This window comes from Balaenoptera ricei, chromosome 10 (assembly GCF_028023285.1).
Source record: "Balaenoptera ricei isolate mBalRic1 chromosome 10, mBalRic1.hap2, whole genome shotgun sequence".
In the NCBI taxonomy this organism is placed as follows: domain Eukaryota; kingdom Metazoa; phylum Chordata; class Mammalia; order Artiodactyla; family Balaenopteridae; genus Balaenoptera; species Balaenoptera ricei.
In genome coordinates this window covers 81,443,977-81,557,179 of record NC_082648.1, presented here as the reverse complement: position 1 = coordinate 81,557,179, position 113,203 = coordinate 81,443,977, and the positions used below count along the sequence as shown (strand labels likewise).

Below are 113,203 nucleotides of genomic sequence, written 5' to 3'. Positions count from 1 at the left end.
AAATCTTAAAAAATAAAAATATAATAGATTGCATTAGAATAGACAATATCAAAGTGCAATTGACCATGGACTCTGGAGCCAGGCCTGTTGAATGTGAACCTGCACTGTGTGGCCACTTACTAGCTCTGTGGCCTTGAGCAAGTTACTTAACTTCCCCAAGCCTCAGTGTCCTCACCTGAAGAGTAATACCTACATACTTCATAGAGTTAGCGTAAGGATTAAATGAATTCATATACATAAAGTACTTGCTCGCTCACCTGTGGGTCAGTTGAGGATTGGCTAATTCAGGTTGGGCTCAGCTGGGCAGCTTAGCTTCAAGCTGCAGGTCCTGCCAAGTTTGACCCCTCACTGCTAGACCCAGGTCTGTTCCACCTGTTGTTCAGTTTGGGGTCCAGGCTAAAAGGGCAGCAGCTGCCTGGGAGTAGTCCTTCTCATCATAATGTTGAAGGCACAAAAGAGCAAGCCTCATCCCATAAACACATCTGAATCCTCTGCTTGCCTCATGTCCCCTAACATTCCACTGAAAGGCAAGGTGCAGTGGAATGCACAATCCTATCGACCAAAGCCAGTCACACGACAGAGCCCAACATCAGTTAGGCAGGGAACAATAATCTATTGAACTAAACTGTTGAACAAAAACCCAATAGTCATAGTGGAAAAAGTTTGAGAAGCCCTGCTCTAAAGCAGGCCACATCTGACCCACCACCTGTTTTTTAAATAAAGTTTTATTGGAACACAGTCATGCCCATTTATTTGCATGTGGCAGCTTTTGTGATACAACGGCAGAGCTGAGCAGTTGTGAGAGGCCATATGACTTGCAAAGGCTAAATTATTTACTCTCTGGCCCTTTACCCCAAAAGTTGGCAGATCCCTCTTCTTAAAAATGAAAAGTTTAGGGGCTTCCCTGGTGGCGCAGTGGTTGAGAATCTGCCTGCCAACGCAGGGCACACGGGTTCGAGCCCTGGTCTGGGAAGATCCCGCATGCCGCAGAGCAACTGGGCCCGTGAGCCACAACTACTGAGCCTGCGCGTCTGGAGCCTGTGCTCCGCAGCAACAAGAGAGCCCGCGCTAGTGAGAGGCCCGCGCACCGCGATGAAGAGTGGCCCCCGCTCGCCGCAACTAGAGAAAGCCCTCGCACAGAAACGAAGACCCAACACAGCAAAAATAAATAAATAAATAAATTTATTTTTTTAAAAAATGAAAAGTTTAGGAATTGAGGAGAATTCAGCATCAAATCAAATTACATAGTCAATACACTCTTTCTACGCGCCAGACACTGGCAAGTGCTGCCCAATGGCTATGCTGTTTGACTTGATGCTGGATTCGTAACCACTGCAAGAAGCGAGTACCTTCCTGGTTTGCAACAACCGTGGTGTGGTAAGAGACAGCCCCGTCCAGCTCTGGCCCTTGGGTCTGGAACAGAGCCTCATAGCTGGAATTTATACACTCACTTTCCTATACCTGTCCTGTCAGGAGTTCAGTATTGTGACTTTGGTTAGAAGACATATTACATTTGGGGTAATGATCCTCAGGATGCTCCAAAAATTTAAGCTTAAAGAAAATGATGCCATCATCCAAATAAAACAAGATATTTTAGAACTTCATTGGACCCCAAACCCTCAGACCCTGAAATCGTAGGCAGAAGCCCCCGACAAGCGCACTGATCTAAGTGGAGCTGCTGAGGCTCAGCGTGGGTGGGAGGAGGCAGGGCTCCGGGCCAGCCCGCTGAGTGGGCTTCTTCCCTCTCTCACACCACAGCCCCCTCAGAAGCCCAGGGGCAAGTAGAAAATGCCAGGGCTCCTTGGAAATTAGTTTTGTCTTTGTGAGTTTTCTAATACCCCAGAGGACAACTTTGTTGTACAAAAAAGATTGCTTTGGGGCTACCTTTTTTTTTTTTTTTTTTTCCTGTAAGCCATATTTGATTTATTGGAGTAACAGATTTGAATCCTACTCCTTCCTTTAAGCTTTTAAGCCACTTTTATAAATCTTATTGTGTTATTTATCAGGAAAATCACAACTTATTTTATGGGAGGCTTTAATTAGGGGTTGGTTCCATTTAGACTTAGTTAATTAAACTTTAAAGGTGTTTAACTGCATTTATAAATTTGATATATTTGATTTGCTTTTCAGTGACAGCTAACACAGCCCTTACTATGCTCAGAAACTGTTCTAAACAATTTACATTGTTAACTCGTTTAATTCTCACAGCAGTTCAAGCAGATATCTCATGGTATTATCATCTTTGTTTCAAACACAGGGAAACTTAGGTACAGAGAGTAATTTTCAAAAGGTCATGTAGCTAATAATACCTGAACTACTTTGTGAAACATACAGTCTGGCTTCAGAATCCAGGTTTTGACTCTTATCCTCTATGTTAATTAGCTAACTCTGAATTAACCAACTTTAAAAAAGAAAAACAAAAAGAATCCTGGCTGCTTCAGTCATTCTTGTAAAACAATAAAATTAAACTTATAAATGTAGTGTAACAGGTTCAAAATTCTTTTAAATGTTCCATAGTTGATTACAAACTTACATAATTGATTATTCTTACAAAAGCCTCTTAATATAGCAAATTGTCCTCCAATATACCAAATTCATTTAAATGTTACACATACTTAAAATATCAAACACACAGATTATTTCCAAACTTAACATAAAAAACTTAATGCTATGGATGTGATTTACTTCATCATCTCTGTATTTAATTCCAAACCTCCCCTGGGTTGAAGACATTACGCCACCAAGGAAACAACTATGCTCTCCCGGGCTGTCGGGAGTGTGTCAAGAGGGAAAGAGCCTTGGGATCGATGCTGCCAAACGCCTCAATAAGGACTGAAAATTAACCATTGGATTTGGTCAAGTGAAGATCACCATGACCTTGACAAGAATACGTTTTGGTGGTTTGATGGGTGAGAGTGTAAATAAAAGGGTTCAGGACAGAGGAGGAGGAGGAGGAGGGGGCAACTCTTTTGCTGTTATGGTAACTGGAAACTGGGGCAACAGCTGAAGGGAGATGTAAGGTCAAGGAAGATTTTTTTAAAAATACCGAATGTGTCGTAAGTAAGTTTGATAGAAATGATCCAGTTGAGGGAGTGAGGGGAGCATGAATCCAGGAGAAAGAAGCAACGATGTCCGTGTGCTGGCAGAGGGGGCGGAATCTAAAGTTGGACCCTAATAACTGGAAGGAAAGAAGGGCAAAAGGATACAGATGCTGGTATATGTGATGGAATCGGTGGAAGTGTCTTCTGATTGTTTGTTTCCTCGGGGAAATAGGAAGTAAGGTCAACAGTCTCGAGTGATGGGGAAGGGGATGTTGGAGATTTGAGAAGAAGGAAGATGTGAAATGATCCTCCAGGGAAGCAGGAGAGTCAAAGGACTGGGGAAATGCACTGGGATTGCCCGTTATCATGAAGGGCTGCTGGCCTGTGGAGAGGATGAATGCCTCGGGACTGGATGAGAGCACCAGGCAATCAGTGTGGACAGGGGAGAGGACGGGGTGGGCAGAGCTTACTGTGGAGAGAGCCGAGACCATCGGATCTGTGAGCGACATTATTGATCCAGGGAACCACCAGGGTCAGAGTCCCCACTCCTCCAAACTGAGTTAATAATTAACCACTTTCTTACTAAGAGGATCAGAGTCCGTGTCTAACCACTTGGATAGAGAAATGCTTTAGGTGCTGCATTTCCCCACCAAAAGGGATGCCTGGTGCCTGCTCCCTTCCAAGACTATTATCTATATTTCCTGAAAGTCAAAGCCACAAGGGGCTTCAAATGCTGTTACCGGCAACACTGCAAAGTCCAACACAGCTGTAGCTACTCTTGCTGGGAGCCTTTCAGAACCAATAAATAAATTTTAATATCTCCATAGAGCTAATTAAAAATAGGCAAATTGCATTTGCTCATAAAAAGCGTTGTTTTTAAAATTCTGGTTTTCATTCTGATGCCAAATCCTTCTCAGCACAGTTGCTTCTGGTGGATCTTTTCCCCAGATCAGTCATCCTCCCCATCAGGATCCTGTCCACACAGATTCTCACTCCATTCACTTCACTTTCCTTTCTCAGTCAGAGGCTCCCATCTAAACCAGGATTTCTCAGCCTCAGCACTACTGACATTTGGGGCTGGATAATTCTTTGTTATCCAAAGAATTGTGGGCGCTGTCCTGTGCGTTGTAGAATGTTTAGCAACATCTCTGGTCCCCTCCCGCTAAAGGCCAGTAGCACATCACCACCACCCCTCCACACACACACACACCCAGGCTGTGACAACCAAAAATGTCTCCAGACATTGCCAAATGTCCCCTGAGGGCCAAAACGGTCCCTGGTTGAACACGATTTGTCTATTAGGACTGGGGAGAGTGGGACCCACTGGTAACTCAAATTAGAGTTTCATATGATAACCCTAACAGCATAAATTAAGTCTCTGGTAGAACAGGACAGGATCTGACAACCTCAGAGGTGAGAAATTAGATGCTCTCCCTTCTGTACAGAATGTACAATTAGCTGGTTAATCCTGATTAAAAAAGAAAAAAAAGAACTTGTCACATTTCCAAACTTCTCACCAACTGATGTGAAGATTCCCAGGAGATGGTAATTAGTTACCAACTACATGAAGGATACAATGCATAGAATTTTTGAATTGAGAAAATGCAGGGAGAGAAAGTAAGAGAGAAGGGAGATGGGGAGGGAGGGAGGGAAGGAAGGAGGGAGGGAAGGAGGGAGGGAGGGAGGGAGGGAGGGAGGAAGGAAGGAAGGAAGGAAGGAAGGAAGGAAGGAAGGAAGGAAGGAAGGAAAAAACGCATAGCCCAAAAGCAAAGTAGTTCAAGTTTGTACCAAATTGAACTTTGTACTTTTGTATTCCTACATTTAACTGTGGGAGTTCAGTTAAATACCAAATCTTAATCTACAACAGCAAAATGATGTCAAATCAGCCAACTCCCCATTGCCAACAAGATAAAATTCAAATACCCTAGGCTGGCAAGCAAGGGCCCTAAATAATCTGAAAGTCTGTAACCTGCTCCTGCTACTGTGAATGCTTTACTCTATTCCTTCTTGTCTACTCACATTTCTACAAAGACACCTTGCTAATTCCTACTGCTGGGCCTTTGCACACGCACTTGCCCCATCCTCTCCAATATTTCACCTGCGAGGCCCCAACAATCCCTATCTCATTCATTTGCCCGCTCACTTTCACACACCTCAGAGCTGGGCTGGGGGCAAGAATGATAGCTATTTAATAGTTCTACTGCAGTCACCACGGACAAGACACTATTCTAAGCCATCTTTGCTCTGGACGCTGAAGAGGATTTCCTACTTTCCAAGGCCACCCAGTGTACTACCCACTGCTACCCCCATGAAACAGACGCAGACCTACTGGGGCCAGCGCGCATCTGCCATTGTGATAGTGGCCTTTGGTTCCCTTTGAGAGCAAAAGTGCAAAGACCAGACCGCCCAGCCAGGACAGAGATGGGTCTAAAGACTGGCCCGATTCAGCTGAGGAGGGACAGTGGGGGCAGGGGTGGGGCGAGGGGAGCCGGACTCAAGTCACAGGGTGTGGGGGAAGTGCTTGTCAGCCCACAGTGACCTTCAGGGCTGGAGAGAGGAGGGAAGAGGAAGCACATTTTTGCTGCTCCTTGCTCAAGGCTTCCTGAAGGCGGGGCTCCCTGTTCTTTGTGGCACGTCGAGCTTTCCTCTGGGCACACGGTTCTCACATACCCACACGTGGGCGAGGTTCAAAGCTTGCAGCACCCAAGACGCCGCTAGTAACTCTGTCCCCAGATTCTTCTGGATGCCGAAAATGAGGCCTTGATTCCTATGTTGAGACTCTGGCTTCATAATAACTTCATTTCCCAGACTTGGAACCAAGCTGTCGGAAGAGCTGGCCCCAAACCCCAGCCTGCGTGAATGCCTCTAGAGTTTCTGGCTTCAATATCAGGATTCACTTGAAATATAAAACGGCTTTGTCGAATACAGAATTGTCTCTCCTCAGCTTCCTTTCCTCTCTCCTCATTTCCTGTTTCCTCTTCTCCTTGTCTCCCTCGCATCTGCTCACTTATCAGAAAACTACAGCACTACTTTCAGGAGTGTCCTCAGGCCCAGCCAGTGGAATGAGCCCCAGGCCTGAGCGTTTTGGGGTGTCCACAGCCAGGTCGCACCTCTCTCCCCAAACCGAGCATGATAACCTTGACCTATTAGGGCAATTCTAATCCTCTTATAAAGGAGCCTTGTCTGTTTGGGTTGTTTGTGACTTTGCCAATCTGGTCCAATTCTCCCGCTCCGAAGAAACGAGAGTAAGAAATATTAACCCTAAGACTGTGGAGGTGTAAGTCACTGGAAACTAGCATCTCTGGTGAAATCAGTATTCTTTTATGGACCCAGTTTCTGACTCTGCTCACTTTCCCTGCCCGCCCTCCCAACCCCTCTCTTCCCCAGATCCAATTAGAGTGGTATTGAGAAGCAGGATAGAGTGGAGATTTTGGATTCAGACAGTCCTGCTCTTAACTCTCAATGTCATCACTTGGGCTACTCAGTTTCCCCATCTGTAAAATGGGGACAATGATAGCTATGCTGGAGGTTTGCTAGGAGGATGAAATGAGACAATGTATATGTAGAGAGAAGAGCATTTTATTCATCAGAATTCCTCTTAGGAAGGTAGAGCTGTGCTTGTTGAGAAAATACTTCGCTAGAAGTAAAAACTGAGATCCTTAGGGCTGGAGGTGGGCGGGACGCTCCCAGCAAGACAAAGGGAGGATTTTGTTTGCAGCTCCAGAGAGGAAGTGGGGGGTGGGGTGGGGGAGGAGGGGCGGAAACCCTGCGCTCCAGAAGCGACCCCTCCCCATGACACCCGCCTCCATCCACCAAAATCTTAAATCAGGTTTACCAATCCATGGAATACTTGAAGTAATGAGGAAAACAGAGAAGGGGCTGAGTCTTGTCTCCAGGGAGCTGTGGGGCAAAACTATGATAGCATTTCAGGATGAGAGAGGTGAAGGCAGAGAACACCTGAGGACAGAAGACTCAGGGACCCTCTTGGGAAGGGACCATCAAGGGCCATGAATCTCAGAACCAGACTTCTCAGGGGTAGGGGGTGCCCACTGACAATCTGGTTGAGCAGGCAAGAAATTGTAGCTTAGTGTTATTATTCGCTGGGTCTTCCCTTGCTGACCTGCAGTCTCAGTTTAGACATCACTTCCTTCAGGAAGCCCGCTCTGATTTCCCAAATGTGGGTTACAGTCTTTAACTCTGAGCCCCTTCTGTGTGTTCTCATCATCGGAGTTTTCACCCTGAGTTATAATTGCTTATTTGGATGTCTGGTCTCCTACAACACTATACACTCCATCTGGTTAAAGCTAAATCTTTTACACCACTGTGTTCCCAGACTTGGCATAGCACCTTACACATTGTACGTTCTCAATGTGTGTGCAGTACATGACGGTATAGTAGAAAAAGCAGAGTCTTTGGTATCCTTCAAAAATTAGGTTCAGATCCTGACTCTAATACTTAAAAGCTGTGCAACTCTGGGCATGTTACCTAACCTCTCTGAGCCTCACTCACCTCCTCTGTAAATAGGATGGAAGGTCAGGGTCAGTGTGAGGATGGAATGGGAAGAAATGTAGAAAGTGGTGCCTGGCCACACTGGGTGCTTAGCAGATGCTGGTTCCTTGATTCAGTCTCTGACATTTGGCCCGTCTCTTCCATCCAAACATACCCACCAAGTCAAAGCACTCAACACCTTACAAACTCCTACTCTGTCCCCCTACTTCATACTGTTTCTCTAGGATTTATTAAGCTCTTTCTCTGTACCAGACAATGTTCCAAACTAGGAGTTAGCAAACTATAGCCTGCAGACCACATCTAGCCCAGCACCTGTTTTTGTACTATCCCTAAGCTAAGAAAAGTTTTTACATTTTTAAATGGGGGGAAATTTTTAAAAAGGGATATTTCATGACACATGAAAATTATTTGAAATTCAAATTTCAGTGTCCATAAATAAGGTTTGATTGGCACCCAGCCACACTCTTTTTCCTATTGTCTGTGGCTGCTTTTGCACAAGAGCGGCAGAGCTGAGTAGTTATGACAGAGACCGTACAGCCCACAAAGCCGAAAACATTTACCATCTGGCCCTTTGTAGAAAAGTTTGCAAACCTGTGTCCTAAGCAGTTTCCACACCGGGTGATTATTAAGCCCTTGTAAGTGTGACATGAAGTCGGTACTATTACTGCTCTCGTTGTGCAGTTGAGGAAGATGAGATGGGGAGAGGTCAAGTGACGCGTCCAAGGTTACACAGCGTGTAATTAGAGTTGGGATCAAACTCCTACTACCTCTGCAGTGGTCAGGTGACCGGGGACAACTGTAGACAGCCTGTATACCACTCTGAGGACTTTGGCCTTGAAGGTTCTTGATCAGGGGAGTGACAGGATACAGTGAAACCTTAGGCGATCACTCTGGCCAATGAACTGAAGGAGAGGGAGGGATGGGAGAAGTAGCACAGGGTAGGGATTAAGAATTTGAACTCTGGAGCTGAGCCTCCTGGGTTTGACTGCAGCCAGCCACTTATCTGCGTGACCTTGGGCAAGTTACTCAAACTCCTTCTGCCTAATTTCCTCAGCTCTACAATAGGGGGAATAATAGAATCTAGACTCTCCCCTAAGGAGTTGTTGTGAAGATTGGAAACTGTCTTGTTAATCTGCCTTTGAGGCACAGAGCCGCCCCTCTGAGTCGGCTGTTGTTATGCCTATAATTCATCCCAGCAAGAAGCTGCTGTTCCTGCTCTGCTCCAGGCACCATTCCAGACAATCAGGATACAAAGAGGAAGAAAGACAAAATAATCAGACCAGTTTCCTGCCCATGAGGAGCACCCAGTCCACTGAGGGGGACGGGAGAGTAAATCAATACCTGGGAGCAGGGTCACGGTGGGCTGTTAACGGGAGCAGAGGCCAGAAGCACCTCATTCTGGCTCTCCCCTCCAGGGCTCAGGCTCTCACTCCTTCCGGAACACACCCGGCATCCTGCTGGGTTTGCCCGGTCTCTTCTCCCCAGGCTCTCGAGCTCGCCTGAACGGGGAATACTATGAGCCCAGGCAGCTATCCAGCGCCCTGGCACGGGGCTGCGCCTAGAAGACGGTAAAGCACAAATCAGCTCAGGGTACAAGGCCACTGGGAGAACCTGGGCAGAAAAATAACTTGGCCACTTCCACCTGCCAAATCACAAAGCAACAAATTCACAGGAAGAGCGATTGATGCTGAAAAGCCTACCAGGTTCCAACCTGGAAACTTTGTCTCACTGATGTGCCCTGAAGGTACAGTAAGAATCCAGGGTAATTAGGAATGTTATCATATTATGTGCCAGCATCTCTTGCTTGCCCTGGTATTTTTTTTAACAACCATTTATTTGTCTTGTTTTTTTTTTAATAGATTTATTTATTTTTATTTATTTATTTTTGGCTGTGTTGGGTCTTCATTGCTGTGCATGGGCTTTCTCTAGCTGCGGCGAGCGGGGGCTACTCTTCATGGTGGTGCTTCTCATTGCGGGGGCTTCTCATTGTGGTGGCTTCTCTTGTTGCGGAGCACAGGCTCTAGGCGTGCGGGCTTCAGTAGTTGTGGCACGCAGGCTCAGTAGTTGCGGCTCGCGGGCTCTAGAGCACAGGCTCAGTAGTTATGGCGCACAAGCTTAGTTGCTCTGCAGCATGTCGGATCTTCCTGGACCAGGGCTTGAACCCGTGTCCCCTGCATTGGCAGGCGGATTCTTCAGCACTGCGCCACCAGAGAAGCCCCATTTATTTGTTTTTGATTTGTCATTTGTAAGTGTGTATTTATGTGTATACATATGTAGCTATGCATAGAAAAAAGATTGGAAAGACACAGTAGTGGCTTTCAGTTGGAATGGAGGTGGAACATTTGGAACGTGGAAGGGAAGAGGGGAGGCTGTTTATTTCAGTATCACCTAATTTTTTCCACCAGATCCTCATGCTTGCCCCTCCCCCTTGGGTAGAATCCTTCAAGCGTATGCGTTTTTTTAAAAGCTCCCCAAATAATTCTGATATATGCCCCTCCCTTCCACCCCACCCTCTGCCTGATTTATAATCATTAATATACACCAAATGTTAAAGTAGTTATATCTGAGTGTTAGGATCATACTTAAACTTTTTTCACCTTTTTGCTTTGCTGGCGTTATTAAAATTCTACCTCGAACATGTAGACTAGCGTAGTAAAGTGTGTTGGTTCTGAAACCAAACTACCTGAATTTAAACCTAATAGAGGCAGGTCACTGTGCCTCAGTGATGTCGTCTGCAAAAGGAGAAAAATAATAGTAGCTACCTAACTGGATTGCTGTGAGAAGTAAATGATTTAATACATATAAAGTTCTTAAGAACTACATATAAAGACAGCACCTGGCACTTGTGATGTTCAGTATGAGTTACCCATTATTATTAAGACATAAGGAAAGAATAGCAATACAGTTTTTAATTGTAGAAAATTTTAAAAATAAAACAGTGTAATACTCGAGAGTAGGAAGCACTGGCAGAAATAGATACTTGTGATACTTAGGATAAGTGTGTGTGCAGAGGTCTGTACTCTGGGAACTTGGCCGAGGAGCAGCTAACAGGTATCCATTTATCCAGTTTAATGTTATAAATATTTTTAGGGTCTAAGATATGAGGTTTAGTACTTTGTTTTTATTTGACTGTGACTTTGATACAAAGTATACCTTTAACTAAATTTCATAAATTTCCCAGGTTCTAGGTCAATGGGGGCATCCACCAAATATGTTTATGTTGACCATCTGAGAATCAGGGCAGAAAAGCCAGCCCCTAGAGAAATCATGTAGGTGTGTAGTTTGCAAACCGTGCCCTAGGAAACTCTAGGGCAGTAATTAGAAAAAAAAAGAAAAAAAATACACACAGACACACACACACACAATAAAGGGGCCCTGAGACTATATATATGGTATATATATACTATACATATATATATGGGGGGGAGAATCCAACATATTTGCAATGTTTTAAATATTACTGAAGCTGTATGGCAAGCCCAAGCCCTGTTCTCCCCATCTGTGAAATGGGAAAACAATAGATTCTACCTGATTCTGTTTTGAGCCTCATTTTGGAAGGGGAATAAAGAGAGGTGTGAAAGGGCTCTGCAAACTTAAAATGAAACTTTAAAGTGAGGAATGGTAGTTATGATTAGGAGGAGGATTAACGCAGCATAAAAGAAAAGCCACACAGGCTGCTGGCCACAAAGGCTATAGCGGCAACAGGAAGGAGGTGGCTGGGCTTCCCCTTCCGTCTTGTTGGTTCCAGCCCAGAGACTCCACCCTGGCTGGAGAGAGAAGATTGAACCTTGTCGAGAAAGGCACGTCAACCATTCTCTCTTTTGTCAGACATTCAACGGTACTCTCTGCTTCCTATATGCATTTCTGTTTTTTCTCTCCCAACTCATTTTGCTTTGGTGTCTCTGCATCATTACTTACTGGCAAGTTACAAGCAACCTAATAGCTATTATTCATGGATGCCAGGCACTGTTCTAAGACTGCCTGTAATACCTAATTTCTCCTGCAAGTAACTCTAGGAGCCAGAGGTAGTTGTTTGTTTGTTTGTTTGTTTTTTGGGTTTTTTTAGACCACGCCATGCAGCCACGCAGCATGCGGTATCTTCGTTCCCCGACCAAGGATCGAACCCGTGCCCCCTACTCTGGGAGCACAGAGTCTTAACCACTGGACCGCCAGGGAAGTCCCAGAGACAGTTTTTTATTATCTCCATTTGACAGAGGAGGAAGCTGAGGCATGGAGAGGTTAAGTGATTTGCAGTCCTTAGCGGTGGATCTAAGATGCAAACTCCAGCAGTCCGACTACAGGCTATTGATGCTTTTGGTCACTAGACTGGAATTCCTCTCAAACTTGATGATGAACAAGACAATTGTGGGGAACAGATTCCAGGAAGCCCACCATACAGCAGTCCTCTAAGATCTCAAGCTAGTACCCTGTGCAGAGGATTTACTGAGACTGGAAAGTGGGGCCCCTATCTGCCAGCTGAGCTCAGCCTTGAGACCCCTTTTGGGTTCACCAGCCCTGGGGGAGGAAGGAGGGAAGCCCAGGTAGCCTGACCTTACAGCCTGTCCTGCTCATCGTGAACCTAAACTGTCTTGAAAGGAGCACAAATTGGTAAAAGATTTTCAGAAACAAATGTTGAAGCAGGATGTTGGTATTCATGGAGACTCCCCATTCAGAATCAGTTTCCACCCATTGCTTCCGGCAATTGGTGACTATGACCGTAAACACATCAGTATCCAGAAGCAAGCTGCCAAAGACCCTCTGTTTCAGGAGGAACGCCTGGCCCTCACCGCTCAGGGAGGAGCTGAGATCATCTGATGCCAGGTGATGTTTGCTGCTCTGACAGTTCCTGGGATCCATTCCTCCAGGATTTTGGACAGCGTATGCTCTGAAGGTGGCCTTTCCTCCTCAGAACATGATGTAACTCTCCGATCCTAAGCCTCAAATGGTTTGCAGATTTTCTGGGGTGACTATTTCCTGTGTTCTGAGATCCCAGGTGGTGAGAGCATTCTGCCTGAGAACTGTGGACAGCATTTGCATGGAAAGCCGCTCGTATCAGTCAGGAGGTGCTTGGTGGCCCAAAATGATGTACACAAGAAAGGGGAGTTTGTTGGCTTGTGTAACTGAACATCTCTGGAAAGATTTCAGGTGAGGATGGATATAGTGACTCAAACAAGTCACAGAAAAAAACCCAGCTTTCTTTTTATCTCTTTTCTCTGCTTTCCATGATGTCAAGTTCATTCTAAGGCTGGTTCCTATCAAAGGAACAAGAGGACTACTGGAAGCCTCAGGGAGCCAAGCTTGCTTCCTTGTTCATTTCCAGCAGGAACAGCTGTCCCAAATTATTAAATGAAAGTCCTGGGCCTCTGATTGGATCATCTAAGGTCATATGCCCAACACTGAACCAATCACTGTGGCCACGGGCAATAAGCAGACCACGATCTTTTTAAAAATTGTTGCGTGTGTGTGTGTGTGTGTGCCCACTTGTGCACCCGTGTGCATTTTAGTTGAAGTTCCCTTGCAGGTCCTGCTTCCAGGAGTGGCTGCAAACATGGGAAAAGGGGAGGGATCATCTCTTCAACTTTCCCTTTATACACAGGACTAAACAGACAAGCACAGCATCACTACTGTGGTTAGAGGTTTGTAGTATGGGAAGGGGGAGGAACAAGTGGGGAGTCGGGGGTGTCGCTGAAAAAATACAGACCCTCCGTGAACTGCAGTGCTGTGGAGGCACTTGATTTGCTTCAACTCAAGAGGAATCAGAAGATCAAAAGTGGTTTAGGAAGGCCAGACCACCAGGGATGGAGGGAGGAGGAAGTTCCATGAGGTGCGGGGCTGTTTGCAGCTGAGTGAAGAGACTGCCCTCCCCCTGCTGGAATCCCCCAAATCCCTCGGGTCAGGAAGGGGGGTAGCCTGAAACCCCAGTGGGTAGGTCTGGGGCTGCCAGATGCTCCAGGCAGGGGGCCAGGGTTCTCACAAAGGCTGTCCTCCAGGGAGAAGCAGCACTGTCCCGCCACCCCCAACCCCGCTGCTTCTCTGCCAGGGCACAGCGGTCCTTGACTTCCTCCTACCAGCGTGCTTGTATTCACGCTCGATACCCTGCAGCTCCTTCTCGATGGGGTCCTTGGAGCTGGCATAGATCATTCTGCTCTTAAGGAGTACAGACTCAGGGGTCCAGAAGATCACTACCAGGTCCTCCTTTCACTCTCCTCGGTCTCCTAGTTTACGTCATAGAGGGTATAGCGGCAGTCCTTCTCCGGTGGTGCCCTGACAAAGCTGGCAAGGGGTCATCGTCAGCCTGGCCCACATCACCTACCAGGATCCCCTGGCCCTCCTCCCAGAGGATCTTTCTGTCCTCACTCAGGCAGAAGAGCACCACCTTCTTGCAGTTCTTCACCTTAGCAGCTTGCACACCTGCATGTCACTGAATCCCTGATGCCACCGTCAGAGACAGCCACGTGGGAGGTCATGTTTCCAGAAGTGAGAAGGACGTGGCAAGGTGAGCCAGAGAAGGTGAGAGCCCCTGCACTGCTGCAGGCATCCAACTCAGACCATGATTGCTTTCAATCAACCTACCCCTGGGCTTCCCTGGTGGCGCAGTGGTTGAGAGTCTGCCTGCCGATGCAGGGGACACGGGTTCGAGCCCTGGTCTGGGAGGATCCCACATGCTGCGGAGCAACGAGGCCCGTGAGCCACAGCTACTGAGCCTGCGTGTCTGGAGCCTGTGCTCCGCAACAAGAGAGGCCGCGATAGTGAGAGGCCCGCGCAACGCGATGAAGAGTGGCCCCCGCTTGCCGTAACTGGAGAAAGCCCTCGCACAGAAACGAAGACCCAACACAGCCAATAAATAAATAAATTCATTAATTAATAAAAAATTAAAAAAAAAAAAAAAAAAAAAAAAAAACCTACCCCTGCATCTGGGAAGCAAGCACCACGTCCCACCCCAGTACGCTGTTCCTTTGATTTCTGACATGACTTTTTCTGAAGTCATTAAAAATACCAAATATGGTTCATGAGAGCGATAAAGTAAATGGCAACTGCATTCTTCTATTTGCTCAAGTCAGAACCTTGGAATCATTCTTGACTCCTTCATTTCCCTCACCCAGGCCCATTTCCAATCAAATATCAAACCCTATTAGCTCTACTACAAAATATATCTGGAATCTGACCCCTTCTCACTTTATCCACGGTGTCACCCCAGGCTAAGTTATCATCATCTTCCATCAAAATATTGCAATGGGCTCCTACTTGGTTTCCTCTTACTTGCCCCTGCCCCCATCACCTCATCCACAGAGAAGCCAGAGTAATCTTTTTAAAATAGTAAGTTGTATCATGTCACTCCTCAGCTCAAAATCCTCCAGTGGTTCCCATATCACTCCAAAGAAAAGTCAAAAGGCATAACAATTGCCTAGGTGACCCTACATCTTCCAGCTTGTTACCTCTTCAATCTCATCTCCTACTATTCTCCCTTCGCTCACTCTGCTTCAGCCAGACTGGCTTCTTGCTGCATCTTCAAAATAACAGGTATGTCCCTGCCTTAAGGCTTTTGTATGTGCTAGTCCCAAAGCCTGCAACATCCCTCTTCCCAGTATCTTCTTAGTTCATTCCCTTTGTTCAAAAGTGATATTATCAGAAAGGTGCTATATGACCACCCTGTGTGAAAACATACCTAGTCTTTCTTTAAGCCACTGACCTTGCTTTATTTTTCATAGCACTTACCATTATCTAAAATATTTAAGCATATGTTTATATGTCATTTTTCTCCCCTCCTAGAATAAAAGTTCTATGATAGCAAGGTTATTCACCACGATAGCCCCAATATCTAGATCAGTGAAGGCATTCAATGAATAGTTATTGAAAATGAGTGAAAGATTTTGAACAAATAAGGCATAAAAGAGGAAACGGCTAACAACAGATGAAAAAATGTTCAACCTTTCCAATAAGCAAAGAAATTGGCCAATTTCTTGTTGGCCAAGATAATATTTTTGCCTATTAAATTGGCAAGAACAATCAAATAATAAATTCACTGCTGTTCATAAAGCAATGGAACTGGTATTTTCATGTATTATTAGCAACCAGCCTCACTGATTTATTTACAAGATATTTATTGGGTACCTACTATATACCAACCATTGTGCAATTTTCCAATATATACTCTAATCCATAATAAGGTTCAAAGTCTATGTATTGGTCAGGATAAACTAGGTTAGCTGTGGTAACAAAGTAACTCTGCAATCCTAGTAGATTACCATAACAAATTTGACATCTTGCTCATTCAACCAACCTACCCCAGATTGGGAGAGAGGTAGTATTTACATGTCACTTCCCTTCGCATTTCATTGGCCAAAACTAGTCACACAGCCCTACTCAACAGCAAGAAGGCTAAGAAATGAAGTTTCCCACATGCCCAAAAGGAGAAGAGAAACAGATATTGGTAAATATTATTAATATCTACCATAACCTTTGATCAAGAAATCTTACCACCTTACTGGAATAATCTAAAACAGTTAAAGAGCCACATTAAGAAAAAATGTTCATTGATGTCTTATTTATTATTTTGATAGATTGAAAGAATCTTAAATGTTGAATACTGAGGAAATAGATAATGGAACTATGGTTCATCCATATAATCAATTATTATGCAGTCATAAAAATGATAGTTAATGAAGAATATATATATATAATTATTATAAAATAGTAAGTAAAAATTAGGAAGTAAGTGAAATGGATAATGTGATTATACCACCATAAAAATATACCGAATAAAAAATATTCTAAACAAATACATTAAAATGTATTCATTTAACAAATACTCGTTCTACAAATACCTCCTAGATGTTAGGCTCTGTATATTCAGAGATTAAACATATGTACTGTTTGACCTGGAGATGCTACAGTCTTATAAGAATATTTAGGGTGGACTAAAAGAAACCCCTGTCTAAAATCAGAACAGTTATTCTAATAATTTTATGGTTACACCCAAGGATGAACTTTTATTCCATTTTGACTTGACATTTTACACACACACACACACACACGCACATACAAAATGAAATATTACTCAGACATAAAAAATCTTGCCATTTGCAATAACATGGATGTAACTAGAGGGTATTACGCTAAGTGAAATAAGGCAGCCAGAAAAAGACAAATAACATATGGTCTCACTTATAAGTGGAATCTAAAAAGCAAAACAAAACAAAAACAGACTCATAGATACAGAGAAAAAATTGGTGGTTGCCAGAGGGAAGGGGTGAGAGCTAAATAGGTAAAGGGGATTAAGAGGTACAAACCTCCAGTTATAAAATAAATAAGCCTTGAGAATGTAATATACAGCATAAGGAATATGATCAATAATATTGTAACAGCTTTGTATGGGGTTACTAGACTTCGTATGGTTACTAGACTTATCATGGAGAGCATTTCACAATGTATGCAAATATCTAATCACCAAGTATTACACCTGAAACTAACATAATATTGTAGGTCAACTATATCTCAATATAAATAAATAAATAAATAAATAAGGTACAAATTAAGAGAAGGTAATCCATAAGAAAATATGTATTTTAACATTCAGGTACAACTACACTGGAAGTCAAAAACATCTCCATGAATTCCAAAAAACATTCACTATGAGATGGTACCACCCCACTGAAAACCACTGACCTTCACCGTCTGGTCTCTGACCTCAACACCAACTATCATGCACTTCACTCACTCTGCTCCAGCCATGCTTGTTCTCCCTACTGTTTCCAGACCGTGCAAGCCATGTTCCCATCTGGGGTCTTTGCCATTGCACTCTTTCTTCGTGGAGTGCTCACTCCCTCACTCCTTCAGGTCTTTGCTCAAGGGTCTCTCTCTCAGTGGAGACCATCCCTGACCACCCTCTTTCAAATACCAACCTCTCTCCCCACACAGCACTCCTGTCCACCCCCTCCCCGCCACTTAGTTTTCTCCATACCACTTATCATCTGACATACTAGGTATTTTACTTATATGATATTGTCTGTGTCTTCTCCATGAAGTCAGAGGTTTTTACTCTACTATATTCCCATTATATAAATGGGTATCTGAAACATCGTGGGTGTTTAATAAATATTTGCTGAATGCATGAAAACAATGAATGAGGGGTATACACTGAGCAATTGAATGGATTGCTACAGACTCTTAGCAATCACGGCACTGCTCCTGAATGAATCATTGCCTCCATGCCCCTGTACCTCACTCCTCCCCCAAACTTCTCTCCCACATGCTTTCCACTAGATACTTTCTCCATCCATCAGTTTAATGCTTGATCTGGCTTCCTTCAACCTTGGCATCACGTCTGGATTACGGATTTGTCTCACTCCTGGGTATGATCATATTGTGACAGCTTCCTGGCAACGCCCATCTTGTCCTCCTTTCACCTTCTGTCCTGTCTCCCTCCCCTCCACCTTCCCAAACACTCCATAGCTCTGTCCACAAATGTACTTCCCCTAATATGCCCATCCTTCCAGAGTAGGTTCAAATGCCTCCTTCTTCCTCAAGGAAGTTCCACCTTCCTTCCAACTTCCACCATTCAGAAGTTAGATTCATGCTCCAGAGATCTCATCATTATTTGTAACCCTTCTGCCCCCATTACAGCCTGTGCTGTGTAAAATCCTGGATTCACCTTATCCTTCCTGCCAGAGTTTAAATTAAGGGCAGGGAGTAAGTCTTACTTGCCTCTTGCTTCTCCCATGGAACATGGAAGACGGTCAATGAATATTCAGTGAGATAATTTATGTCAAGCCCTTATTACAGTTCCTGGCACAGGATGAATGTTCAGTCAATGCTGGCTGCTAATACTAGTTTGTACATGAGGAAGGCTGAGTTTGGTCCCACCCAGAGGAGAGGTACAATATTTGAGGTCCGCTAGGTGGGTTTTGAGAGGCTGTGATATGTCTGGGTCCTTATTTCTCACTCCTTGTGCCTCTTCCCACCTGTAGCAGGTACCCCAGCTTCCCTGGGCCACCCGAGTTTCCCGGCAGCTGTGGACAGCTCCTGGGCCAGCTGACAGCTTCCCATCTCAAGTGCCTACCGATGTCTTCTTCTATGCCTGTCAACAGGAGCTTGCTAGGCTATTTGTAAACACAACCCATAGGTTGGGGAGAGGGTGCTTGATGCTCCTGGGGCCAACCATCAACCAACACAGATGGGGGTTGTTGGGGAGATGCCCCAGCCTCCTTGACTTCCAGAGGGACAGTTCTGAAGCATGTTCCACCTTGTTTCTCAGAAGGTCCCCACTGGGATTAAGTTGCCCCTGACAGTAACCTACTTTTGGGTTTTCTCTCTTCTCTGACCTACCTCCCCTACTTCCTTCAGTGTGCCTTCTGGATCACTCCCCCCAAAGCTACATATGCACTCAAGTCCTGCTATGGGGGAAACCACCACCACTCAACATTTCTGAAGGAATGGCTGCCCAACCCCTTAGTCTGACAAAGCCGGAAACGCCTCGCATCCTGACACTCCTTCCCTGTGGTCTATCAGCACCAGCTCCCTGGCGCCAGACACATCAGTGGGTGGGGGGTGGGGGCAAGGAATCCTTGGGTTATCTGCAGAGATGAAAAGTGGAGGCAGGAGGTACATGTCGAGTTTACGCTAGGTTTGACTCTACCCTTATAGAAATTGCCCCCAGGAAATGGTTGCAGTGACCTACCATTAAAAAAATAAAATTAAAAAAACCCACAAAAAAAACACCTTACTCTCACTCTCAGATGTGATCAAGCACTTAGACCTCTGTAAGGACACATCTGTACCTTATGGAGACCCTCATGCTATGAAGATGCAAAGGACTCCCTGGTTTGTGGCTCAGTTTTCTTGGTGTTGTATGTGTTTGTCAAAGAGGCGGTCATGTGTTCACCAAAGCCCGGTCCTTCTCACTGAGCCCATGGCTAGATTATATCCCTCAGCCACCTCTGTGTTAGATGTGGACGTGACTGAGCTATGTCCAGTGGAATGTGAACAGAAGTGATGAGTGTCACTTCCAGGACTGGCCATTAAAACCCTCCCATCCGGGCTTCCCTGGTGGTGCAGTGGTTAAGAATCTGCCTCCTAATGCAGGGGACATGGGTTCGAGCCCTGGTCTGGGAGGATCCTACATGCCGCGGAGCAACTAGGCCCGTGAGCCACAACTACTGAGCCTGCGCGTCTGGAGCCTGTGCTCCGCAACAAGAGAGGCCGCGATAACGAGAGGCCCGCACACCGCGATGAAGAGTGGCCCCCGCTTGCCGCAACAAGAGAAAGCCCTCACACAGAAATGAAGACCCAACACAGCCAAAAATAAATAAATAAATTAATTAATTAAAAAAAAAAAAAAAAAAAAACCCTCCCATCCTCTGTGTCTTTACTGATCTACTGACTGGAAGCAAAGGACTCCGTGCCCCCAGGGCATGGCAGGACTCCAAGTGGCAGTAGCCTGAGAGCCTGAAGCACCATGTAGAGGGTGCCTACACCGGCTTGACTGTGAGAAGAAATAACTTTCATTGGATTAAGCTACTGAAATTCCAGTGTTTGTTATAGCATCTAGTTACGCCAACCAATGCACAATTGGCAACAAGGAGTGGCATACTGCCATAACAAAAACCTAAAATAATATGGCATTGGCTTAGCAGTTCAGTGGTAATTGGTGAGGAAAGTGACATAAAATGCTGGAAAGAAGGAGACTTGTTTTTATAAAGTGGCAAAACATCTGGTAAAACTGTTGTCTTCAGTGGCAGACAGCATGCCTACTGAGCCTTTAGTTTCAGGGGAGGCGGTTAGGAAGAGTCAGAGTAATAGGGTGTGTCGACCCTTCCCAGGGCGGGGACTAGGGTGAGGTGAGTGAGGCACCTAGGGCCCAAGATTAAGGAGGCAGCTACTTGCACGACTCTGCTCTTAGCAAGGAATTACAGGAAAGAGGTGAGTTCAGGAAATATTGGCTGGTTTTCAAAAGAAGTAAAAGAGGCTTGAGAATCCAGAAACACAGGATCGCAAGGTTTATAAAAGCCTACTACTACTTCTGGATCCCACATGGTAAGATTATTTGAGAGGCAAAGGCCCTTTCTGATTCAGACCTACTAACAAAGATCTGAGTAAGAATGTGATTTTCCCATTTGCCTATTATTTCAGATGCTCTCAAGACAGGCACTCAAGAGAGAGGCATGCATGAGAAAGCAAATAAACAGATGAAACTTGAAAATTAGGTACAGGAAAAAACTTTGGGTATGAACCTCCGCTCATGGAATTGTTGAGAAGCAAAGATTAGAGCTTTCTAAGTTTTTAGGGAATTATATTGCCAAAGAAAAAATGAGCTTAGATTTAAAGGCCTTTGACAGTTAGAACCTGGAACCAAACCTTGAGTCTCCAAACTTGCTCAAGGAGGAAGTGGGCTTCAAAAGCTGTGCAGCCCTCTAAGAGGATGCGCTCCCCAGTGCCCCACAGGCTCCTAGGTGGCCGCGGAGGATACCAGTTAAGGAAGAGCCTTCCAGAGCGCAGAGGCGGACCACAGAGAGCAAAGGACAGGAAACTCTTCCTGGAGGGACAAATCAGGGCGCAATAAGAAGGGTGCAGCCAAGGAACTTACTCCTACTCCTAGGACAGGGTCATCACATAATGTCGTCATATCAGGACTCCACCATCGCCAGGTATGTGTGCTGCGTGTCTCCATTCTTCCCTTTCCAAATGGGCATGTGAATCACTTTATCCCATCCTTGCCCAACACCTTATATTGGGTATGAATGGAGTAGAGATGGCAGCTTGTCCTTTCAATTCAGAGGTCAGTGGACAATGAGGTGAACACCCCAATCTTGATGGAAAAAGCCACATATCGCCCAGAAATCCTGGATTTTTAGCTGAATGTGATAACTGTAAAGGACATTGGGTTGTCTCCTTTGGGGAGGGGATGAGTGTTTCATCTGTGTGGGAAGAAGGGTTAGGTGAGTGAGGTTATTTGGTAGTCAAAGGGCAAACTGTGGCAGATAAACAGTTCACCAAAACTATTTCCTGTTTTACCTGGAAACACAGCCAGACCATATTTCTTAAACACTTGCAGTTAGATGAGGCCATGTGTCTGAATTCTGCCAAATGTCATAGCAGAAGATGTGCACTGCTTTCCAGTCTCACCAACGGAAAATGAAAAATCCTCCTTTTTTTGTTTTCCAGTTGCTGGCTGGAAGAGAAGGACTTTGGGGCTCTTAGGGTATCAGAAAGCTACAAGATGAAAGGAGTTTGGATCCCTGAACCTCCTACCAAACACCTGCAGAGGAGTTTCATGGGATGAGAAATAACCATCTTTTGGATTAAGCAAGTAAAATGTTAGGGTTTCTTTGTTACAGAAACTATCATTGTCCTCATACAACTTATCTTATAGATTTGTTATCAGGATTGAGTGAGTTAATATGAAAAATGGTGCCTGGTGCCAAACATATGAAAAAGCGTGCTATATAAGTCTTGGCTACTCTCATTCACTTGAGAACAGGCAAAAATTTGTCATAGACTATGGCTTGGCAAAGAGCAGCTGCAGCAATGGAAAGCAACATAATTCAGCATAGTATTCCAGCTTTAATTGGAAAGTCTTGGAGTCTATAAGAGCCAGACCCTAATCTGGGGGCACATTCGGGTATTTATAATACCTAGTCTAATCCATCTCCTGAGCCAACCCTAATTTCCACTCCTGTAGTGCCACGTAAGTTTGAAAGCCAAAAAACTATTTACTTTAGAATCCCTCAAACAAACCCAGGACAATGTGTGTTATGCAAATATCCAGGTAAGTTAAAGCACTTAACTTCATAGAACTAAAAGAAAGGTGAACACTTTCGATACTGCCTGCCACTGTAGCAGAAAATGGAAATCCATTTCTACCCGTAGCCGCCGAACTTGCTGAGTTTGGTCCCTTACCAATCTAAGAAAAAAGGTAAGGCATGCCGTAATTTCTTTGAACACATTCTAAAAGGAAAGTCAATTACTGACACATTTTGCTTACATTCTGAAACAAGTTTTTAAGGTAAAACTTGCTATTTCATATCAGAATTTGTAGCTTTGTGATATTTTGAGAAGTTTCATTTCATTCAGTTTGACAGATACTCACTTATTAAGGGCCTAGTATGTGCATGGCTGTTCTTATGCATTTCTGCAAAATGCCGTGATAATTACAGAATATATTGTTTTTAATATACAATATGCTTACAAGTGCTATAAGGAATGTTGTACCATGTGAATAAGCAGAAAGGGAACCATTACAGAAGGAAGAAACTACTGACATAAGAAACAAGAACAATGTTGAAGTCCTGTGGTCTTATCAACCAATGACAGCTATTTGTGGATCTAAAATTATTTGAATAATCAGACCCCAAGGTATTGACTTAAAGACTCCAGTTCTATGAAAGGACAAGATTATTGTCAGCATTCAAGGCCTTCTGTAGGTCTTTGGACAACCTCTCCCAATTCACCCAGCCATCAGCTCTGATCTGGTTTATTTACTGCCCTTTCCAGTTAGGATTTCAATGAGCACCACTTCAAAACATCATGACCCCTCGACTTCCTACCACACTCCCCTTCCCAATTCAAGTAACAGTCAAAGTCATTCATTGTCCTCTTCCCCTGTTTAGGTTTCAGAAATATAAATGACCTAGACCTTTGCAACATAATTGAATGACAAAAGATTACTAGCCTTACTAAAGAATTCCTACTAATCAATAAGAAAATGAAAATATTCCTAAAATATGTAAAAGACACAAACAGCAAATTCACAAAACAACACAATTAGTGAATAAATATTTGAAAAAAATTGACTTTACTGGTAATCATATTAATATAAGCTAAAATAACAGATATGATATTTCTCCTCTCAAAAAGAAAAAATTTAGAAGAGGAAAATATATAGTACTATGAGGGAGTTCAGAAATGGGCACTTTTATAGATTGCGGAAGAAATATAAATTAGCACAAAATTTTTAGAGGTCAATGTGGCTATATAAAGCAAATGAATTTAAATAGCATATGTCTATGACATAACTTTTCTTCACCTAAGAATTTTTTTCTAGGAAACGGTCATGGCTATGAGAAAACTTTAGTTAGAAAGAGGATTATTGCAGAGTTGTTTATCTTTGTTAAAAGTTGGAAATATAGGTACACCTCAGAGACATTGCAGGTTCGGTTCCAGACCACCACAGTAAAGCAAATATCGCAATAAAGTGAGTCACATGAATTTTTTGGTTTCTCAGTGCATATAAAAGTTATGTTTATACTATATTGTAGTCTATTATGTATACAACAGCACTGTCTTAAAAAAATGTACATACCTTGATTGAAAAATACTTTATTGCTAAAAAATTCTAACCATCATCTGAGCCTTTAGCGAGTAAAGCGAGCCTTTACTATTGCAATCTTCTTGCAATAGTAATATCAAAGATCACTGATCACAGATCACCATAACAAATACAATAATGAAAAAGTTTGAAATACTGTGAGAATTACCAAAATGTGACACAGAGACATGAGCAAATGACATTGATAATGACATGGAAAAATGACATTGATAAACTTGTTTGATGCAGGGTTGCCAAAAACTTTTAATTTGTAAAAATAAAAAAAGAAGTATCTGTGAAGCTCAATAAAGCAAAGCACAATAAAACAAGGTATCCCTCTAAATTAAATGTCCAACAAGGTCAAATAAATAAATGAAGCTATGTCATTTTACAGACTACCATGCAACCACTCAGAATAATGTTGTAGTAGAATATGCAGTGACCAGAAAGATGTTCATGGTACATTACTAAGAGAGGGAGAAAGCAGAGTAAAAAGAGATGCACATAAGTATCTGATTTGTATGTGTGATTGTGTGTGTGTTTCTAGCTGTATCTTAATAATTTTCGTACCCATATTTAGAAGGATGTTCCCCAAAAGTTAAGTGGTTATCCTTGGGTGTTAAGATAGGCTCATTGATATTACCTTATTTAATTCTCACTACAACCCTATGAGTCAGGTTCTATGTTCTCCTCTTTTGCTGTTAAGGAAACCAAAGAGAGGTTTAGAAACTTCCCCAAGATCACACAGCGTGTAAGAGGCAGAGCTAAGCTCAGATTGTTTGACCCTAAAACCTGCATTATTGTTGTATGAAGGAAGATGCAGTGAGTTATCTGTGATACTAAACTTATTCAATATAAATAATAAGTACTATACTATTTGAGATCAGCTCCTTCCTGCCTTTTTGAGATTAAAATAACCATTCTTTAATGAAAAGATAGAGATTATAAATAGTAACTTTCATTTTTTAATATCTTTAGTTAGGACAATTAAAAGTTGATAACCTGATGTCAATTCTTTCCCTTCTATTTTTAATTGCACTGGTACTGAAATTCAAAAGTTAGGGAGCCATGGATGAGTACAGGGGGTCAGTATCTGTGAACCTCATGAAACTAAATGTAAAATGATGGTTATATAGCTACATGCATTTTTCTGGGGAGAGTCTCCATAGCTTCCTGGCTGATTCTCAGATGCACCCAGATTGAAGAGATTAAGAGCCTCTATTTGATTTTTTCACCTTTCATAATCTAACACACACTTCCACCAGGCCATGGCATCTCATCCCCTCTCCCTTTTCTGAGACCATCCTTCATGAATTATCTTCTCTCTCTCCTCTCTCTCCCCTTTATACCTTCCATCTCTTTCTTTCTTCTGGTGCCTTCTCATTATCCTACAACTATTCTCTAGTCTCCCTAATTCTTAAAAAAATCTCCCTGAGATCCTACCTCTCCCTTAAACTATCCTCCATCTCTTCATACAATAAGAACATACTGAGTATCTACGCAGTATTCAACCCCTGGAAACATAATTATGAACAAGACAGACAAGGTCTCTGTCCTTATAGAAAATCATCTTTAGACGAAGATATGAAAGAATTACCTTATCAGTTAAGAATATTTTGAGCTACAAGAATAGGAAACCCCACTAGGTATGGCTTAAACTCTTCTCACATGACAGGAAGTCCAAAGATAGGCAGTTGTTGGCATCAGTTGCCACCAAGGACCCAAGCTCTTTCTATTTTTCTGCTCTGGCATCTTTAGCATGTTGACTTTTGAATACCGTGCTTGTCACTCATAGTCACGAGGCCACAGCAGCTCCAGGATTCCACTTTCAAGGCAGAAAGAAGAAGGAAACAATAGAACAACAGTGTCTATCTCTCTTGTGAGGAAAGCAAACGCCTTCCCCCAAACATACCAGACTTCCTTCTGTTTCATTGCTAGGAGGGAGACAGGAAAATAGGCCTCTGACATTCCTGCATCTGCCTGGAAGCAGCAAGTAAGAAAGAGGCTGAGAGTGGCTGTGGGATAGCCCAGAATGGTGTCATCCAAAATGCAAAATAGAATAAATAAATACAACAACTTAAAAAACAACAAGGGCATGACGCCCCACTCCTTAAGTGTGGGCTGTGCATGCTGACTTCCTTCCATTCCTATCAAAATGAGGGGAAACGAGTAATTTTACAGATAACCTGACAAGCACTACCTCAGGCAGGTGATCAAAGTCAACATCAACATTCATAAACCAAACCAGATCATGTCATAATGTGATGAAAATGACACTTACCTCCATGGTCTTTCTCCCCAAAATCCAGAACCCCAGAATGATCATGAGAAAAACACCAGACAAATCTCAATTGAGGAACATTCTACATAATACCTGATGTGTACTCCTCAAAACTGTCAAGGTAAAAAAACAGAACAAAAAAAAAACAACTGTCAAGGTCATCAAAAACATTATCACAGCCAAGAAGAGAACTAAATGTACTGTGGTATCCTAGATTGAATCCTGGAACAGAAAAAGGACATTAGGTCAAGATGTATCAATACTGGTCCATTTATCATGACAAATGTTCTACACGAAAGATGTTAATAATACGGGAAATTGGGGACAGGAGCAGGAGTAAGGGGAACTCTTTGTACTATCTTTGGAATTTTTCTGTAAATCTAAAACTATCCTAAAAAATAAAGTTTTCTTTTAAAGTAATAAAGGCTATAAGTAAATAAAATAGGGTAATGGGAGAGAGGAGGGTAGGAGGGCGACTTTAGAAGGATGGTCTGACAAAATCTCTAAGGAGGTAACATTTATGCCAAGACCCGAATGCTTCAGATAAGCTGGCTATGTGAAGATTGGGGCGAAGAGCATTTCAGGCAGAGGGAATGGCAAATTGAAAGCCTGAAGAAGTTTAAGGAAGAAAGAAGACCCAAAGTAAGTGAAAGGGAAAGGTCAGGTGATGAAGTTGGGTGGGCAGACAAGACTGATGGAGTCTGCAACCTCCTCAGGTCGAGTTTTGCAATCGACAGCATACAAATATTAAATAATAATAATAACTGTATTGGTCTCCTATTGCAGCCATAACAAATTACCATATAAGTCAAATTAGTGGTTTAAAACAACCCAGATTTATCCTCTTGCAGTACTGTAGGTCAGAAATCAGACACGAGTCTCACTGGGCTAAAATCAAGGTGTAATGGGGCTCTGTTCCCTCTGGAGGCTCCAGGGGAGAATCTCTTGCCTGTCCTTTTCCAGTGTCTAGAGGTCGCCTGCATTCCCTGGCTCATGGCCCCTTTCTCCACCTTCAAAGCCAGTGATCCCAGCATTCCAACCTCTGTTTCCATCATCACATCTGCCTCTGCCTCTGCCTCCCTCTTTCACTTATATGAACCCTTATGATAACATTGAGCCAAACTGGATAACCCAGGAAAATCTCCTCATTGTAAGACCTTAATCACACCTGCAAAGTCCCTTTTGCCATGTAGTGCTCACATGTTGCAAGAATTCAGATGGCCATATGATCATCTCAATAGATGTAGAAAAAGCTTTTGAAAAAATTCAACACCCATTTATGATAAAAACCCTCCAGAAAGTAGGCATAGAGGGAACTTTCCTCAACATAATAAAGGCCATATATGACAAACCCACAACCAACATTGTTCTCAATGGTGAAAAACTGAAAGCATTTCCACTAAGATCAGAAACAAGACAAGGTTGCCCACTCTCACCACTATTATTCAACATAGTTTTGGAAGTTTTAGCCATAGCAATCAGAGAAGAAAAAGAAATAAAAGGAATCCAAATAGGAAAGGAAGAAGTAAAGCTGTCACTGTTGGCAGATGACATGATACCATACATAGAGAATCCTAAAGATTCTACCAGAAAACTACTAGAGCTAATCAATGAATTTGGTAAAGTAGCAGGATACAAAATTAATGCACAGAAATCTCTTGCATTCCTATACACTAAGGATGAAAAATCTGAAAGAGATATTAAGGAAACACTCCCATTTACCACTGCACCAAAAAGAATAAAATACCTAGGAATAAACCTACCTGAGGAGACAAAAGACCTGTATGCAGAAAGCTATAAGACACTGATGAAAGAAATTAAAGATGATACAAACAGATGGAGAGATATACTATGTTCTTGGATTGGAAGAATCAACATTGTGAAAATGACTATACTACCCAAAGCAATCTACAGATTCAGTGCAATCCCTATCAAACTGCCAATGGCATTTTTCACAGAACTAGAACAAAAATTTTCACAATTTGTATAGAAACACAAAAGACCCCAAATAACCAAAACAATCTTGAGAAAGAAAAACGGAGCTGGAGGAATCAGGCTCCCTGACTTCAGACTATATTACAAAGCTATAGTAATCAAGACAGGATGGTAGTGGCACAAAAACAGAAATATAGATCAATAGAATAGGATAGAAAGCCCAGGGATAAACCCACGCACATATGGTCACCTTATTTTTGATAAAGGAGGCAAGAATATACAATGGAGACAAGACAGCCTCTTCAATAAGTGGTGCTGGGAAAACTGGAAAGCTACATGTAAAAGAATGAAATTAGAACACTCCCTAACACCGTACACAAAAATAAACTCAAAATGGATTAGAGATCTAAAGTTAAAGTTTTATAGGCCAGACACTATCAAACTCTTAGAGGAAAACATAGGCAGAACACTGTATGACATAAATCACAGCAAGATCCTTTTTGACCCACCTCCTAGAGAAATGGAAATAAAAACAGTAATAAACAAATGGGACCTAATGAAACTTAAAAGCTTTTGCACAACAAAGGAAACCATAAAAAAGATGAAAAGACAACCCTCACAATGGGAGAAAATATTTGCAAATGAAGCAACTGACAAAGGATTAATCTCCAAAATTTACAAGCAGCTCATGCAGCTCAATGTCAAAAAAACAAACAACCCAATCCAAAAATGGGCAGAAGACCTAAACAGACATTTCTCCAAAGAAGATATACAGATTGCCAACAGACACATGAAAGAATGCTCAACATCACTAATCATTAGAGAAATGCAAATCAAAACTACAATGAGGTATCACCTCACACCAGTCAGAATGGCCATCATCAAAAAATCTACAAACAATAAATGCTGGAGAGGGTGTGGAGAAAAGGGAACCCTCTTGCACTCTTGGTGGGAATGTAAATTGATAGAGCCACTATGGAGAACAGTATGATGGTTCCTTAAAAAACTAAAAATAGAATTACCATATGACCCAGCAATCCCACTACTGGGCATATACCCTGAGAAAACCATAATTCAAAAAGAGTCATGTACCACAATGTTCACTGCAGCTCTATTTACAATAGCCAGGACATGGAAACACCCTAAGTGTCCATCAACAGATGAATGGATAAAGAAGATGTGGCATATATATACAATGGAATATTCCTCAGCCATAAAAAGAAACGAAACTGAGTTATTTGTAGTGAGGTGGATGGACCTAGAGTCTGTCATACAAAGTGAAGTAAGTCAGAAAGAGAAAAACAAATACCGTATGCTAACACATATATATGGAATCTAAAAAAATAGAGATGGTTCTGAAGAACCTAGGGGGAGGACAGTAATAAAGACTCAGATGTAGAGAATGGACTTGAGGACACGGGGAGGGGGAAGGGTAAGCTGGGACGAAGTGAGGGAGTGGCATGGACTTACATATACTACCAAATGTAAAACAGATAGCTAGGGGGAAGCAGCTGCAGAGCACAGGGAGATCAGCTCGGTGCTTTGTGACCACCTAGAGGGGTGGGATAGGGAGGGTGAGAGGGAGATGCAAGAGGGAGGAGATATGGGGATATATGTATATGTATAGCTGATTCACTTTGTTATAAAGCAGAAACTAACACACCATTGTAAAGCAATTATACTCCAATAAAGATGTGAAATAAATAAATAAATAAATACCTTAAAAAAAAGAATTCAGATGGAACGTATTTGGGGGGCCATTGCTGAACCCATAATAATAACAACAACAACAACACAATTCAACCCATAACATTGCTTTTATGGAGATTATCGCTTAGGAAGGAGCTGTATGGTAAATGTATCATCATACAATTAAGTATGAAAATACCATTTGTGGTAAATGTTCTAATGGTAACAAGAAGAATAAGAAATTCTAGGGCTTCCCTGGTGGTGCAGTCGTTAAGAATCCGCCTGCCAATGCAGGGGACACAGGTTCAAGCCCTGGTCTGGGAAGATCCCACATGCCGCGGAGCAACTAAGCCCGTGTGCCACAACTACTGAGCCTGCGCTCTAGAGCCCGTGAGCCACAACTACTGAGCCCACGTGCCACAACTACTGAAGCTGGCGTGCCTAGAGCCTGTGCTCCACAGCAAGAGAAGCCACCATACTGAGAAGCCCGCGCACCACAACGAAGAGCAGCCCCCGCTCGCCACAACTAGAGAAAGCCCGTGCGCAGCAAGGAAGACCCAATGCAGCTGAAAATAAATAAATAAATAAATAAAATAAATAAATAAATAAAAAGAAAGAAGAAAGAAATCAACTCCTAAAAAAAAAAAAAAAAAAAAAAATTCTAACAGGAGAAGCTGAGCTAAGGTTGAAGGAGGTGTTCAGCAAAAATTTCTGAGGAAGGGACACTTAAACTGAAGCCTGAAAATCCTCCAGGCTGGAGCCTTCCTGGGCAGGGGAATGACAGATAGGGAGCCCCGGGCTGAGGAGAAACTTGACAAGAGGCACATAAAAGACCCTCCACAAAGGCTGGCTAGAGAAAAGCTGAGAAGAAATAGTCTCTCTTGTATCACTTCAGAAATCTGAATTGTGTTGAGTAGGAGATTCAGCTACTCCGGAGGAGCCTCTGAAAGAAGGAAGGTCTGTCTTATCATCAGGTTCTCCTACTATTTAAGGGGTTGTTTTGTGTAGTCGTTTTAAGGACCATGTTAAGTGAGTCAAATTTCACTTACAGTCTTCTCCCCTCGGGATCTGGCTGAGGCCAACGGGTGTTGTGTCTGACTGGGCAGATGTAATAGAGTCACTTCCAGTGTGAAACATTTGAGAAAAGCATGTTGTATTGAAGAGATTTCTGGATTAGTGGAAATCGATGCAAGTGTAGGATTTCAGTCGGTGCTGTTGGAATCACTGTGAGTTTTCAGCACAACACCGTTCCGTGAGCAAACCTCTGAAAGTATGCTTTTATACTTTCCACCCACCCCCCCTCAAAAGTCTCCAAAACTCAGCTACCCTAAAGGGAGTTAAGACTTCCTGAAGCAGGAGACAAAGCATTGAGTGTTAGGAACCGCTAGGCCAGGTTCGGATTACCTACGACGGCGACTGGGTCACAGTCTGTGGCCTGTATTTTCAGAGCTATGTGGAGAGAAGGCACGGCCGTTGGCCCTGGAAAGGCCGTGCTGGGCCTGGGTGTGGTGGGAAGTCACCCTCCCTCTTTGGGGACAAAGTGTCCCACCCTAAGCCGGATGGTGGCATATCACAACTCGGCCTCCCAATTTCACCCACTGGCCCCCGTTTTCCATATCATCTGAGGTCAGAGAGACCCCAGCCAACAGACACGACCGCACAGCCTCGCAGGAAGCGAAAGCTGCAAGCATAAGGCTGGGCCGCCCCCGTGCACGGCCCGGAGGGGCTGTCTGTGCACCTGGCCGGGGCCGCTTCCGGGCCAGCGTCCAGGTCTGCTCCTGAGGCCCAGGTGCTGTTGGAGTTCGCCCACCACCCCTCCTGCGTCACACTTTCCAGGAAGGGGCGGGTGGGGACGGGTGGTAGGTGGGGACATTGTCGGCAGTGAATGTTGGTGGGTTTTTTTTGAGCCAGGGCCAAAGCATTGTGTGTTTCAGGGGGTCTGGCCAACTGCCTCCATGAGGGAGACATCCTTGACAAGACTGGTGTCCCAGGCTGCAGCAGATTTGTTTGAACTTCGCAGGGGAGGCTGGCACGGGTGTGAGCTCCATCATGAGAGCCAAGCCTTTTTTTTTTTTTTTTTTTCTCCTTCAATCTTCAAGCAAATGAAGCACTGGGGCTGAATGGTGGACTTGATGAAGTGGGAGGGTGCTGTTTATTACCAGTCTTGCCAGCCATTTGCAGGGGTTAGAAGCCGACAGAGATTTCTTCTCTTGCTAGTGTCCAGTACTGGGGTCTAGGTCTGAGCCGAGGCAACTGGGCCTTCATAATGGCTGCCCAGCTTGCAGTCAGGAGAGCATCAGCAGGCTGTGCTGAGTTCCTAACTATTTATAAGAACTTTCCACCGTGGTTAGACTTCCTCCTGACATCACCTAGCGCTCATGGCCTAAGCATAACCAAGGAGGACAAAAGCAGGAGGAGAGTGTCAAAATCCAGGGTGCCCAACTTGCAGCAACTTTCTGGGAAGTTTTCCACCAGAAACGGGTTGGGCCAGCGCAGAGCACTTCTTACGGAGCTGGGTTGCTGCTTAGAAGTGGGTTGAGTTTGACCCTCTTCACATTCCACCTGATCACAGCTTATTTCCATTTGGAAGGTTCGTTGCTGCAGGCGGCTTCCACCTGGTGCAAATTGTAGGGGCTATTGTGGCCACCGGCCACCGGCAGGGTATCAACAAGCAAAACCAGCCGCCAGCCATTTGTTACAAATTTGAGGCTCCTGGTACTTGAAGCTGCATAATCACCGGGGAGCCTGAGCTGGTGGGGAGATTGCGTGTCCCTGGAGCAGACTGTCCATTCTCTGAACACACAGCCTGAGTCGTCTGTAATCCCATCAGTTGGATTTAGCAGATTTAGCAAATAAAAATGCAGAACATCCATTAAATTTGAAATTCAAATAAATAATGAGCACCTTTTTTTCTTTTTAGTATAATTATGTCCCAAATACTGCACTGGAGATACTTACACTTAAAAAGTATTTTTTCTTGATCTGAAATTCAAATTTGACGGACACCCTGTATCTTCTCTGGCAACTTGAACCCAGATGCAGGATACCTCCAGAAGCTTCCACTGAAGGCAGAAGTGGAAGGCAATCCTCTGTGAATTCTGCCTTCTTTATTTGATAAACTCTTCTAGGGGCTGGTTCTCAGACTTCAGAAGTGTTTGTTTATGGGATGAAAGATTTAATGTAGGGAACCCTAATGGCCGGTTATCACCAACCCAAAGGGACTCTTCACAAAAAAGAAAGGCTGTTGTCATTCTATAATAATGAAACCTTCAGGTAGCATTATCTCAACAGCAAGCTGATGCCTTAGTGATGAAACACGCAGCCCAGCCCAGCCCTTTCTACCCCACGGGGAATACGTACGCCTGGCAGGCAGCCGGCTGTGTTTTCTCTGCTTTCCTCGCCCTCTTAGCCTCTGCCTTGGAGCCTGAGAAGGGCAAGCCCCACTCGCTCCCTCCAACGTAGCTCCCCGTTCCTCCATTTACAGTATTTCCCTGAACCTGTTTGCCCGAGAATGTGGGCCAATATTTGGTGGGAAAAGCAATTTAATTTTTTATTGAGGTGAAATTCACATGACACAAAACTAGTCTTTTTAAAGCGTACAACTCAGTGGTATTTAGTATATTCACAATACTCTGCAACCACCACCTCTATCTGGTTCCAAAGCATTTTCATCACCCCAAAAGAAAACCCCAGACCCATTAAACAACCTTGGCAACTTACTTTTGGTCTCTTCAAAAATGGTGCGCTTCCCCCGTGAGGCTTGGGTGAGGGGAAGGAGGGAAATGCAGGAACCGGCTTACAAGCCTCCTTGCATGCTTTTAATTGGCTTGCGCAATGGAAGGCTTCACAATTAAAGGGCTCTAGAGAGACAGGTGTGAGGATGAATGTGTCTCCAGGTGATGGAAGAGGGTGTACATTAGGCCAGGGCTCACCAGGTGGGAGGCAGGAGCTGCCAGGCTGTGAATCAATCGGGAAAGGAGTCACTGGGCACCAAAGGGTGTCTTGCAAAAGGTGTAGACCTGCTTCTTGGGGAGAAGGGGAAGGGAAGGCTTCCCAGGAAGGTGCCCAACTTCCGGGTTCAGTGGGAGCAAATGAATCACTCTGGGGAGGTACCGGGCCTCCCCTTGGCCAGTGACCGTTTTGAGGTTTCCTGATTTACAGAGGGAGTTAGTTCCTTCTCAAAGGAACCCTTGACTCTCCTCTCTAGAGGGACTGACGCTCCTTATTGTTTAGAAAATCTGGTGCAACTGCATTTTTGGAGACAGCTGCTATTTCCTGCAGTGACTTGCAGCAGTTTTATTTTCCAGCTGGTTCCCGCTTCCTTTATTCTTTTGCTGCCAACAGGGGTCCCCAGCTCACTGCAAAACTAGAAGTTTCCCAGCTTTGAACAGAGGTGGGAGGGTTGGCCCCTTTGTTCAAGATTTGGGGGTCAGGTGTTGAGCTAATGCCCCTTATGGTAAACGATGCAAGAAAACGAATAAACAAGAGGAAGATCCCCCTGAGACTGTTGGAGCTGCCAGGGTGGCACAGAGTTTAACAGTCACTCATTCAGCAAACGTGCATTGAGTGCGTGTTTGCAAGGAGGCACTGCACTAGAATGCAGGTGGTAACCGCTGAGCTTTGGGCATTGCATCCTATGTAGCAGGCACTCTTTTAATGGCCTCACTTTTACTAACTCACTGAAGTACAACACTCCTGCGATTTTATTTGTGTGAAAATGGGCTTGCCTCAGGGTGGACTTGTCTACAGTGTGGTTCATCCTGGGTCCAGGTCTAATCCACCACACCAGCTGAAGCCGAGTCCCCCCAAAACCAAGTTCCCTTACTGAGTTTATGATTAATCTCTCTATCCCAAACTTTATTCCCTTTCTTGCCCCACCCCTGTTCCCCTCAGGATTGAGAAGTATCAAAGAAAACGGGGGTTTGAAACCCAACAGGACCCTATGGGGCCTTCCTGGGTACAAAAGCACCTCCGTGTTCCCCATTTCTTGTTTTCAGAAAAAAAAGGCTTTAGTCTCCTAGGCTTTCCCTGAGTTCCAAAGAGCAGGCTCAAGCAGTTAATGATTAGGACAATAGAGTCACGGGACTCCTAGTTCCTCCTGCAGGGATATAGATGACAATTGGACGCATATCTTTGAGTTGTTCTGCAGAAACTAAGACCCCCACCACCACCGCCCCTCAGGTGGAGGATGGTGACATGCTGACCACAAGCCTGTAGACCCCAGACTGGTTGGAACCAGAATGTAGATGATTGAGATTCCCGGAAACATCACCCTGTTACCTCCCCACCAACCCATCAGAAGAAGGTCCACGAGCTGATCACTCATCCTAAAACTGTCTTTAAAAACCCTTGCCTGAAAGCCATCAAGAAGTTCAGGTCTTTTAAGCACGAGCTGCCCATTCTCCCTGTTTGGTGCCCTGCAAATAAACCTTAAGTTTGCTGCAAACACCCACTGTCAGAGTTTGGCTTTCTGCACCTCTGGCACACGAGCCCCTGCTCTGCTCGGTAACATAACCATCAAGGGGAATTCAACCTCCTCCCTTCACTCTTCCTGGTAAACACTAATCATAGAATGCAAAGAAGTTGTGGTCATGACAGCAGAGAAGTGGAGGAACACAAATACACTTACCACTCTGTGCACAGAGCCCGCCCCACAGAAACCTTCACCCTCCAAACACCTCTCCATTGCCCCCAGGGTCCACGGAGTTCGAGCATCTGTCCACTCTGCCCAGCCTATGCGATGGACATTTTGCTCAGGTATCAGAGAAGACACAGCATTCAAATGGATATCCTGAACAAATACATCTACTTCGGCCATCAGGCAGATGTAAAGGTGAAAAACCCTAGTACAAATCACAAGGTTGTTCCATAAACAGAACTGGCCCAACCTGGAAGGTAACCATTCATCCTGGGTTTGGGGGATGAAGGATCTCACAATGTAATTATACTCCTTTCTAATAAAGATAATTTGTTAAATTAACAATTTGTTAACTTAACAATTTGATTTTATGCTCACGAGATTTCTTTCATCCTAACAAATCCATAAATTAGAAAAAAGTCTTTATTGTGTCCTGCAGTGAGGATCAGGAAATATAGGTACTGTGTTTTTCCTTTCACACTGTACTTAAATAGAATTGTGTTCTCTTTAAATTATAATCCATCTGAAATTATGTCTCACTTTTAAATGCATTCTTGAATACTGCATCCTCTCACCTTGTTTCCTCTCTCGGATCAGGCTGTAGATGGGGTGTGTGTGTGTGTGTGTGTGTGTGTGTGTGTGTGTGTAATGGAAGTCTTTCAAGGAAGGGTTAAAGAGTCATGGGCAAATTAGCTTCTCCCCCAGGCAGGCACTTAGATTCACAGAGTTTAGAAGAAGTGGGATAATGAGGGGGTCGCTGGTTGTGACATTGCTTCCCTGAAAAGTTTCAGGAAGGGTGAGGAGACTAATTGGCTGGTATGGCAAACAATTCGAGATGAGTCCAAAAGGAGGAGCCAGCAGCTGGCAGGAAGTGAATGGAACTTCACCTCCGCACTTGCCCTTCAGTGGTTGGTGCACAGATGGTGAAAAGCAGAACCCCTGGGGAGAGAGCAGAGGCCTTTCTCTAAATCATCTGTCCAGAGGGGAGCAAAGGGATTTGCCTTCCCCTCCAGGGAACAGCCTTTGCTCTCCTTTCAAGATCATCTAAGGAGTTTGCCCACCTTGCAAACCTGTTAGTATAAACTTAGTGGCTTCAGGGAGTGTCCAGGCAGTGCAAATGAAGGGCTATGGGTGAGGCTTTAGTGGCAGCAAAGTAAATGGAAATAACTGGTTTTAGACGCTGGGTGGGCACCCTCTAATCTGGGATGACCCAAATTCTGGTTATGCCACTTATTAGGTATGTAACCCTGGGCAAGTCACTTTCAACCCTCTGAGTTTCATTTTTCTTACCTACTAAGTGAAGCTATTAATACTATCCACCTCTTAGGGTTATTTTGAGGATTAAATGAGTTATACTCCTTAGCTAAGCACCAAACACATAATTGTCTCTAAATAAGTGTTAGCTGTGTTACAGCAAAAAGCGCTGGACAGGGAGTCAGAAGTTTTTCATTCAACAAACATTCGTTGCGCATATACTATGTGCCAAGCTCAGTTCTAGATAATGGGTATTCTGGAGAGTCAGATAACTAAGACATACACTCTGTCCTTAAAGGGACAAGTTCAATGCGGTGGCGCTGGGGTGCGGTGCGGGGGGCGGGGGGGGGGTAGTGGGAAGATGAATATAACCTGGGTACAAGTCCTGGTTTAAGCCTACAGTTTTCTTTTCAGCTTTTGGATCGATGCCTGGCACATAGTAGATGCTCAATAAAATATTTGTTGAATGAATGTCTCTATATAGTGAGAATTAAAATTCTGACTCACAAAAATGTTTTGAACTACAAAATCCTATGTAAATGTCAGTGAAGTCAGGAACACTGATAATCATTTGTCATTATCAAAATAATTGCTTTATATGCAAATTAACACTATCAAAGTTTCTTCAAGTGCTTGGAAGCCATTTGACTTCTTAAATAGATTGAAATCTTATTTACATTGTTTTCCTACTGAACTCATTCCCCCATGGACTGGAAAAGAAAACTTTGAACCAATTCATATCCAAATCATGGCAAATATAGGTAGGCTCCAAATGAATGGGATTCCACTATGTAATTTTTCTGTGTTTTAAATTTCTTTAAAGTTATGTTAAATTCATTGATTTCATCTACAAAAATAGAGTCAAATTTGTTAGAACTTGTTTTGGCTGAAAAAGTGGAAACAGAGTAATAACAAATGACAGTCTAACAAATTCTAAAAATTATTGGTGACAAAATTGAGTCTGTTCTTCCAATTTCCTTGTAATTATGTTATTCTGACTTTTACTATATATTTTTTTAGAGAATCAAGCTGTTTCCACTTAACTTACCTCTAAATCTTCAAATGTAGCTGTATTTAATATAAATCAGGGGGCAGTTGAAAGTTTGAGAGGAAACAGAGGACGAAATTAATGTCATGCTGTAGGGGAGGGCTGCAGGGACTATCATCACATGCCTTGTTTCTCTAAAATGTTTAATTTAAATCTGGGAAAATAAAAAAGTAAAGTGTTGTTGAATGCCCAAGGCCAGAAGTGGAAAAAGCAAAGGTAAGCTATACAGAGAACTAAAGTTGGCAGGAAATTGCAAGATGAGATTTGGCTTGAAAATATAAGTTTATTTACTGAGAAGGAAACTATGAAAAGATCAAAGCACCCATTCCCCCTTGCACATTCTCCCAGTTGATTCTGGGTATGATTTGTGAGATTAGGGTAACCACTACTATATTAGAACTAGAGGAACTTTAAACTTTCCCCTTGCTGCTTTGCCTGAAATACGGGTCACTGTCCCGAGGTGTACGGCAGCGCTCAGTTTATAGCTTCTGCCAATTAGATGGGTTTTTGCATGCATGGATAACTGCATTTCTTTTTTATACCCTATGCTCCATTTATATGTTTTTTTCCATTAAAAAGATCTGTTGAAAGAAGAAGCATAAATCGTAATCACTAAGAGCTTTTTTACATATTCAAAACAAAGTAAAAGCTAGATCAAGGGTTAAAGTCACACAAATAAACAGGCAGGTCTAATGGAGTTCCTTCCTCATTAAGTCAACTGTTAACATTATCTGGTTGGATCTCAGAGGATGAGTTAGGAATTCATTGTGAAACTCTGGGACAGAAGTCTTTTATGAAGAATTCTTCACCATCAGAGATTATTATATATAACGGAAACCTTTGGAGGATTTGCCACCCATAGCCCCACCTTTGTGGCCACAGCTCCTGTGGGGCGGCCTCTTTGTGACCCTAGCTCTCACTGGTCTCCAGTGACACCTTGTCCTTCAGGCCTCACGATGGTACCAGCTTCCTGCTATTATTAATCCCTTAAAGCGTCCTCATCCCTTTTTTGTGCTCTTAACCCTGCCTATACCTACATAAAATATAATCTTTAAACTTTTGTTACTTAAGCACTATATGTATGCCACTTGTTTCCAGCAGGGACTCTGACAGCCACATTCCTTGTAGTATTTCCTACTGCTGTTCTAACAAATTCCCACTCTTTTGGGTTCCTGGACCCAATTTCAATGTGTGTATACCGGAGGGAGGGTCATTCTCCCACACCAACAAGCAATTCTCCAGACACCTGCTGGGTGTCCTACAATTCAACTCAATTCTGAAACTATCTACCCAGAAATAGAATCAGGTCCCACAGGTTAAGGGCTCAGTCCCACAAGACTGACCACGCCTCTTCAGATACCAGTGGCAAGCTCAGGTTATCACCTGTGCTTCTGACCCACCGGCTACAAATTAGAGATTCCAACGGCCCCCTTCTTGGATTTGATTAATTTGCTAGAGAGGCTCACAGAACTCAGAGAAACATTTTTCTTACTACATCACAGGTTTATTATAAAAAGATATAACACAGGAACAGCTAGATGGAAGAGGTGCATAGGGCCAGGCATGGGGAAAGGGTGTGGAGGTCTCATGCCCTCTGCAAGCACACTGCCCTCCCCAGTCTCCCACGTGTTCACCAACCCAGAAGCTCTCTGAACCACACCCTTTTGGATTTTTATGGAGGCTTCATTACATAGCCGTGATTGATTAAACCATTTGCCATTGGTGATTGATGCACCCTCCAGCTCCTCTCCGCCCCCCAGAGGTGGGGCGGGACTGAAAGTTCCCACCCTCTGATCACAAGATTGGCTCCACTGGTTCACCCACAGGTAGAAAGCCACTCATTAACATAACAAAAGACACCTTTATGGCAACACTTGGGAAATTCCTAGGGTTTGGGGAGCTGTGAGCCAGGAACCGTGGAGGGAGACCAAAAGTATGTGAGAAATATATTTTGCTGATCTGAATGACCAAATACACATTTTTCTTGTAAATCTCAATATCACAACCATAAAGTTGGTGGTATTTATTATCTTACAGCTCTGGAGGTCAGAAGTCCAAAATGGGTTTGACTGGGTTAAAATCAAGGTGTCGGCAGGGCTTTATTCCTCTGGAGGATCTAAGGGAGAATCTATTTCCTTGCCTTCTCCAGCTTCCAGAGACTGCCCACATCCTTACCTCACAGCCCGTTCCTCCCTTTTCAAAGCCAGCAGTGTAGCATCTTCAAATCTCTCTCCCTCTCTCTTTTGACCTCTGCTTCTTTTGTCATATTGCCTTCTCTGACTCTCATTCTTTTGCTTTCCTCTTTCCCTTATAATGTTAGGTAGCTAGTCAGAAATGAGTGGGTCCCCGCCCCATCCTGGATGGGATCATCTTTCCCTCCCCCACCTGGACACTGGTGATCAGAACATGCCCAGAGATTCTCCCTCTTGTAGTCAAGGTCCACCGCTAGGTTTCCAGCCATATCAGCACCAAGCAAGATAAAACTGCCAGTACAGGTTGGTGCAGGCGCATCAAGACCTAAAACGTGACTCAAAGTGACCCGGGGTTCATTATGCCGTAATTATAATAAATTAGCATTGCAGTTATACGCCTCCCATCCCCGTGGGTTTCACTTCGATGCTTATGGGTGAGCGCCTGTGCACTAGGAGAAAAGTTATATAACCTAAAGCTGTCAATCAACTTGTCAGTCAAATGACGCAGGATACAGGGAGGGACCACCACTCTAAAAAACCCAGCTCTACCCCGTTGCAGGGCTACTTCTGGTTTCCAGACAGCTCGCTCTCATCCTTTCTCAGGAGTGTACTTTTGCTCTGCTTGATAAAACTCTTGCTACTTAAAACTGCTCTGTGTCTCTCTACTGAATTCTTTCTCTTTGAGAGGACAAGAACCAAGGAATCACCGCTCTGCTGGTGACAATAAGGCTCCCTGAGATTAGGTTGAGTCTGTCCAAATAATCCAGGATAGTCACCCCATCTCAAGATCCTTAATCTGCAAAGTCCCTTTTGTCATGTAAAGTAACATATTCACAGTCTGGGGATTAGGACATTGCCATCTTTGGGGTGGGAGGAATATTATTCTATCTACCACACCTTCCTTCAAGGCAAGGGTTCTCTCTGTTTTCTTTCCCAGTAATCTGTTCCCCCATACTCTATTTTACCTACCTCCCTCACAGCATTCCACCAAATTTTATCTGTCCCATGTCTTACACTATCTCAACTGTGAGAGGCCAGAAAGTCTGAGGAATTAACTAGTACAAAGGGGTCCAAAGGAGAGAATAGCTTTCGGTGCTGCTGCTCCCACCTTGTGTTTACATTTTAACCAGATTGCTAATGCCTCAATGAAGAGAACAATAATGGGGCTTTCAGGTAGTCGGCGAGGAGGTTATACAAATGGTGTTTTAGAGCCCACTTGACTGTCCTTCAAAGCCCAACATAGGATGTTGTCTTCCTGGAGATTATGAACTTTTGCAGGAATAAGACATTATTGTCCAGTTACTGGTTAGGAGTTTGGGCTCTGGATTCAAATCCTACCTGAGTTTAAATCCTTTTATTGCTGTTTACTAGCTGTGTGGTCTTGGGCATGTTACTTAACCTCTCCATATTAGTTACAATATAGGCTAAGCTGCTGTAATGAAGACACCCCAAATACATTGGTTCAAGTAAGACAGAAGGTTATTTCTCATTCATATAATAATCTAAAGGTAGCTTTAGGGTAGGCATGTGGCTTTGTCCCATAAACTCACCCAGGGACCAGGTTCCGTTTATGCTCTTTCCAGCCTTGCTCTCATGGGCAAAGCTGGCTCACTACTGCCCCATCCTTGTCCAAGCCTGGGGACAAAGAAAAGAGGACGCAGAGAGCAACCAGCTTCCTTTTAAGAATGGAACCCTAAACTCGCAAATGTCATTTCTACTCACATCCAATTGGCCAGAATTTAGTCACATGGCCACATCAAACTGCAAGGGAGGCTGAGAAATGTGACTGTTCTTGGGCAGCCCTGGACCTGGTCGAAATTCATGGGCTTCTATTATTTAAAGAAAGGAAGAGAAAATGAAAATTAGGTAACAATTAGGAGTCTCTCCCACATTCTCTGCAGCTTAGTTTTCTCAACTACAAAATGAGAGCGTGGTTTTAATGATTAAATGTAATACATAGAGAGAGTCTAGAACTGTGTGCAGCACATAGTAGGTGTTTAGTAAATGCTAGTTTATATCATAATACTATATGCCTCCCTTCTCCCCCTCCATGCTTGGGTTCTAATGTCTGCTCCAAGGTAAGTGTAGACCATGAATGATCCAAGGATGTTGGAGGCTCATTCCACTGGGTATCGGTCTCTTGGATGTGGAAGGACTGGTTTAAAGATGCAAGGATAGGGTGCACCCTCTGGCGCTCACACAGAGCCTGCCTCCCCCAAGGTACTGAGCCAACATATGGTGTCATGAATTACATCATCTCTTTATGAACATGGAGCAGGTTCAGCCTGAAGAGGAGAGTAAAGAAGGACAGAAGCCAAAGAAAGAAAGTGATGGGGAGGAGGAAAGGAAGACAACGGAGGGAAATGAGGGAGGCCAACACTTCATGTGAATTAGAAAAAGACTTCCCTTTGTCAAGACATGTTACTGCCATCTGTCTCAGCACGGTCATAATATATGAATATATGCTGAGCATGATATGAATGGTGCCCCCCAGAGTTGTTCAGTTTACAACCTGTACAACCAGTCCTAGAAAAGCCATACAAAGGTTGAGGGATGGGGATGAGGATAGGAAATAAGAAAGAAAAGTCACATTGGTAAGAAGTACAAAAATAGAGATTAGAAATAAACATGATGTTATGGACTGAACTGTGCCCCCCCCCCAAATTCATATGTTGACTGTATTTGGAGATATGGCCCTTAGGGAGGTAATTAAGGTTAAATCAGGTCATAAAGGTAGGGGCCAAATCTAATATGACTGGTGACTTTATAAGAAGAGGAAAGATACCAAGGATCTCTCCCTGTGTGCATGCACAGAGAAGAGACCATCTACAAGCCAAGAGAGAGGCCCCACTGGAAACCATCCCTGTAGACACCTTGATCTTGAACTTCTATCCTCTAGAACTATGAGAAAATAGATGTCTGTCACTTAAGCTACCTAGTCTTTTGTTATGGTAGCCCGAGCACAGTAATACAGTAGGAAAAATAGAAAAGGTTCATCACAGTAGAGAGAGAGCAGAGATTAGAGAAAAAGGAGGGGCAGGAGAAAGAAGAAGTTCAGTTCTTTTCTTCATACTGTTCATCTGGGACTTCCGGAGGGAGTTTCAATGAATCTCTCCAAGCAGAGTCCCTGGGTTTTGGTTCAATCCCTATTAGTGAGGCACTACTGCCACCTGGTGGCAACATACTTAATCCAGTCATTCATTCACTCAGCAATTATCTATTGAACACCTGCTCTGGGCAAGGAAGGGTGATAAACAAAGGGAATATTAGTAAATACTGATTAACACCTACTATGTGCCAAGCTCTGTCTCATTGCTTGACACAGAAAAATGATTTAAACTTCATTACAACCCTCAGGGTATTGTTTTCTCTGTTTCACAGAGGAGGAAACTGAAGTACTGAGAAATTCGGTAACTTGCCCAAGAGCCTACAGCTAATAAGTGAGACAGTCATCTTGAACAAGGGAGTCTGGCTCCAGAACTCTTTACAGACGTGTTCTCTGCCCTTACAGTTTCTTCTTAATAAGAGATAAACAACCAGTTTAAAGGAGTTGGGTAATATACTAATAATTTAAAATGTCAGCATATTGTTTTATTACGGATTCTGTTTTTGATTCACCATCAAGAATCCTCCTCTTCACTAAAAGACGTCACATTCAACTGACTCATTGTACATCCACTGGGTTAGGGCACTGGCCCAGACTGGAAGAGTTTTAAAAAATAGAAAGTCCACATTCCACAGGAGCTATTTTAGCAAGAGAGAGACGGATGGGCCGGAAGATAAGTAGAAGGGAGAGCAGGAGAAGGGAGAGAGAGAGAGAGAAAGAAACTAGAGAGCTGAATTATCCAACGGGGCAGCCACTAGTCACTGCTTAAATTTTAACTAATTAAATTAGACTGAATTAAAAATTCAGTTCTTCAACTGCACTAATCACGTCTCAGGTGCTCAGTAGACACATGTGGCTGACGCTGCCATAATGGACTGCATAAACATAGAGCATTTCCATCATCACAGAAAGTTCCCATTGGACAGTTCTGCTGTAGATCCCTTATCCTGGAGAGTGGGGTCTTCCCCATGGCCGATCCATGCATGGGTCACAAAAAGACCTCACAGCTGGGAGTCTGCAGATCAGTGACAAACTCGGAGAGCAGAAGTGCAATAATCCCAAAGCAAAATAGACAGAGCCTCTCCATCCTGCTGACCTGTCCCAGGGTTGGGCTGAAAGTGAAGAAGTTGAGTCTCAATAGGATTCGGCTCCCTTTTTTTTTTTTTAATATCTTTATTGGAGTATAATTGCTTTACAATGTTGTGTTAGTTTCTGCTGTATAACAAAGTGAATCAGCTATACGTATACATATATCCCCATATCCCCTCCCTCTTGCGTCTCCCTCCCAACCCTCCCTATCCCACCCCTCTATGTGGTCACAAAGCACCGAGCTGGTCTCCCTGTGCTATGTGGCTGCTTCCCACTAGCCATCCATTTTACACTTGGTAGTATATATATGTCAATGCTACTCTCTCCCTTCGTCCCAGCTTCCTCTCCCCCCACCCCTGTGTCCTCAAGTCCATTCTCTATGTCTGCGTCTTTATTCCTGCCCTGCCGCTATGTTTATCAGTACTGTTTTTTTAGATTCCATATATGTGCACTAGCATACGGTATGTTTTTCTCTTTCTGACTTACTTCACTCTGTATGACAGACTCTAGGTCCATCCACCTCATTACAAGTAACTCAGTTTCATTCCTTTTTATGGCTGAGTAATATTCCATTGTATATATGTGCCACATCTTCTTTATCCATTCATCTGTCGATGGACATTTAGGTTGCTTCCATGTCCTGGCTATTGTAAATAGTGCTGCAATGAACATTGTGGTACATGTATCTTTTTGAATTATGGTTTTCTCAGGTTATATTCAGCTCCTTTTTAAGGTGATAGGATGGAAGAAAGAGGGGCCTTGTTCCTCCTTTCCACTGGATCCTGGAGCTGGTTGGAGGGCGTTGTTATTCATACCTTTCACGGGTCTCCTTCTTGGCTGGTGGATAGAGAAAGCAAGGGCAACCTCACCTCCCAATCTCCATTTCACTCAGGGCCTTTGCTCGTAGTTGATGCTCCATTAAATTGTCCAGGAGCTGCCTGTCACTGCAAACTGAGTTCTGCAGGCCTCTGAGCTCCTGGCCCTGCCTTTATGAAGACCTGAAGGTGTCTGTTTAGTAAAAGCTCTTTTTTTGTGACCATCAGGCTTGTTTGCTCATAAGCGAGCCTCTGATTCTCCAACATTAATTTTTCCACTTGCGATAAACTAGCAGAGATGCGTGTTTTAGACAGGCTGGTAAAACTCAATGTTAATTTAGGCCAGAAAAAAGCTTACTAAAACAACACAGACACAAACACACCAAATGGGGTAGCACCTAAGCTAACTATTGTTCCACCCCACTCTGTATCATTGCCTTGAGAATTTCTTATCTGGTATCTGTCCCTTCCCTTTCAATCCCACTCCAACCTGATTGAGCCCCTTGATCACATCTTGCACCAAGTTCATTATCCTCCTTAAAGATGTCCGTGCTCTTGGGCTTCCCTGGTGGCACAGTGGTTAAGAATACACCTGCCAATGCAGGGGACATGGGTTAGAGCCCTGGGCCAGGAAGATCCCACATGCTGTGGAGCAACTAAGCCCGCGCTCCACAACAAGAGAAGCCAACGCAATGAGAAGCCCACGCACCGCAGTGAAGAGTAGCCCCCGCTCGCCCCAACTAGAGAAAGCCCGCACGCAGCAACAAAGACCCAATGTAGCCAAAAATAGATTAATTAATTAATTAATTTTAAAAAAACGATGTCCCTGCTCTAGAACTATATTCAATATCTTGTAAGAGCCTATGATGAAAGGAATCTGAAAAAGAATATATATATTCAGTTATATGTATATAATTGAATCACTTTGCTGTACACCTGAAACATTGTAAATCAACTGCACTTCAATTAAAAGAAAAAAAGATGTCTCTGCTCTAGGCTCAGTCCCCTTCAAAACACTCTTCAACTAAATTCATTCAACAGATACTCATTGAGCATCTACTGCCCTCAAAGAATTATGGTCAAGTAGGGAGACATATTGATAAAATGAAATAGATATGCACATATAGATATATAGTGGAATATATCTGTTGGTTAGTATTCCTTTGGTTGCAAATGATAGGAAACTCCAACTGGCATAAGCTGAAACGGGGAATTCATTGGCTCATAAAGTCCAAGAGTATATCTTGGATTTAGGTGGGGTGTGATCCAGAGGTTCTAACAATGTCACCAGTAGACTCCCACTCTCTCATTTCTTTCTCGCTCTCTTTATTTTGGTGTCATTCTCAAGGACAGCATGATGACAAGAAGGCGGCCAGCAGCCTCAGGCTTACGATGGGAACGTGTAATGCAGCACAAATTTGGTTTAAAAAAAATCACAACAAAAGAACGACAAAACTTTATCTTTCACGTGATCATTTATACAGGTGACATTATATATCGTATATAATCCCATTCCTTCTCATATATGAATTGGCCTCTATCCAGTCATACTGTTGTCAAAGCTGTTATCCCACGGTTCCGCATTTTATAGGAAATGTAGTTTCTCTTTCCAGCTTTTGTTTCCTAAGGTTTAATCTTGCAGACGTTTTTTAGCAAAATGTTGCTCAGTTGAGCCCACCCAGCCACATGAGACAACAATCTGACCCAAACAACCATGAAGAAAAGGAGTTTAACAGAATGTACACACAACCTACTTTCTGCCTGTGTACGTTTTGTAAATGATAGGCTCTGAAATTGGGCCAATGATCTTGTTATTTGTGGTCTGTGTGTTACATCTTCTTAATTAATTAATAAATGTGTGCACATTAGGGACTTTGGCCAGATGTTTTCATTATATTTCATTCTTTGGAAACCCTCCAACCTCCACCCTGAAGAAACAATGACTTTCAAAATGGTCTAAGCAAAAGGAAATATACCTTATTCCCAAGGTTTGATGCAGTAGAGGAAAGAAAGGAAGTTAGAAAAGGGCACGTGGTGAGGCCAGAGTATAGGGTAGTGCTCAAAAAAGGATGTGCTCTGGGGTCACACTGCCTGGGTTTGAACCCCAGCTCTGCCTGTTGCAAACTGAGTGACTCGAGCAAATTATTTATCAGAGCCTCGGTTTCCTCCTCTATAAACTGAGGGTGATAATAATGCCAACCTCATGGTAGTAGCCAGCCCCCAGAAAGGCCCGCAACGATCCGCACCTCCTAGTATTTCTGGCTTTCTGTAGTTCCTTCCTATTGTATCAGGGGTTTTCTATGTGACCAACAGAACATTGCAAAGTGGTGGTATGTCACTTTCAAGGCTCAACGATGCTAGCTTAAAGCAGGAAAGATAGCTTTCCAGTGGCCGCTAATTTCTCCTCTTCTAGGGGACAGGAAACCTCAATGAATCCCTGCCCTGATCACCAAGGCAGGGTGGAGCGGACAGTCCCAGGGCACATAGTCATCTCGTGTAAAATGCAGTGGAGCCATCCTTTGGAAATACATCTGGAGGTTCAAGAAGTGTGTTATTTTTCTGAATTTGCCTTTGGTGTCTGACTTTCCTCTTAACCATCAACCTCATTGGGAGTACTTTCCCTTTCAATTACCCATCCAAACTTTACACATTCATCCAGAAAGGGTTTCCAGAGTGGGATGAACACATACACACAGCAATCATTTGGGTGTGGGCAGAAAATATTAAATCTCTAATATTATTTATGTCTCTGCTCTGTTTCATAGGCATGACTTCTGAGATGTAATCATATGCAACAATATTCTGTTCTTCTACTGTTTCTTTAACTTCTCTCAGTGGGTAGTGTCTCCCCTGCCCCTGGTTAAAACCTCCTGCAGACTTCTGACTTTTCTGGACACTCAGGTCACTCAAAGTTCTAAGGTCACGTTTCACAAATTGCAGACTCAAAGCAGAAGGTAGAATGTAGCATAAATGAGCCACAAGAAAATGACAGAACTAAAGATTCTCCTACTCCAAGATGAAGTAGGCACATTGACTTAAGGAACAAAACAAAACAATGATGATCAAAATCAGATCTGACAAGAAGGTATCCACCCCCCCATGCCAAATCAATATTATCAAGATGGTTATTTAAAATAAATATTTATATTCAGGATCCCTGACAATGAACTTTGCCCTCAGTGTATTTTGTGCCTTAGATAGTCATTAATTATATTAACACATGTAGAGAAGTTATACATGAGCAAACATGTATTGAGGGTGTGCCCCGAATTTTTACTGATATTAGTTAGCAATTTAAAAATTTAGAGACCCCTGCATTATGGTTCAATGCAAGCCTCACTGCTTCCAGGAAGATGCCCACTGATCTCTCTATTGAATTCCTACAGCATTTGCAGACTGGTCCACCTGAATGCCCGTTAATTACTCAGTCTCCCACACTGATCTTTAGCGGTTTCACTTTATGGTCTCCATTTTCCCAATAGGTTTATGAACTTCCCAGGGACAAGCAGGCATCCATGCTGCTTGGTGCCCACGAAAGGTGTCTGATGACGCTGCCAAGTTGTGGTTATGCCCGCTGTGAGTACCTAAGTTTGGGAGTTCTGTGGTTCTCTCTCTCCAAGTGAAGACCAAGGTTGGGGGTGGGCGCGGGGGGGCAGGGAGGTGAGGAGAAGGAAAATAGAAAAACTCAAAAGAATCTGGAAGATTTGCTCTGTTTGATTCCTTCAAGAACAGAAATAAAAGTCAAATCTATCACAAAATATCACTTAATTTCCAATTTTATATTATTCTAGTTTAATGACTCTGCTCAGAAATAAAGAGGAAGCATTTGAGGACTGAGAGACTGAGAAATTCTGGGGACCCAAAGCATCTTAGATGAAGCAATAACTTCAGCTTCCTTGATTAGGGCTTTTCTTTCCATCCTTCTCCTTCCTTTGTTCCTCCCCCCCTCCCCTCCCTTCTGTTTCTCCTTCCACATCCACTGAGGACCCACCACGCTGTTCATACTAAGCTGGATGCTGTGAGACAGTTAAGGTAGGCTTGGAAGAAGCCTACCAGCTAACTCCTCTGGGAACAGAGGGAGAGAAGTTGAAACAAACAAATGCAAACTAACTGAAGGATGAGAAGTATATACAGTTGATTGATTCTCCTTATTTGTAGCAATTATGTTTCATAAAGTCACCTTGAACACTGGATTAGTGAATTCTGAACCATGGCTCCCAGGGGGAATACGGTAGGGTTCTGAGAGCCTCTGATCATAACATTTTCATCAGCCAGTGAATATATAACCTTGTTTCATATGTGTTTCTGTCTAAAGGCACCTTATTTACTATACAGTTGATTCATTAACATTGAACTCACGGCCAACAGCACTTGAACTCACACCTGAACAAAGTTCATCTATAACACACGTGCGTTCCCCATGGGGCACATCGCAGCCTTCTCGCGCTTAGGAACACGAGACAGCACTCCAGCATGGGCTTGGAGGATATTTTAAACAGCGAAATCACCAACAAAAAGCACGAAAATGTGAAAAACGTGAGACTAAATAAACCACAAAAATGACACGCATTCACAGTATAAGAAGCAGAAACAAGAAAGCTGAGCTCAACCTCAGCTGTGCAAGTCGGAATTTTTACAGCTCTGTTTGTGTGCACAGATGACCGCAAGTATTGATTTGGGGGCAGAAAGTAAATTTTAGCAAGTAGACAAACTCACAAATACAAAGTCTGCGACCAATGAGGGTTGACTTGTGTGTGTGTGTGTGTGTGTAAAATTTGCACTGAGAAAATTTAAGGACCCAAAGAGAAAAGAAAATACATTAGGAAAATATTCATGGAGAAAGGGGGCGGTGAACAGAGGTGAGAGAAGGGGGTCTTCTAGCAGGGACCTGGATGAGTACAGCTGAGCACGGTGAGGTGTGTCTGTGGGAAAGGAAGTGGGGTCTGGCTGGAGAAGTTAGCTGCGCTTGGGAGCCAAGAGGAAGCAGCTTGGAAGGGCGGTGGGAACCAGGTGGAAGACGAAAAATGTGCCTCAGCTTGAGAAATACCGAGACATGTCTGCGGGAGAAGGTGAAGACTAAGTCAAAAATGTGAGCTTCTTACACGAGTTGCTCAACTCCAAATACTAAGGAAGAAGGGCCTTTTATAAGAAATGACAGAATAATAGTTCCTCAAACACAGATTTGTAGATGAGAAGAATGTTTAGGAGGAAAGCCATTGTGGCGGGGGGGGGGGGGGGATCTTTGCTGAAAACATATTTCACCAGCAAGTAGTAATAACAGGTTCTGTTGGCAAAACAAGAGAAATTGAGCTCAAAGCCAACCAATGTGAGACCGAAATTTTGCTTTTGAAAACACAACCCTGTAGACACTTGTCAAATCCAACTCATGCTTTAGAACAAAAGGTGGAAGTACCTGTTCTGATGAAATACCACTGGCCTCTTTGTAGGAAAATTGTAAGTAGAGCTGGAATCTCTGAGTCAGGAAAAAACCCGGTAGAGCTAAACGTTGCAATCAGTCATACCTAGAAAAGAAACAGAAGTGACCGAGGGGGAAATAAAGTATGATCTAAACCAGTACTTGCGAAGAATTTTATTCTTATAACTTGAAAACAACTTCCCTCCCTGCCTGATTCACCTTCACAAGTTGGAGGGTTGTTGGGTTTGTGTCCATGACTAGAGATCCTGTGTTGCCCCACTGACTGATTTTTTGCTTGGTGCAGGGGTCCCACAGGAAATTTCCTGGAAAAAAGCTGTCCAAACTTCCAAGCAGCACATTAAAACCTGGCTACAATATGTTCACCAAAGACATGTTCTGGAATGTCCATAGCAGTGTTATTCCCAGAACTGAAAATCACTCTAATGTCCATCCACAGTAGAATGGATAAATAAATTGTGGTCTGTCCACACGTGTCATACTACACAGCAATGAGAACGCACAACCTGGAACTGCACACCACAATATGGAGGGTCCACAAACATCACGAGCTACAGAAGTCAGGCACGAGTGGACCTCCTGCACGTTTCCATTTATATAAAGGAAATATAAAGAGCAGGACAGGTAGAAGTAATAAGTTACTGCAAGTCAGGCAGCGGTTACCCCTAGGGAGTGAGATTTATAGAGACTGGAAGGGAATTTGATGGGGCATCTAGTGGGATGGTGGTCATGTTCTGTGTCTAATCTGGCTACTGCTTGCACCAGTGTGTTCAATTCATAAAGTTCAGAGAGTTATACACTTATGTTAGGTGCAATTTTATGAATGGATAGTTTGCTTCAAGAAAAATGTTTTTAAAGTGTATACCATTAGCAAGAGGGTGGTAAGAGCATTCCCTGTTGCAAGCAAACATATTGCCTGGTGACATCAGAGGACAAGGAAGTGCTCAGAGGGCAGTTTTCTCTCTGCCCCAAAGTCAACACAGCAACGCACTGCGTACAAGGATGCCTGGAACCTCATATGAAATCTCATTCATTCATGTACACATTTGTTCATTCATACTACAAACATGCTTTGAGAGAGAAAATATACATCTGGGACTTATATTTACTGACAGTTATGCACAGTGCAGCCGGGTGCTGTGCTGGGGATGACATTAAGGTGTCATGGGAGTACTGATTTGAGGGTCCAGGGCTGTGAACTCCAAGAGAAGGAGTCCTGCCAAGTCTGATTAACTCTGGAACTGAATCTCCTCTGACTTCCAAAGTATCCTTTGAGCCTATAAGGCAGTGGTTTAATTTAATGCACACATGAATCACCTGGGGATCTTGTTAGAATGCAGATTCTGATCCCCTAGGTCCGGGATGGGGGCGGGGCTGACAGCTGCTGGTGCTGGAACCACTCTGTGTGGGTTACCAGAGACGGTCACGTGACCAGAGTGATTCTTGGGCTCGAACCCAGGACAGTTTGACAATCTCTCTTGTTCAGGCTGGTCTCTCCTGAGAGCACAGGCAGAGAAAAAAAGACAGGCCTTGGTGGGAGACCAGGTAGCTGATGAGGCTCTCCTGACCCTGCCTGCTGTCAACCGTGTGAGGGAGGGAGAGAGAGAGGCGGTGCAAGGAGAGGGGGCAGGTGGAGGGGCGGGTGTTTTACGAAACCGGAAGAACTTTGTCTCGTGTTCCTTTCATTTCTGCCTCCCCAGCTGCCCAAACCTTTTCTTGACAGGAAGAACAGACTGGAGATGTGAATGTAAATCTAAAATTCTTGCACAAGGCTGCACAAGCAAAACCAGATTTGACAGAAAAATGCAGAAACGAGTCAGGGCTGCCTCAACCCTTTTGGGAGCTAAGTGTAAAAAGAGGTGGCTGAAATCTTCTGTTTTCTCACCCACTGGAAGGAGGATGTGAAGGGCATCACATATACCTCGTTCCATTAGGGAAAGAGATCCTACTAGACTCCCACCCAGACCCAGGCTGGAGGGAAGGGAGGAAGAGTCCTGAGGAGGCAGGGGAGGGCCCCGCCGTGGAGCAGTGGGGAGACGGGAGGGTGAGGAGGCTTCCAGCTCAAGGGAGAGCAAGAGAGAGCGGAGATCTTGGGCAAGTTGCGTTCAGCACGGCTGAAGCGCGGCAGGCGGAGACCGCAGGGCTCCGGAGCCGGGGAGCTTCACGTGAATAAGAAGTCACAGAAGGCTGTTTTTGGTTCTGCTTGCAGGTTTTGGGTCTGGTGACATTATTTCTTTAAATATCCACAAATAACTTTTTTTGAATAGGTAATATGTTCACATACATCAAAATTCAAAAGGCTTAACAGGTTACTTGGTTGAAATATCTACCTCTCACCTCGGTTTCTTCGCCACCTCACTTCCCCTCCCCACAGGCAAACCATGCCATGAGTTTTTTGAGATTCCTTCCGGAGTATTTTACATAGGTATGAGCAAACTTTATATATATATTCTCCTTCTCCCTTTTATATAAAAATAGGCAGTCATCCATCATCTTATTCTGTCAGACTCCCCGACCACACACAAGCCTTTATCTTTCCAGTTAGGGACCCTGATTCCAACCGTCCTTTGGCCCGCCAGGAACTCTAATCCGCCGCCTCTACCTCTTCATGGTCTCTCACACCTCTGGTGTCTGCACCTTGCCACGCTTCACTAAACCACCCCGAGGCAGCCACGTCTACCCAAAAGGTAGAGAATATCTAGTGCAGATATTGATGGGACCTTGAAGGCTTTTAAGCAGGGTAGTGAGGTGATTAGAAAGAATGCTCTAGCAGAAAACACAAGACAGAGGGAAGAAAGCCGATCTGATAACTTTTTTCAAACTTATGCAATAGTCCACAATAAAGTGGTGACAAATGGATGGACAAAAGTAAGTATCTGGGGCAAAACTGATAAACCCATCCAACAGAGACCAGGTGTCTCGGTAAAGACTGAGTTCCCAGGAGATGATAGAAAACCCAAAATAACTGTCTTAAACCAAGTGGAAGTTATTTCTCTCTTAAGGAAAAGAAATCCAGTCCACAGGGGCCTTCCACGACCACCAGAGACCTGGCTACTTCCAGACCATAGCTCATTCTACGCTGCTGCTCTCCCATCCTCGCAATGGTTCCAACCTCATGATACAATGTGATAGTTAGAGCTTTAGCCATCAAGTCTGCATTCCAGATAGCAGAATAGGCAAAGCGTTTATTAAAGATATCCCTGTTAAGGACACTTCCTAAAAGTCACAATTGACAATTCTGCTTACCTTCCATTGGCCAGAACTTAGTTACATGGCCATAACTTCAAAGAAGGCTGGGAAATGTAGTCTTCTGGGAGGCCACGTATCCAGCTAAACATTGAAGGTTTTACTACTAAAAATGAAAAGAAATATATCTATTGGGGAACAGCTAATGGTCTCTACCATGTCAGATGTATTACCTGGAGAGGAAAGGAGAAAGGCAAATTGTTAAGGAGTGTGTGAGGCATTGGATTAACTTTTAGATTCTCTACCCCCAGAATTGTTCTTTCCCAAACACATCTCTGTTTTTTGCCCCATGCCTTGATTCTTTTTTTTTTTTTAATCAATTAATTAATTAATTAATTTTTGGCTGCACTGGGTCTTCGTTGTTGTTGCATGCGGGCTTTCTCTAGTTGCGGCGAGCGGGGGCTACTCTTCGTTGCAGTGCGCAGGCTTCTCATTGCCGTGTCTCCTCTTGTTGCGGAGCATGAGCTGTAGGTGCGTGGGCTTCAGTAGTTGAGGCGCGAGGGCCATGCCTTGATTCTTGCTACTATTTCTACCTGGAAAGCTGCCCACCTCCCATTCCCCATGCTCAATCCTACAGCCCTTACCGCTTTTCCTATTAAAATCCTACCTGTCCTTCAAGCCTCATCTCAAATGCTACACCATCCATGTTGTTATTCTTGACCTTCCCTAAAGGTAAAGAACCTGTCCCTCTAGAAATTCATTTATAGTTCTCCTTGGGCCTTGGCCTTCATCTCAACATCATGCTATCTTAGGCCATTGGCATAGCTTATAACAGAGTGTAAATTATCCAGCAGGTAGGACAGAAACTCCCCTCACTCTATTCTAGGTAGCACAGTGTAGTAGAACACACTTAATATCTGCAAACTGTACTGACTATTTAAAGAAGGGAAAGGTCTATGTGAAGTAAGGGGGAAAAGAAATGAGAAGTCTTTATACCCTTTTAAGGAAAGCGTTAATGCACCAATTGCAATTCCCTGAATTTCCTGAATGTAAATGCATTTCAAAACATATGATCATTGCTAATGTTGCAGACTGGTTTTAGAGGTCTAATTGAGTGTGATTTGCTTCTCATTTCCCAGGTCTTCCTAAAAACTCACACTAACAAAACAAGGGAAAAATAAGTATTAAAATTACCAAAATAGACAAAATAAAAGCCAGCCAAAATAATGATACTAGCTAACACATAACAAAGGATCATTCTAGGCCAAGTACAGTGCTGAGCATTTCACAGACATGGTCTCATTTCATCCTTTCAACAACCCCATAAGGCAGAGGTATCTCAATTATCCTGAGGGGACTGAGGCCTAGAGGGATTAAGTAACTTTGCAAGGTATAGTTGCAGGGCAATAGAGCTGAAATACCTCCTGCTCATATGGCTCTGTAAATACATGTGCATTTCTTTTCATAAAACTTTATGTAACTCATCTTTTTCATCCTTAATAAAATCTCCTTTTGATGGGAATTTGGGATTAGGATGGATAAACAGGATGGATATATAGACAGGATGGATAAACAACAAAGTCCTACTGCATAGCACAGGGAACTATATTCAATATCCTGTGACAAACCATAATGGAAAAGAATATGAAAAAGAATATATATATAAAACTAAGTCACTTTGCTGTACGGAAGAAATTAACACAACATTGTAAATCAACTATACTTCTACAAAATTAAAATCTCCTTTTGTATATACACCCGATATTATCCTTATTATAAAGAAGCATGGAAAGCTTCATTTAAAAAACTCAATCCACCATTGGATATGAATAACACTCCTATTGTTTGTGAATTGTTAATTTTGTACACTCTATATTTGGGAGTCAGTGGTATCTTAGAAAACAATTCCTATTGCATATCTATCTTTTGATTCATCTATTAATCAATTTGAGGAATTCATTTGTGGTTGTCTGTGGATATCTCTTCTTGAACACAGAGGTGTAAACTCCGTGGGTTACTGGTAATCAATAATGGAAGATGATGATATTGACGTTCTTTTATTAAAACAAACAAACTATCCTTTCTCCAGTAGGAAGATAATTTGATGGTGTATTCTTCTACTAAATCAATTCTACTGCATCATATTTGTCACCCTAGATCTGGTGACACCAGGAACACTTTTAGGCCTCAAAAAGTGTTTGCTAACATCAATCATGCCATGGATTCTTAGGCCCTATGGAATTAGGATTTATGCACGTGTAAGGTATTCCATGTCATAGTTTAGGATGTTTTTATTTTGTTTTCCTATGGCTTGGAGGGGCCAACACAAGGAAACCCAAATGTATAGCCTCTTTTTCTGTTGCTGGGATCAGATTTAATTGTTAGATCACTTCAATACAGAATGGAGTGATGCAGCACTTTCCAACTGCTCAATTCATCTTCTCTAGAAATCCTTTCACCTCTAAACATGTTAGTTTCCCTCTCCCTAAAAACATAAAAAATGCTTTCTCAGCACCATACTCCTCCCTATTCCTCTTTTTTTCTTCCCTTCTCACACTGGCCACACGTCTTGAGAGAACAGCCTCTGCCCTATTTCCTCTCTGCTCTTTTATTGCTCAGTCACTGTTCTGTGGCGCCCACCTTCAACTAAACCACAAAAGTCAACAAAACCACCATCTTCCCACCTCCATCCCACTGCCAAATCCAAGGAAGACCTTTTACTTCTTATTGTAATGGCCCTCTAGGCTGTATTTGACATTGCTGCTTGGCTCTTTCTAGTTTATTTCATGAGTTCCTCTTACTCTAGCACCACCCACCCCCCGTTTAAATAAAATTTCAGCTTTATTGCAGTATAACGGACAAATAAAATGTTAAGATATTTAAAGTGCGCGTCATGGTGACTTGGTATACGTATACATTGTGAAAGGATTTTTCCCATCCTCTAGCCTTTTTTTCTTAAATTCTGGTGTTCTCCCAGCTTCCCACCCGTTTTCACTGCTCTTTTTACACACTGTCCTTGGGCTGAGTTTACCCACTGTCATAGTTTCACCCACCACATTATGTGATACTCTCATATCTACCTGAAACTTCCCCAGAGCTACTGACTTAAATACCCAAGTGTCTCAAGGAGATCTCCACTCTGACTCCCATACATTCTCAAACTCCATTTGTCCCAAATTAAACTTAGAGCTTTCCCACCTAAATCTGTCCTCTTCACGTAGTCTCTTCCTTTGTTTAATGATTATCCAGCCACTGAAGCCAAGAATCTGAGAAATCATCTTAGGCTCCTTCTTAATGTGAAACCACTTATCTCTTACGTAGTCCTTCCTCTCTATCCGTACTTATTACATATTACATATGACCTATGTCAGGCCCCCAGCATCTTCTTCCTGGACTATTTTAACAGTGGTTTCCCAACTCTCCTGACTCTGGTTTTGATACCTCATACCCATTCTCTGAACACTACCAGTGTTCGTTTGATAACATGAATCTGACCATGTCACTCCCCTGCTTAAAATTCTTCAATGAGTCCCCCATTCATGCATTCAAGATTAAAGGTCCAGCGGTTTAAGGTCCTTTGACACGCGTCCTTTTCCAATTTTGCCAGTTTCAACTCTGAGGTTCCATTTTTTAGGCAAGTCGTCCTTCAACCCTTCCTCACTTCCAGGATGTCCCAGCTCTGCACTCCCCTTGCGGCCACTGCACACTCATATCATAGAATTCTCTCATTACGGCATACTGAGGTAATCCTTCTAAGTTTCTAAGGCGGGAATGTGGCTTGTTTCCATTTTGGATCTCCAGGGCCTGGAAATGTACATAATGAGCACTAAATAAATACTTGTTGAACTGACAGAACTGAGCTCATTTGTACTGGGTTGCCAACATGGAAAGCAGTAACAAAACAGCTTTAAAATATAAATCTTGACGTTGACTCTTTCTTTCACAATTGCTTTTGAAATGTTTGTATGAACATTTTCGTTTTATTAGCGAAGAAAAAAAAAAAACGAAAAACATTCTCGTGCCTCCCCGTCGGGGAATCGAACCCCGGTCTCCCGCGTGACAGGCGGGGATACTCACCACTATACTAACGAGGAACTGCACGGACGTTGGCTTTCTGGGAGGCCTCTTATCTCTTTTTACCCCGCCCCTCCCTTACCATTTGCAACCACTAGTAGGCCTGACATTCTTCTACTGCTATTGCAACTTCCATCGAAGTTGAATGGAACTAAAATGGAAGCGTTCAGTTTGATCTCCCCGCCGCACTTATTTCCATCGGCTTACCCTTCCTCTAACTTCTACTCCCTTCCTTTTCCTCCTCCTCCTCTTCCTCCCCCTTCGGGAGCAATATCAACCCACCTCTGCACCCCTCAGCAAACACACTCCCAGAGAGCAAAGCGCACGCCTTGTCGCGCTGCACCACGGGACTTGTAGTTCCATCCATGCCGTACCGCACTCTTCTCCGACTTTAAGGAACTTCCTTTCCCGGCGGGCGCCGCGAACTCCTCCTCCTCTGCTTTACCTCCCTCCCGCCTTCTCTTGCTCTCAGTCGAGTAGTCAGTCTGGCAGCGGAGTGTTGGGGTGCTGATCGCGTGCAGCGGGACCCCGCACAGCCATGCCCGAGGTAGTGGATGCGTGCTCCTTGGCCTCCCCGGTGTCCGTCTGCCGGACCAAGCACCTGCACCTGCGCTGCAGCGTCGACTTTACTCGCCGGGTACTGACCGGGACCGCCGCACTCACCGTCCAGTCCCAGGAGGACAATCTGCGCAGCCTGGTACGGTGGGACAGGCTCCCAGTGCCCGCCTCTCGTCTCTCACCCCGCTTCGGCCCCTTCCCGGTCCCACACCCCCGCCTGCTTTGCGCATCCCTCGGTGCTCCTCCGCAGCCCGCAACCCGTGTTCTGCACCTCCTCTTCAGCCCACACTCATTTCTCAGCGTCCCCTTCAGCCCCCACGCACCCCATATCGATCCCTCCCAACCCAACTTGAGTCTCTGCAGTCCTTCCTCACCCACTACATATACCTGCCTTCTCCTCCACCCCCTTCCCCCAAAGCCTCCTTCCCAGTCCCTGGACACATCCCAGGGCCCATTCCACGCCCCGCTTCTCACCCAGCGCTCAAGTTTCATTTTAGCACGAATCCCTCTTCCGCCGCTAATCCTAGTTCCCAGCGCTAATGCCCCCTGCGGTCTCCCCCTATCCTCGGCCTGCAGCCCAGAACTCCCTCCTCAGGCCCCAGAATTCTTTCAGTCCCCAGTGCACCTTCCTCAGTCCACAGTCTCAGCTAAGTCTCAGGCCCTGTATCCTGCCGATTCTCAGTCCCACCTTTCCCTCCCAGGCCCCTTTATTTCAACCCGCAGGTCTGCCGGATACGACCGATCACCGTCTCCCTGCCAGTTCTCAACCCCCCTAGAGAATTCCCAGCCCTGCTTTGATCCTTGCAGTCTCTACTTTCTAACTCCAGATGCAGCTCTCTCCGCGTTCATGGTCCTTCCTACCTTTGATTCTTATCACTCTTCTCTTCTAATAATTTAAGCTCTTCAAGCTTTCTAAGGATGTCTCAATACAATTTGTTAATAGTTGGTTCCCAGAAGCAAATAATATTGCGCTTTTTAGAAAATGACTTCTACAAGCTCTCTAGCCACTTGAATGGCGAAAAACTTGTTTAGATTTGTGGAATGTTATTAAATTATTTTATCTGTACAACATAACCTGTTTTCAGTGTTCTTACTCAAATTGTCTGATAGTATTTGGATTGTGCCTTTCACCTGAAGAATTTCATAGATAAGCATTTTAGAAATAAGAGGAACAAGAAAAGGCCAGCCACAATGTATTTGCATAGAGTAGTGGGGCAATAGCTACCAAAGCCCAGCAATAAGCAATCAGATAACGTATTTTGTAGACTTGATGGAGGGAACTGAATAGGGTCAGTTAATTGGGCATAATAAGTTTAGATAAGAGTTGGTTGTTTTCATGATTTTTTCCTGCTTGAGTAATAGGCCTGTATTTTGAGTTCATTAATATGAACTAATATAGCATGTAACTTTCTTACTTTGTGATTTAGCAATTTGCTAGACTAATTATGATTTGAAAAATAGGTCGACTCCTCTATATATTGATTTGCAGTCACCCCAAGCACTATAAGGAAAATAAATAATTAAAGCATTATAAGCAAGATGATAACTATTTCCCTATAGGTTGTACTTTGGTCTGCTTCAAGTTGCCAGGCTATCGTTTATTGCAGACAGCTTTGCCCAGGCAGGATCGGCTGAACTTAAGTCCTGTTTCAATGCAATCTCTCTTTTTATTAAAAGAAAGTGAATTTTGATAGTTTATCACTGCTTAATATGACCTTGCACTCTCACTTATTTATGAAAATAAAACGTTTACCTCTGTTCCATGAGTAAGCAAGAGTCAGGGTGCTTAAATTTTGAAAAGAATGTCCCTTCAATGTCCCAGTCTAAAAACCTGCCTGTTTTTGCATTCCCCAAATCTCAAGAGAAGATTTTTAAATGACTAATTCTAAATTGTCAACTATCCAGTTTCCTTTGTTTTTCTTTCTTATTACTATTTTTGATCAATTGCTTAATAACATTTATCAGTGAAATTTGAAGGGAAATTTCTTAAGTAATTTGGGAGTGATGGCTGAGGTCAGGACTTGAGATACACAGCTTAAACATTGCATTTTCTATTTTCTCTTGGTCCAGGACTTGTTTCATGCATTACTTGGCACCTGCTGTTTCTCCGGCACTGTGTTAAACCCTGGGAATGCAAGCCTAAGTAACTTTTTCTTTTTAAGAACCCTCAGTCTAATGGAGAAATAAATCACTATAATGTGGTACAGTAAGTGCTACTGGAGAGGGTCGGGCCAACTGCTATAACAAACACAGAGGATACGAAAATGGTTTCACAAAAAATAGGTATAGTAGTCTTCTGATTCAGAACAGATTTGAAAAGTTTAGGAAATACAGAAAATTGAATGTGTTCCACTGGGAAATGACCCAAATAATTCACCCTTATGGTTATGAGTAGTATAAACGTAAGTAGTTTATATACATAAGATACTCCAATCAAGTTTTTACAACAAATCAGATACTCAGAAATAGGTGCCAGAATATAACAAAGGAGTAACTTATTCTTAAGCTATAAAATCTAATGTTTCTGAATATGCAAATGCAGGAAGATATATCAGTCTAATTCAGAGTAAGGGCAACAGTTGAGGGACCCAAAAAAAAGAGAGTACCCCAAAAGAAATAATTGCCCATTGGGAGGGAAACAGGTGATACTCATAACAAATTTGGCTGCTCTTAAAAAAAGAAAAAGAAAGGGAAAGAATAATACAACCAGGATGGAAATCTCTTCCCAACCAAAAATTGTTGACTCTAGAGAGGTAAGAATAAAATTGTGAAAATTTCCTGAGTTTATCACCGTAGTTAACTGATACAAAAGAAAGGTGACTGGAAAGTGGCTGTTTCTTGGCAGTCTAACTCCTCATGCTATTCCAGGCCAGATTTCAAGGGAAAGATGCCAGAGGTAGGAAGGTTAGTGAGCAGTTCTAGTTCAGGGCCTGACCTAGGGTGGTGGTAGAAGAAAAGAAAAAGTATGAGGACAGTGTAAAAGAAAAACTTGTTAACTGGCTATGGGAGATTGGGAAGTGGGATCAGTTGTGGATTAGTTGAATGTTTCAAACCTCAGGTAAGTTGAGGAGTTTCATCAACGAAATAGAGAAATCAGCAGAGAGAGCAAACTTAGGGGACACAGTGGTGGCTTTGTTTTTAGAATTTTTAGAAGCCTATTGAATATGAGATGACATTTCCCATGGAAATGTCAAGCAGGCAGTTAGAGAGATCTGCTGAAGTCCTGGGCAGGGGGTGAAGCTATGAAATAGACGGGTAGTCATCTGCACAGAGGTTCTAGGTGAAGATGTGGGCATGAGCGAGAACTAGGGAATGAAGAATACGGTAAGAAAAGCAAAAGGCCAAGGCTAGCACATAGGGACATATCCATATTTAGGAGTTAGAAAGGAGAGGGAGGAAAAAACCATTAGACAAGGAGGAGAACCATTGATGTGTAAAGTCAAAGCAGCCAAGGAGAGGGCTTCAAACAGATGCTGCGGTCCATTAGGGCTATGAGCGGCAGAGGTCAAGGTTACTGAACAGAAAAGACCTGTTGTTCAGGAGGACTGCCCTTTCTGTGGCAGAGGAGCTAGAAGCCAGATTGAAGAGGGGGAAGGGAGGAGAGATTGATGAGGAATTGGAAATAACAGCCATAGATTGCCCTTGAAGATTAAGAAAGGAAGGAGAAAAATAGAATAATTATCAGAGTGGACAGAAGGATTGAGTGAAGTTTTAAAAATAATATGGAAGGCTGGTTTAGGTTGATTGGAAACAGTCTTGTGGCGTAGAAAGATTGAAGGTTCTAGAAAAGTAGTTGAGAGATAATGAAAGTGTATGGTTTCTAGGGCTCAGATAGAGGATTATTGGGATGGAAAATCCTCAGACACTTGCTGACCCTCCCTTCCTGCCCAGAACAGTTGTCTTTAATCGGCCATAGCAAGTAGATATGCTCTCCCACTCCTCTATAGGGTCATTTGGTTAGAGTTGCCATACCAGGTTGGGCTTTTTCTAGATACACAACAGCAGTGAGGTACAGTCTACTTATTTGCCTAACAGGTGCCAAGGTTTGTTTTAATTTGGGGATATATGAAAGTAGTACAGAACAGTAGGACTATATGAATTCTAGGTAGAAATATATGGTAAGATATATTGAGGAGTCATGATGAAAGAAACAAGTTATAGATCGATTTTTTCCTAGTAGAGAAGTTAAGTTTTAGGAGACAGAAGCAAAGGCATTTTAATTTAGATCTGACTTTTACTTAAAGCTGGAAATTTGTGTGACTGTCCCAGAATTACCTAACAATATATATGCAAATCTTAGAGCCCCCCAAAAATTTCAGGAAGTTTAAAGTCCCATGAATTGGGACCTATGCTAACTTTCAACTCCGTTAATTCCTGTCTTTCACTATCTTACTCTCCCTAAGCAACTAGTTCTACTCTGTAGTCATTGTAGTTAGCCTATATGCTATATTAGTTTTCTCTGGTGCCTAAAACTATATTCTTATCATATAAAAATATTAATTTAATTCTAGATTCTGGATACAAAGGACCTTACAATAGAAAAAGTGGTCATCAATGGACAAGAGGTCAAATACGCTCTTGGAGAAAGACAAAGTTACAAAGGATCACCAGTGGAAATCTCTCTTCCTATTGCTCTGTGCAAGTACGAATGTTCTCATCTTTCTCTTTTATAGCTAAATAAGGGGGATATATATTTTTATGTAATTTAGATATTTTTTTCATTTCCTATTTTTCGTTTGTGTGTGTGTAGTAACTGATACACTACTCCTACCAATCTGCTGTTCCGATTGAAGCTTATACTGAAAATTACATGTTCTTAAGATATTAAAGAAGTTCATTGTATAAGGTACTCCAGAATAGGGCTTTTGATAACTGTTAACTTCTTTACTCATCATTTTAGTAATACCTAGAGTGATGGTGGGAGCATGCCACCTTAAGGAGGCATTTCAGGATCACCTGGGAAGCTTTACAAGCTGCACATTTTTCACCTTCTCCCCAGAGGCCAGCCACTTTTATTAATGGAATAACAACAGTGGCAAACATAGAACCATTTCTATGTACTTAAAAAGTGCTGGAGATGTATTCTTTCATCTAATCCTTATAGTAACCCTTTGTGGTATGATCTGCATTTTATAGACGAGGAAAGGGAACCTCAGAGAGAGAAGGTAACTTATTTAAGAAAGCGGTAGCCAGAACTGTCATATTGGGAGTATATCCCACTCCTAGATATACTGGGGAGGGAAAAAAGGGTGGAAAACCGTTGGCCTAGAACAAGGTCAATCTACCCCACCTTTCAGCGGTCAGTGTTTCCATGCCTTCTCTTCCCATTTAAGAAAAAGAAAGAAACTCTCACACATAATTTGTGAGATCTATCTGTAACCATATTGTACAAATGAAGCACCTACCACATAGGGAGGTCGAATAATTTGTCCAAATTCACAGCACCAGTTAGTGGTAGGTTCAAGCACAGGCACAGCCGCTGGTCTCCAGGGCTCTTGCTGTTTCCTCGTTAACAGTACTGCTCAATCTATCTGGGGTGAAGGACCAGTTTTTGTTAGTTCCACTCCGCCACAGGCTGATACTTTTGTGAAATGCAGTAAAAATGAATTCCTAGGAAGAAGAGATTAAATAGAAACACATATATTTTATTATAGGTTCAACAGACATAAGAATTTATTCTCAAGTTCTTGACTTAACTTGTCCAGTAACAGTTTGCAGACTAGCACTGCCCTATGTTATGCTCTGGCACCCACCACAGTGGTAGTTGAAGTTCCAAAATTATTTCTTCTACCTTCCCACCACTATAAAAGATTACATGATATCACAGAAAAAAAGTTGGGGTATTCAACTAATATTAGTTCCTGTTACATCTTCATAAGCAGTTACCATGTAGAGAAAAGAACCCACAGGCTGGCATTCAGGTAGGAACATGTGAGGCAAACATTCCTAAAACTTACTCTCAATCAGTGATGAGACCTTGTAAAATATTATTTATATTATTTGTGTTATTTATGTATTATGAATTCAAATTTTAGTTAGATTGAATTGTACTCTACTAATGTATTTGTTCCTTTCATACAGAAATCAAGAAATTGTTATAGAAATTTCTTTTGAGACATCTCCAAAATCTTCTGCTCTTCAGTGGCTCACTCCTGAACAAACTTCTGGGAAGGAACACCCCTATCTCTTTAGTCAGTGCCAGGTAAAAGGACTTGGAATGATTTATTATCCCCAGCTCAAGCAGCTGAATGAAGCAAAGTGGACAGTGGTCTTATGGATACATGGGCCTTACCTAAGATAGTACTTTATTTTATCTTATATTATTAAAACTACATATATTTTCATTTATACCTGTCCTTATTGACACATTCATATATTACTTTTAAAAAGAAACTTCCTTCAAATTTGAAAACATGTCTACCTAGATTGGACTATCTAGGTCATATTTATATTCACATCCTCAGCACCTAGCATAGAACTTGGCATAGAGTGGGAACTCAATAAATGGTCATAAAATGAAAGGAAAACACTGCTAAACAAAGTAGGTACCGGTTATAAAAATTGCTAACAATAAAGAAGGGGAAAGGGAAAGATCAGATTTCCCATTCCTCTCCAGACACCATTGCCCAGAGGTAACCATTGAGTTGGCGTGTTGCCTTTCCAGATTTTTTCTTATACATTTACAAGTGTACATATTATGTAAATATATTGAATGTACCTTTAAAATGATATGGTTTAGACTACATCTGTTTTCTGTGTAACAACTAAGAATAAAGAACCACATAATTAGAGACAATCTGTCACAAGGATAATAAGTATCAAACTTTCTTCTGAAAAAAAAAGACTAATTCTTTTAGTAATCAAATAGTTTACAATTAAAGGAACTCGCTTCATTAAACATTGACTATATTTCCAAGCACTGTGTAAGGTACTTCACGTATTTAATCCTTTTAATATTCCTCTGTGATAGATACTATGGTAGGCTCACATTTGAAAACAAGTCTATCAAAAAGAAAGCAATGTTGACACCTGTATAGACGTGTTTACTTTCTATTGCCAATTGAAATTTTTTTTTTTTCTAAGAAACCCATAGTTCACTAATCTGGAAGAGATATCATGTCCTAGGCAAGAATGTACCAATTATGTACTCTCTGTCTCTTATCTGATTTTCATCAGTAATTCGTATGGAATGTCCGTTGGCAAGAAATGCAAGATTTGTGAGTCAGGAGAATGTGAATTTTGAACATACTATTGCATTTCTTGTTGGACACAGTTTTTGAAATAGAGGAAAGAGATTTCAGTTAAATTAAGAAATTATTATAGTTGATAGGAAGCAGGTACACATGATTTTGTTTGATGAGTTTGCTTACGGCCATTCTCTATGCATATTTTTCTGGGTTTGGTCTTATCCAGTGAAATACATATAAACCCCACCCCTGGCATTGCTGAGCCACATAACCAGGGACTTTAAGGAACCCTAAAGGCATGGTCTTGGAACCTTATTTTGGGAGAGAGAACCAGGTGGTTCTTCTAGTTCTACTTAATCCATCTAGAGGTCATTTGGGATTTCCTATCTATGGAGAATCTATTAGATTTGAAGTGAAAAGGGCTGGAGTTTGGAGGATAGAAGGAAGTTTGCAGAGGCATGAAGTCGGTCTGGGATTTATAACAACTTCAGAGAGAGATGTTAGTTCAGGGTTCCTTTAAGCTCAGTAGACCATCTCAGTGAGGCTGGGATTCCTTTGCTCACCAGCAATAGATGCAGACTTATCTGTAAACAGGCCAGGGTATAAAATCATAGGTACTCTGGTCATTCTTCTTAATGGAACTGATCTTTATGACAGATTGATACGGAAGCAAAGAAACACTCTACATATTATGTGAATGAATATGTCTAGATGGTATTGAAAGAGACTTTTCTTTCTCCTTCCTTGTCTTCCTAGTGTTTACTTTCAAAGTTTGCTGTAAGATCAAAAGGTCAAGACTCTAACAACGTTTCCCAATCAGTGTTCCTTAGAACACTGGCGCCCCATTAGATGTTAATAATTAACCAGAGGAAAATGGGTTTCGTGTTGAAATAAGTATGAGAATTCAAACAGCTTTCTTTATTATCGGTCTTTTCAGAGCCTTCAGGAGGCTAATGTTCCGAGTGACTCTCCCAGGCATGCAATATGCCATGGTTCTCAAATTTACTTCACCAAAGAGCCCTTTTTTGTCAGGGTTCCTAACAGCTTCTCACTGGGCAGTACTATTACTCAGGAATCACTGCTTAACATTGCTTCATGCGTCAGCTGAAATGTGAAGGTTGACCATTACCTTAAAAGGGAAAACCAGATTTTTTTAATCCACAGATCTACTTTTGCTACGTTAAAAGAGCTGAAGAAATGTGAGACACTTTTATCTTTAAAAAGAATGTGTCTAAGAACAATGCTGCAATTGTAATGATTTCTTAATGACTTGATTTATGAGACAGGGAAATAGCCGTTTCTTTTTTTTCCTCCCTCTCCCAGGCAATCCATTGTAGAGCGATTCTTCCTTGCCAGGACACTCCTTCTGTGAAATTAACCTACAGTGCAGAGGTAAACATCACTGAAATTATTCACTGAATTAAATGATCCATACAATTATTTTAATAGGGATTACATTAAATCTGTGGATTTCTTTGGGTAGTACGGACATTTTAACAATATGAATTCTTCCAATCCATGAACACGGGATATCTTTCCAAAATGATCCGTATAAGTAAATGTGGTATAAATGATAAGCAGAGATAAGAATTGAATTTGTATAGCTAGAAATACTTTACTTAATTAAATTCTACCTGAAATATGTTAGAAAAAGGCTATGGATCCCATTTTGAATCTCTGTTTTAAAGGCAGTTTCAAACATAAGTATAAAAAAAAGGGGTATCAGAGACTTCGCCTGGCGGTCCAATGGTTAGGACTCCACAGCCGGGGGTGCAGGTTTGATCCCTGGTCGGGGAACTGAGATCCCACATGCTGCATGGCGCAGCCAAAAAATGAAATGATATAAATCATTCTGATTTTAAAAGGAATTCAGAATTCTGGACCTAAAAACAAGAATTTGGGAGCAACTCTTTTTAACTTAAAAAAATTGACATTTGTAGGATTAAAGTTTCTATAAATGCACTTTACAGCCATGTAAAAATATCTATCTAGGTATCCTAATGGGCATATATTGCAGACTTATCTGTATACATTTCCAACTTATTCTTGTTGTAGGTACTGCTAATCCTTTTAGGAAAAAGTAGACTATAATTAATAAATAAATACTATCCCAGAGGCTAGACTTACTTAAACCAGGCAAGTAGAATTGAGGATCAACCTGTATTTATGGGGCCTTCTTGATTCCCACATCGTTCCACAACCAAACCACCCCTAGCATAGTGCTGCAGAAAACTTTACTTGGAGGCCAAGAATCCCTGGACTCCGGTGCTTTGTGACCACCTAGAGGGGTGGGATAGGGAGGGTGGGAGGGAGACGCAAGAGGGAGGGGATATGGGGATATATGTATACGTATAGCTGATTCACTTTGTTCTAAAGCAGAAACTAACACACCATTGTAAAGCAATTATACGCCAATAAAGATGTTAAAAAAAAATTTAAAAGAAAAGAATCCCTGGACTCTTCTCCACCACTTAATAACTGCATGACCTTGGGCAAGTCTTATGACCTCACAACCTCAGTTGTGTCATCTGTATAACCTATCACTGCCTAAATGAAGGGAGGAAGCAGAACCAAGGTATTTCCTGAATAGTTTTTAGCTCTAGGATCTGTGGTTGTTGCAGTACTGATTCTGGAGGTCCTGATTCTGTGCCTGCCTCAGTAATAGCTTGGAGGACTGGGCCATGCAGGAAGAACATGAAAGCCTAACATTGTTGGAATGGATGTTTGCTAGATCATTAATACTCAGGTGATGGTCCTTTATTCTGGCATTCATTAGAGGTAAGACTTGCAGAATCATGGAGATAGGGTACACACTTAAGTGACCATACAGTTTGCCCCGTAAGGATCTTTTCCATACAAACTTCCAGAGAAAATTATTTCACATTTCTCAGCAATAAGTTTAAAAGTTTCTCACACTCATGACCCTTAAAAAGTAGAATTTGTAACTCCAAGTTTATGTGTTAAATATTAAATTTTTCAGAATTGTATTCTCTGATCTAAAGTGAGTATAACATCCTTTTGAATCTCTTCTGAGGGTGTGGAGGGGAGCAGGGCTGGTGGCTGCCATTGCCAGGCATGGTGCTGAACTCTTCATTTATATTATTTATTCCTTGCAACAATCCTATGAAGTTATTACCCTCATTTGATGGGGGAAACTGAGGCTCAGGGAAGTTATTTGCCCAAGTGCATGAAGTTAGTAAGTGGCGGAGCTGGGATTTTAACCTAGTTTCTACCAAATGCTCTTAATATGGATGGATGAATGGACAGGTAGATATGTCACCATCATTTTTAAAGAAGCCAGTTTTACATATTGCTAATTCTATTTACAAAAGTGATACAGAGGAATGTACTGGGTTCATAGTCTATTGTATCAATAGTCAAAAAGCGGGGGGAAAGGTTATTTTACATAGAACTTTTCATTTATATCTTTATTTATATCTTTTCCTTCTCAATAGGTGTCTGTCCCTAAAGAACTGGTTGCACTTATGAGTGCCATTCGTGATGGAGAAGCACCTGACCCAGAAGACACGAGCAGGAAGATATACAGATTCAGCCAAAAAGTAAGATCTTAGGGTCTAGATTTTGTGTTTTAGTTGGTGGTGAACTACAAATAGCTTTTACTCATCCAGAGAGCAAAATGGCTTTTGAAATATTTCAGAATTTAGAAAGCAGCTCCTGCTTTTTGTTTTCTTCATTTCTTTTTCTTTTGCGCTTTAAAAATATTTGGTTCTGCTCGCAGCGTTGTACTGAAGCAGGAGGGTGCTGGAGAGGCATGGCAGGGGGCATGCCTGATCCCATTTCCTTACATCCCAGTCAGTAGCAGGTTTCCTGTTTCTAAGTTACACTTTGACCTGCCCTGGTACCAGAGCTCGGGCGTGTGGTGGTGTAGTGTTTACAGATGGAAGAACTGTCTTAGACCAAAAACCACTCTGTTACAGTCCTTTTAAGTAAAAATTCCTAAGTAGTTGGTAGTTTGACTTGTATCTTTGACCTTTAATGAATTGTGTGTGTGTGTGTGTGTTTACTGATGCTTTTTATTTTTTTTTTATATTTTTATTGGAGCGTAATTGCTTTACAGTGTTGTGTTACTTTCTACTGTACAACAAAGTGAATCAGCTGTCTGTATACATATATCCCCATATCACCTCTCTCTTGAGCGTCCCTCGCACCCTCCCTATTCCCCCTGTCTAGGTGGTCACAAAGCACCGAGCTGATCTCCCTGTGCTATGCAGCTGCCTCCCACTAGCTATCTATTTTACGTTTGGTAGTGTATATATGTCCATGCCACTCTCTCACTATGTCCCAGCTTACCCTTCCCTCTCCCCATGTCCTCGAGTCCATTCTCTAGTAGGTCTGCGTCTTTATTCCCATCTTGCCCCTAGGTTCTTCAGGACCACTTTTTTTTTTTCAGATTCCATTTATATGTGTTAGCATACGGTATTTGTTTTTCTCTTTCTGACTTACTTCACTCTGTATGACAAACTCTAGGTCCATCCACCTCACTACAAATAACTTAATTTCCTTCCTTTTTATGGCTGAGTAATATTCCATTGTATATATGTGCCACATCTTCTTTATCCATTCATCTGTCGATGGACATCTAGGTTACTTCCATGTCCTGGCTATTGTAAATAGAGCTGCAGTGAACATTGGGGTGCATGACTCTTCTTGAATTATGGTTTTCTTTCGTCCTCCTTAGCAGAACAGGTACCTAAGCCACAGTGGACAATTTTGCCCCTACCCCAGCTTCTAGGATTCCAAAACCTTCAGCATTCTCTCGTTGCTGGATTATTTTGTATGTCTCTCAAATATACAAGGAGTGGTTTTAAAAAGGAATTTAAAACAAAGTTTTTTAATTCAAGAGAAAATGACAAAAAACTTAAAAGCACAGTTGCCTTTTCTTATGTTAATTTTTGTGAAATGCTTAAAATGTACCTCTAATACTATGTGCAATCATGTTTTTCACATTTCAGAATCTTCCCTTGCTAATGGGATAAAAGGGAAATAGACGTTTTGAAATGTTTTTATATCACAGTTTTGAACTATTTGACCCCCTCAAAAATGAGAACCATTTGAGAAGTACAAAAGGAAAGTAATCCACACTAATGTTCGGAGATTTGAAAGGAAATTTACTTACTTCTGAATATGAATTGTCTTATTCTGTAACATTTTTAAACACTAATTCGAGCATTCGGTGTGTGTTTTTTTTGCCCCCTTTAGGTTCCGATCCCCTGCTACTTGATTGCTTTGGTTGTTGGAGCTTTAGAAAGCAGGTGAGCCTTTGAACACATTTTGACGTTTATGAAAAGATTAAACCTTAGGTGTCTTGAACCTCTGTCAGGATTAATTGGTAGATCATTTTTGTATTTCTCAAGATATCAAGCCAACAGCTCTAGAAACATTCAAATCTAATCATGAAATGTAAGTAACAAATTAGTTTTAAATTAAAAAAATCTTTACCACTCACCCCTTAGACTTTCCAAGTATTATAGAATGAGCATGGTCTTACCTTTATAGATCTGGAATCTAAGTTTGAACAAGTCACTTCTCATAACCTCCATTTCCTCATCCTCGAAATTATAATATCCCCTTTCCGACTTCATTGGGTGGTTATGTGCAACAAATGAGATAAATTATTTTAAAGCACTAGGAAGCCTATAAATATTACAGAAATATAAGATATTTTGTTAAAATTTTACCAGCAGCTAGAGTGCCCTTCTTTCTTAATTTCTTGTTTGTTCTTATTTCTAAACAACTGAAAATTAAGAATGGCTATAGTAATCACATTCTTTAAATTGCCAGGGATGTGGACACAGTGGACAAATCAGGCAAATATAGATTCCAGTTCCAGCTGTAGCAGTTAACTATCTACATCCTTGGGCAACCCACCTCTCTGAGTTTAACCTTCTTCGCCTAAAAACTAGAAATAATCATGTTTACTTCAAGGGATTTTTGTGAGGATTAACAGACCTAATATATGTAAAGGTCCTGGCCTATAGGAGGCACTCACTAAATGATAATTGTAATAATTGTCACAGCAGCTGACAGTTATCAGGTCTCATTAGGTACCAACTCCAAGGCATTATGCCCTTGAATCCTCGCAACTCTGTGGAATGGATACAATTACTCTTTCTCATTTTACCAATAAAGAAACTGATGTTCGGTGAGTTTAAATAACTGGCTCAGAGTCACAGAGCTAGGAAATGTCAGAGCCGGGACCCATCCTAGACCATCTGACTTTAGAGCCCATGCGGCATAGAACTCTGCTGTCTGGAGTGGCAGCCACTAACCACATGAGGCTTGAGATGTGCTGGAAGTGTAAAATAAACACTGGATTTCTAAAGACTTCATATGAAAAAAAAGAATGCAAAATATTTCATTAATAATCTTTTATGCTGATTACATGTCAAAATGATACTATTGGATATATTGGTTTAAACAAAATATATTATTAAAATTAATTTCATCTGCTTCACTTTGCCTTTTTTAAAAAATGTGGCTACTGGACAATTTAAAATTACACACGTGGCTCACATTTGTGGCTCTCATTCATTTATATTGGCTAGCACTGGTTACCATTGCTTCTCACTGTGGTCTACAAACGAATAGCTTTGGCATCACCTGGGAGCTGGTCAGAAATGAAAGTCCTTGGGTCCTACGCCAGACCTACCGAATCAAAATTTGTATTTGAACAACCTCCCCAGATAGTTTGTATGCACATTGAAGTTTGAGAGGCCCTGCCCTAGAATCCACTGCCTCTCTGGGCCAGGATATCAAGGCAAAGACTTATTGTTTGGGGTTTGGCATTGCATAACAGTTTTAAGATGAAATTTACATGAAAAAAATATTTTGGGGTTCTAGTCCTATATAAGTGATATGTAGTTCTATTTGTTTCTTCTTTTTTTATTGTGGTTAAAAAAAAAAAACCCACAAAATTTACTGTCTCAACCAGTTTTAAATGTATAGTTGAGTAGTCACTAGTGTTAAGTATATTCATGTTGTTATGAAACAGATCTCCAGAACTTTTTCATCTTGGAAAACTGAAACTCTGTAAACTCTGTACCCTTTAAACAACAACTCCCATTTCCACCTGCCTCCAGTACCTGGTAACCATTGTTCTATTTTCTGTTTCTCTGAGTTTGACTACTTTATATACCTCGTAAGTGGAATCGTAGAGTACTTGTTCTTCTGTAACTGCCTTATTTCACTTAGCATAATGTCCTTAAGTTTCTTCCATGTTACAGCATGTGACAGGATTTCCGTCTCTCTCTGTTTGTTTCTTCTTATTTAAAAGTGTTCAACCTTTAAGTGCATAACAGAGTTTACATCCGCCCCCTTCTGGAATAATCTCTTACTGAGCTGTGACTGGGGTTTCTATAGTTGTAAGATTGAGGGAAGAAACTAGATCCCTAAAGGTCTTACCAGAGCCAGTAAGCTAACCTTTGGGGGCGCTTCACGTCAAGTTTTCACGTGGCCCAGACTGCACCCCCTTATAGACATGCAGACTTATTGCTGCATTCACAACAGGAGGTTTGTACCTCAGAGAAGCTGTTTCGCCTCACCTCCTCCCCATAAGCACGTGGTACATCACACTGCTTCTGTAAGGATTTGTGTACAACAGTTTAAATCGTTCCTAGAACCAGGTGAGTAATTTGCTTTGAATTTCATTTTCATTAAGCTTTTCCATTTTGCAGGCAGATTGGCCCGAGGACATTGGTATGGTCTGAGAAAGAGCAGGTGGAAAAGTCTGCTTACGAATTTTCTGAGGTTCGTCATAAAGTTACCCTTTTTAATAACTGTGGTAGATGGTAGATTTAAGATTTTGAGTATGAAATGCGGTGCTTTTAAGTAATGTGGTAAAAGAATCAAATAGTATATCTTATTTTAGGTGTTCGCAGTTGATGCATTTTTGGGTATCATTTTCATTTAAAATAAGCCCCATTAACTCATAGCCGTCACAGAAAGCAATGTACACTTTCAAGAAATTTATTATGGCAATGATTACGACATACAAATATATATACATTAATTTTCCAGACTGAATCTATGCTTAAAATTGCAGAAGATCTGGGAGGCCCGTATATTTGGGGGCAGTATGACCTACTGGTCCTGCCGCCATCCTTCCCGTACGGCGGCATGGAACATCCTTGCCTCACTTTTGTAACTCCTACTCTGCTGGTAAGTGTAAATTTTTCTTCATTTGAAGTTGACTTTTCCTCAAACATAAACCTAGGTATGAAGAACCTTAGACTCCTAATAATAAAAAGACTTTTTTAAATAATCAAAGGCTTTTATTTATGTAACCCTTGTTTCTTATTCGACTGCTTATTGTGATTATTATCATCACCTCACCTTTCTAAAGAAAATAATTTGGCCACTTGGGAGAAAAGAATACAGTGTTCAAGGTGCTTTGGGATGCTGGGGGAGGGAGGGCTGTGTAACAACGGTCTATTGATGAATTGTGTGTCCAAAGAAACTATACCAGTTACACTTGGCATATAGGTACTGGTTAAAAAACAAAACAAAACTCAGTTTACCATAACTAGGAAAGAATTAGCCCACAGTATATAGCTATATTTTATATGCCTTTGTTCGCTACTTTAAATCCTTCCTAGAACCAAGTGAGTAATGGATTAGCAACTAAATAAGTAAAACACACTACAGGACACCACAGACTTTTCTTAAATATACTGCAGGGAATAAGGAGAGAATGAAGGTACCTAAGAGTGAATAAGAGTGGATATAAAAAAATAGAAGAGGAGAAATGTTTCCTGCAAGTTAATTAGAGACAGGTATACTGGTTCCTGTGGTATTGGAAAAATTCCCAAGATTAGGGAGAGAAAGAATAATGCTATGTTTTAATCCTGCATTTAAAAAAATTTCTTCAGTACATGTTGCTTTTGAACTCTTTGGAGTGCCACAGCAGAAATACAGTGGACCATAAATGCTGGAATACTGTGTCTTGACATAGGCAGTCTTTTAGATATAGTCTGTAATTTGATTTCTGAAATACTAAGGTAATTTTCTTCTTTTTTAGGCAGGTGACAAGTCACTGTCCAACGTAAGTGAAACTTTATTATCATGGTCTTATCCTCAAGAAGTATTAAGTCAAGTGATTTTAAAATATCCATTGTGTCATTATATCGAAGACATGATTATAAAAGATAACTTGGGGATTCTAGTTGCAAGACATTACTACATAATCAGTAGGATTTAACAGATTTAAGAACATTTTATGGTTTGATCTCTTCATATGTTTATGAAATATTTTTTAATAGAGTGATGTATCCATTTATTATTTTCTAAATAATATTTTGTTTCTAATTTTGTAAACTATACTTTTTTTATCTTTGGCTAAATTGTGATTTTTTTTTTTTTTTTTTTGCTGAACTGAATAATTCCTTGAATATCTCAGCTAATGTTAAAAAAAACTTGAACAATGTGGAAAAAAATAAATTGAACAATGTGGAATTGGAAGAACTAGAATGCTTACATAATGAGTTATTTTAGGTTAAGATAATCAATTTCACCATTAATCACTTCCACTATTTCCTTTAGGTTATTGCACATGAAATATCTCATAGTTGGACAGGAAATCTAGTGACCAACAAAACTTGGGATCACTTCTGGTAAGATTTATTATTATTATTTCTTTATGGGTTCTTGTTATTGATTTCTTTCCCTGCCTTCCACCACCTTGAATTGTTTTGTGTGTATACCTTTGTTATCATCTCTTTGGTAGACAGGGATTTTTAAAAAATTCTGTAATACTTATCACAATGTCAGGTAGAATAGAGGTTTTCAGTTGATGCTGTTTAGTTCCTGGTATGGTCACATTTTAATACATGGACACATAAAACCAGAGCCCTGGCTTCATTTCCCCTGCTTCCATCTGCTGGGCTGGGCTTCCCATTGTTCTGAACTGAATGCAAGGAAGCCACGCAGAGCAGTCTGCTTAGACTTGAGTATTCATAGTCAAGTCTTTACAATTGCTTTGCTCTGTAGAAACACCCAAAAGAAAATATCTTGTTGATTGCAGTGCCTTTTTCTCTCAGCTGTGTCAGTGTTTTTATTTTTCAATTATTTTCAGGTTAAATGAAGGACACACTGTATACCTGGAACGCCACATTTGTGGACGGTTGTTTGGTGAAAAGTTCAGACATTTTCATGCTCTGGGAGGATGGGGAGAACTCCAGAATTTGGTAAATGAGTCATACTTTTAAAAGCATTCATCCCAAGTTGTGTAGGTGTTCAAAAATTCAGATTGTAAAGCAGCTTTACTAAGTAGCAGTAAGAAAGTCATTTTTACCAGTGTGGGAAATCAGGCAGATGCTGGTGTGACGTTCTGTTGTTACCTGTTAGTCGTTATCCTGTGTAAGGTCATGTTCATGACCAGTAGGACCTCACTGGGGCTTTGCAATAATATAGTTGGCTACTCTGTTTGAATTTTATTTGGTGTATTTATGTCATTTTTAAATGCTCTCTCCTGAGAGCTGAATTTGCTAACCAGGCATTAAAACATTTTTCTAGTCTTTTATTGAGCAAGAAATATCACGGAACCTTACGCTAGTAGGCATTCCGTTAATAGACTTCCAGAAATGTGTACTAACATATCCTACAGTTTCCAGTCTCTAGTTTAAGTTCTAAGTTCCCCTAAAGTTATGCCACTGAGTGTAGTAACACTTCTTACTAGCTTGTGTACATGGTGGTAACCAGACTTCATATTTGAACATTCCTCTAATTTTGCATCTCACAGATAAAGACTTTTGGAAAGACACATCCTTTCACCAAACTTGTGGTTGATCTGACGAACGTAGACCCTGACGTGGCTTATTCTTCAGTTCCCTATGAGAAGGGCTTTGCTTTACTCTTTTACCTTGAACAGCTTCTTGGAGGACCAGGCAAGCAGTTGGCATTTTCTGATTTTTTTGCTTTGAGGGTAATAGAAAGAATTTTTAACTGTTACTTTTGCTCCATTTTATCCTTCCATTTTTTATGTAGCTGCTAAAGAAATCTGTATCGTTTTCTAATGTTACCTCTCGACTTAAAACCTTGACTAACCTCTGCGTTCTAAATTATGCTGCTTGACTTAAAAAAAGCTCATCAGTATTTTAAAAATTAGGAAACTAGTATGTGCTCATTGAAAAAAATTTTGTGTGGTACAGAAATTTGTAAGAGTCATAAGTGAGGGTCCTTCAGTTTGGTGTGTATGGCTCCAGATCTTTTTCAAAGTGTTAGTGAACAGACATATATAGATATATATACATATAGTTACTTTAATTACAGAAAATGAATCATACTATATATTTCTTCAACATTTATTTTTTAATTCAACAATATTTTACATACATCCTTCCATGTCAGAACTTACAAATCTATCTTGTGCTTTTTAATGCCATCATAGTATTTCATTATATTTGTGTGCTGAGTTTATGTAACCTTCCCCATTGGTGGGCATTTAAAAGTACTCTCCTTAGTCAATGGACTTTGAATGCCCTCCCTCATCTGGATCCATTCTGTCTGTCGAATCTTATTTTCCTCTTTTCAAGTTATACAAAGATCGTTGGTTTTGGAACCTGTGTTGTGTATTCCTTTTTTGTGTCTTGTGTCATCCCCTTACCTCTAATTAGGATTTCTCTTCTGCCTTCCAACAAATTACATATGTTCTTCAAGGTACAACTTAAGTCCTACCTCTGTTTTTGAACATTCTTTTACTCTTAAAGTCCTCATTGGTTTCCCTATTTTCTGAATGTTCTCTGTTCTCCGTGGTTTGGTACAATGCAAGGCACCCAAAAATGTGTTAACTAATTACCTTTCTATTAACTGACTTCTTTTTTCTTTTCTTCTTTTTTAAAAACTCTTAGAGGTTTTCCTAGGATTCTTAAAGGCTTATGTTGAGAAATTTTCCTACAAGAGCATAACCACTGATGACTGGAAAGATTTCCTGTATTCCCACTTTAAAGATAAGGTTGGATTTTAAAACCTTTCTTATTGTGCATGCTCAATATATCTTCATTTAATGGCTATTTGTTAGGTTGATTTGAATTACTTAATAGTAGTGTTAGTTTAGAATTTAAGATTCAATCTTTCATTCAGTGTTTTCCTGTTTAAAATGTGATCTCAACAGTATGAACTAATGTGTAGAATTTTCCTTTTTCAGAGCAATCTACAGTGGTGTGTTTCAGAAATTTGTGCGTGTACTTAATTTTCCTATTTTAATTATTTAAAAGAACATTACTGATTAACATAAATTTATTTTAGAAAAGAGACTTAGAAATTATCTTGACATGTCAGTGTAGACAAAATTATAGATTTGAGGTCCTAAAAGTCAGTTTAAAAAAATTTTTTTTTTTTCAAGAGAAAAGATTGTTCAGTAGCAAACTGGGTGTTCCTTCTGTTCTCAGGTTGATACTCTAAATCAAGTTGATTGGAACGCCTGGCTATACTCTCCTGGACTGCCCCCTGTGAAGCCCAAGTCAGTACTTACCTACTAATGCTTTTCCTTCTCCTTCTCCTAAATCCTAGAGCTCCTCAAAATATCTGAAAGGGTTTTATGCCTTCCTTAAGCTATTACTAGTTTGTGATGAGAGTTGAGTGCTTAGGAGTTAGAACCTTAACCCTGAGGTCAAAAAAGTCATTTCGATGATATTATAAATATAAATTAGTTCAGTTCATTGCAGGTAATTATCGAGTGCCTCCTTTCTGCACAAGGATGGTGAGAGATACAGAAAAGAAAAAGATATTGCCCTTTCCTTGAAAACGTTTGCAGTAAGAAAAATAACGTAGAAGCATCATGTTCCTCATTACAGCAGTGTCGTAAGTTACCGCCCTCACTTCCAGAGGAGGCACATGAGGCTTAGCTAGGGTAACATGTCTTGCTGAATGCTGCACAGCAAGTCATGAGAGTTGAGATTCAAATCCTCATCGTCGTAAACGCTCCATTACACTGTCTTTTAAACTAAACACCTTCCTCAAATCAGGGACCTGAACCCTGGTCTTCCAAGAATCGTATTAGGAGGTGCTAACTACCCCATGTTGCATCCAGGAACTTGCTGTTCCCTCCACCCTGAGTACTCTTTACCCACTTAATTCCAATCGCAACTCAAGAGCCACTTCCTCACGAAAGCATTCCTTGACCTCTCTAACTAGGTCAAGTCTCCCGTTACGGGTTTCTCGGTGCTGTGTGTCGCCTCTTCACGGCTCCACAGTCGTAATCTTAGATTTGTGTGAGTGAGTATTAAGTCTTTCTCCTTCACTACGTTGAAGCACCATGAGAACAGGGCTCATAACTGATTCACTCATTACTTTTCTTAGGACCTTGCCCTAAGTAAGGGTTGCTTCCCCTCCCTGGGCTAATCCTTATTTAATTTTGTTCATTACAATGAGACGGAAGTTTCAGGCACCAAGAAACAGACCAGCCAAAGGTCTTTTTTTTACTCTCCTGGTGTTCCTTATGAAATCGGTGCTAAGTCATGTTCTAATTGAAGGTGATGAACTGCCTGCACAGTCAAGGACCTCTGGTCCCACTTGGTCTTGAGGGCAAACAAAAGGGCTTGCCTACTGTCCACAGCCTACTTCATGAAGATAAATTGGAAGCTGATTCAAAGAAGGTCACTGCTTTGACCCCTTTATTATCTCCCCCAGGGCACAAACTCTCTGAAAGCAAGTTCAGTGGTCACTTCTAATCAAAACTTACCTCATTTAGGCCCTGCGGGGCAGGTACCCCTCTGTTCTCTAACAGATACATTTCACGGCAAGTAAGCATGACTTATGGACAAAGAGGGATGTTTTACAAGAATTTTGCACACATTACGTGGTCTCTTCCATTGCTGCAAAATGTATGATTTGTCTTCCAAGTTGAGAACACATAAACCTTAGCATAACTTGCTTTGCTTAATGGTCAGAGTTTGTGAATTCTGCTTTCTTCTGAAAAGAGAGGATCAAAATCACATGATTTCGGAGTCTCCCATGGGTGTCACTGTTATTTCCCCATTGTCTAGAACAGTGCCTATCACATAGCAGTTGCTCGCAGATCTGTTGGATGTTTAGATGGTTGGAACGACAGAAAGGAAAAGCCACGAGAGCAAGGACTTTGTGGTGTTTACCATGTTGTCCTGAGTGCCTGGAACTGTTCCTGCCATCCGGGAAACAATACGCTCAACTCAGCCCCAGCCCCTTCAGCATACACTGCAGAAGCATGTGACGGTCTCTGCTGAGATGTTTGGCATTCTCTCCAAAGAATAATCCAGGGTTTCATTAATTTGGTATCCAGTTGGATTTCTGTGTTCTTAGAGGATACCAGTAATCTTTAAGTCAGGTAGAAGATTTCCTATTTCCATCACTCTGGAGTTGTTTATCTTTATTTTCAAAGAACTTTGAAATTTAAGTATGTTCTGTAACTTCAAAATGGCATTGATGCAAAAGCATGTGCCTTTTTATAAAATGTAATCTCTAATATTCTGAATCTTTGCAGTTATGATATGACTCTGACAAATGCTTGTATTGCCTTAAGTCAAAGATGGATTACTGTGAGTAGTAATGTATGATTTTTGACTCCTTTTTGAATTGTACAAATGTGTCTCTACTCAATGAAGTGGGGGAGTGGTGCTTTACTTATGAACTCATGTATTTGGAGTTACTATTCCTAAGTCAAGTTTATCCAAAATGATATTATACCAGCCCTCAATGTGTAAAGTTAAGCTTGAGGGGGAAAACAAATGGATGTTGATGGTATTAGTTCTGATTTTTCTTGCTCTTAAAAGGGAAAGGGGTGGGGGAATATAGGCCTCTTAGAGAAGAGTAAGTGATTTTTAGGAAAGATGAATGGGCTCTTAGAAGAATAGATAGGGAGGTATGATAGTTTGCACCAAAGTTTGTCTGGATGTGGAGAATAAGAGAGAGGAGTAGAAAGCTCCAGGTATTGGGAGACCCATTAAGGGTCAGAGGAAGGAAGAGAAACCAAATCAGGAGTAAGGCAAATCAGGAAAATGGAACAAGAAACCATGGCAAAAGATACCCTAATTTTAAATAAAATATAAACATCTTTTTGGAGATTCTCATAACATCATAACAAAGTTAGAGCATTACTGACTTTTTAGATCTAAGTTCAAGATTTTTTTGTAAGCAAATATAAAATCTAACAACTTCTTATCAGAGCAGTAGGCTGGTTGTACACATATGTACCTCCTCTGTCAATGCTTTGCCCTCCCCATCTCATCCTTCTCTCCTCCCATCTTGCCCTGCCATGTAACCATGACCATGAATTTTGGTTTATCATTCCCCTGCTCTTTGTTTTTACCACTAATAAATATATCCTCAATAGGTAGTTTAAATTTGCATGTTTTTGAGCAGAGAATGAGATCTGTAAGTTCTAATATTTAGGTGAGGTTCTAAAGAGGGAGGAAGTTCTGATATTAAGGGTGTTTTGAAGGGGGAGGAAGATGTAAAATAATGATTCTTTACAAGGATGTATATGCATACATTAAATTTTCTGGAAGGATATACATATTAATATAGGTTCCTGAGGAGTGGGACTTGGAGACAGGGAGCAAAAGCAAAGGAATTTTTCATTTGGTCCTATTTGATTTTTTTTTAACCTTTGCATATATTTCTTTTAAAGTTAAAAGAAACCCTAGTTTAAAACTATTTTAAAAGATTTTTTAAATACTTATTTTGATAAGCTTTTTTTAATGTTCCTCAATCATTTCCTCAAAGATAATTCACAATGAATCCTAAGTTGAAAAGTACAGACCCACTTTTTTTTTTCCTTAAATGATTTCCAAGATTAAGTGGGGAAAATAGAATGTGTGAAGATGAAGGGAAAGATCTGTTCGTGGCCTTACGAGTTCATTAGTGTGATATTTAAAAGAATATGCAATTTGATTATTTACCCAAATTTTTGAATTGGCCTATAAATAGTTGACATGCTTTTTGTAGCATTTCTTTGCTTTGGAAATCTATATATAGTGAATTGTACAGATGTTGTCAAAAGTTTCCTCCACTGTTACTATTAATAGTCTAATTTTTCTTAAGTAATATAGATTTAGGAGTCATATCAGCTCTTTAAGTTATAGTGATGCCATCTCAGAATGATTAAAATAGCTAATGTTCAAATTTATTTTTTATAGTCTTATGCATCCTTGTATTTCTCTTCCTTAACTTTTACTTTTATGTCAGATAAACCAATACATATTATTGAATCGTTCATGAATGGCAGTAATCAGGCAACATTTATTTCAGGGCAAAGAAGATGATTTAAATTCATTCAGCTCAGCAGACCTAAAAGACTTCTCTTCTCATCAGGTGAATGAATTTTTAGCACAGATGCTCCAGAAAGTAAGTACTAGCTCAAAATATTAGAAATTAAAATGGGCATAAAGGCACAGCATTTATGGTTGAACCCCACTTGGAAAAAATATCCATGTGGAAACTAACAGAAAAAATGGTTTGGTAAAATCCATTCATTTACTTAAAAACATTTATTGAATGCCTGCTATGTTTAGTATTGTGCTGAATATAAAAATACATAAGAAAGAAATATGCCGGGTCCTCAAAAAGTTTATAATCTAGTAGGAAAGGTCACAAGTGCAAAATTTAGCAATAAAAGGAGGGATTTTAGGTGTCATTTGAGAAAAAAGCGAAGAAGGACTCCCTTCCAACTGGGGTAATCAGGAAGGATTTTGGAGGAGTGGGGCTTGATTTGAGAAGAGCAGAGTCAGCAGGGAGATAGAAATTCAAGTTGGAAGAAGCAGCAAGTGACAGAGCGTGACAGGAGGAGGAAGTCGTGGCCCTGGGAAAGAGGTTAATGAAGAGAACGCTAGAAAGACTGTTGGGATCTGATGTGCTGTGTCTTGAATGCCAAGCTAAGAATGTAGATTTGATTCCAGGCAGTCGCAGAGGATTTAACATTTTTAACAAGAGAGTCATCTGATGAAATGATGGATTATGACGACTATTCCGCTGGTGTTGGGGAGGCTGGATTGACATGAGGAACGCTGGGGGTGAAGTTAGTTGGGAGACTCACAGGAGTACAGGACAGGCAGGAGGGAGCTGGCGGGAAGGGAAAGAACAGGACAGTGAGAGGGAGAACACATAGCACGGAGCATGGGGTTTGGGGACTGACTGGATTGGGGGTTAACGGGAAGGAGTCCAAGCAGATTTGAAGGTTTCAAAGCCGGGTAACTAAAAGAATATGCGAAGCTGCGAGGAGATGGGAGAGGGAGATAGTGATGGGGTCTTTACTATTACATGACAGGGAGCTCTTAGGTCTAAAGACCTTGGGAGGGATGGAAGAAGACTTTGAACAGAATTTCCTATGGAACTGATGCAAAATGAGGAACGGGGGGGCTTCCCTGGTGGCGCAGTGGTTGAGAGTCTGCCTGCCAATGCAGGGGACACGGGTTCGAGCCCTGGTCTGGGAAGATCCCACATGCCGCGGAGCGACTAGGCCCGTGAGCCACAACTACTGAGCCTGCGCGTCTGGAGCCTGTGCTCCGCAACAAGAGGGGCTGCGATAGTGAGAGGCCCGCGCACCGCGATGAAGAGTGGCCCCCACTCGCCGCAACTAGAGAAAGCCCTCGCACAGAAACGAAGACCCACCACAGCCAAAAATAAATAAATAAATAAATAAATAAAGGAGTTCCTTTAAAAAAAAAAAAAAAAAATGAGGAAGAGAAATTTAAAGCAACGGGAGTCTGAAGCCATCACGGCGGTTTCACACATTTCTGTAGCCCCGCCTGCCGTGTGGCCTGGAACCACGAAGAGAGAAAGCATGATGGGCTGACTGGCGAACAGGCACAGCACACATTGGGAAAGTAACGAGGTGACCTAGGAGGTGACCTTAACCAGCTGGCCTACCCGGCTGCACTTAGAGATTGGTTGAAACGAAACAATCTGGGAAGGGTCCAGCAGTCAGTGAGAGCCGAGTGTGGGCGAGCGTTCTGGAAGACGCGGTAGCGGCTGCGGCGGGCGGTTTCCATCTACCTCCTGATTCCTCCGCCTGCATCCCGCGGGCACTGCCAGAGCTCCGCCTGGCCAAACTGAGCGCTGCTTTCTCTTCCTTCCCCCAAGCTTGTTCTCGCTTTAGCGCGGGTTAACCTGGGCACGGGAGTTTATGAGCCCCCTGAAACTGTACATACAACTTTGTGTTTATACGGTAAATGTATCCCACCCCCCCTCAGGAAAGGGTCCGTATGAGTCATCAGATTCTGAAAAGGGTCTGTAATATAAAAGTTTAAAAACTGCTATTTTGTAGGGGTATAGATCATTCAAAAGGGATTTCGGAGGAAACATACAAAGATAAAGCTGGGGGAATCACTGAGGAAAAAAATTAACTGTGATTGAATCTGGAGAACAGAATAAATTTAAGATATTTAAGGTATAAGGAAGAACTTGAAAGACTCTGGAGAGGTTCGGAAAGTTAGTATTTACATATACCAGAAAGTCTGAAGAGAGTACTTCTCATTTACCTCTCCATGTACCTAGCAAATTAAATTATCCCTTGGCTCCTAGTAGAATATCCTTATTCAGAATAAATTTGCACAAAATTTATTTTAGTGTGCATTTGTTTCTTTCATTTTTAATCTAACTTATTTCTATTTTATAAAATATTGAGGATTTTAATCTGGCTAAGAATTTCTCTCCAGCTCCTTTCTTCCAAGGAATCCTGTTGAAATGATACATTATACTTCTTTATTTTGCTCTAGGCACCTCTTCCATTGGGGCACATAAAGCGAATGCAAGAGGTGTACAACTTCAATGCCATTAACAATTCTGAAATACGATTCAGGTACATCATTTTAACTTGTCTCTGTGGAAGAAAGTGGAAAACTAGTTTAAAAAGCGGAGAAAGGGAAAGCAGCATATGAGACATACATGAGTCTTGAAAAATCCTTTTCAGATTTACTCCATCTATATACATAATTATAATGGTCTTTAAGGAATAGTTGCAATATCTGTAAGATGATAGTACTAATTTTTTTGTTAGAATTTATTCTAAGCTTCTCTTGACTTTAAAAAAATTAGAATTAAGGATTCATTGGTAAATAGGCATTCTTCCTATTGGACTCTGAAATGGGAATAGTTAGAAATCTTTGATTCTGTTCATCTTTCTTAATTCAAATTTGTAGCGTGAGCTTAAATCAAAGTTTAATTCCTTCCGAAATTGCATATGTAAGGTCTATGAGCACCTACATAATCCAAACCTTTTAAAACATATGATCTTTTTCAAGAACAAACTCTTCTTCTTTCTCTTCTCCAATTATTGAATGGTATGTATAAGGATTTGAGATTCTCAGAATAAAGACATAATATAAAGTGGTGTACAGTGTAACTATAATGGGATTATTCATCATTACAAAAGTAATTTTCAGATATACCTGTCATATCCTGCTTCTTCCTCCTCATTTCCTACCCTATACCCCCTAAAAATCCTCCTTTTAGATGGTTACGACTCTGCATTCAATCGAAATGGGAGGAAGCAATTCCTTTGGCTCTAAAAATGGCGACTGAACAAGGAAGAATGAAGTTTACACGACCCTTATTCAAGTAAGAACCAAGTCTCACTATGCTTTGACTTTATATAAGGAATGGGGAAGAAAAATCTTAAACAGATGTTTTTAATGTTGCTAAAATACTTTGTAAAATGCAGTCTAAAAATAATATTTTTAAATCTGTTAAGGATTATAGATATAATTTTGGAATAGGAATTAACACTTCTAAATATTTAAAATTTGAGATGATTTCAGTAGTTTTTTAGAAGGATTATATATGGATTACCTATTATGGGCCAAAAAGGGTTAGACCCTGGTGAAAAGGAAATAAATCAAAGATAATCTTATATACACAAAAAGATCTTTAAAAGCAAGTAGAAGATAATTGATGAGTAGGGAAGGACAAGAAAAAAGTGTCTGAAGTTAAATGCGAGAAGGATCAAACAGGTAAAGCCAAACCTTTTTGATTCAAATGTTGCAATAAGGTAGAATAGGTTGCTTGACATATAATAAAGGAATGCTTGGTAAAAGTGAAAAAAGTTGTATCTTGGCCACAAGATACAATTTAAGAATATCTCGGTGAAGTTGTTTTGACTGTGAATTTGGCAGGAATTCTGAAAAAAATATAACCAACACATAAATATCTATTATTAATCTGTTTGCTTTGCAAGTATAATAAAATTTGCCGAAATAAGTCATTATCCATCTTTCTTTTTTTCTTTTTTTTTTTTAAATGCAGGGACCTTGCTGCCTTTGACAAATCCCACGATCAAGCCATCCGTACCTACCAAGAGCACAAGGCGTGTATGCACCCCGTGACTGCCATGCTTGTGGGGAAAGATTTAAAAGTGGATTAAGGACCTGTCCATTGCTGATTTCAGACATTTCTCTTTTTAAAATTGAATTCATAAAGAAATACAAAATTTCAGCTCACATTGTAACTAAAAATGTCTTTTTAGTTTGGGCTTTTTATTGTTTGGTCAGTGATTTTTTTTTTTTCATAAATAAAGCTGATCTATCTCCCCTCCCACCCCTGGTGGCATGTTCTTTGTAAAGTGAGTTTTAGCAAAGCTTAACCTTTTGATTTATAAATGTTGATTTTTTCATTAATTTCATATTCATTTTCTCCCACTATGGTCACAAGATATGTCAACATGTTATTTACCTCTTATTTTAAGCTCTTTAATTTGCATCTGCTGCACACCAAAAATTCAACATAATTAGGATTTTGCTTTTTAAATAACCTTAAAGATGAATACTTGGTTAGATTTGCTCGTCACCCAGCTGGTGGACATAGGATGAATTCCCTTACCAAAATGTATAAACTAGTGGGTGCGCTCTGCTTCTCATACCCGGATCCACCTGCTGTCCTGTTTTCCTGACTTTAGGGTCAGATGGCCAACCTGAATACCACTGCTTCTCCCCTCAGTTATACCTGACAGTCTATTCAACCAGCCTCATCTCCTTAGTGGTCAGCAAACATTCTCCACCCATAAACAGCATACAGCACAGAGAAAGAAAGAGTTAAAAATAACAACAACTTTATCCAAGTGAGAGAGTAACAAAGAACCCCTATGAGTGTAATGCAGTGCCCCAGGGTGCCTCAGCACACAGTTTGGGAACCACTGTTGTATTAGTTAGGATTCTTTGACTGTAAGTGACAGCAACCCCAATGACTAGAAGTCAGAAAGGGAAAAGGAGGATTATATTAAGGATACAGGGTAGGGGGAGGTTACCAGAATCTGAGGACGGACAGAAGGGAACTGACACCAGGACAGCAGAGACATCAATACTCTTATCTCCGATTTCTGTCTCTCTGGTCTACATTGTATAGTCTGGCTACCCCAGCTTTACTGTTGCCAATAGTTCTTACCACATGGAGAGACCGTCTCCATTCCAAACTCCCAAAGGTGAGACTCTGACCTAGCTTTGGTCCACCCCTGGCCAAATAAACTCTTGCAAAGAGAAATAGTGTCTTAGAGCATAAATGTGGGTGGGGGCATATCATCGTTAAATACCCTCCAGAAGTGCTAATGTAGTAGTTAAAAAAAAAAATTTTTTTTAAAGCCTTAAATAGGAGCAAACACCCTGGCCCTTCCTGTAATCCTGACTTCTCCCCTGTTCTCCCTCTCCCAAATGGTTCTCTCCTTTTGGACATGTTTCTACACTGCAGTGTGCTTCTATTTCTCAGGCTCTGCTCTCACTTGTCTCCATGCCAGGAATATCAGAGGAGAGAGTTCAGCTCAAATCCCTGGTATATAATCACAGTCGAAGTGATTAGACTTTAGCAAATCCATGGACCCAGATGATGCTTTTGGAGGCTTCCCCCGCCCTATAAGTCCCCGGGAGGGACGGTCCCTTGTCCTCGCCCATACTCTAAGCTAATGTCATTTTTCAGTTATACTGATTAGTGATACTGAAAGTGAATTGGGGCAAGGGATGCTTGAGGGTGGTCTTGAAGGACGCTATGAAGGAGGAAGAAGGCGCTAAAGACAAATGTTTGTAGGGATTCACCTGGGGTCCACTCAGTAGAGTCTACACTTACTTCAGCTAATGAGCATATGTTGAATGTCTTTGTGCCAGGCTGGATATACACATAATTTCTGGGTGAACAAAAATAAGTAATTTCTACATAATGCTAAAGAAGTAAAGCAACCCAGAGAAGGGCCACTTACCCCAGTTGAAGTGTTTAGGGAATGCTTCCTGGAGAAGAGAAGGCCTAAACTGAGTCTTAAGGAATAAGAAATATCTAGCCAAGCAAAGAAAGTTGGAAGTGTTTTCCATCTGGGTGAAGAAAGAATAACATAAGTAAAGGTATTGACTTATGGGTTTTTTGTGTCATGAATTTGGACAGAGCCAGTGGAAATAGCTTGTCTCTGCTCCACGGTGTCTAGGGCCGGAGCTTGGAATCCTCAAACAGCTGGGCATGACTCAAATTGCATGACTCAAATTGTATGATCAGGCGGCTTCTTCCCTCACATGTCTGATGTCTGGCCTGGGATTACTCAGAAACTGGGCTCAGCTGGGGCCAGCAACTGGAGTGCCCAAGTAGTTTGGGTTTTCTCATAGCACAGGGGATAGTTGGACTTCTTATTAATCTTCTTTATACATCTGCATTCATCACCAGAGAGTAAGCACCGTGAAGGTGGAGGATGTATCTTATTTCATTCCCGGCACCTAGCATAGTGCTTGGGACATAACAGGCATTCAAGAATTATGTGTTGGATGAGGTAATGGAGGAGGACAGAAAGTTAAGGTGCTTCACATCTAAGGGCCTCAGTTTTCTGAGATGTAGTTGGTAAGGGCTTCCTCTGAGAATTAGAGGAGGTGGCTATTGAGAAGGTCCTTGAGGAGGAGGGTGACTGTTTGGGGAACTCTCTAAGGGGGAGGGGCATTAGGAGGCAGGGCCACCATCTACCCATCACAAGACTTTCTGTAGCAGAGCCTGCCTCTCCGGGTGAACACAGACGGAAGTTTGTTGTGATAACCCCGGGGGTGGGGGACGGGTGGCGGTTTATTCAGAGTGTAGCAATAGGGTTAGGGTTATAAAGGAATTTCAAAGTGCTGAAGAAAATGGTCCAGGCGAGTAACTAGGGGACCAGCTTCCAAGGAAAGTGAGGGAGAAAACCAGTGGGAAGTGCAAAGAAGAAGGAACTGACCGGAAGCCAGGTTCAAGGTCAGAGATGACTGACGTAAGGGGAGAACGGGAAGGCGAGGAGGCTGTGGTCAGAAGGTGGGGTACTGGAATTTAAGATTTCTTATGTGGATGAAATTCAGGTGATGATGAATTCCAGAGTGCGGTCAGGATGTGGGTGGCTGAAGTGCAAGTTTTAATGAAGCGCATGGAGGGGCAGCTCTTTCTTTGTACACTTCCCCGGGAAGGTTTCAGAGAAGGACGTTCTGGGTGTGGGTGTTTTCTATGATATCACAACTGTGTCTCTATTCCCAACAGGAGTCTGTTTTAGTGGAAACAGACTTTTCAGGATTTTTCCACTGGAATAATCCAATTTCTAGACACTGGCTTACTATTAAAATGCTGCCTAGTTAAAACAGTGCCAACATTTCCTTGATTCCCTTTTCATGCTCTTCAGAGTTCCTTAATACTAGTTAATGAATCGGGTGCAGGGAGCAGTTATCTGTGTTGAAGAAGCTTCCTTGGATTAGGGATATCCATTCCGGATACCACGATGAAAGAACATTTATAAAGCAATATAGGTATATATTAAAGTCCAAACAATAGTCATCACAAACACTTCCATAGCATTTCCATTGTACCAGGTGCTGCTCTAACGGCTTTACATATACGAACTCACTTAATCCTCCCAAAAGCCCTTTGAAATAGGTACTATTATCCCCATTTTGTAGGTGAAGAAACAGAGGCCCAGAGAAGTCAAGTAACTTGCCCAAATGTCACACAGCTGGGAAATGGCAGGACCAGGATTTGATCCCAGGTAGATACTGCAAACACTGCAGTGAGGAAATTAGCCCCTTTGCCTTTTGATGAGGAAACAGAGGCTAATCAATAACTTACTGCTCCAGGCTAATAAGCGGTGGAGCTGGAGTCCAAGCCGAGGTGGCTGTCACCCAAATGGTGACCTTTAGTTGTGAAAATGACCTCTGGCCTTGCCCTCTCCCTTTGTGGAGGGACAGCTTCAGAAAACCTTCATAGTGGTAAGGGCGGAGTTGCTCAACACGTATTTGGGAATAAACAAATGCATGAAGATTGCCACACTCCCTGGTGTCACAGTTGGCCACCAATGTGAAGAGCATTTTACAGTTGAGTAATTCCAGATAAAGACAGGAACATGGTGTTTATAAGCTGCCCTTATTGGAGGAGAACGCAGACAGAAACCAGGGGAGGGAGGAATCAGGGCCCCTGCGGAGACAGGGCCAGCAGCAGGGTCGGCTGGCTCTAGGACCCGAGGGCGGGAGAAGCCAGGCCTCGCTGGCAGCAGACCTGGACGGCGGGGCAGGTGGAAAGGCGGCCTGCATCCCGCTCTCCTGCCCCTCGCTCAGCTGCAAAAATATCAAAGGGACACCGTGGGGCGCTCAATAAATATTTGTCCAATGCGTGAATGAGTAAAGGCAAGGGAGGGGGCGTGTTTTGAAAGCCCATCCCACTTCTCCCTATCAACCACACCTCGGTAGTCATTCCCGGATAAAACTCTCCCCTCCTGGTGACTGCCGCCAGCGGACGACCATGCCCAGGTATACGGTGCACGTGCGCGGAGAGTGGCTGGCGGTGCCCTGCCAGGATGCGCAGCTCACGGTGGGCTGGCTGGGCCGGGAGGCCGTACGGAGGTACATCAAGAACAAGCCAGACAATGGTGGCTTCGCCTCGGTGGACAACGTCAGCTTCCTCGTGCGCCGCTGCAAGGGCCTGGGCCTGCTGGACCACGAGGACCCGCTGGAGGTGGCCCTGGAGGACAACGAGTTCGTGGAAGTGGGTGAGTGGCCGGAGGGGAGGGGTGCGAATCACTCGGCCGGGCCTTCCCGGGAGGGACGGTCCCTTGTCCTCCCCAATTGGGGGGGGGGGGGGTGGGGAACGGGGGTGGGATTCTCGCACACCCCTGCAAGGAAGGCAGGAGTCTTATCCACCTTTTACAATGAGGCAGCCGACTCGGAAAGGAGGAGACTTCTTACTAGTAGCAAAGACTAGATTTGAACTCAAGACCGCAGGGCTGAAGCCTTTTGCAGTTACTGAATCATTCTGAAAATCCCTTTGCCCTTCAAAAGAACCTCACCAGACTGGAGGCCAGTAGCATAGATTTAAAACAAAATTAAATCTATTTTGTTTAACGAAACTATCAAATATTAAAACACATAGATTTAAATATTAAATATATTTAAAATATTAAATATTAAAACAATAGATTTAAAACAAAATAAAGCCGGTGATGGGGATGGAGGTGGGGTTGGATCTTGAACTTTCACTCAAACCCTTTCATGCATGCCTGGCACCTACATCTCTGCCTTTTGCTCTCCTCCTTTGTAAATTTAAAAGCATGAGAAGTCGTTTTAAAGCAGCCCTTTCCGTAGAATTTCGAAGGCAATTGAAGAGCCCTTTTCTTGGTTTACCAGTAACGCCAAAAGTGGCTCTCCACTGTGATCCCTAAGGGGTCTCTCTTGCACTCTTGTTTCAGTTATAGAAGGGGATGCCATGTCTTCCGACTTCATTCCATCGCAACCAGAAGGAGTTTACCTGTATCCTTTTCTGCAGGCTTGTTGGTCTGCTCTGGGGGCTACTGCTGCCAATGATGGGGCTGGGGCTTTTCCACACTACCCAGTATCTTCCTTTACCTGGCTACAGATACAGCAAATACCGGGAACCCGAAAAGGTAAGTTTCAAACCACTTCCTTTTTTTAAGAAAATTAAGTCGCCCCACCCCTCATTTAAGGAGGGGGAGGGCTAGCAAAATTTATGACCAAGCATCATCAGTGAGGACAGGGCTTTATCCAGCTCTGTGTAACAGGGAAAGGCATTATGCTTTTCCACTTCTAATTTTCCTTCCTGAACCTCCTCTTCAGCAAGCTGTCTTTGTAACTAGCACATTAGTGTTTGATAGTAGCGATAAAATCTCTGACGTGTCAGAGCTTAATTCTGCTTCAGGCTTCCCTACTCTTTTGTTTGAACGACTAAGCTGTTTGCACTCACGGAGATTCCCTTCTTTTGTGCAGTACATTGCCTTAGATGGGGACAGCCTGACCACAGAGGATCTGGTCAGCTTGGGCAAGGGACACTACAAAATCAAGGTATGCTGGAGGGAGGGGAAGGACATCCTCTGACTTTTTTCGCGGCACGTGTAAATCTTTGACATGTTCAGCTCTGACCAATGTTTTCCTAGCTCACCCCCACTGCTGAAAAGAAGGTGCAGAACTCCAGGGAAGTCATAGAAAGCATCGTGAAAGAAAAAACTGGTATCCTTTTCTCTTTGTATTACGCAGTTCTGTTTATAGGCTTAAAAAAATGCCGCCTGTGTCTAATTGTATAACGTCTGGTTTTTATTCTAGTTGTTTACGGCATTACTACAGGTTTTGGGAAATTTGCCAGAACTGTAATTCCTGTCAGTAAACTAGAGTAAGTTTGATTCCTCCCCACCAAACACACACACAGTCACATGCCAACTATTCTCATTTTGGAGATTTCTTTCAACAACAGAAATAATTAACATTTGCCCCAATTTACAAATAAGGAGGGTGAGGCTCGGATTAACTCACACATGAGTTGACATAGAAAACACAGACTTGCTGGTTTCTTCCATTGCCCTATCATGCCTATTCTGTCCCTCCAAAGATTTAACTATGTTCCCAGCTGAGGGAACATTTTCACGGTGAGGTATCTAAGAGGGTTTTTTTTTTTCTTTCTCTTCCAGGGAGCTCCAGGTCAACCTAGTACGTTCACATTCTTCAGGTAACTCACTCCAAACATTCAGGGCCTCCTAGATCTTGTTTGATTTGAATGAAGTGCAGTCGGTCCTCGGTATCTCCGGGTTCTGCATTCCCAGATTCAACCAGCCTGGGATGTTGGCTGAATCCACAGATTAGGAACCCGCAGATGCTGAGGGCCGACTGTACTACATCACTTTATATAAGGAACTTGAACATCTGGGGATTTTGGTGTCTGCAGGGGGGTTGGGTTGGGGGCCCTGGAACCAATACCCGGATGACTGTGTCACACAGTGTCAGGCATCCTTTAACAGCGTCCAGAAGCTAGCGGATCCCAAGGAGTAGGTGCCAATTCTGCTGCCGGGGGATGGAGAGGGGGGAAGCAGAAAGTATCAGACAAGACCACCTTTCAGCTGAATCTCAGAAAAAGGAATGGGCCAGGTGAAAGGATGGGGTTGGGATGGGAGCGTGAATACCGTCGTGCCAAGAGGGTGATGCAGTCAGGGGACACGAAATTAAGGCTGGAACTCAGGGCGGAGTAGTTCGGGACAAGGTGAGATGGGAAAGTCTGTCAAGAATCCCATCAGACTGCAAGAGAGCTTGTGCTGAGGAGTCCGGACGCTATTCTAAGGGTATTGAGGAGGGCGGGGCGTTCACTGACGCTTCCAAGAAGGGGAAGTGAGAAGGCAAAACTGGATTCTCATATCTGTCTGGAAGATGAGACTTGAAGAAGCAAGACAATCAGGAGAGAAAGCAGTGCAACTATCTGAGCCAAGACGTGGAGAGAAATTTGAGATGGAGACGGCTGGGAGAAGGAAAAGCTTTTGTTTTTCTTGGAGAAAACTTCAATTCTGTTTTGTAGGTGTTGGGAAACCACTAATCCCTGAGAGATGTCGGATGCTCTTGGCTTTAAGGGTCAATGTCTTGGCCAAAGGATACAGTGGCATTTCCCTGGAGACTCTCAAACAAGTTATCGAAGTATTTAATGGTAATGCAACAGATACCCAACTGACCCTCTGATGAGGCTGTGTGTGTACCACAGGTAGACTTGATTGACGGGGTGGTGAGAAATTGGTGAGAAGAGAAGACATAAACTAATGGAGATGAGTGGAAAATGAGCTTGGCAAGAAGGAGGTTAGCTAGATGGGGGTGCAAGGTAGGAGTGAGGCAGAGACTCTTACTCCTGTGGACTTTCACCCATTCTCTATCAGCCTTCACTTAGCATTTGGCATCTTTAAGACTAGAACAAGCCCCTTAAGTCTGGCCTTAAGTTCAGGGCTGGAGAGAACCTTGGATTCAGTGGTGTTTAAATGTGGTTAGAGAAGTTGCATCAAATCATCTGGGAAACATAACGATTCCTGGTTGTCCACCCGAGAGACCAATTCAGTAGTTCTGGTTGGTGCCTGGGAATCTGAAATCTTCATGCTCCCCAGGGGGTGGGATAGCCAGACTTGAAAAACTGAAATTCAGTCTCTTACAAAGGTAGAAGAGAAATATGCAGATGAAAGGCTTGCTTGTGATCAGGAAGCTGTCTAGTGCCAAGATAGGAGGCAGCTCAACTCTTCGGAGCTTGCTTCTTGGGATAATTCTAGTGTGGAGATGAGATTTGACATGCGTGGGAGGCCATTGTCCCTTCCCACAAATAAGGATAAACATTCTAGGTCAGTGGAAACTTGGGGACTCTTTGGGGTGAAGGAGTGGGAGGAAAAGCAGGGCTGGGCAGTCACATAGAGCAAAACACATGCTAGATTTTCTGTGCTATAGGCACAAGTGACCTATAAGTGTGATATGCCAATCAGTGAATAGCAATTGAATGAACAATATATAGTATACAAGGCTGTGCTGAACCAACCAGCAGTGATTCAACACCTATTTCTACTCCCACCCAGTCTGCCCGACTATAAGCCTAAAATCCCAGATAGTGCAACTTCAGCCGTGAATCCACCTGCGCTTTATGGGTGAGCCCAGGGTACCTCTGTGTCCTAGAGTTCTGAGAATTCCCCAGGGTGAACTACGACCTGGAAGCTGACCTGTGAGTGGCACTGCTTTATCTTACTGACATTACGTAGCAGTTGGAAAAAAACTGCTATCAGTAGTCTGAGTTTACCTTGGAAATGTAGCCTCCTTTTTGAGTAACTTAATGGGAATTTCCTCCAAAACAGTACACGTCCACGTATAAGTGCTGGTGAGGTGGCAGACTGGGTGACCAGGAATTGGGCAGAAGAGAAGAGAGCAAATTGACTATGACTTTACCTCCCCAGAGAACCCCTGTTAAAACCCTGGTGCACCTTATCTTTCTAGAACAATTTGTATTACTTTTTTTTAATGTATTTTTTTAAGTCTTTACTGAATTTGTTACAATATTGCTTCTGTTTTATGTTTTGGTTTTTTGGCGGCGAGGCATGGGGGATCTTAGTTCCCCGATCAGGGATCGAACCCGCACCCCCTGAATTGGAAGGTGAAGTCTTAACCACTGGACCACCGGGGAAGTCCCTGTATTACTTTTCTAATGTAAACATTTACATGTTTTCAAACATTCTCCAATAGTTTTTAATGGCTACATACACCAATCAGTCCTATGAAAGTCTCTTAATTTCCTATTTGGATCATTTTAAACTTTATGTTCTTAGAAATAAGGCAGCAAAGAATAACAGCTAGCTCCTGACCACATCTTTAAGATACATTGCTAGAATTTCTAGAAATTTCTAGGTCAGATTAGAACATGCACAGTAACAGTAAACAAAGGGGCAGAGGACCAAGGAGAAGGAAGAAGTTAAGGGAAGAGGTAGTCATTATGGGGGTACGGGTTCCAGATCACCTTTCTTCCATGCAGTCTGACCTTAATTCTTTATGTACAGTGTTCCCCCGCCCCCTTCACACAGCATATCCGAGCGTGTCCTGGCTAAAACCTGTAACGCTTCCCGTTGTCCTTAGGATAAAGTCTAAACTTAAAGTGGCTTACAGAGAAAGCTTTGCTCCCGGGAGGGTCCTCCTTCCTTCCCTCCTTTCTCTCTCTCTTTCTCCCCCTCTCCTTTTTCTTTCTATAGCAGCTCAGCCAGGTCCCTTAAGCATTAGTTGTGCTTGAGGAATTGTCTTTCCCTAAAGCGAGGATGGCCAGAATGAAGTGCTCTTGAAGTAACCGGTGCCTCCTTCTCTCCCAGCCTCCTGCCTGCCCTATGTTCCAGAGAAAGGAACTGTTGGTGCCAGTGGAGACCTTGCCCCACTCTCTCATCTTGCTCTTGGGCTAATTGGGGAAGGGAAGATGTGGTCTCCGAAGAGTGGCTGGGCTGACGCTAAATACGTAAGATTTTAATAACAGCTTCCACCTGCAGTAATTTCCCGAGGCTGGACACCAGGTGTACTTGCATGCTTTCTAGCACTCCATCCTTACAGCAGCCCAACAAGGGAGTCACTGTTATCCCTATTCTATGGCTGTGACAACTGAAGCTTAGAAGTGTGGACAGAGTCAGGAGCTCAGCCGTAGCACAGTACAGATGTCAAACTAGGCAAGGCTCTTAGCTTCCATATGCAACTGTCAGCCTTCTGGACTTGGTGATCACCTTGGTAAAAAGGTACAGCAGCCAGTGTTAATTGCGGGAATTTATTCTGCATCTAAAACATTTCCAGTGCCTATCCAGGAGGTCACATGTTGTTGCAGGTTTATTTACTTGCTGGTCTAATAGGTACAGAGCTGTGGATCATAGCACTGACTTATAACCTCTGGAAAGGAGGTTCCACTCCCCCCTTCCCCCCAAAGCTCTCATCTGGTGGCCAATCAGAAAGGCTTGTTTTTGATAAAGCTTTAACGTTTTCTTCATTCATCTCCAAATTCATCAGAGCAGCCCAAAGAATTGTTTGAAGTGTCGTCTCTGATCTCTTGCTGGGAGGTCCCCTAACAGTAACTGAAGGGGCAGAGGACCAAGGAGGAAGAAGTTAAGGGAACAGATAGTCCTTCGGGGGTTCGGGTTCCAGATCACCTTCCTTCTATGCAGACTGATCTTGATTATTTCTCTATGTACAGTGTTCCCACAACCAACTTCACACAGCAAATCCAAGCGTGTCCTGGCCAAAACGTGTAATGCTTCTCACTGTCCTCAGGATGATGTCTAAAATTAAAGTGGCTTACAAGAGTCTTGCTTGTCATATCCACACCCCCCAGCCAAATCCTTCCCCACCAACACTGTACATCACAGAAGCGAGAGGTGGCCTGCAGCTGGAGTGCCCTGTGTCCTAGGCAGAGGGACCGGCCATGTCCATTCTTCTGTTCCTGCTTCTGATTAAGTCCTCTGAGAAACTTCCCTCTCTGCTCTTCTGGTTCTTTTCCCTACAGGCCCACCCCGTCAACTCCCTTTTGCCCCTCCTTTGTGCCCTCCCAGCATCTTATGTGATTATTTTCCACGGAACCTTACCCACTTCCTACCTCCTGTTACACTTAACATACTATGTCTGTGTTTGCCCTTGAGCTTGTCTGTCTCCATTTTTCCTACCCTCAGCCCCACTCCTGGGACAGAGTTAATCATGTGATAGATATCCTAATAAGCTTGTGAAATTGACAGAGTCAGTGGTCCTGCCTCTGTGTCTTCCTTCTTCCCTAGAGGGATCTTAACCTAGTGATTGCTTTCACTTCTTTTATTTCAGGGGAAGATCATTCTGCCCATTTCTCCTCAGGATTCTGTGTCCATCTCTTGGGCCCATAAGGCCCTCTTCACTGGTGCTCACACATTTGCCATACAAGTGAGAAGCCCTGCTCTGAGGTTCTGCTAGTGTTCAGACAAGTGGGACGAGGGTGGAGGACTTTTAGGTCAAGCTCTGGAGGCCAGGGAATGTGGACAGAGTTTGGAGCTCAGCCTTAGCGCACCTGCATCTGGATGTGCATCTGCTCAGGAAGCAGCAGTAAAAAAAAAAAAGTGAATCACTAAAGTGTAAACTGAATGCAAAGGACCTAGAAACCAACATTCAGGGTTGATTTTGTAGACACTAGCCCCTGACGTAGGTACAAAAATTACTCGAAAGCTAAGTCTGCTTGCAGACTAAAGAACAGAACTAGAGAATAGACCAGCGAAGATAAACAGAACCAATTCACATAGGTCTAATCTTTTATAAGACAGACCTTTGGGCTTAAAAAATCTTTTATTGGATTCCACATGAAATTAGAAATACGCTGGTATTTCATTTGATACCCATTTTTACCCCTTAAATCATTCTACAGGTCCTGGCAGCTCATGGATTGAAACCAATTGTTTTGAAGCCAAAAGAGGTAAGGAGACTCAAGGAAAATTTGTTCGTTTTAACAAATCTTTACTTAATAGCTATTTTCAGTCTTAATATCAGCCTCACTGGTTTCTTAAAATAAACATAGCTTCCATGTTTGCTTAAGTTGGGCACTGAAGAAAGGGCTCTGCCGTAAGCACTGAAAAGACTCTTCAGGCCACAGATGCTTAGAGGTTCTCTTACAGAAGAACTTAAACTTCAAATCGGGATCTCTAAGGACCCCTAAGAGATGCTGTAAGCCAACATCCCTTGGGATGCTCTAAGCCAAGAGTCTCGGACCAGAAATTTTTCAAGGTGTCTTGTCTATAATGATGAGAAGTTGAAGAAGAAATGCAGCATAATTAAGAGCTAAAGATTTGATATGCCATCTACATTGGAGCACCACTGCTGCCTTAATGACGGGGATACTTAACAGCTATTCCATTTGCTAGATTTATACTAATGATTTCACAGATGATGGCACTTCATCCTTGCATACTTAAATAAGCATTACTGCCCTGTACTTTAGAAACCATGGAGCAACATCATTCAGCTGACAGGCTAACTTTTCTCTTATGAAAGCAAAAGATATGAAATCAACTTGCACATACACTTGTTACAAAAAACAGCGTTAGGAAACTTCTCTCCCCTTCCACAAAGGGTCTGGCGCTCATCAACGGGACGCAGATGATCACCTCCCTGGGCTGTGAAGCTGTGGAGAGAGCCAGTGCCATTGCTCGGCAGGCTGACATAGTGGCGTCCTTGACCCTCGAGGTGTTGAAGGGCACCACCAAAGCCTTCGATACTGGTCAGCATGGCTCTTCCGTTGGTTTGCTATTCATTCAGGCAGAGCTCGGGTGCAGGGGGGGGAGGGGAGGCTGGTCAAGGTGTTCAGACGTGGGAGCGGTGGGGGTAGATGGTAGGGAAGAAGAAAATCCAAGTGCCTGTGCCTTCGTAGGACTGCTGCAGCTTCATCTAAGTTACATCACACTTGACCCTTGAAACGACCATGTTTCACAGACAAATGCTGACCCAGAGGGTTAAGTGACCTGCCCCAGATCACCAGCTCTGACTCCCATCAAACTACATGTTGTCTTAAGAATTTATGGGCAGGATTTGAGAACTAGAGTAGGATTAGTGCTGATCCCCATTTGGAAATCGGGAGAGAAAAATTGTAGAAGTGGTAGCTTTTCTAGAAAGTAATGACTTGGAAAGACTCCCTACTCTTATAGGTAGTAGGACCAAAAAAAACTGTCTAAAAAATGACTTAGCTAAATTAGGCCACTATTGAGCTCCCTTCCATTATGAGCCTAAACTTTTTTAGGGTAGGCCCAGTGTTTTGAGTTGAATTCCCAGAGATCTCAACACATAGTTTGCCCTCAGATACTTAAAGTAGAAAGAATAAAGTCCATAAGGAAAATCTTGCTTTTGGAGTTACGTTTCTAATCCTGAGTGATGGTTAAGGACCCCTGGACTTTTGAGGGCTGTGTCAGCACAGTGGATGGTTCTGTGCCAGCGATGGTAGTTCATTCAATATAAGAATTGCTCAGACTTTTCCTCTTTCATCAATTCTAGACATTCACGCTGTTCGCCCTCATCGTGGGCAAGTTGAAGTCGCTTTTCGGTTTCGGTCCCTCTTGGACTCAGATCACCACCCATCTGAAATAGCAGGTCTGGGCGTGCCTATGTGAATGAGCTTATTTGCTTTTGGAAATAATTGGAAAGAACTGCTAACATGCCCCCTGCCATCCCTGTATCTTTTCCACAGAAAGTCACAGGTTCTGTGATCGTGTTCAGGATGCTTACACCTTGCGCTGCTGTCCACAGGTAAACAAAAAAGCCAACAAGTTTCTATTCTTTCCCCCAGTTTGTCGGGGTGGGGAATAGAAAGAGAGGAAGGTGTTAGAAAGTCATGTAATGGTCAGTGGTAATCCAGATTTCTTTACTGCCTCTATTAAAAATGAGGTATATGTAATACTTCCACTTTCCAATTATCGTAAAGTTTCTGTTCTATATGGTAAGCTGTTTGTTTCCCTTTGAATTACTTTGCTCAACCCCCATGTAGAGAAGTCCGACGGACAGCTTGTTGTTTTGGTTTAGTGCCCTAACTTCAAAAAATTCTTAGTAATAGCATCATCCTAACCAGTTAATGGAGTTTTACTGGCTCTACCTGTTAGATAGAACTAGAACCAGCCTGCCAGGAACGTTCACGGGAAAATCTAACCACAATTCAAGGGCATATCCATGGTTAGATCTTATCTGCATTTAATAGGCAAACATAAACCATTATAAATGAATCTGTGAGTCGTAACTTTAAATATAAAATGCAGATGAACTGGGTTGGCATGAGGCAACCTATATTGCAGATGTTCCAACTCATTTGCAAATGGCAATTAGTTAAGTGACACACTAACACGCATCTCAAGAGTGAAACAATATTTCAGGTTGTACCAAGTTCCAATCAGTAGGGTACTAAAGAGTCCTCCCTAGCATAAATACCCTGTTTTCCTTGTTCTCAGCAAGTTCTGTTCTAGCTTAGCTAGACTGAAAACATCTATGGGGAAGAATTGCCAATTAGCTCTACAGTAAGAATAAATCCCAGTTTAAATGTTCTTGCTATTCTAATAAGAATATCAGCCTATGTGACAGGGACCATTATCAGTGTCTTCCATGTATTAGCTCATTTGATCTTGTCTTTTAGATCCATGGTGTGGTGAACGACACAATAGCATTTGCGAAGAACATCATTACCACAGAAATTAACAGTGCAACAGATAATCCTGTATCTTTTGATGGTTTACTAAGCTGTGATTATAGAATTCCAGCTGGTCATTTTAAGATCTAAGTGATCGTTTTGTGTAGCCTCTCTGTTGCTCCGTTTCATAGACTAAGTACTTGGGCTCCGAGGTTAAATGCCTTGCTCTAGAGCTGAGCTGGTAAGCGGCAGAGGCAGGTCTGTGAACCTAGTCTCAGGTTCGGAGTCTAACGTGCTGTGCTTCCAAAACTGACAGATGAAAGGTTAAAGGGGGTATTTCCAACATTGGCTGCAGGGTTTCACGAAGACATCTGCCCTAAAACCCACTGCTGAGGTTGTTGGTAGAAGGATGAAGATCTACATCACAAGTGTGATTGTAGAGACCCTGGGTAGGATGGCATTTATGTGAGGCTTCCTAGGGCTAGTGATACCATGGTGCACTAAACAGAGGCAACCTTTTAACACTTACCTAAGTATTGATCAAAGAGTTATGGCTTTCCTCATCCTGAGTTTATTTCTGACATGGAGTTTACTCAAATCAGTGTTCCCATATTTGTACAAAGAAGAGTAACAATGCTTCCATCTCTCAAGGATGGAGCCCTTCTTTTCCTTCACGGTGTGGGTATCTCAGCGGCATCTTGTTTTTGCTATGGAAGGTTCTGTGATGGCTTAGTTCCCCCAGAAGTCGATGTGATCGGTCAGGAGGCACACAGGCAAAGTCTTCACAGAGACAATACTGCCTTTGAAGACCATTTAGGAATCTATTTCTTAGGAATCTATTTCTCCTACCCCACATCTGCCTCAGTTCTTAACATTGGAGAAAGTAGCCCTAAAAGCCTTGCACAGCCTGGGCTAGCAGACAGCAGCTGTATAAGGTTTCTCACTAGACCTTTTCAATGTGCCTTCTCTGACAAGCTTACTTCAGGATGTGCGTTTTATGTCCTCTCAGGTTGTTTTACAGTTAAGTCAGACCCAAGCTAAATACCCCTCAACTCACTAACCCTCCTCAACACCAGCCACCCCCAAATGGAGAAGTAGTTTTCATGAACTCTATGCATTCTTCTCTCATCTCTTATTTCTTGCACTGTAGAGCAGAGGTATCCATTCTACACTTACATAATTTAGACTTGAAAGGGTATCTTATGGAGTAATAAAAAGCAAAACAAATAAACAAAAATACCATTAAGTTACTGGCCAAGGGAGGGAGGATCATTCCCTGCTAAATTCTTCCCCCACCACTTGCCTCAGCAAAAATTTCAGCCAAAAGTCCTTTACTTTCTCAGAGAAAGATTCTTAATTGTTGATGAATTTCCAGTTGGCTAATATTTGGGAGTTCTCCAGCAATACTGGTGTTACCCGAAAGAATATTTTTCTCAATCTTCTGTTGCATATACAGACCATCTATTACATAGTTGCTGGATATTATAGGAGTTAACTTCTAATTGCTATAACTTAGTAGCCAACAAACAAATTCGGAACAACTAGAGAACGATAGATGTTGTTTAAGTTGTAAATTGGTGCAGAGATCACTTGCTATAAGGATTCAGAGAATGGAGAGAAGACCAAGGCCTGTCGTTGGGGGTGGGTCCATGGAAAAGGGCAGGAGCTAGGCCTAAGAGGCTCACAGTTATATGCACAGAAAAGGGTAATTCCAAACTTGTTAAGTAACACATGCACCTCTACATCTTTGGAAGTCAGAACCTTTCCTGCACAGAGTGAGTTCCTAGTTAATAGGTTGTGAATAGTCTTTAGTCCAGTAGGTGAAAATTAGCTCTTTGGAAAGTCTTTTGCTGCCTTTGTCAGGGTTCCTGTTGACTTAAGTAAAATACACGATGGAGTGGAATGATCCCTGAGAGTATTAATGTTCGGTGAGTCCAAAGTTGCCACTGACTTAAGTGGGTTTGCAATGACCTCTTGGCCGCCATTTGCTGTGAACACTGGCACAGGATTAGTGAGTAGAAGGTTTGAAAGTTCTCCCAGAATTGATTGTTCCAACAATTTGGTGGTTGCTCATCAGCAAAATCTTCCATTCAGCAGGTTCTTCGATGGAGCACAAGCTCGCAGTGCCCATTGAAGAAACAGAATTTGCTTTTAAACTGGTGTCCTGATCTCTGTTCTTAGTTTCAGGTTATAAACTTTTTGAAGGCAAGTACTGACCACCAGATTAGTAATGTTATGGTGCTTGAGGATCTCTCATCCCAAGAGAAAACATCATTTCATGCTTCATGTTTCTTTGACCCCCCAATTGGGTGGACACAATCATCTTTAAGGTTTTTGTTTTGTTTTGTTTACCTTTGTACCTCTTCATGTCAACACCTGCCTGTGGAAAGACTTTCCTTCTCTCCACCCTACCTTTGTACAAGGGCTGCCACCTCAATGTTAGAAATGAGCAATTGGGGAAAGTGTTATACTTGAAGTGATCACCAAGTGTTATGTGAAAGCCTTAACCTATTTTGAAAGATGGTCTTTGCCAGCAGGGGAGAGACTGTTTCTGGAGGAAACTTCCATGGTGAATATCCAGCCAAAGTAAGCTTTTCAGAATTGCTCCTGACCCTGAAAGCATATTCTAATATAGGCCAACTGAATTGAGACACTCTTTCAGGCCCTGGACTATTTGGCCATTGGCGTCCATGAACTTGCTGCAATTAGTGAAAGAAGAATTGAAAGGCTCTGCAACCCCTCCCTCAGTGAGCTGCCTGCCTTCCTGGTGGCTGAAGGTGGTCTGAACTCTGGATTCATGATAGCCCACTGCACGGCTGCAGCCCTGGGTAAGGACACTGCACTTTGCCCAGAATGCAAGCCTATCCACCTAAAGGCCTTTCCATTTTACCTAAAAGTGTCACGTTTTGTCTTTGAGATCTAACGTTTTCACCACCTCCATGTGCATCCTCAATACAAATGCAACAGGGTTAGAGAAAAAAATATAAAACCTAGGCAACATTATACTGAAACATAATAACACACTAATGAGGTTGTAAATAAGGAGGTTTCCACGATTTCTCTGTAGGAAGCAATGTGACATCACATGTGAACTTCATCTTTGTAGTTTTTTCACTAATCTCAATTTGAAGATTATCAGAAGGAAAAAGGCAAAAGATGTTTATAGCTACTGGTGAAACTTGAACTGATCCAGATGATTAAAGTTTGGATACATTCCATAAGACATACCAACCACTAAAAACATAAGGATGTGATTACAACATGCAAAAATGCTTATAAGAAGCAAGATGCCCTCTATGAAAATTGAGCTTTAATATAGCAGATTTCTGACTAGAGACTGTAAGGGACAGAGAAGTAACATCGGAATAGAGCCTGGCACAAAGGAAGTGCAAAGGGCTTCACTTATATTTACTCAATCGTCAAACAATACCAAGAGGCAGGTACTATTATTTCCTCCATTTCAAAGATGAATACTTGAAGATCCAAGAAGTTAAGTGACCTACTCAATATTGCACAGCTAGTAAGAAATAAAGCAGAATTCAGACCCAGGCATTTTGGCTTGCAAATCTGTGCTCTCACTTCAATTAATGAGGATCTCTTTTTAATCAATACTTAATCCTAAAATATGGTTGCCCAATTTAACAAATAGAAATGCAGGCTGCCCAGTTAAATTTGAATTATTCAGCATATTATCTGGTACTAAAAAATTGTTTTTTTAATCTGAAATTCTAATTTAACTGGGCATCCGGTATTTTTTCTGGCAAATGTACCCAAGAGGCAGGATAGCATAGTGGTTCATAAGAGCATAGACTCTGGGTCCGAATCCCAGCTCTGCCCATTTACCAGCAACATGATATGGAGCAAATCTCTTAATCCTGTTGACCCTCAGTTTACTCCTGTGTAAAATGGGGGTGATAAATTTACCCAACGGGGCTGTTTTGAGGATTAAATTAATGAATGCGTGGAATGCCTTAGAACTGTGCCTGGAGTGTCATGAGCACTAAATTAATATTAGTTGTTGTTACTATTACTACTCACCCCTTCCTCAGTTAAGTCTCACACTAAGACTCAACACAGCCAACAAAGAGCCACTGAGTTCATTTTCTGTCCAGTATTTTCTATTTACTCACTCACCTCCTTACTAAAATATCCCTCTAAGGGGCAGCAACTTCTCACATTAACATGGGGGGTGGTAATTGATTTTCAGAGAAGCGTTATGAATTTGGGAAGCCTCGTTTGAATGTGTTTAGCTGCCCTAGCTGTCATCTGAAGTTGCTCAGCTTGCTTTCATTGTAATAAAACTGGTGGTTTTCTTTTTTTGGCCACTTGTAGGTTACGTTTCTGAACAAGTCCCACCAAACCAGGTGATCCGCATAGCAGGTTCAGGGGCCCAGGACTCGCGGTGCTGAAACCTGAAAGTTCTGGGAAAACCAGGACGAGTGGATCACCATAGTTTATAGTATATTATCTCAGGATCCCCTATAGCGTAGAGAAGAACTGCAGCTTCACTCAGAGCTGCTCTCAAAGTTCAAAAAAAGAGGGGAAAAAACTCTTTGCGTGTGACCTTTCCCAGCTTCTGAAGCTGGGGAGAAGGAACTCTGTAATCTAGGTTCTTGCTACTTAAGGTGTGGTCCTCTGGCCAAAAATACAGCCATCACCGGCAATTTGTTAGAACAGCAGAATATCAGGCCCCATGTAAAACTCAACATTTGCACTTTTAACAAGAGCCAGTGATTCATTTGCACGATAAAGTTTGAGAGACAGCAACCTAGGCCAACTCTAGACTTCCCCCCACCTCCCCAAGACATCCCCGCAGTCATCAAGCCCTTGCTTAAACCCAGTACATCCACTTACGTCATCATTGAACAGTCTCAACTGTAAATCTTCTCTTGCTGAAGATCTGTGGGTCCAGCCTCAATCCCCAAACGCCATGCCTGAATTCTGATCCCGCCTCCTCTGGTGACATAACCAGATTGTCCTCCAATACCTGGAAATGACCATCACCTTTTTTACTCCGAGTCTCCCTGTCATGATAAATGCTTCTAGTGTTTTCAACTTGGCTTTGTAATATGAGGGTTCCCATCCCGGTCTTATCTCAGAACTCACTAGTTTTAGAGTCCTTCTCACTTTGGGGAAAAAAAAAAACAAAACCCAACCTTCTTCCTTTTCCCAAAGTAACTTTGGACCATCTGGTGCTTTGATAACGACCAAGAGCTCCTGGAGAGGGTATCCCACACTGAGGAGCACTTTGGGAAGCCATGTGTCATTTTGGCAATTTTTCTATTAGGAACGTACGTATGTCCCTAACTTAACTTCTCTGGCCTCTTGCAGTTTCTGAGAACAAGGCTCTATGCCACCCCTCGTCCGTGGACTCTCTCTCCACCAGTGCTGCCACGGAGGACCATGTCTCCATGGGAGGATGGGCAGCGAGGAAAGCCCTCAGGGTCATTGAGCACGTGGAGCAAGGTAACCCCAGCCAGGCCGGGATGCAGGCCTCCCTGATAAACCAGACGCTAGTGGTCCGCAGAGTGGGATCCCCACCGGCAGTATCAGCATCACCTGGGAACTCAGGGCCTGTCCCAGACCTGCTGAATCAGAGACCCTAGGAAAGACAGCAGAACAAGCTGGGTTTAGCAAGCCGTCCAGGTGGTTCTGATGCTCGGTGAAGATTAAGAACCACACCTGCTGGCTAAGCCAGTTCATCAGCTGGCTTTTCTTTTTTTATATGAAAATTTTAAAACATATTCAGAAGTGGAGAGATTAGTACCAGGAACCATCATATGCTTCACTCTAATTCAACAGTTAACACATTTGCTTCTTTTTTTTTTTTTTTTTTTTTTGTTACTTGTCCCAAATTATTTTCAAGCAAATCCCTGTTGTCGTGTTTTCTTCCGGCATACTTTCTCTCTCAAATACAAACACTTTCTTATCCACCATGATGCCATTATCACATCCAACAAAAATCAACAATAAGTCTTGGTATCATCGAGTACAAATTCAAATTTTCCCAAATTATCTCAACTACAACAGTCCCCTCTCCCTTTTTTTTTAATTCATGCCATTGACTAGTTAAAAAACCACGTTAGTTTTCTGACAGAGACTGACATTCTGGATTTACCTGTGAGCTTCCTCGTGGTGGTACTTTTGTTCTCTGTCCCATCATTTCTTGTGTGTTGCCGTTGGTCCTAAAGACTTGACGAGATTTAGATCCAGCCTTTTCAGCAAAGAGAGTTCATAGGTGGAGCCGTGTTGAGTCAACCTCTTCCAGCCTTCTTAATCACTGCTTGCTTGGTTTCTTAAAGAGAAACTGCCTTCCTTTAGGCATTGTTCTCTAAATTCCTAAATTTTTGCAACTGTATTGGAAGCAGTTGGCTGACAAAAGAATACCTCTATTTTAAGATAAATGTGAGAGAGTTGAGTATTCTTTTTTTGGTAACAGCTCTGTTGACATATAATTCATATACCATACAATTCACCCATCTAAATTGTACAATTCAGTGGGTTTTAGTAGAGTTGTGAATATACTCAGAGTTGTGAGTCAACACCCCAATCAACTCTAGAACATGTTTATCATCCCAGAAAGAAACCTTGTACCCTTTACTATCACTCCCTTCTCCTCCCTATCCGGCCTGGTTCCGGTGGAAAGGCATGTATCACTGAGCACAGTGGATTAAATGGTGAATGAGGTATTCTCTGCCCTCTTGGAAATCAGAGTCTACCTAAAGAGGAAGACATTGAACAACAACTTGGCAACTCTTTGTAGCACTTAACAAAATTCTGACTAAAGAATTGAGTTATAGGAGGCTATAACTGAACCTGACCTAGTCTGAAGGGATGAGAAAAGGCATTTCCAAAGGAGTGTTTAAGATTAAGACCTGAAACGAATAGGGCCAGCTAACTGGGAAGAGGAGAGCAGTATTTAATAAGGAAAGGGGATGTGTGTGCACAAAATAAATTGTTCTGGGATGCGTCGTAATGATGTACAGATGCCCACACTCAGGAAAGAACTGGGATGGATGATGAAGGACAGTTCTCTACGTGGAGGCAGCTGACGGCTGCAGGAGGTCAGGTGAGAAGAACACCAGGAACAGAGAGGCGGCTGCACTCAGGGGAAAAGAAGACCTGAAATGTTACCAGCCCACTGGAGGAAGGAGGGAAAACTTTTCAAAGGGAGCAGCTTAAAAAACCCAGTGTGGGGACTTCCGTGGAAGTCCAGGGGTTAAGACTGTGCGCTTCCACTGCAGGGGGCGTGGGTTCATCCCCCTGGCTGGGGAGCTAAGATCCGCATGCCCCGTGGAGGTCCAAAAAAGATCTGGAGTGAGAGGGAGTCTGAAGCCCAAGCACAGACATCAGTCAAGGCCAGGGGGTGGTGGGGAGGTGGGAAGGAAGGGGATGTAAGGTCAGGAGAAGCAGTCTTTTCTTAGTGAAAGGGACACAGGTATACATTAGCCTCAGATGTTGATAAAATGAATAGCGTCAGTTTTGAAAACTTTAAGAACATCCTTGCAATATATCTAAGTAGAACTATTGCTTATTTGCTCAGGATCGTTTTAGTTCATGTGACTCATACTCTGTTAAGGTGAAGAAAATATTCATGGGAAACTAGAAGGTGTTTCCATGATTCTTAGGATATTTTAAGTGTATTTAAATTTTTGGAAGGGAAGGGTGAAGGTGGTTATTAGGCCACTGAATATCAGCTTATTTCAAAATAAATGAGAATCGTATTTTTAAAAATCCAGGTAAATCAAGATACACTGAACCCTTTGCATCTGTATCAGTGAAGTGTGTGGTTTTTAAATCCCATCTGATGGCATCAGGGAGAACTTATGGTTGTGAATAGCAACAAAGAGCAGTTAACAGAATGCTGAGAGATGGTTACTCAAGGTTTTCCTGACATGTTTCACGTTTATCTTGCAAACCCACCTAAGAAGCTGTCTGTTATATGCAGTAGCAAAATCTGCCATTTTCCTACTCACATTTCTCCAACCAAGAGGCCAGGTTTGTGTCATGTGGGTGAAGGCAAATCAGGAAGATTAGCCAGTTCTGATCTTGAGCTCCAGCTCTATGAAATAAGTATAAGCATTTATTTAATAAGATGCTTTACTTCTCAAAGTTTCCAGTTCCTTACGTGTAAAGTGAGGGGACTGGACTAGAAAATGTGAAGTTTCTTCCAGGTCCTAATGGATTCTGTAACTTCATCCTCTCCCATCGTGACCTGTCTGTACTCACCAGAGCTTGGAATGTGCTTTATAAATTTTAAGACAAGAAGTCAAATGTTTTTAATACTCCATTTTGGTTAACCACTTAAGTGGCCTGAACAAGAGACCACTTAAGTGGCCTCTAAGCTTCTAAATTATCTTCTTGGCAAATAACAGAACCCAAAGTGGTTTAATTTTGAATTATATTTCTATAAAAAATTCTTCATTAGACTGTATCAAATGCAGAGACATTTAGATTTCAATATTCAGAGTGGATCTCAAGGTATGGTACATTCCTCAAGTGTTCATAGCTAGGAAAAGACAATGTAAAGATTGTTTTATTAAGAAACTTAAAGTTGGCAAGATGCCAATGGCTAGAATTTCAGTTTTAGTGGATTTGGGAGCCTTTAAGTTTGAAGGTTTGAAACAGACATTGGAGAATTAGTTCCAGGGCAACCAAAGACTCATCTGCTCATTCACTGGCTCCTTCAATCCTTTGATGAAAGTCTATCTGCCAGGTATTTCAGGCTATAGGGAACAGCAAGACTGAAAACAAATTAAAATTTACACAAAGGTGGAAATAGGAAACAGGCCATCCATCTTGATCAGCTGAGGGGAGAAGGGGAAAGCTGATTTACCTGGATAGTTCTCCCCTTCTCACCATTAAAGATGCAGCCAAGAGGTTAGAAAAGCACATTTAAGATGGTAACCAAATACCAAGGGATCTTCATTCTACCCATAGACTGGGAGAACCAACCATCTGTTAGTTGGCTGGCGATGGCCGTCAGCTTGCATGGGATTTATATCCCTCAAGCATGAAGTCAGACTCTAATCAGCCATCCCCTTGTCCTTCCTTGTTTCAGTGCTGGCCATCGAGCTTCTTGCAGCCTGCCAAGGGATAGAGTTTCTACGCCCTTTGAAAACTACCACTCCACTGGAGAAGGTCTACGACCTGGTGCGCTCAGTTGTAAGGTAAAGTCAAACAGATTCCTGGAAAGTGACACTGTTTTAGAACTTTGAACCCTGGCAGCAGTTAACGTTGGCTCATGGTTTGATGTGCTGTCTCTGCAGGCCCTGGATAAAAGATCGCTTCATGGCCCCGGACATCGAGGCAGCGCACAGACTGCTCATAGAGCAGAAGGTAAATTGGCTACTTGGCTTAGTTCTTAGTTTGGGGTGGTTGTGGGAAAGCAAAGTGGGAGTGGAGAGTGGAGAAACATTCATATTCTTTTGCTTCCTGGCTGTTCCTTGGAAGTGAACCAAAAGGTACTCATACAACTTTCAGGGTCACTAAGAAACTATTCGATACACTCTTAAGTGTCCCATGTTGCACCCAAACATGGACTATCTAAGGATTAGAAGCTGGGATGAATTTTAAATGGAATTTGGGGACAAGTATTTGTGGGGAGAAAATGAGATGAAAGGTTCATGGATTCCTCCCCATCAAGAAGTTTCTCTCTTATTAAAGATACATTCTCTTTCTGTAATGCTATCACCACCACCACCACCTGGTTCAGTGACTGCATAGACCTGAAGAGAAAACAAATTTCCCGAGTTTTTATTCAAAGGGATCTGGATGTGTCTAGTGCACTGGTGTGTCCTGCCCCATCACACTGGGTGAGATACTGGGTCTCTTTATTGCTTCTTCCCTCTGGCTACATTGACTGCAGATGCATCTGATAGGGACAGATGCCTAGAATGCGGACTCGTTTTTAAAACATAGTTTTAAAGTTCTTTAAGCCTTTAAGCCTTTAAGCCTTTAATTTGTAGGTATCACGTTCCCTAGAATTGCTTGATTTTCCCCTGGAACCATTGCGCTGCTCTTGGGGAACAATTTTTTTCCTTTGACCTTCACCCCTGTCATTTCTAAGTGTTCCCTGTACCCTTTGAGGGCAATTCCCTTGCTTGCTGCCAACTTTGGTGCTACAAGAATTCCCTTGCTTGCTGCCAACCTTGGTGCTACAAGAGAGGTGTGTAAGAGCTCAGCCTTTTTTTAAATTGAAATATGATTGACATATATCATTATATTAGTCTGCAATATAATGATTTGACATTTGTATATATTGCAAAATGGTCACCACAACAACTTTCAAATATACAGTGCAGTATTATTAACTATAGTCACCAAGCTGTATATGACATCTCCAGGATTTGTTTACGTTATAAGTGGAATTTTGTACCTTCTGACCCCCTCCACCCACTCCCCCCAACCCCCACCTCTGGCAACCACCAATCTGTTCTCTGCATCTATGAACTCTTTTTTTTTAGATTCCACGTATAAGTGAGATCGTATGATATTTGTCTTTCTCTGTCTGATTTATTTCACTTAACATGATGCCCTCAAGATCCATCCGTGTTGTTACAAATGGCAAGAGCTCCTTCTTTTTTTATGGCTGAATAAAATTCCAGTGTGTGTGTGTGTGTGTGTGTGTGTGTGTATCTCACAATTTCTGTATCATTCATCCATTGATGGACACTTAGGTTTCTTCCGTGCCTTGGCTATTGTAAATAGTGCAGTGAACCTGGGGGTGCAGATATCTTTTCAAGGAGGTTAGCTTTTGAAAGAATACATTTTCTAAGGTAATACAAAAGAATAGGAAATGCTCCTTCCCCATCAGCGGCAACCAGGTAAAAAGCAGCTATAATATAAACCAAAAGCCGGACTTTAGTTTGAGAAGATGTTATGCTTGAAAGGGAATAGGTTGGTGGGTGGAGGTAAACACTAAACAAGGCTGTGAAACAGTGCTTCTCCAACTGTAAAGTGCACGTGAATTTCTAGGGGCTCTTGTTAAAATGCAGGTTGGGATTCAGTAGGTCTGCAGAGGGGCTGACATTCTGACTTGTCCCAAGCGATGCTGACGCTGCTGGTCCGGGGCCACGTTCTGAGTAGCAAGGGTCCAGAGAACAGAGGGCGTGTGGCATGGAAAGAGAGCAAAGAGGAAATCCACTGCCTCTTATCATTTAAGGCTCGCCTTAGAAAACACACAGTCCCATCCTTGAGCGGCTTTCCTTAATTCCATCCACACTGAATTCTCTAGGTTTCGTTTGTTTCCTGGCTTGTTTTGCTTTAGAAGAGTAAGCAGCTGAAAACCTTCATGGTAACTTTAGAAACATTTTGGACTTTGTATTTTAAAAGCTGTTAAAGCAACCAAAGACTCATTGACAGATCATGTGTCAAATGGCTTATAATAAAAGCAAGCAAACAGCTGCTGTGTTATCTAGTCAGGTTGAGATAATGTTTTGACTTCACATGAAGTTGATGTTTAATGGCATGTGAAAACAATGTTGTCAACACTTTGACTTTGTTTTGTTCTTGCATTTCAGGTTTGGGAAGTAGCTGCACCATACATCGAAAAATACAGAATGGAGCATATTCCAGAATCAAGACCTGTTTCTCCAACAGCATTTTCATTGGAATTTCTGCACAAGAAATCGACCAAAATCCCAGAGTCTGAGGATCTTTAATGCTTTTTGTCACGAATTAGCAGATCAGATGGTACTTAGTTTAACAGCAAACACTATTATGCTGAAGGAGAGACCTGAGAACTTTCTCAGGTGGATCAATCAATTATATCGTTCAGTTCTAATACCTGCTCTGGTTAGGCTGGTGACAGTATTACATTTATTAAATCTAGCACTGGTTACAGATGCAGCTGGTGTTTCCAGATTATAGGACATGCACAATTAACAAAATCTTAATGAAATCTATAGGCCACTCACTCTTAAGGGTGAGAAGACTAACCACAACTGCATGGACCTTTGACTCAATATTAGATGAACTCAAATCTTGAGACAGATTGATGGCATTGTTTTCCAAAAACATTAGACTTTTGTGAATCTTTTTTTGTTTGTTTTGGGTTTGTTTGGTTTTTTTTTTTGCTTTGTCAAACTCTCCACTAGCTAACTCTGGCTGATTGTACTGTGCCATGCTATGATGAATGTTCCTTAATATTTTGTAAATGACACTTTTTAAGTCATAATTAGTTCTTAAGCTGCTTTTTCTTTTATTCATTGAATCATAGTAAAGAATAGTCAATAGGTCAACAAGAGATTCTGTGTAAAGGAGTTAAGGAATGAATATAAAGATTGCTATGGGAGTGGTTCTCAATGAATTGTGCATTTCATATTTATCAAATGTCACTACACATATCAAAAAAAGGATTCAGGTGCTTAAACTGCAGTAGGAGGTTAGTGTTACTGCTGCTTTACCATGTGTTAGTCTCTATTCACACTCTTGTAATAACCCAGCTTAAGAAGCCTCCTCATTTCACAGGTAAGGAATCTGATGTTCAGAGTAAACCAACCCCCTCTCTATAATGGTAATCATTAAAACAAGGCCCCGTTGACAAAGGTCAGATGCGCCCTAGGATGTTACCCAATCTGTTCCCTCCCCTCCTCCAAAAGAAGATAAAGAACCTCCTGGAAAGGCTTAAGTGTAATTGTCCCCATGAAGGATGGGTCACATGACTTCTTGGCTTCCCGAAGCTGTGACTTTGCACCCTTCTGTGCAAACATGAGCAAGGCGCTTTCCAAGTGCAGGAATGTGAAACCATGGCTCTAACAACTGCAGCTGGTCAAGGAAAGGACAGGCACCCTTGCCAGCTCGCCTACCTGATTACAGCCTTTTCACAGTACAGTCTTCTCTTAGGTTGCAGCCTGTCCACAGGAAAGGTGGAGACAGGAGTGCAAACCAAAATTCAGTGAAGCAAAATGTGCTGAGGAACCTGTTTGCCGAAAGGTGATTCTTGATGCTGATCTTTGCTGAAATGTAAACACACAAATGAAGTTTATTCATTCTTATCCACGAGCTGCAGTGGAGCCAGTAAACCCAGTGGTTTGATGGCT

At 42.2% G+C, this 113,203-nt stretch overlaps 2 protein-coding genes and 1 non-coding gene across 4 annotated transcripts; 2 read left to right on the top strand and 1 right to left on the bottom strand.

Moving 5' to 3' along the window:
• Positions 1–57,542: 57,542 nt before the first annotated feature.
• Positions 57,543–57,614, bottom strand: TRNAD-GUC (transfer RNA aspartic acid (anticodon GUC)). Its single transcript has one exon. It is a non-coding gene; the product is annotated as a tRNA-Asp (tRNA).
• Positions 57,615–58,044: 430 nt separating this feature from the next.
• On the top strand, positions 58,045–85,859 carry LTA4H (leukotriene A4 hydrolase). Of its 2 annotated transcripts, XM_059936705.1 has the most exons (19): positions 58,047–58,291; positions 62,664–62,794; positions 64,234–64,354; positions 66,663–66,731; positions 68,795–68,899; positions 70,560–70,612; positions 73,034–73,106; positions 73,377–73,517; positions 74,377–74,400; positions 74,898–74,968; positions 75,430–75,541; positions 76,096–76,240; positions 77,204–77,307; positions 77,744–77,814; positions 79,813–79,867; positions 81,579–81,674; positions 84,044–84,126; positions 84,780–84,884; positions 85,569–85,859. In XM_059936705.1, exons 1-19 carry the CDS (start codon positions 58,133–58,135, stop codon positions 85,684–85,686), a joined length of 1,836 nt encoding a protein of 611 aa, XP_059792688.1. In that variant the 5' UTR covers positions 58,047–58,132; the 3' UTR covers positions 85,687–85,859. The 2 variants fall into 2 exon arrangements, with proteins under 2 accessions (XP_059792689.1, XP_059792688.1); XM_059936706.1 differs by lacking the exons at positions 84,044–84,126; positions 85,569–85,859 and having other exon boundaries at positions 58,045–58,291; positions 84,780–84,848.
• A 4,136-nt stretch (positions 85,860–89,995) lies between these two features.
• Positions 89,996–112,348, top strand: HAL (histidine ammonia-lyase). Its single transcript, XM_059934749.1, has 20 exons — positions 89,996–90,276; positions 90,973–91,033; positions 91,140–91,167; positions 91,508–91,582; positions 91,675–91,747; positions 91,841–91,907; positions 92,203–92,240; positions 93,078–93,203; positions 95,377–95,516; positions 97,425–97,472; positions 98,126–98,273; positions 99,041–99,136; positions 99,234–99,292; positions 100,167–100,247; positions 102,681–102,746; positions 102,823–102,988; positions 105,492–105,626; positions 109,222–109,330; positions 109,430–109,499; positions 111,683–112,348. The coding sequence occupies exons 1-20, from the start codon at positions 90,030–90,032 to the stop codon at positions 111,821–111,823; spliced, it is 1,974 nt and encodes a 657-aa protein (XP_059790732.1). The 5' UTR covers positions 89,996–90,029; the 3' UTR covers positions 111,824–112,348.
• Positions 112,349–113,203: the final 855 nt, after the last annotated feature.

Excerpts from the sequence above, each read along its gene's own strand:
- LTA4H (XM_059936705.1), top strand. The coding sequence starts at position 58,133 with ATGCCCGAGGTAGTGGATGCGTGCTCCTTGGCCTCCCCGGTGTCCGTC. Across the intron at positions 77,308-77,743 it reads ATTCCCACTTTAAAGATAAG|GTTGATACTCTAAATCAAGT; the intron begins GTTGGATTTTAA and ends TTCTGTTCTCAG. Across the intron at positions 79,868-81,578 it reads TAAGTCAAAGATGGATTACT|GGCAAAGAAGATGATTTAAA; the intron begins GTGAGTAGTAAT and ends CATTTATTTCAG.
- HAL (XM_059934749.1), top strand. The coding sequence starts at position 90,030 with ATGCCCAGGTATACGGTGCACGTGCGCGGAGAGTGGCTGGCGGTGCCC. Across the intron at positions 99,137-99,233 it reads CCACCCATCTGAAATAGCAG|AAAGTCACAGGTTCTGTGAT; the intron begins GTCTGGGCGTGC and ends TCTTTTCCACAG. Across the intron at positions 102,747-102,822 it reads ATGGTGAATATCCAGCCAAA|GCCCTGGACTATTTGGCCAT; the intron begins GTAAGCTTTTCA and ends ACACTCTTTCAG.